Raw genomic sequence first — 140,170 nt, 5'->3', positions numbered from 1 at the left:
AGCATTCATCACAGGACATAATACTCATTCAGATGTGAAAATAGTGCACGGTACTGCACTGCACAGAAAAAAGCACAGTCCTTATAAAATGAGTAACATTTAAATGTCAAAACAAATTCAATAAAAATGGAGTGTTGAAGTGCTTTATTTACAAAAATGGATTAAAATGGGAGTTAAAGTACTCCCCAAATCTGTTCAGAGCAGCAGCAGAGACTTGGCTGGTCCACCTGCTTTCGTAGAATTCTATTTTCAAAGTACATATCTCACCTCACCCTGATACCATAGTACTGTGGCAGACACTACATCTTTGTTGAAAGAATGTTCCGGTTCTGCACAATCTATATGCACTAGAGTGTGAAAGAATGTGTTATACTTTCACTTTCAAGTATGAGAATGACGTTGCACAACTGGGTCATACTAGTTCATTCACACAGTACTGTGGAAGGTCACCTTCACCTAAGGTTTATTGTAAACCTGCTGTACGTGTTGTTTGACTGAAGCTTAAGGAGAGTCTGTCATTTTAACATGTCTCCTGCACAGGGAATTTTTTAATATTTAACACTGTGATATCTTTCAGCTTGTACTGTGTTTTGTTGACTACACTGGCAGGCTTGAAAGAAAGGTAATATTGTGTAATTAAACACCTTTAAAATCAGTGAAGCACTTGCCTAAAAGTAAAGCCAGAGAGACAGTTATATTGTTGTGTTATTGGTTTAGTGCTTTTTTTTTTTTTTTTTTTTTAAGTCCATGAAAATGGTAACCATGTATTGGCCGATGCATCGCGTGAAGTGTAGTACATAAAGAGATAACCAGTGTTTTGTTGGCTTAAAAGCAAACAGTTACAAACAGACACAGCTGAACAAAAACATTCTTTTTTTCCCCTTCATCATCACGGTGCTCTCCTTTCAGCTGAAGTGACATCAGGCTGTGTAGATGGCAACTATAAATAATTTAACAACAAACGCTCTCTAAAAATGGGAATGGTTGCCAAATGGAAGGCATTACCTGCAGAGTCACTAGTGGTGGGTCCAAAAGCAGTGCTGACTTTGGCCGGGGAGGGAGATGGACCTCTGTTGAAACAGGCCTTTGTAGGGATGTCATAAGGTATGTTTGGGGGCATTAAGCAATTTAACACAATGCCTATCAGAAGCAGTGGTGACTTGTCTAGATGAACAGAAAGTACATAGAGTGTCTGCCACCACAACTGAAGCAAGTTAACTTATTGTAGCCTGCAAGTATGTTTTTACAGAGAAACCTACCTCATGATGTGGCAAGTGCTTCCTAGTGTATTCATTTCAGACAGAACCAGTGCTGTTAGCCTGGCAAGGAAGTCTATTATGTACCTGAGACAAAAGAGAAACCTTTTTGTCTCTGTTGTAACATGCAATGTCTACTTTGTGTTTAAAAAGAACAATGCTTGATCTGTTACGAGTGTGGCTCTCGTTAATACGTTCCCTTTCAGTTTAATCTGCATTTAATCTGAGTTTAATCTGCGTTTAATCTGAGTTTGACCAGAAGTGATGATTTGTTGAGCCGAGTCCCCCTTTGCTTTTGCACAACATGTCATAAATGTGGGGTCTAGTTTACCAGTTGAGGGCACTGCCATCATTTTGGGAAATGATTTACCTAGTGGTAAGTTGCTTGCAAAGCCCCATGTAATACAAGTTTCTTTACCTGTCAAAAAATCTGATCTGTTGGTTTAGAGGTAGGGGAGGATAATGACCCATCAAAAAAGTTAGTCGTCTAGCACAACTTGACCCAAGGTAGGGGTAAAATGAGCCTGGGGACGGGGTGAATTGAGTCCTCTAGGGGTAAGTAGTGATACTCTTCAATACTGATATAAAAATGACCCAAAATCAAGCAATTTTGAGAAAATTTTTGAACTTTATCAATTCCATCAATTTAACAGAAGCAAAAACTGATACTTTTAATGTTTGTGTCCTGTTGTTCAACATGTTACCCAGACATTTTCAGTAAAAATTAAACTGTGCTCTTTGTGTCTTAACTACAGAAAGAATGTGTGTTTAAATGTGCATTTGTGTACATGTACAGTATGTTTGTGTGTGGCTTAAATGTATCATTAGTCAAGAATTAGATATTTATTATATCAAACATTGTAGCAGTGATAAAACATTAACATGAACTTGTAACAGTGACACACACAGAAAGAGTGTGTGTGTGTGTTTGTGTGGGTATATATATGCATGTAAATGAATGAATGAGTGAATACATGTCACTCCTAACTTTGACCTGTAAATTGAAGCCCTCACACGACAGAACAAACCAGTTCTCAACACAACAACAGCCTTAGTACACGGTTATGGCACATGTTTAAGAATTCATTGTTTTAGTGTGTGGGTGGGTGAGTGCATGTGTGTGTACGTGTGTGTTTGTGCAATGACGATGACTGATCACTTTCACTGTGGCTCAGCACGGCACCTCTGTGCCATACTCCTCGTTCCACTTTTCTTGTCCATGTTGTAGATCATATGTGGAGGGAATTTGTGTCTGATATAAATCATAAAACACATTCAGATGAACATTCCTTCATAAAATGACTGATTCAGAGTTGAACTCAGACATAGTTAGCTTATCTGAATCATACCACTCCATCACTGATGCCTGATCGTTGATGAATTCTCCAACATTCTGTCTGTTGAAGGCAGTTGCCAATCACGTAGCCTCTGCGATTCAGCATGATAGATGTTGGTGCTTCCTGAAGAGCTCAAAGCAGTCGTGACCTAGGTGAAAACCCATTAAAGTAATAATTTTCTTTTTGAAAGACAAATAACCAAAGAAAAAAAAGAAAGAAAAAAAAGAAAGAAAAAGAACTAACCTGCCCTCTTTTGCTCGGTCCAGTTTTCAGGAATGGAAATGTCATTCTTGCTTTGCTAACTCAAATGCAAGTTCTCTGCGTTTTAAAGGGAGTTAGTCCCTGAAACTGGTCTGCAAGTTTCTTGATGTGGCTGGCAAGTTCAAACTTTGTGTTATCATTAAAAATCTGGTGAGCTTTTGCAAGTTTACCGTAAGCTGTTCTGGGAACTTCTTCTTGCTGACCTTGCTGACCTTGCTGACACTTGCCTTGCTGCTCTCTTTAGATCATCCAAGGAAGCTGAGCCTCTGTTTGTCTTTCTTTTGCACTGCGTTGCCATCTTGATCTGTGCATATGTAGCCTATTTAAATTTGGGGAGGGGGGTGGGGTGGGGTTGGGGGTAAACTGAAGCATTGCCTCAACGTGCCCCAACATCACTGGCACATTCTACCCCACAACCTCCATTTTGACAAAACCGTTTCATACAGTGGCTCCACAGTTATGCTAAATTTATGACCTTGTTTTGTAGCTTACACAGACTTCAGTTAACAAGTAATAATAATGTCCAAAACGTATCTATTATAATTAAGATGCAAGACTGATAACTTTAGTAACATGATGAATTCACTTGGCATGACAAAAATATATGCATTTTTTTTTTTTGCTCTGGTTTGCTTACCACTCTCTCCATGTGCTTGAGTCCAAGATGGATTGAGTAATGTGAACTACACCTCCTTAATTTGTGGTCACATGATTACTTTTCTTTAAGGTTACCTAGATACAGGAACTGGCTCATTTCACGTACTGGCTCGACCTACCCCCGTTCTCCCCTACTCTGATGTTTTACCAGCTAGTGTAAGAACTCGAGCCACGTCTAAAATGCTTGCTGAGAACAAATCTTATGTTGAGAGTTGAGGATTTTTCTGAATTTGATTTATTTCAGATCCTGAATTTCCTCTCACTTGTTAAAAGTGAGTAGGCATTGCGAGGGTCACCTAAGGTTGAAAATCCAGCTGCTGATAATGCAGTGGTTTAGGTGATATTGGAGAGGTGCTGGTAGTTACAGTAGAAACACTACTGGTTACAATTTCAGGGCACCAGTCCTGACAGCCAACTTAATTAGATGTTTACTGATGATGTAAACGTACACCAATTTGTACCTCTGATATGACACAAAGGTTACAGTATCACACAGACAAAAATTTAAATGAATTTAGTGGTATATTAATAAGCGGCGATAAAAGAATAGAACAGAGTGCCTTCAGCCTAAATAGAGCTGTGTAAAAACAATACAAGAAGAGGGCAGGTTAGCTTACTGTCTGGCCTATGGCTTTGAACTTCTCAGGTTAGGAGCAGGTACCTGCCTCCAACCCTTGAATCAAGATGTTGGAGGTTGATCAGATGCATCAAATTTTTGGAACCCGAGTGTCCCGAGGGCTATCATTAAACTAAATCTGCGCACTAAACTCAGTTAAATGAGAGTAAATAAATGGTTGCGGCAACTCAGCAACTTATTTCAAATTGTATGTATGTATGTACTGAAATTCACTGTCCAGTATACAACACAATGTTTGATACAGTATTACTGATACATTATTTCAGCACTTTGAACAGAATGAAGAGTTGACCCTCTGTTACTGTTTGTGCTCTCTGGATTTCATTCATTCTCAGTGTTGCCAGGACAGGCACAAACCACAGCAGGGCAGGAACATAATTTTATGCCTATCTACATTTACTTGTTTACAGCTCCAGAGCACTGGTTCAGTGTTTCGTCAGTTGTTATAAGACGGTACATTAACTCATTGAGCTATGATCAAAGGGGATTCCTTTTTCTTGTCCCTTAAAGATGGTCGGTTCCATCTTTGCCTTGTGCCAACACGTGAAGACTCGGTTAAGCGTAGGGGCTGGTCCTTTGTTCATTAATAAGTTGTCGGGCAATTACTATCCTCTCTTATGTTTTTTTTTTTAAATTTCATGAATTATCTCTTAAGCTGTTTTCACAAATGAGCTATGTCCGTAGAATCAGATTCGGAATTTGTCCGAAGTTGCCCTCTCACACATGTAGCATACAACAGGAGACTATCCGTATCAGACGCGTTCTCAACTACTGGAAATACTCCGTTTGGTTTAGGCAAGGGGTGGGTAGGGCGTGCAGGAGGCAGAACAAGATGCATAAAGTACACTGCGGAAATCGCAGTGTTTTGTTTGCAGCACATCGAAGTTAGCGGACGAGGCGACCGACTTTTGTCTGAAGATTTCGGCATCGGCCCTTACTGACAAAAGTTCCCGAATCTCGTTGTCTCTCCACTTAGACATTTTCGCCGGCGTCTTCATGTAAAAGACCCTTCTTCTTCACCCTCGGATGTTTGTATTCTTTCGGTTTAATAAAGTATTTCGTTTGTATTCTTTCGGTTTAATAAAGTATTTCGTATTCGTATTCTTATATCGGGAGGGAGTATCATGCAAAAGAGCCTGCGGCTCAGATGCCATTCGTACCTAAGTGTCCTGCCCAGGTTTGTGCTGTGGATTCTGCAATTGAGAGTAATCTGGTGGAATCTAATGTCACAGAAGCACTTGCATAACTTGCATAGCTCTGCATAACCTGGAAAATTCTTGCGGCCTTGCTGACTGAAAGAATAAAAGAAATTTCGGCTTTCATTATGCCTGATGCACTGTGAAAACTTTCAGTCATGGTTTTTTTCAGCATGAGAAATGCACATTCCGCCCGTTAACCAACAGTGCATTGTTCACTTTCTAATTAGATAAATTTCTAATGGCTACTGTCATATATTCTGGTAAGGTTGTGCTGTCACAGCCAAAGAGAAAGAGTTTTGTTATTTTTCCTTCCACTACGGAGGACCTGAGACAGTTCAGTGGGACAGCTGGACACTACAGAGCTTTAGTAATGATGATGCAGTGGCACCCCTAACTGATCTGCTAAGTGTAAAGGTTCCGTGTTTGGTCATGTGACTGTCAACGAACTTTTATATGAGCCCAGGCACTGTTTCCTCGTACTCCTTCATTAGCAACCCCTGATTTCTTCATTTAGATGCATTCAAGTTGGCTGCTGATGCCAGTCATACGGGGACTGTAGCTGTTTTAATACAAACTGATCAACATGGTGTAGAACTCCTAGTATGTTTCTTTTCCAAAAAAAAAAAAAAATCAACAAACACTGGAGAAACTAATCAGTTAGCGAGAAAGAAGCCCTTGCTTTTATTTTAACACTTAAGCACTTTGAAGATTACCTTAGGGGTGTCTCCTCTGGTTGCTGTCCACACTGATCATAATTCCATAGTATTCCTGCAAAAGACCTGTCATTCAAACCGGCACTTACTTGCAAGCGTTCCTCTCGGGAGGTCCAACAGTTGGTACTGGCTGTTGCACTCTCACAGGTGTGAAGCTCTGATGTCTACTGATACTGATTGTTTGGAACCGCTTGATGTCATCTGAGCCTGAGGCTTGTGGATTTAACTCAAGCTTGACTTGCCTGCCTTTGCATTGACGTCAGGGTGTTTCTTCTTTGGTGCCCTCCTGTAAATTCCTTAGGTAAGTGATGAAACCTCAAATTTATCTGATGGTTCCACCATCTCATGGTATGCTCCTGATAAAAGCTGAACTTGACTTGTTGGACTGACTTATTGCTGCTGAAGCCCCTTTATATATTACAGTTTGTTTGCATGAAAGGTTTTGTCTTTTTATCCTTTGATTTCTTGCAGGATAATTTACAAAAACAAAACAACATAAAAACATTTGGAAAAACATCCCCAACTGAAGGGGATAAAAAAATAAATAAAGAGCTTTTTAGTTACCTCTCTTTGCCCATGGGCTTCTACACCCAAGACACCTCCTTAGAAAATCAGATTTTACCCACTGTCAAAATAATTTAGATTGGAGAGCATAGAAGAAAAATGTTATTTAAGCAGCTTATCGATCTATTGTCTGATATTTGATTGTTTAATTTGAATGTGTGCTGCTCCCAGGTTCATTGCATTCATCACAATTTCAAACTCTGACAGACACAGTGGTTGTACCTGAAAGACCCAGTGTGAAACAGCACATTACACGGCTGGAGATTGTTTTGAATGAACTCTATTGTCAGGACCCTGTTGTTTGACAAACCATTTTCCAGGCAGTAACTTGGACACTCACAGTTGATTATGTACTTTCAGTTGTTGCCAACAATGTGCTTTGTACCTCAATGTCTTTCACTTCATCAGTGAAAACAAATATTTCAGACAAGGCCAGCTAAGAGGTGCAAAGCGAGTTAAGATAACACATGAAATATTTGTCGGTGATTAAAGAATGAGGTGGAAATGCTGACTGAATGCTGTCCTGTGAGGAAAGGTATATCCTCTGGTCTGACAACCTTATTGTGTCTCTGGTGACTGCAAAACATGTTCCGGTATCTAACTTAAAGCAGTTTGCTCAGTATTGCGAAAACCTGAATGAAAACTATTCCTCAGAAGCAGATTTGGAACTTTGGCAATTGGTGGCACACTTTTATGAGTAAAAAAACAACACCAACACCACCACCACCAACAACAACAACGACAACAAAAACTTTGGAACATTCAAGCAAAGGAAGCATCAGCCCTCATGTGAAGTCCTCATCATATTACAATCATGTTTATTCATTTAGCTGATACTTCTATACAAATTGATGTACAAATTGAGACAATATACAACCCCAAGCATGTAGTTGTTGGCTGTGGTATAAGTGCCATGGCTAAGTTCAATAACTGATGAGATACAAATCCTTCAACAGTTGAAGGAGGAAAGAGTGAATTACACAAACAGTAAGAAACAGACCCAATAAACAGGGGGCCATACATTTAACCATTTCAGAAACATACAGTGAAAGTGATCATTTTAAAAAATATTTACTTTGTTAAATACCAAAAGTGGCAAAAGTGGCAGCCATTTACACAGTTCTCCTCCAGGTCTCTTGTATATGTTCTGAATGCTGGACTTTTCCAAACAGTTGGTTACACTGTCTGACTTGTAAAAGTAACGCTACAGTATGGGTGATGAAAATGCTCTGCATTCCCCTTTTAAAATGATAAAAGCTGGTTTAGAAAGAGAGCAATCATGACAAACCAGAGACTGAGAGACAGGGACACGGCTGGTCCCACTCCGGCCACTACAGAGAGACGCAGCACAACATAGTTGGAGTCTGATCCACCGGCAGCTGCAGCCTCAATGGTCAGTGTGACGTCGGTGCCAGAGGGAGTTTCAAAAGGAGCGGTGATGGATAATGCACCGCTTGCGCTGACCCCGTTGTCAATGAGCAATGAGCTGGGGAAAGCCATATTGAACAAACGATCATTCCTGACTGTGATGTTGAAGCTGCCTGAAAATTTGCTGGTTCCAACTCCGAAGTTCAGGCTTAAAGTCCCTCCAGGTGCCCATATTCCACTTGCCACAGCCTGGAAACATTCAGAGAGAAAAAAAGAGAACAGTGTTGTGTCAATAAAGTGGAATTTGGGGGGGGGGGGTGTCATCAGTCATACCTTGAAACTCTGGGGAAATGCTGAGCATTCAAATCATTGATACTAACATTAAGCACTCTCTTTTTCTTCTCTCAAATGGAAACAATGCCCTTAATTAGGACTGTAGGGGTATAAACGAGCTTACAGTCCCTCTCTCAATGCAGTCCATACTGATGTGATCTTTGAAACTATCACTGAAAATTCAGGATGGGACACCAGTTTGTCACATGGTCTGTGCACTCACCGAGACTGACACGCCGGAAGTTCTGAGTTGGGTGGAAGAGTATCTCTGGAAGCCAGTTTGTGAGGATCGAGTGGAGCTATTCTGGCCTGACACACGAATACCAAAAGAGCCACGTGGTACAGTGCTAAAGGTCGCCAGGTATTGTCCATTGCCCTGATCTACCAGACTTCCGTTAACGGTTTCTGTGCCCATCGTCTCAATAGCAGCTACCTCTGTCAGCTTCAAAGAGTCATCTCCAGTTACTGACAGCAGCAATGTTACATTCCCACCTATGAGTAAAGGGATGGAAAATGACATTCATTAAAGCATCTGTGACTGGAGGGTGAGAGAGACTAAGTAACATTTTAAGAAATGATCACTCAAAAGAATCACTCTTTTGATGGATAAATGCTGTCTTACTGTTTTGGGGCCTGCTGTCTAACACTGTGTATCCTGGAACCGGGTCCTGGACAACCTCCACAACGTCAAAAAGGAAGTTTGTCACGCTCTGTCCTGGGAGCAAATGATAAACAAGAGTTCATACACTGACAATAAGCACACAACAATAAGTAAAAACAATGATAAAATCATTCATCCCTTTTAAAAATATAGTTTGTGCTATAGTTTTTATAGTTATAGTTTTTTTTACTGGTAAAAAACAAATTGTATATTTATATTTCTTTTACCAGTGACTTTCACCGTGAATGGCTGAGTGGAATTAACACTGATTTGCCACAGTCCTGTTCCATTCTGGCTGTATGGTCTTATTGTAAGGAAATTCCCTGCAGTCTGAATCATTCCCAAAGTTCCATTTGACTCAGTACTAGACTGGGACATTCCTGTAGGGGTTAGATGATAAAGTTCAACCTCGTCATTTAAGATTCATCAGAATATGTGGACCCAAGACTTTCAGCACATTCAGCATATCTACCTGAAGGGCTTGTAATAGTGAAATTTGTTGAAAAGCCAGTGATGTAGATAGTCAGATTTGTAACAGAAGAGTCTACGAGGAAGGAGAAATCTTCCGCAGTTGATTGGTTCCGCACTGCCAAAAACAGCGTGACCTGGTACCACAAAGAATATTTATTCTAATAATTACATCTGTCACAAATAGATTTCTCAGACAACACACATTCTCACATTATTTACCTCCCTACTATAACTAGTTTTGCAATATATTCAATGCTATTTCTGCTAAATCTCGAAAGAGTTTAACATAATTATGATTTTGCCTTCAGTTCCTAAAACTATGCGTCATTTGCTTTTTTGGTTACAATTAAGAAATGTGTGCTTCAAACAGTTTCACTCCAACCCTCAGCAATAGGGATATTAGGAATATTTTCAAGCAGCAAACTATCGTATTTTAAATGGATTTATTTCATGCTGTTTTGGTACTGAAGTACATCCTCTTTTGGCCTGTATCCTTCTCCTCAGCAACAAAGAAATGAATAATAAGGTTGCTTCTTGAAATCCTTTCCAGTGCATAATGTTTAGTAAAACCATACTCATGTACTGAGGGGCCAAAAAGAACCTGTTTGAAAAATGAATGACAAAAGTCTGAACGACTGAGATCCTCCCTCTCCATGGTCACATGACATTACCAGTGCTGCGCTGGAGGAGTCCTCAATGATGCTGGTGGCCTGAGGCAGCATACCACTGGAAACCTCAATGGCCTGCCCGCCTGAAGCTTCAGCTAGCTCCTGATAAATCTGATTCGATGGGTTGGACACACGGCTTTGTGCGGAGAGAACGTTGGTTAGCAGAAAATTCACCTGCATGATGATGAGATAAAATATAGCAGATGAATGTATCGTTGTATCACAGAGCATCATTGTTGTGGGCAGAAAAAATCCTCTAGCATCGTGTTCGTACCGCTGTTGTTATGAAAATTCCAATTCTCAGTGAGAAGAGATGTTTTATAAATATCCAGGCAGTAAATTAGGAAGCAGATTGATTTGGTTAAGATATGGTTTAAAGTTTTTGTGGACTGAACATGGAGTTTAATCTGTCTTAACACTATGATAAATGTAAAGATTCTATTACACTTCGAGAATGTTGTCGTGGATTGTTGTAAACATGAAGCACATGCAACGTCTCTTCAATTCATCTGATTACTGAAGTAGTAATACAAATTCTTTGTTATGCTCTGATAGACTGTGTCGTTGTCAGGGTTGGGTCAGATTACTTTGAAATGTACTCAGTTACTGAATACAAAGTACACGGCAACTTTTGTAATTATTAACGTAATTCATTGGATCACAAAAAATGTAATCTATCCTGAATCCTTTTGGATTACTTTTGGATCACTTCAAAATCAAACATTGAAAATACTGCACCTTATACTAAAAATTGGACTCAGCCACAAAAACTTTGAGTTCCACAAATATTCTTTTTTTTTTTTCTCTTTCTACATCTCAAAACATTTTTCAATGCAAATAAAGCGCATTTTGCATATTCAGCATTTACAGTTGGTCAAATCAGATTACCCTTACAAAAACAGTACTGGCACAAACTACAGGTGTACTGTATGTATTCTACAACATGTGGGATGCTCTTTCTTTCGTGTAAGTTTTTTGCTGCTGCTCTTTCTTAATCAAAGGCCGCATGGAAGACTTTGCTCTTATACTGCAAGAGGAGCACTTACTCATAACGTTCTGAGTGTTTCTTCACATTTGAAATTGAGATCTTTGTGGATGACAGCAACTTTATTTGTGGCTTGCACAAATTGCCAGGAATGGAAGGCTGTTGTTGAGGGAATGTTGCTTGAACCTTCCATTTGGACTTAACACCGTTCTTTTGTCCCCCCGCCACAAAGTGGAGCACTTGTCTGAGAAACCCCCATGACAATGTAACTATAATCTAATTGCACATCTTTTTCCAAATGTAATATGGGCTGATTATATTGACTTTTTTCTTTTTTTTGTAACCTGATCACGTAATCCTCATATCCTCATTACATGTAATCTGTTACTACCCAACCCTGATGGTTGTATTTGAGAGACTCCATTGGAGATAGAGCACATAACATGCACATAACATGGGCACATAACATGACTCGAGATGATTTCAAATCAACTATTTGTCAAGACCCTGTTGTGAGACAAACCATGGTTCAGGCAGATACTTGGGTACTCACCGTTGATTTTGTGCTTTCAATTAGTGCCAACACTGTGTTTTTCAGCTCAACATCCTCTGGTTCAGCATCAGTGAAAACAAACATCTCAGATTTGGGTGGGGATCTTGTCAGTGCCAGCTGAAAGGTTCAAAGAGAGTAAAGATAAAAGATTAAATATTTGTTGATGTTAGAAGAATCAAAACTAAATGCAGAATTGGAAAGTTCTACTTTGAGGAAGGGCATCCTCACTGGTTAAACATATTAGTGTCTCTGAATAATCATACACTTAATTGTGTAGCAGTAAAAGAATTATACCCAAAGACCCGACAGGCATTTCTTTGCAGTAGCTGTTGCTTCTCCGACAGCAGAAATCGCATTTAGCAGTCTTTTGAATTCTTCAGCATCTGTGGTCTTTGTCAGTGGCCCAAAGTCTGAGATAGCAAGTAAAAGATAAACGAAGCATTTCAGAACAATGGTTCATGAATCTTTAGGTCAGCCGTGCTTGTTTGTTTGCTTTAGCATAAGGTTCCAGAGAACTTTCTAGAAGATTTTAACAAGAAGAGTGCCCTTGAGAATTAAAAACAACAACAAAAAAAAGTTTGTCTCTGCCCAGGACTGACTTCTCTAATTTATGAATCATTGGGTTTTCTTTACTTCATTTTAATTATTTACTTGAACTGCCTTTAGAGAAATGAAACCTATGATTTTTAATCACACAGACATGTCTCACCAAGGTCATTAAATGTAACCAGGATGTATTCAGAGGGTTCATCGGCGGTGCCTTTCTTGCCGTCAATGATCAACGAGATGACGCGTTTCACCTCTGCAATATTATCGGCCATACTCCTGGAGATGTCAATCACAACACTCAGGACGTTAAACGTCTGAGAGATACCCATCAATCTGAGATGGAGAAAAGGAAAAAAAAAGCCTTTTATAAATAAAGATTTATTTATAGCCAAAGATTCCTTTCTTTCTTTCACTTCCACTTTTTTGTGACGGACTGCACCCTCCACTCTTGTTTACTACCTCAGGAAGTCGTCGTTCCCGGCTGAGGCCCATACGTCTTCTAAGAGTTCTTTGGTGGCCTCAATGGCCATGTTTGCAGCCTGGAAGTGCAGGTGGCCATGTTCAGAGTCAACACCGTCTTTATTGATACCTCCCTTGGGCTCCTGAAAACTGGTAAGATCTATAAGCCCTCCATGGCTACACTTTCCTGCATTCATCAAGATAAAAGAAGCAACATGGTAAAGCCTGGGGTTCTCACAAGAGTTCAAGAACCAGTAATGAGGCCTTTGTATAGTTGTTATATGACTGATATGAACAGTATCAGAGGAATATCATAAAAAGACATTTTATATCAAAAAAAAAAAAGAAAAGAAAAGAAAAGAAAAGAAAGTGAAAACTTATGGAAAACTCATTACCGACCATTATGACTAGCCATGCCATATTTTATTTTTAGCTGCATAATATTCATATTGTTTTTAAAGGAAGACATTTACCTGTTATTACACAGATTTGTTTCTATCCTTGCCTGACTCTAATATAAGGATTCACAAGACAACTGCATACCAGGAGGTTTAAAAAGACCACTGGAGCTGGTGTATCCTGAGGTCAGCTTCCTCTCAGTGATGATACTTTCCAGGATATTTCCTGTACAGTTATCATCAACACAGCTCCTACATGTTGGGGTACCCTTGTCTGGGGGAGAAATTATGGATTACTATGTTTTCATATGCAAACACATAAATACACACACACACGCACACACACACACACTGCTGTGTGTCATACCTGCAATATTCTCAATTGGTAGGTCTGGTTTGATGAGGTTCGTGTATGGAGACTGGTATCCCAGCTCTATCCAGTTACTGTGACTGTAGAAGTCCTGTGAAGATATTGTGCTGTGATGTTAGTTACTAAAAGGCTAAAAGAATCTGAACTATAACATACAAACATAAGAATGATTTTTGTTAATAAGTGTTCATTATTCATCAGTCTTGACACCCAAGCCCAAAATACTACTCTGGTCCTCAGAGGTCTCTAAATGAAATTAAGATTTAGCAGAACCTTTTCTTCAGTGCTTTTATTTTTTAAAATGCATTTATTTATTTGTATGTTCAGTTTCACCTGTAAAGTATGCATCGCCTCTCCTAGTCTTTCTCTTGCCGTTTGAAAATTCTGCAGCTTGATATTAGCTTTGACAGCATCCACTGCGCTCGTAATGACATCACGTCCCCGCAAAAAACTTTCACTGTCGAAGTGGTATTCTTCTTCGCCAAAGCGTTTTATGTCCACATATATGTTCCTGGCGCTGATAATACCAGTGCTCAATAAAAAAGTTCCAGCTGATAATGGAGATGAGCAAGCTACTGCTAGCGATATAGCGTTCAGTGGATTTGGCTGTAAAAAACAAACAAAACAAAACAGTTCACTCTCTTGATCCGTGAACACCTATATGGAGCATATATTCATTACTTTGTGTACGACAGTAAAACTGGTGCGAGCCTGTCCAATGTAGAAAACGTTATTAGAAAACATCTGTACAAAACAGATGAATTAGCCCAAGTACTGAAGTTAATTTTTTTTTTTTCCGAAAGTAGAAGGTCGATCTTGGCTCAACAAGAGGTGACCTCGCTTGTTCATTTACCACTTCATTTTCAAGAATAGTCTAAATCTTTGAAACAAACAAACAAACAAAATAATAATAATCGTATCATCATGTTTGTACTCCAAAATGAGGATGAGTCAATGCGAGTTGTTTGCGCATGCACAGATATTGGCGGTCTGCCAACCTACCTCCACGAAGTTTTGTCCTTGCTGTTCAGCACGTGCCTTACACACTTTCGCAGTCGTTTGTAGAATAGCTGACGATGTGATTTCTATATGCGAAATCGAACTGCGAGAGACGATCTTGAAAGCCACAGCTCCAGGTTGAACAAGGAGAAGGACAGCAGCGATAATGACTGGATTTGCAATCATCGTGTCCTAGAGAATAGGAAGAAATATTGAGAAACTATTTTTTTCTGTTAACATTTTCTTTCCCTTTCCTCCAAAATGAATAATCAGATGGTGTACACACACACACACACACACACACACACGCACACACACACACATTGTGTGTGTGTGTACACCACCTAATCATTCATGTACATACACACACATACATGCACACACACATATATGTGTGTGTGTTACAGTGTAACTTCTCACTGCTCAGCTCAGTTCATTGGAATAAAACGTAATGAATGTCTCAGTGTTTAACTCCGACCACGACTGACTGTTGCTGTACTAGCTTTTATAAGCAATTTCTCTAATTAGTACTACCTTGATTTCTTTTTAATTGACCAATGTAAAGCTAGAATACTTTGTCATAGTTATTTTGACTAAACACACTTAGCTTATCCATGCAATTACGCTTTACATAGACTTGTACATGGTTACATACATGTGTGTTTACTATCATAGTTCCATAGTATTTTATATCAGTATTGAAGTCCACCCTCCTGCTGGGGTGGACTAAAACCATTAAAACCATTAAAACCATTATTCTGTGCCCATTCCCAGGTGGAATTGGGTTTGTTATAATTAATTAGAGAGCCAGTTAATATCTATAGAGTTGTCAGCATTGTGAGAGGTCCTACCTTGTTTAAATGTTCAGTGAGGTATTCTGTCTTGAGCTTCAAGAACTTAAGCCATTCACTGGTCTTGTTTATCCTGCTTATATAGGAAGGGGAACAACCCCCATCTCCTGTATGGTTCATAAAAACCATGCACATGACTGGTTTGGCAGGTTAACATATCGTATGAGCACTGGAGTCGGTGGTTGTACAAATCGACACATCGGCAGCCATTACTGAACTTGCCCTTTCAGTGTCGACACATTCCACAGCCTTATTTCACAATGAAGTGATGCTGAAAACCCCCCTTTTTTTCTTTGAAGACAACACTGTGAATCACATAAGTTATTTTTTCCCAAAAATGACAGAAATATTTACGTGGCAAACTCACTCTTTTTTTTTGTTTGTTTAAACCTGTGCTTATGTTAAGGTTCTATTTAAAAGCATTAGCTATAAAACATGTTCAGAGCTTTTGCGTTTGTTCACAATTATGTTATATTTTACATAGTTTCAATGAATGTACCAGCCATTAATGTTGTATTGGCTGCAGTAGCTGAGGCCTTCTGGTCGTATCCTAAGACTGGGAAAATTCAGTACTATATGGGTGTTACTAGCACGTGGCCACAATGCTTACCAGATGCAATGAGGATGCACAGCAAAAACCTTTGAGTTTACGTATGGCCAGCCATTACATAATACTGGACATGCTTGTGACAAAATGCAGTTGACTAGTTCTTTTAAGAATGGATCAAAAAGGAACGTTTTGCATAGCAAGAAATGTGAACTTGATATTCTTGCATAACAAGAATGAGAAGAAAGAGTTTCTAGACAGATTTGTCAAAGTCAAAGGCAGTTTGTTGCTATAACAACCAAAGATTCTTTGTAATTGGCAATGGTGACCTCATGACACACATAACACATAAACAACAGTAACATTAATGTAACAATGCATACATAACAATGCAATACATTGTGTAATCTTTAATTCATCACTCCTAGTATCGACAAATCAAACATTTCTTTGTTACTTTCTTTCACTTTCCTTCAAAATGAATGTGAAAGGAAATAATAAAGAAATTAGGTAAACTAATGTTTGTCACATGGTCTGTACCTGTCACAAAGTCACCAGAAAACTGGACGCAAGTGCAGAGTTTGAGTTTTAATAAGAAACAGGCGAATACAAACTGGCACACAATCAGGCAGATCTCCCAAATCAGAGCAGAAAATAAACAGAAAAGCAAAACGGCAAACTGAAACTGGAATATAAATCAGGACAAAGACTCAAAGTCAAACTTGGAAATAGACTATGAACAAACTTGGCAGACAAGGAGCGCTCGGAAAACACACAGTAAACTGTGGACTTCGCGGCGAGATTGGGATTTATAAAGAGAGGGGAATGAGGGAAAACAAAGCGAACACAGGTGTGGAGAATGATGAATGGACAGGCCGATGATTAGTAAACCGGCGACGCCGATTGCAGAATGGCTGGAGTCGGTGCCGGAGGACATGAAGTCATTACAGTTCCCTAAAATGTTAGAGGTTCTCAGTTGTGTAGGGAAGCCTCTAATGGAAAGGCAGCTCATGGAAAAATCCAGAGTCAGGGAGAAGGAGAGGAGGGGAGTGTGCTGATACAGTGCTGGGTCAAGATCTCTGCCCAGCTCCCCAGACTCTACTGAGCTCACCCAGGAGACCAGAAGAGGGAGAGAGTGCAGAGGTGTCCTCCCAGTTCCCCAGCCTGACGCCGAGTTGTCACTGGAAGTGACCTCCGCCACACACTGGCGATCCTCCTCCAGAGAGGTGTTACAGTTGTACCTTGGTTTGAAAAGTAAAATGTCCCTTCAAAGGCTGAAATGGTTACCTAGCACATGTTGTCTTTCCATTCTGTGAAACTGAGTAGACTTGACACAGATTTGCCAAATTCCTGTTTCATTCTGGCTGTTTGGTTTCACTTTATGCACTTGTACGGCTTACCACAGTCTGAATCTCCAGCAAAGTTCACCCTGCCTCAGTGCTAGATTGCAACACTTCTGTGATGGACAGATGAGCAAGTTTCACTTTCAATGTGAGTGTAATAAATACGTGGGCAGGTCTCGCTTGACATGTGTTCAATGGAAAACAAATTACAGGTTGGCTCAAATACAACTATCTCTCCATGCAAAAATGATGTGACTAATTTTTTGGGGGTTTCTTTTTTTTTTTTTTGGTGATGTAGCAGTAAGCAGTGATTCTATGGGTGTTTCTATAATTAGCATATTTAGCGTATCTACCAGAAGAGCATCTAATAGTGAAAGCTGGCAAACTGTCTCTGAGAGTAATAGTCTAAGATATATTTACGAGGTAGATTGTCAGATTGCAGCATACAGGACTAAGATGATGGAGAAATTACCCTTGATGTTTTCAGCACAGCGAAAAGCATTGTAACCTGGTACCACAAAGGAAAAATTATATCAACGATTAGTCTTGATATACGTACTTTCATACACATAGTTTTAATTTTCCTCCTTAATGAAAACTGTAATCAATTGAGTAAATACACACTTTTCAGTACTATTTCTCCAAAAGCCCAAAAGCATTTGAAGTGATCATTTACTAGACAATGACTTTCAAGAACCCAGAACAGGTTGGATACAATAAGGCAATGTGTGGTACAAATTGTTTCACTTCACTCCTCAGCGATAAGCATCTATTGTTTGGTGGCAAATGATAATTTTTGTGTCTAAACAGATTTATTCGACACTCAGTTGGTGTAAAAGTACTTCTTCTATTTTGACCATACATCTTGTTTCTCCCCAGTGTGTGCTTCCTTAAATCCTTTTCAGTGTATAACTTCATATAAAACTATATCTATAAACTGAAAGGGGCCTGTTTGAGGGATGACTGATAAAACTAAACAACTGAGATCCTCCCTAAGTGAAGATATGTCATGTGTAATTGCCAGTGCTGACCATGATGCGTCCTCAATGATGCTGGTGGCCTGAGACTTCTATTGTTGGTAACCTCAGTGGGATGTCCTTGTCTATTACCTCAGGAGGTCATTGTCGCCAGCTGAGGTCCTTATATCTTTTAACAGTTCACTGGTGGCGGATATGGGCGGATATGGCCGCATTTGCAGCCTGCAGGTGTAAACTCTCATATTCAGAGCCAAAACCATCTTTGTTGATCCCTCCAGTGAGCTCAATTCTGCTCGGAAGATCTGCTACCCCTCCATGACTACACTCTCCTGTGGTCATTGAGATAAATCAGTCAACATGGTAAACTGTTCTGGGTTTCGTGCGAGAGTGAAATGTGAAAAATGAAATATAATAGAATTTTATCAAATAAAATAGAACACAATTCAAGACTTTAGCTGTGAGGGAGCTGACCTTGTTACAAGTACTGTGGCTAAGTTCAGTGATTACCAAGGTACGTACCAGAAAAGTTGAAGGATGTAAAATAGTATACTACAGCCAAAGACAGGTAGAAACAATGACAGTAATTAAGGGGCTTCAAAAATGCAAGAGAAGAAGGTGACGCCCAGTGTAGTGCATGAAAACAGTGCTAATGGGTAGGATGCAGTGCTAACAACACATTTATCAGATATAATTGAATCCTTGTGTTTTCATTCTTTTTAGAACAATTCCCAGTGAGAAACCCTGAGATGCTTTATGAATACTCACTCAGTAGGTTAGGGAGCAGAGTGACGCATTCAGATTGTGGTGTCAACAATGTCTGGCTGGAATATGCAGTTGAACCTGTCATATGTTTCAAAACTATTGAGGGGGACAAGTTAATGTGCCAATCTAGTTCACTCACAGTTCTGAGAAAAGTACTGTCATTCTTGGAAATGTATGGATGGATGGGTTTTCATTATTTAACTCATGTAATAGATCTGGGGTGTATCTGAGTTTAAAATGATATTTCAAACTCTATGTTATCCTCTAATCGAATGGGCGGTTGATTTTGAGAGACAGTATGTGAAACAGAGAGCGCTTAGCATGGCTGGAAGTCATTCTGAACGAACCCTTAGGCAGGACCATGTTGTTTGACAAATCATGTTTCAGGTAGTTTCTTGGATACTTGTGGTTTCCAACATTGTGGTTTTCACCTCAACATCTTTCGCTTCTTCACCGGATAAAACAATCATTTCAGATCTGGGTGGTGCTCCTGTCAGTTTTAGGTGAGAGGTGCAAAGAACGCAAAGATAAGAGATCAGATAGTTGTTGGCGTGACAACAATCGAAAATAAAAGCTGAATCTATGCATTTTGCTATAAGCAAGTGCGTCCTCTCTGGTTTGACAACATTTTTGCGTCTCTAAAAAGATTTACTATCAAAAGTGTATTATACCTGAGGATCCAACAGGGACCCCAGCATTATCTATTCCTCCTCCAGCGGAGGAATCATATTTATTAGTGTTTTAAACTCTGTAGTATCTGCAGTCTTTGTGCCTCAAAGTCTAACAGAGTGACCATGAGATAAGCAAGGCGTTTCAGAACAATTGTAACGAATCACCAACGGGCAGGGCGCAAGTGCAGAGTAGCAGATTTATTAACAAACTTAGAGGGCGACAAACACAAGAAAGTAGCAAACAAGCAAGGTACTGAAATAAGCAAAGGAATAATCGAACTAGGTGAAGCAAACTGTCAGAACAGGTACGTAAGTAAACACATGCGCAAGTGTAGACTTCGGGATGTTCTATGAAAACTGAGGGGTTTAAGTAAGGGCTAGTGACTGCGTGCATGAAAGTGAAGACAGGTGCAGGTGATGAGTGAATAGACCGGTGATTAGAAAACCGGCGACGCTGAAGGGTGAATGGCTTAAGTCGGCGGGGGAGGATTTGAGCTCGTTACAACAATGTGTTGTGGATCTTTAGATGCGCCTTATTTGTCTGTTGTTACATATTATATGTCTCAGTCTCATTGAATGGGACAAGGATGAAGTCAGGGGGTTCATCAGCAATGCTTTTCTTGCTGTCAATCATGAATGAGGTGATACGTTTCACTTCTGCAATGTCATCTGCCACACCCTCAGAGGTATCAATCACAGTTCACAGGATGTTTAGAGCTGAAACCATCTTTATTGTTGCGTCCAATGGGCTCAGTTATTCCATGACTTCACTGTTGTGAAGTTATCAAGATAAATGGTTTCTTGTAAGAGATATGCAGGCTTTTACCAAATTCAAATTCAGTTTAGGTCTGGCTACCTCAGCTGGCAGAGCATATGGCTCTTAATTTCAGGTTTCAGGTGGATTTGAGACCCATGTTGGGTGTCACCTTGAGATCTTCGGTTTGTATTCTGCCTGTCCTGGAAGCAGCTTTGGACAGAAGTGTCTGCTAAATGAATAGATGTAATGCAATGTACAATTCATGGCCGTGAAATTCACATTATGGACTGTGAAATGAGTCTCTTCCTATGTAACTGACTGTTTGCCGTGAAATTCAGAATTTTGGTATGGTATGCCTTAATTGAAGTATGTATGTAAGTAATATTGTGCTGACATTATTTGATGTTTTGGATGCACAAAGTGTTTACCTGTCAATCAATGACTGAGTAAAAGAGTACCTGAAGTGGTCGTAATGGTCACTTTTCTAGCTGTAGCAAAGGGGCCTTGTTTGAGTTAGAATGTTATCAGTTAGTTTGAATACATTGAGACATTAAAGATAGAAGAATTTAGTTTGGATAAAATAGTTTACTTGCTGGGTTTGGAAAAATGATCTTGTCCACATTGGAATGTTTCATTTGATCGCACTCAGTGAGCAAGGAGTCAGTGTCACTTGGATGGTGAAACTCAAGACATGTTTTTTAATCACAGAGGCAGACTATAAAGCCAAGCACCATTGCGGTATGCTCCATGCTTACAGCCAGCCACTGGAAAACATAGTTTCTATATTATTTCATAAATAATTCTGTCAAGACTCTCAGTGCCGTTTATTCATTGCAGCAAAATATGGAAGAAAGTGTACCTGACAAACAGTACCATAAACAGGGTAGCAGCTTATAATGACTGTAACTGAAAGAGAAATTTTGTTCATGGGTACATCCATAGTATTTTATTGTCAGCTTAATAAAGCTGGATAAATAAACCTGTCACCATTAGTTATACCTGAAACTAGGCTATTTTGCCTGGAGATGAACCTTTTTGGAACTTTTATCTTTTGTATAGCTGGTTGATATTTCAACTTTCACTCTTCAGCGAAGCTCATCATATTTGTCAATAATGGGTATAAAAGTTAAAAAAAAAAAGTGTAATGAAAATGTCAAGCATACAAACAAACAAACTGTAACAGATGTTGAAACACCTAGGGAATTAATCATCGTTGAGTGGTTCGAAAAACTGTTTCCCTGAAGCAGAGGTGACCTATCTGAATGAACAGAGGGTATTTCATGTGTCTGCAGCTATTGTTTAAGCAAATTAATTGATCTTAACTGACAAGTTTGTTATTATGGAGAGACGCTCCTTATGTTGTGACAAGAGCTATAAAGAATAGCTTCATAGGTTACCCATTTCAGACAGAACCAGTGCTGCTAGCTCAACCAGGATGTTTAGTACGTATGAACCTAAGACAAAAGAGAAACCTGTCTGTCTCTATTGTTGGAAGGTGGGATATGTCACGTCTGATTGCCGTGCGCTTACAAAGGAAAAATACTAGATCTGTCAAGCCCGGAGCTCTGCTTCATACTTTCTCTTTCACTTTGTCTGCACGATCTGACTTTTTCAAATCTTTTCTTATACCTTCCTTTTCTTACAAGCATTCACCTTGGGGTCCCAGCATATGAAGCAATGCAGTGATGTACTGGCTGAAGAACTCTCTCAGCTGCCAAGCTCTGCTGACTACTGATATTGCCTTCTTCGAGCTGCCTTATGTCCCCTGGCCCTGGGCCTTGAGGATTTAACCCAACCTGCTCTTGGCTTCTTTAACATTGACTTAAGGCTCTTTCTTCTTTGGAGCCTTCCCCTAAATTCCTTTAGGAGGACCACAGATAAGTAATAAAATAACATATATCAGATAGCTCCGGTACCTCACGACATCCTTCTGGTTCAAAAGTTGAGCTTTTGCCTGTTCGAGGCGGACCTCTTGCTGCCAAGGCCCTGAGTGCTCCATTCTGCTTGTGCCTTTTTGACTCCCTACTGAAAAAGGAGCTGTGTCATTATGAGTTTGCACCTAGGGGCTTGCAGTGTGGGTACAGGCTAGAGTCTTGATTATTTATTTATGTTTTATACGCACTGCCAGGACTTGGTCGTTCAGTATATTCATATTAGGTTGATGGGGGTATGTAGTCTACTGAGAACAATTTCATACACTACACTTAACACCTAAACACCTGATTCCAAAAGGCAACAGGCCAAACAAATCATTGTTATTGTTGGTATAGTTATTGTTATTACAGTCACATGTGAAAGAAAAAAAAAACAGATAGAATATTTATGTCACTTTACGTGACAGATTTTCTCTTCTTAAGCTCTTTTTAACAACATTATAGTTTACTACAAAAAATATCTTTAGGACCCAGCAGGCTCATTTTGAAAGAGCCTTTATATTACCTTATCTTACAAATGTGTTTTAACCCTCAAATGACCTCAGAACAGTGAGGAAATCAGAGGTGAGCCACTCCCAGAATAAATTAGTTTGAAAGGCCTGAAACATGTTACTTGAGGAGTTTAGTTTGTTTAGTGTTTATATATGGTACTGCTTGGTTCATCATGTGTAGGCTACAGTGCTGACAATATTCTTTGCCAGACAGGTGCCATTCACCAGGCTCATACTTACTGTCTAGGCTGTCAGTTTAATTCAACAGCCACCCGTTGACTTGGACTGAATTTTGTCACAATGTTTTGGTAGTCCCCTCCCTCCAAGCTCCTACCTTAATAGATTTCTGGATGTGCCCCAGTTCATGAATTGGGATTGGATGAATGAGCTAACAATTGTCAGTATCATTTATCTCCACCTCGACTTTGTTCCTTTCATTTGAAGGGTTGTGAAGAAGTTAGAGTGAAGTGGATGCCTAGCTCAACATGATAAGCTGAGATTCACATTAGTCATATTCACGTGCTCACAACTAGTGCTGATGTGTGGTTGTGACCCAGTCACATTCCTTGTGGTTGCTGAGGATATACACGTGAGATCCAAGAATTGTATTTATGGGTTAATGTGCCAAACAGCTTTGGCTTTTTGCCCTTGCACTCAGTCACAAAAAAAAGAAAGAAAGAAAGAAAGAAAGAAAGAAAGAAAGAAAGAAAGAAAGAAAGAAAGACAAAGAAAAAGGAGAAATATCAAAACAGAATGCAAATGTGCAAAAATAATGAAATCACCAGTACATTACAGTCAGTAAGATGGTGTTCTTCTTTTTCTCACATTATTTTTTTTTTAAGTTTAGGGGCGTGCCTTATCAGTAGACAAGCACTTACACTGTGGTCAATGATGACTCAAAAGACAGAACTTTTTTTCATGGATAAATGCTATTTTGCTCCTTTGGGGCCTCATGGCTAACACTATATCTCCTGAGTGAGGCGCCTGATTAGGTGGAAAACCTCCACTACGCCAAAAGAGAAGTCAGTCACACTCTGTCCTCTGAAGAAATAATAAGGGTTCAGTAAGCATAAATCAATAAGTAAAATAGATGATAAAATCTATCTTTTTTTTTTGGTGGAAAAAAAGTCACACATTTGTATTTGTTTTACCAGTGACTTTTGGTTGAGAAGACTTGATTTGCTACAGTGCTGTTTTCATTCCGGTTGCTTAATCTCCTTGTTTGGAAATTCCTCACCTTCTGAGTCATCCCCAGAGTTTCTCTTACCTCATTCCTACTCAAGGTCACCCCTACGTGGATAAGATGGTAAAGTTTCATATTGTCACTTACAATTCATCAGAATAAATCAGCCAAAAATCTTAGATGATATTAATTTAAAACAAACTTCAAGTTTTCTCAAAGGCAAGTATCCCTGCAGGTATGTATTTTGTGAGCAATTATTTTATTGTTACTTGGCGACATACAATGATCCTTGGGGTGTGTTTGCATAACTCAAATACTCAGCATATCTACTTGAAAAGCTTGTGATAGTGAAAGCTGGCGAAATGCCTATGATGTAGATAGATTTGTAGCTGATGAGTCTACAAGGATGAAGAGGTTTTCTGCCTTTGGTGGTCTCCGTACAGTCATAAGAATAGGTAAAAGGGTAAAAAACAGGGTAGAAAGGAGACTCAGCTATTTTAACCCCAGAACTGGTTCCTTATGGTGCAAGTCAGGTGACGATGACACTTGTGATATGGGGGTACAAATGTGGACTGACTTTGGGATGTTTGAGCTGAGAACTGAGCACAGTCAGAGTCTGGTGCTGGTCAAGTTCTACATCAAACAAAAACTATTGTGCCAATTCTTTATTGTTAGTGAAGTAAGGCCAACTGGACTGTAATCATATAAATATTTAAGTTTAGCTTTCCTAAGAACAGGTACTGAAGATGCTGACTTAAAACAGGCTGTAACCTTTGACTGTTGAAGTAATTTAGTGAAAACATTAGTTATAATGGGAATTAACAGGCCTGTACCTACTGGTCCGCTGTTTCCATGGAATTCTGTTCACATAACATATGTCTAACCTCATGTTTACCTGCTATAAATGGAGGGTAAATGTGCACGTGTAATGGATTGATGAGAGATAAGGAAACTACATTATCTTTGATCAAGAATTCTGCCTTCTGTAGTTACCACTCTCATTTGTATCCTGTAGCCAGGACGCACCTTGCCAAGAGCGACTTGGTTAAGATCTCCTAGGATAAGGACAGCGAAGGAGTGATGGGCAGACATGTTCAATATCGGTAATTAAATTAGTGAGATGTTAAGACGATGTAGAAGCCTGGGCTTGTTGGGGAATGTATCCTCCTATTGTTAAACCTCATGTTATCTCTCAAAGTGGGCAGAATGGCCTTCATCTTCTGTACAAGGTCTGAAGCTGTGGGGAACAGGACCGTTATACCTGCCAATTGTCAGGGCATCAGTGATTACTGACGCTGAACCAGATACCCCAACTCTATTGTTTCCTTAACTGTATTGCATGGTCTGCTCAATACAAGGAGAGATCCAGCTGTACCCTGCTCAATCAGGAATACTGTCTTGCTGGATTATTTCAGTGATACGCTACTGAAGAGAGTAATCCCCAAAGTTGCGTTGCAACTGAACAAGCAGTGATAGTTCATCCTGCTCGTTTGACAGCGATTTTACATGGCAGAGAACAGCGCTGGGTAGGTGGGGCTAGAATATTGCCTTCCATAGTCACGCCACAATGCCAGCCCTCTCAACCTCTCTATGCTGCTAGCACAAGTGTCTCTCCTGAGATCTTATCAAGGAGCTCCAAAACAAACTCCTTTGAAGACAGTAGTTGATTCCGGTTTCGTATTCGCAAATGCATTGTTCTGATATCTGAACAATTCCAATCTGTCATACTTCACTCAGCATAGAGAGTGGTCCGCACACAACTACATCAAAACCAAACAAGACGAGACAGAGGAACACCCTGTCGCCAAAGCATAGTGACATTGTCTACAAACCTATTGAGAGAACATTCTCACTCAAACAAAATATAGATGCACTAGACTGTAAAAGCATGTGTTGAACTTTCAGATTAAGTGATGGATTGGTTTTACAAAACTGAGTCACGCAAGTTCACTTATACAGTGTCGTGGAACAACACTCAAATAAATCTGTAAAAATACAGGCAGCTTTTAATAATTAGTATTGACAGAAAAAAATTGTGAACATTCAATAACTTAAAATGTATTGATGGGTAATGCCACAATCTTTTTTTCCCAATCAGTTTCATGTGGTGAACAAAATATGGCTGACATTAAATATACCTGAGGTAAGGTTATCTGTGGAAGAGGGTGCTTAAGTTGTCTGTGTAGAGTTCGGTTTTAACCCACAAGACTGTTTCAATGGAGTAACCTCCCATGTCATACCTATTCTTTTTTCCTCATCAGAATGGTGCTCTCCTTTCAAATGGTCTTATCTCACACACATACACGCACACACACACACACAAATTAAATGACATCAAACTGTGCAGTGCTGTGCAGTAACTAAGAATAATTTAATAACAACAACAACGACTCACTAAAAGTGACAAGTGGAATGCATTTCCTGCAATGTCACCAGTAGGATCAAGCAACAGTATTGAAGTCAAGCAGCTGTGTATCTCTTTAAGGATGAGGAAGATGGGGCTCAAAAAAAAAGAAAAAGAAAAAAAGGCCAAATTGCAGAGGACAGTGCAGTTGACAGTGATGTTACCCATTCTTTACATATACCAACAGAAGCTTAAGAAAAGCAGGCAAACCCCAGGACTGAATAAGTGAACTAAACCAAGGAAAAGAAGAAAGTGATTAAATGATGAAAACCTAACTCAAAATGGCCACCAGAGGGGGGAATGAGAACCTGGAATCTCACAGCCTGCACAACATGAGTTTAATCAGAACACAGACATTGGTCTTTTAAAGGATTTGTTTTGTATGGATTAGTGTCAGTTAATTTTGACTGTCAGGATTCTTTGTGACAAAGGAGCAGCTCGGGCCTTTTTATTTTTTATTGTTTCCCCTTTTTTGGAAGAAACCTGCACTAGGGCTAATGTGCTTATGCAGGGTGTCAAAATAGATCTGATTCATGTCCCTTTACACACAGTTCAGTTTCAGTGAGTCAGACCCCCATCATATTGGTGAACATCTTCTTTTAATCTGACCCATTTGACTCTAGTTGCCCCCTCTGCCATAAATCAACAGTATCCCAGTCTGGTCATAATGTACAGTATAAACGGTTACCTCTTGTATGATGTGGAAGATGAGACTTGATCTCCCTTTAGTGTTTTTTTCTTTTTGCTTGATGTGGGGATAAGAGGGGGTCTGACTCATTGAAACTGAAACTGAAACTGAGGAGTCATCCACATCATCGTGGGTTTCAGCAATGAAATATCGCAATGAAGTTTCTCAGTATGAATACTTATTTTACACTTATTCTTGCACTATAAGTAATGTATTCAGACATTATATTGGGAGGCTATATGTGGTCTGTTTTCGTGCTTACTGTGTATCAGTAAGTTAAGATTGAGACCTGTTAGTCTGTTATTAAGGATATACCAAGAATAAAGGGCTTATTCGTCAATGATAAGAAATTGATGAATATGTCCCTAATAAATGATTAATGATACTTAACACTTAACTTATTTGACACTAATACAGGCATTTATTAGTCATGTGTTAAGGGTTAACATGTGAACCTTAAAATAAAGTGTTACCCAAAATTTTTTTCTTTCTTTCTTGATTTTTATTTGTATGAAGAATATTGTTACTCTAAAATATGTAATTACGTTGTCAGTGTATTATGCTCTCTCCAGAGGCCTCGAAAGCTGAAAATTTAAATACTGACTTCAATACTAAAATTCAGTGTGTCAATGTTTATAGTACTTCTACTGTGAACAGGACCACTCAGTCACAAAAGTCTTACACTAAAGATTAAACATAAGAAACAATCCCACTCTCAACATATTTTGAATTTTACAATTATAAAGGGTTATAATTTATCATAGTTGAGGGTACATGATTCAAAATACAATTGTTTTATAGGCAGAATTTTTCTTTTGTAATTTCATTTATTCATTTTTTTTTTCAAATGTTCATAGGTTTTGGCAGGACACATGTCTGTCCCCTGAAAGAGATGATATTGTAACGTAAATTGTATTCTGTAAAGAAAAAGACACGAAAAGTACAAGAAAAAATTATGCAAACTGATTGGCTTGACTGAATCCAAAAATTACCACTAATTTTTCCCTTAGGCCAGTAAATTATGAATGAGTTTTAATCAATTTCATAGAGGGATTAAATAATGCAATCAACATTCCTGAGATATATGTGAAAACAGATCTAATAATGTCTATAAAAAGTATCATGAACAGAATATAGTGTACACTGCTCAGCCAAAGTAGTGCAAAAAAATTTAGTTACACTACACCTTGAAACAACGCTAAATAATAAATACCAAGACGTGAATATCAATTACTTAAAGTTATTCCCACTTTTGTTATTTCACATTTAATTGAATAAATAATAGAGAGAAACAAGAAAAGATTGTGTTTTGCATAACTCTGTATAGGCTGCTCCCTTTCTTTAGAGATGTATGATTTGTTTGAGCACCATAGTGAACCAGAAGCTCAGAGAAAAGGACAAAGAATGTCCTCTGTTTGAGGTAGTTGCCATGGTAGTAGACTGCACAGTTGTAATTTTCTGGGTGGTAGGTTTTGTAGTAGTGCTCTGGGTAAGCATTGTGGTAGTGCTTTGGGTAGGTTTTATGGTAGTGCTCTGGGCAAGCATTATGGTAATGTTTTGGGTAGGCATTGTGGTAATGTTTTGGGTAGGCACTGTGGTAATGTTTTGGGTAGGCATCGTGGTAATGTTTTGGGTAGGCATCGTGGTAATGTTTTGGGTAGGCATCGTGGTAATGTTTTGGGTAGGCATCGTGGTAATGTTTTGGGTAGGCATTGTGGTAATGTTTTGGGTAGGCATTGTGGTAATGCTTTGGGTAGGCATTGTGGTAATGTTTTGGGTAGGCATTGTGGTAATGTTTTGGGTAGGCATTGTGGTAATGTTTTGGGTAGGCATTGTGGTAATGCTTTGGGTAGGCATTGTGGCATTGCTTGCCAGAGGAGATGGAGTGCTAGTACTTGGTGGTACAGTTGCTCTGATGAATCTGAAGCAGGTGCCAGCATTGCCCACCTCATCCGCAGCGACCAGTTCAAAATCCTCTGAACAGCATGAGGCAACGTATGATGCAAGGGTCACGTTAATGTCTCCATCAGCCACAATGGTCGTGGTCAGATTTCCATTGCCTTGCCAGACTGTTAAACTCTGGATGCCTGTTCCATTTCCATCTGTTAGGTTTGACAGGCTGCAGTTGCTGGAGCAGTTAGCATTTATGCTCACAATCTCACACACAGGGGGTGTGATATCTGTCACCTAAAGGGATTATAATGTAAAAATATATTTAGAAAAACTGACATTGCATGAGATCTAGATTCAAATTTAACTCAATCTGAAACATATCTCAAACCACAACTATAGTCTTTTTCTAGTTATACTGGTAAACCGTTTTTTGAAAGAACCTTAGAAGTCTTGCCTTAGAGGTCTAATCTGAATGAAAAAAATGGTAGTTCCACAGAATGGGGTTTAGAATTAAGTTACCTTAGCTACGAGAGAAAGGTGTAACATAGCGAAGTTTGAGTCGGAGGCTCCAGGAGTGTCGACCTCAATAGTCAGTGTGACATCAGTACCAGAGGGAGTGTCTGAAGGAGCAGTGAGGGTTACTGTACCACTGGCGCTGCCCGCACTGTCAAGGGTCAGTGACTCAGGGAGATGGGTTAAAAACTCATGGTCATCCCAAGCACGGACTGTCAAGTTACCTCCAGAGTCACCGGTGGACACAGTGAAGCCCACACTCAGATTTGTTCCAGGCTCCCATGTGCCATCCACCTGAGTCTAGTTGTAAAAGGAGATGAAACTTATATGAGAAGTTCTGTCAATCATTGCTTCTTTGCCATTTCTACTTTTGGACCTCCAACATGCCTCTCCTTCCATCAAAAAATAAATAAGTTTTCAATATCTGTTCTTAAGTAACGAACTAGCTCTTTTATTTCTTTCTACATTGAAGAGGAAATAAATTACTGTTTACACTGGTGATCCCTTCTCTCTCTATGTTTTTGTAGACCTGTCTACTTTCTACTTTATTAAAATGTACTTATCAGATGTCAGTTCTCTACTGATTCTATCATAAAGCATGATCATATAACATAACAAAGTGCACTCATCTGTGGAAAAGTGACTGGCTTTCTTTAAGAAAATTTATGCACATCCTGAAAGAGCAACTCTTAGTCATTGTTTGTTTGGTGGAATGAACGTACATAAATGTTTAGCAAACAGCCTGTGGACTAACCGTAATGGAGATGTTAGAAGGACTAAGCTGGGTGGAAGATTGTCTTTGGAAGATGTTGGGTGTTGATCTGGACAAAGTGCTCTCTCCTCTCACACGAACAACAAACTTCTCAGCTGGAACCAAGGTCACTGTTACAAGATAGTCCCCACCTCCCACATCTTGCAAGGTGCCATTAACAACCCCAGAACCTGAGGCCTCAACCAGGGCCACCTCTGTCAGCTTCACAGACTCTCCCCCAGTCACTGTCACCAGCAGAGTAGTATTTCCATCTGTGTTTTGAGTACGAGGAAAAAAAAAAGTGATTAGACCAGAACTGTGATTAGACCAGAACAGAACAAAGATCCATAAGGCTTTCCCCCCCAGTCATTGTGACCTTATGGCTGGTTTGCATCCATAAATCTGACCTACTCCGATCACATCGCGGCAGTCACTCGATCCTGCAGATTCTCCCTATACAACATCAGGAGAATCCGCCCATTCCTAACACAACAGGCGACCCAGCTCCTGGTCCAAGCGCTTGTCATCTCCCGCCTGGACTACTGCAACGTGCTACTGGCTGGCTTGCCAGCCTGTGCCATCAGGCCACTCCAGCTCGTGCAGAACGCCGCTGCACGCCTGGTATTCAACTTCCCTAAACACTCTCATGTCACTCCACTGCTTACTGCACTCCACTGGCTTCCGGTAGCAGCCCGCATCCAGTTCAAGACACTGGTGCTGGCCTACCAGGCCACTAGAGGCTCTGCCCCATCATACCTTCAGGCTCTTATAACTCCATACACCCCAACTAGGACCCTCCGCTCTATGACGTCTGGACAACTGGCGGTCCCCTCACTTCGGGAACCCGGCAGCCGCTCCTCCTGACCACGCCTCTTCTCCGCCATTACCCGAGGTGGTGGAATGACCTCCCCCATGCAGTCAAGACTGCGGAATCTCTTACCATCTTCCGCAGGAAACTGAAAACCCACCTCTTTAGAACCCACCTGTCCCCCAATGCCTAACCTCCCTTTCCTAAAAAAAAAATAAAAAATAAAAAATAAACCTTTGTCTTGTATCTGCGTTTGTCAAAGTATTCCAGGGGCGCAATACGAAGGGGCAATTTTACGCTCGGTCTTATTGTGATCTCTGCTCACAAGGTATTAGAAATCTGACTCTGACTGATGCACTGATTGTAAGTCGCTTTGGTAAAAAGCGTCTGCCAAATAACAAAATTGTAAATTGTAAATAAATCAATTTATGAGCAGTAATCTTAAGACCAGATAATAGAAAAGGACTTGGACAAATCAGAAAACTGAATAACTTGTTTGGCTTTCCATCCAAAACCTAATCCAATTCTAACTGATAAATGTATATTTCTATGAAAATCATTATTTAGATAATTCTCAGTGTGAACACTTTTACTCACCTGCTTTAGGCCGACTGTCCAAAACTGCATACGCTGGGGCAGGTTCTTGTATAATCTCCACAAAGTTAAACAGAAAATCAATCACACTCTGACCTGGAACAAAACAGGAGACAAATACATAATCAAAGACAATCATTTTTGTGAAATCAAAATCTCCATTTATTCCAGTGATCATGTGCTTGACACAGATATTGTCTATTGTATTGAAGTTAAGAAAATTAATTCTACAAGGTGTGCTTTTCTGACATATCAGGATTCAAAAGTGTATTACCATGTAAATGTATAGCAGTGTAAACATAACAACAGGATTTGTAGGTCTATTCATATACCTGTGACTTTGATGGTGTAGGGCTGTGCTGAGTTAATGCTGATTTGCCAAATCCCTGTTTGATTCTGGCTGTTCAGTTGCACTCGATAGAAATTCCCCACTGTCTGAATGTCTCCCAAAGCTCCATCTGACTCTGTTTCATTCTGGGATATTCCTGTAAATTGATATGATAGTTAACCTTTAAAGAAGATTTAACCTCTCTTAAGAAATACATAAATGGTTAGAGGTACAATCTTTAATATTAGAGGCATCAAGAAAACCTGGCATGATCACCTGAAGGGCTTGTGATGGTGAAAGATGGGGAATTGCCTGTAATATAGACAGTAAGGTTTTTCACAGATGCGTCCACTAGGACAGAGAAGTTCTCTGCCTTTGGTGGATTCCTGACAGCCTGGAGAAGAGTTACCTGAAACAGCAATGGACTGTGAAGTGATAATAATAATAATAATAATAATAATAATAATAATAATAATAATAATAATAACAACAACAACAACAACAACAACAACAACAACAACAATAATAATAATAATAATAATAATAATACAAGTTTATTTAGGGCCCAATATCACATTTTTTTAAAGTTTCAAAGGATTTACTTGCCCACTACAAAGTTATATCAAAATTATAGTATCCATAAGTTAGAGAAAATAGATAAGTGTTTTGTTTAGTTTTAAAGGCATGAAGAGCATTTACCACCCTAATTTCTGTAGGTAGACTATTCCAGAAGGAAGGAGGGCAGTAGGAAAAGGCTCTGTAGCCAGTGGACTTCTTTTTAACTCTTGGAACGACTTATAGTCCAGAATTTTGACAGTGCGATAAGTGTTATTGGCTGTAATTAAGTCGGATAGGTAGGCCAGTGCAAGCTCATGTAGAATTTTATGAATTTATGCATGAGTCCGGAGCCAACGAACGGAAGCCAGGACAGGTGTACTGTGGTCAAACATCCTTGTACTGGTCAGGATTCATGCAGCAGCATTCTGGACCAGCTGAAGACTTTGTATTTCCAAAATTTTCAAATATAGAAATATACAATTGCTACAGCTACATCCAAGACTTCATTCTTGTAATGAGTACAAGAATGTCATACTTGAGAACTGGCAGGCATATTGCTATCACAAATGAATACAATCCATCCAACTGGTGGTATATGACTTCTTAAGACAGTGGAGGATAACAGCATGGTCAAAACTCAGTGATCATGAGGTCTTTACCAGTGCTGAACTGGAGGTATCCACAACGATGCTGGTGGCTTGAGGAAGCGTTGCCTTGGTAACCTCGATCGCCTGCCCACCTGAGGCCTCAGACAAGCCTTGATACAGCTGATTCAAGGGGTTGCTGAGACGAGTGGTGAACCGTTGGCTTTGGTCTTGTTCTCCATCACTGCTCCGCCGTCGACGAGAGGAGGAGGGCTTAGTTAGCAAGAAGTTGACCTACAGAAGAAGGGGACAAAAAAGACAAAACTGTTCAACAGCCCAAATTTAGTTACTTTGGAGATACAGAATTCTTTACAATTTCCATAGCTATATTTAAGACAGTTGTACACATATCTTAAATAATAGCATTGTAGAAGATAATCTGCAAGTACTCACTCTTGACTTAGTGCTCTCAATCAGTGCCAGAACAGTGCTTTTCAGGTCTCTGTCTTTTGCACTGGCATCAGTGAAAACAAAAATCTCAGATTCAGGGGGTGCACCGGCGAGTGCCAGCTGGTTGATAAAAGGACATTGGAAAATGAAATATTTGCATTGTCACGACTCATTGAACTCTAATGCGAGGCACTTGCGCTTCTTTGAATGTATCAGCTGTATAGAAGGCCTATCAGTGTCACTCAGGCTCTCCCTGGCTAATTTGTCTACCTGTCTTTCTCTTGTTCTTCATTCTAAGAGAAAATCTTTTACCTGTTTTCTAATTTTAATTATTAGATAAATAATATGTCGCTTAGAAACGTTTTGAGAGCATGTCTAAGAGTCAAGCTTCACCTCATGAGTAGTTTATATAAAAAGATGAAGCTGATTAAATGTTGGATGTATCCCAGAGCATTAATGTTCTTAAAATAACAATAAGAAACAAGCTCATAATCTTTTTTTCCCTTAATTTTCTCCGCCTTTGATTTATCCATTTCTTCTGTTAACATCATGCAGCCATATGATTTCAAAACCAGGTTAAGCTAAAAAACACTGGATGGTCCATAAAGCCATTTTGATTACAGATGTACTAAGAACATTTTATAATTTCCTTCAACGAATGATGACCTTTGAAAATGAACTGATCAAATATAGTCAAATTTGAGGTAAGACTCAAAAATCAATGCTGAATGCTATTCATGTATAACGTTTAGTATTAGTTGGCTATGGATAGATTAAAGGTTTGGATTATTTGAGTTCCTTTTTATAACTTTACACAGTGTGCATGAGTAAAAGTGGTGCAAAAGTCAGTTCAAAAAGTCTAAGAATTGAAAATTTCTCTCACATTTTTCATGTGAACCTCCTGTATATGCATTCTGCCTGTATTTTGAATCAAAGCATTTAGAAGTCACTCATCCTACCCGAAGTCCTGAGAGACACATGTCTGGTTCATCTCCACCTCCAAATACAGAAAGAGCATTGATTTGTGCTTTAAACTCATCGGGATCAGTTGTCCTTGTCAGTGGCCCAAAACCTGGATTAGTGACCAATCAGTGACACATTTTACTTAATTTTGCACATTTTCAAAGCGATTGCAAGCAAGAAACGTAATTGATGTTGTGCTCTATGACTTTATGGCCAAGACTTTCCGCTGAAAAAACAGTTCATTATTGGTTAGATGTCTTACTTGGGTCATTAAATGGAACAAAGATGTAGGCAGATGGCTCATCAGTGGTGCCTCTTTTGCTGTCAATTATGAATGAAGTGACGCGTTTCACCTCATCAATGTCATCGCCCATGCTGCCCGTGGTGTCAATGACAAAACAGAGAACGGAGGGGGACTGAGTTATCCCCATAAATCTAAGAGAGAGAGTGAACAAATCAGTCAGCCAATAACTGAATCAATCAGTCAATGAATCCACCAATCAACCAGCCAATCAACAAACCAATCAATCAATGAATCAATCCATCAATCAATCAGTCAATCCACCAATCAGTCAATCATTCATTCATTCAATCAATCAATCAATCAATCAATAAATCAATCAGTCAATCAATCGGTTTCTATACTGTGCAAATCTGATGTATTCATCCAATGTGGTAGTGGTTCGCTTTCAGAGTATGAGTGGGCGCAATGTTGATAGCTTCATACAAAGTCATTCAAGATCAAAAGTGACACAACTTCCACCAAAATACCTGAGGAATTCTGAGTCCCCGACTGCCCCTCTGATGTCCTCCAGCAGCTCTGCAGTGGCAGCAGTGGCCACGTCAGCGGCTTGTAGATGCAGCTTCCCATGGTCAGAGTCAAATGTGTCCTTGTTTATGCCCCCAGTGGGCTCAGTTCTGCTTGTTCTGTCATAGAATCCTCCATGACTGCACTTTCCTACAATCATCATTCAAATTTAGTCAGCAAGCTGAAATACACTTTGAAATCTGCTTTTGATGTGCTTTCTGTTTTTGCAATGGCCAATGTAAAACCAGGACAATATCTAATGATGATCAGTTCTATGGAACTGAAATGTACTTTCCTAAACTTCATTATGTGAATGCATTTGGATTTTTTTAAAGCCCGTGAGAAGCAGATAGGAGTGGTACCGTTTGGCTTTTTAGAACTGAAATGTGAAGAGTTGGACACTTCAAAATATCCAGAGGTCAGTTTCTTCTCCCAGATAATGCTTTCCAGGATGTTCTCATCACAGTTGCTTCCATTGCAGCTCCTGCATGTTGGGGTGTTCCTATCTAGACAAAAAACAGCAACAACCATAGTCACATATAGACTATATAGTCCTAAAATGCAGCAATTAAAAAATATATTTGTATTGTGAATAGTAAAGGCCCAAAGTTCCTTATTAAGAGCTGTTGGTGTGTTGGAACTGTTTGCTTTTAATTCATGTTTTAGATTGCGCGTGCACACACACACACACACACACTCACACACACACACACACGCATGAACATACATAATGCTTTGTAGTACCTGCTATGTTGTCCATAGTGAGGTTTGGTCTGATAAGGTTGGAGTACGGGAACTTATTGCCTAGTTCTATCCAGTTACTGTGACTGTAGAAATCCTGTTAAATAATTGTAGAATAGTATTAATTACTCCAGGCTTTAAATTAAGGAATTATTCATACAGAACATGACAAATGAATTTATTACAGAATTAATCTACAATCATGGACAGTAAGTCACCTGTAAAGTGTGCAAAATTTCACCCAGCTTGTCTCTTGCCGACTCATAATTCTTTAGCCGGAGGTTTGCCTTGATGGTGGCCACGCCCCTTGTGATGAGGTCCCTCCCTTTCAAAAAAGTTTCGCTATCAAAGTGGTACTCCTCATCAGAAATGTGCCTGTAATCAACCAATGCATTTGAATCCTTGATTTTGCTGACGACCATCTGGAAACTTTTTCTCAATTCAGAAACTGAGCAAGCTTCTGTCACTGAGTCAACAGTCAGAGGAAAAGGCTGTCAAAAATAAATGCATAAAAATCACCCTCATATTTAGATAAATACACATAATCTCAAAGAATTATGGACAAAAAAATCACAAAAGCATTGTTTAAACCACTTCCCCATACAGTGGAAGTCAATGTAACAGCTTACTAACACAGTACACACAACAGACAACATTTGAAAAATATTTAAAACACATAGTACTTTGTGCTCTTACTGTTCTATTAGTTTTATAAAATTGGTAAGCTCTGTGAATGTTTCTCACCATCACAAAATCTCTTCCTGCACGTCGAGCCTGCTCTTGGCAGACCTCAGCTGTTTTTTGTAAAATCGCATTTGTTGTAATGTCTTGGTGTTTCTGAGAGGAGGTGAAGAGCACATTGAAGGCAAAAGTAACCCTCACTGTAGAGAAGAGCAGGATAAAGAAGATGACAGCAGCTGTTGTTTGACACGACATCATCCTGAAGAGTCTGTGAAGTTTAAAATGAGCAAATAACTTATTGTAACCTAACCTATTTTGATCTGTTGATAATGTACCTAATGGTCTTCATACCTCGAATAAGTGGTCTGAAAATTTTCAAGGTCCTGTGGATGACTCAAAGATACAAGCCTTAATTGTCCATATCTCTCCTGTTGATTTTGAAACTAAAGCACCTCTCTACTCATCACTTGTATCTCTGGGGTGTGGCCATTGGAGTTTACAGTAAATTACTATCACATTGTTTCAAAAATAAATAGGAATTGTTCATATACATGCAGTTGCGGTTTTTTATGTGGCAAATATTACTTTTAGCACCATAACCATATCACTTTGTAACCACAATTCCGAACACAGGGCTCAAAAAGCATCATACACATACTATTTTTATATTGACATTTATTTATTAAGCATATTTTTTTTTTTTTGAAAGTGACTTCCAAGACAGACAGAATACAAAACAAACATGTAAAAAACTGACATTGTAAAAAATACTGTTAAACATTAGTATGTGCACAATACTGTAGGTTGCAAATTATTTAACTCCTATATACAAATCACATTCACCTGGAACACTGAAACGTTTTCTTGCAGTGATGTGATATAATTTTGGAATTTGGGAATTGCCGTGAGCTCAAACATGTGAGCTCAAGTTCTGTGGCAGATGCATAGAGTTTGTGTACTCAGCTGACCAAAGACACAACAGTATCCTGTGACACCATCAAAAGTGAAACTGTCAGATATGTTTGAAGTAAAAACAAGTCAAAGTAATGTACTGATGCTGGGGTGCTTTTTTTCCATCATGCATTTTTTTTCAGCAGTTCTAATTTCATATTCATTTATTCAGTGACTTCTGTGCTGAAACATTTTGCTTACCTGCTTGATGTGGTTTCTCAGTTGTACTGTCCAGAGAGACATGACAAGATGACAAGAAATGTGTAACGATATCATGTTTTAGAAGGTCATATCCCATTGAAAATTTCCTCATAACAATTTTATAATTACTGCAGTAAGCATGTCCTGTTACCCAGTTTGAAACAATGAGCACGTTTCTTGATGTTTCACTTCTACAGGTGAATAACTCAAATGTATTAACTGTATTGCTGATTAGCTTCTGATTGAGTGTGTCTGTATCATCAGTAATGTGATGAGTTTACATAATTATTATTATTATTAACAGATATAGCAACTGGATGTTGTATGCAATGATGTGCATGAATGTGGTAGGCCATTGGCTTTGAGACGTGCTTGTTTTCCATACCACTTGCATATGAATCCCTTCCCATGTCTGAAAAGACCCCTAATATTTCTCTGGAAACTGCTATTGGTTGTGCGTGCTGAAGTGCATGCGAGGGTTTTTCCTAAAATCTCTTTCACACCAGGTACCTTTCACCCACACCAAATTGGATCAATGTTAATCAAATTCTTATTTCGCACTGCAAGTTACTACAATGTACTTCAGCAGCATCCTGGTGAACTTGGGATATTTATTTTTAAATTTTCTTTGCTTTTTTTTTTTTTTTTTTGGATTGGATTTTCCCACCTTGTACGAGTGACAGTTAAGCAGATTTTCAGCAAGAGACAGACTTCAAATGCAACTGTGAGGCCATGGATCATATGATCGAAACAACCACCATATTTGTAAAAACAAAGCTAAGCACAATAGCATGGTTCATGCCAAGGTCTTCAGTATTGGCTTTGAACGGCAGACGACAGCTGCTGACAGCTATTTGATTGAAGTCATGAAAACATAGTAAAAGAAATAACTGAGTTTGAAAGATGTCATCTGTTCTCTAACAAAAAGGACTCGTTATAATAGATCTGTTCACATGACATCCTAATATTTAAGATGAGATTATAGAAACAGATGTTTTTTTGCAACACTACAACTTCTAAAATCAATCCATAGTACTGGTGTTAACTCTGGTTAAATACATTTTGTCTGAGAAATGAATATCATATACTGCGGAGGTATACTGCACGGTTTTAACGAGCAGTTGCTTTGGACAGTGTTGTAGAGAAAGGGTCCTTGCTCAGCTAGGAAGAACTGACAATATCTCTGAAGTGCAATGGAAAGTCAAGGAATGAGTTTTCCCTCGTAAGTTTTTTCATTAAATGACATGTTTTTCAGAGCACAATGTCCATGGCCCATTTTCGTGTGTCATGGTATGACACTGATTACACTAAAATTCAAATTTATTTATTTATTTATTTAATGAAATGCATAAATATTGTACATAAACTTTTGGCCATGACTGTGTGCAATGCAATTTTATGATTTTCAGGTCTTGTACTTGAAGATTTTCTTTTCTTCATTCTGTACTCAAATGTCAACCACCCACATACAGTGGAAGACGGGCTATATGTGCAATGTGGTGTGTGGGCCGTGCTGTTTGTCTTTTCCACAATTCTATCAATAACTGTGTTTTTGGATTCGTGTTTAGTGTGGGGCAGAAACACGTTTTGTGACATCCTGACACTCAAGGGATGTGCTTTCTTCCCCTGTCACATTTCTGATTGAGTGGCAGACCTGACGGCCTTAATAACAGATAGCAAGCATTCTGTCTGGAATAACTAAATAGCACGTTGAATACAGTAGCAAGAAGCTTCAAAACATTCAAATATGTATTTTCAGTAACAGGTGTTAGTCAAGTTACTTCAATATGACAATATACTTCAATATATCAGTGACCTCTGCGTTGAAACATTTTGCTTTCCTGCTTGATGTGGTTTCTTAGTTATACTGTCCAGAGAAACATGACAAGATTTGTTCATGCTGTCATTAAAATTTCAATTAAAATATATTCTAATTGTAAGAGTCAACTGGCACTAATCTCTTCAATTTACCTCACTTCACTTCACTTCACTTCACTTGAATTCAAATTCTCTCCAAGTAAACCTTTACTACATGTCTGGAGGAAATGTATAAAGATATCATGTTTTAGAAGGTCATGTCCCACTGAAATTTCCTAATAACAGTTTTATAATTGCTGCAGTAACTATGTCCTGTTAACCAGTTTGAAACAATGAACATGTTTCTCAATGTCTCACTTCTACAGGTGAATAAATCAAATGTTTTAATTGTATTGCTGATTAGCTTCTGATTGAGTGTGTGATTAGTAATATATGAGTTTCCAGAATCACGTGTTTTTGTTAAACACTTCCGTCATTTGTGTATTACATTTAACCTGTTATGATTATCTTGTAATACATGAGTTTTAAAATGCTTGTTTGAAGTTTGATCATCATTAACTGATATAGCGACTGGATATTGTACGTAATGATTTGCAAACAGTTAACATTTATGGTGGGCCATTAGCTTTGATGCTTGTTTTCCATATGGATCACTTCTCACCTCTAAAAAGCCTCCTAATTATTCTCTGGAACTGGCTTTTGGGTGTTTGTCCTGTCGTCTCATGGTTGTCCAGGGTCTTTCCTAGAATCTCTTTAACACCACATGCCTCTCAACCACTTCACATTGCTGCAATGTTAATCAAATGCTTATTTCGTAGTGACTTCATTGTGCTTCAGCGGCATCCAGGTTAACTTACAGATTTTCAGTAGAAGGAGACAGACTTCAAATGCATCTGTATGATTATGGATCATATGATCAAAACAACCACAATATTTGCAAAAATAAAGCTAAGCACAGCAATATGGTTCAAACCAAGGTCTTCAGTATTGCTTATGGACGGCACATGAAACTAATAATATCTCTGAAGTGCATTGGAAGGTCAAGGGATGAGTTTTCCCTTGTAAGTCTTTTCTTAAATGACATATTTTTCAGAGCACAATGTTCATGGCCCATTTTTTTTATCTCTTATGACACTAATTACACTACAGTTCAAATGTTTATTTATTTATTTATTTTTATGTCATTAATGCATTAAAGGCATTGTCGCCAACAGCGGCAGCAGCATTGACCCAACTGCATGAGACATATCACTGTGTGACCAAAAAAATAAAGTTGAAATACAAGACACATGTTATTGTACATACACTTTTAGCCAAGACTGTGTGCGATTCAACTATAGGATTACCAGGTTTTGTACTTGAAGTTTTCTCCCCCCTAGATTTCTGTGCTTAAATGTCAACCACCCACATTCAGCAGACAACAGCCTATGCGTGCAACGTGGTATGTGGGCAGTGCTGTTTGTCTTTTCCACATTACTATCAAAAAATGTGCTTTTGGATTTGTGTTTAGTCTAGGTTTGCATTCTAACTAGTATGGGGGCACAGTTTGAGTAGCTTCAAGGACATCACTTCTCCGTTACCTTCTCTGTCTATATGATAGAGTGTATAGCAACTGTTGTGACCGTTAGCATTCGGGAATTTCTTTTTTGTTTGTTCTTTTCAGTCCATCTTGTTGCATGGGTTGCTTATTGTGATTTTCCAGTTGTTCATTAATTTCACTTGATTTATTGAAATTTAAAAAGTTTATTTCTCTCTCTCAGACACTTTATCTATTCATATATTTATTGCAAACAATATGAGTCACAAAATCTACTGCAGTCTTTGTTTTGACTGGCAGCAATTAAGAGGAAAAACAGTCAACAAATTCATCTCAGAGGGAAGTAACTGTGTTTATTTGAGACAAGCATTCATAAGTCTTTGATCAAGTTTTCCTTTTACAAAAACCAGTGTTCCAAAACTTTAGACTTCACACCCAAATCAGTTTGCAGGGAAGGTCTGGTCATCTGGAGATTCTGGTGAATTACAATAACTTAACAATATTAAGGCCTATTTGGTTTTGATTTTTTTTAAATAGTAAAATGGGTCCAAATAAAGATGTAAAATGCATCCTTATAAATAAAGAAAACCAGTAAAACTCCTTGACATGAAATACTGTGAAATCCAGACCCCTTCTTGTTTTGTTATGTTTTGGCTAAGACATTACCTGCTTTCCTATTCAAGAACTCTTATGTAAATAAAAACAACTGAAATAAAAGTCGATACACTTTCAGTTTCACAAGCAGGTTTCACGAGCCTGACCCGAACCCGACAGGCAGACCTGAACCCGACAGAGTTGAAGCACTGAGTCTGTGTTACCCTGTCACAAAATTGTTACTATGGTTGCAGTTTGTCTGTTTACCCTGATCACAGACGTTTGGGCACCTTGAAAATGACCGTTAAAAGTTATTGTTTTATTTTAGGCTGCATCTAGATTGTTTTAACACACACACACACACACACACACACACACACATTACATAATGTCATCAGCAGTTCTTCATACACTACAGCAGGCTACGGTTGCACTCCTGCGTTGAACACTAATAACACCCATGGTTAGGCAGATAAATCTAAAGGTATCTAAATCTGCTAACCATAAATCATAAGCTAAAAATAGTAACTTAGCCAAATGACATCTACCACGGACAAGACATCGACAAAAGTATTTTACCATATAGCTAACATGCAGTCTGTCAGCGTTAGACATACCATTAAAACCCAGCACTGCAAATACAAATTAAGTCTTACCTTGACGATGGTCAAGTCTTCATCTTCATGAACTCTTGAATTCAGCTGTAACCATTGTTAAAAGAAACTATTTACATAATCTAACCATGGTGGTTTATTTGGAGTTGTCGTGGAGGAAGAGGATAGCATCCACTGTGGTTGGCTTCAGCGCTGTCCTCCTCTGGTTGATGGTTCTTCCAGCAATGTTAAAGTTCTACCCACTGCTGCTGCTGGCTGGAATTGCCAAAATGTCCTCAGAAAGTACACCTTAGTGTTCTTGCCACCAGCCCTAAAGATTCATGTCGTTGTGCATGAGGTGATTCTGTGTTGAATACAGTTCTACTTCATCAATGATATTAGCCACACATAGATTTTCTCAGTCTTCGAAGTCCACTGCAACTTTCTTGGGTGCTGGTCCATCGAGTGTTGACGTGGCTCAACTGTCTCTGAACCTCCTGGTGTAGCTTGTCTCTCTCAGAACTGGTTAACATTCTGAACTAGCTGTATTTTGGCCAAAGGAAAGTAATGATTTTGTGTTGGTCCTTTATGTGAACCTTTTGTGTGATCCAGTCCAGTCCAGATGCCTCTCATGGATGGTTGCCATTGTCGTTGTTCTGCTACAGTGGTGCTTCAGCCGCTCGAACCGGAGGAACACTAGTTTGGTGTTGTGTACTGGTCTCCTTCAAGTTCATGCTGGGCCTCACAGAATGGTGGCAGGAACTCAACAAGAGGGTCAAGTAAATCTAGGGATGTGCCATCGATCCGCCAACTTTCTCCACGGCCTTCAAGATTTTCACGCAGTTCTTGGTACACTAAATGGACAGAGTTTTAAATGAGATAGACAGTGCTAAATCTTGTGTCCCTCATTTGCATCGCTGATTTCGACAACAAAGCTGCCAAGCCCATCTTCTTTACGTGCCTCGCCAATGCTTTGGCAGCTCGCAAAGTGTCTGCAACCTTTGGGGCTTCTTGATTGAGATCGAGGGCATGGCACAGCACAGTGTTGTAGAGATGATCCTGGCAGTCGAGTTGTCTGTATGGTCTGAGGGAAGCCATTATGTTTGATCCCTGGTCTGTCATCCACACCACTTTATTGAGCACACTAATGTCTAGCCCGTATTCTGTTATTAGCAGTCTGTTATTAATTATTTCTCTCCTGATATTCTTGCCTGTTTAAGAGATTTACTGTGGAAACACTGCTGTTGTCAACACTTTGCTGATCAGTTTGACCATGTCACAAAATGGCAAGTGATTGTCATGTAACTTAATTTGTGATAATCCTCTATCCAGATGTTAGTGGTCATTCCAGTTGTATTCACTTCACTAAAAATGTCATTTAGCTACTCAGTCAACTGCTTGGCTGTCTCTGTGGCTAGCTCGTGGCACCATCTAGATATGGATGTGGGGTCAGGCGGTATGTCCTTTGCTGAAACAGGTCCATATGCAGCACCGATATTAATAAGCTCTTGAGCTAACTTGATGAAACCCTCTCCTACAATGGAACGAAACAGTCATATCTTTGCAACAGTATGCAGCGCATTTCTCTGTGATCTTTACTTCGGCCTGCTGTGTAATTTTCTTTGAGGGGGTGGTTGCGAAGCTAGTAATAGTAGTCTGCAGTAGCCCTAAACTGCCTGCAGCCTACATCGTGTACCATCTGTCCACGTCACTGCAAGGCAGAATTCCCAGTCCTCTAGCTGTCATATCTAATCAGAACCCCACATGTTTTACATTTTACATAACCAACTGCTTCGTTATTATCTGCTTTGACAACTAAATTGCAATGCCTCCATACCGTCGATTTCCCTGCATGGTTTTCGGTAGTTTTGAACTTCCCTGACGACAAACTTTGTTTGACGTCCTCCATCTTTAGCCTATGAATATTTACTGCCTGAAATATACTGTGTGTTGCGTAGTGCACAACACAGTAGGTCCATCATTTTTATTAATTTTTACACTATGTTCTCACTAAAAAGAACTTTAAGCAGCATGTCAACAAGACTAGCCCATCCTAATTAGTAGTGCAAAAGTCAAATGCTCGCTGCCTAGCTATTGTTCAGGTGACGTGACCGAACCCGACCCAAACTCGAACATGATTTCTAAATTTTTGTCCGAACCCAGCCCAACCCATCGGGTCCTGATGGATCCCATCGGGCTTTGGTCGGGTATCCACACCATGGTCCTCACACACCTCTATGGTAGCAGCTGTTGCAACACCTGCTGCCTGTCAGTGTGAGAAACCATGTCTGAAGCCAAACTCTTCCTTGTTAACGGTTCAGTGGGGTACGCACGGCTCGCTCTATCAAAAGCCCCACTATTGCACCTTCCTAAAGGTTAAAGAGAAACTCTATCTTATATTTCAACATCATCGTATGCTGGCATATTAAAATATAGATGCCATACAGTTGGGCTGATGATTTAGGTCAGCACCTGACCTGGGTCAGTGAGTACATGAAGTATTTAGACGTTAAGCCCTGTGACAGTTCTCTTCTGTGATCCATATTCCCGGATCCTCATGGTAGACATCCAATCTCCTAGGGTGATTGTGAAGGCAAACTTAAAGCAAACAAAATTTAACCTAAAGTGAGAATAAAGTTTCAGGACTCTGTGTCTGCCACATCATTGTGACGAGCAGCCTATATGGCTTGAGGAGCCTGTCAATCCCTCCTATCTGAGAAAGACAAGAAGATATGAGCTAATGCCCCTTCCTTTACTGATAGGACCCTTTCACTGGCAGTCCATCTCTCCCCTTATCAAAACAATACTTAAAATTCTTATTTGAACCCAGGGCATTACTGTGAACTGCAGTTCATTTCATTCACCTCACAAAGTCCTTTCTTTTACCACATCAATTTACAATTTACAATTTAGTTATTTGGCAGACGCTTTTTTCCAAAGCGACTTACAATTGGTGCATCAGTCGGATTTCTAATACCTTCAACAGAGATCATAATAAGACTGAGCGTCAAATTGCCCTTTCGCATTGCGCCCCTGGGATACTTTTACAAACAGAAATACAAGACAAAGGTAAATTTCTTTTTTTTTTTTTTTCTCTAGGGAAGGGAGGTTAGGCATTGGGGGAAGGGAGGTTAGGCATTGGGGGACAGGTGTGTTCTAAAGAGGTGGGTTTTCAGTTTCCTGCGGAAGATGGTAAGAGACTCCGCAGTCTTGACTGCATGGGGGAGGTCGTTCCACCACCTCGGGGCAATGGCAGAGAAGAGGCGTGGTCGGGAGGAGCGGCTGCCGGGTTCCCGGAGTGAGGGGACCGTCAGTTGTCCGGAGGACGTGGAGCGGAGGGTCCTAGTTGGGGTGTAAGGCGTTATAAGAGACTGAAGGTATGATGGGGCAGAGCCTCTTGTGGCCTGGTAGGCCAGCACCAGTGTCTTGAACTGGATGCGGGCTGCTACCGGAAGCCAGTGGAGTGCAGTAAGCAGCGGAGTGACATGAGAGTGCTTAGGGAGGTTGAATACTAGGCGTGCAGCGGCGTTCTGCACGAGCTGGAGCGGCCTGATGGCGCAGGCCGGCAAGCCAGCCAGTAGATCGTTGCAGTAGTCCAGGCGGGAGATGACAAGCGCTTGGACTAGGAGCTGGGTTGCCTGTTGTGTTAGGAAAGGGCGGATTCTCCTGATGTTGTATAGGGCGAATCTGCAGGATCGTGTGACTGCTGCGATGTGCCCGGAGTATGTCAGCTGGTTGTCGAGGGTGACGCCAAGGTTTTTGGCTGCTGAGGTGGGAAACACCGCAGATCCCTCGATGGTGATTGTATTGTCGATCGCTGGGGAGTTCTTAGCAGGAAAAAACAGGAGCTCTGTTTTCTCCGGGTTAAGTTTGAGATGGTTAGCAGACATCCAGGAGGCAATGTCAGCTAGGCAGGCTGCGATGCGAGGTTGAACCTGGGAGTCAGAGGGGGGGAAGGAGAAGAACAGCTGTGTGTCATCAGCGTAGCAGTGGTAAGAGAGGCCATGGGTGGAGATAACCTGGCCAAGTGATCTGAAGGTGGAAAATTAAAAACAGAGACCCTTCTTGTTTTTAGGACGTAGTCAAGCTGAAATATCCAGTTGTCAGCTTCTTCTGAGTGATGATATTGTCCATGATGTTGTTTTCACAGTCATCTCCAATGCAACTCTTGCATGTTGCTATTCTTATCTAGGAAAAAGGGAAGAGTACCATCTGAAAAACGTCTGTGCGAAAGCATCTTTGTGGGCAAGCAGAACATATGTCTTTTTATTTTCATTTTGACAGAAAAAATGAGTGAGAGTCAAATGTATGCTAGCAGAGTTCAAGGTAAAAAAAAAGGCTTGTCTGGCTTGAATTTCTACCATTGGGCAACATGCGTATGGTTGCATTATTAACAGTGTAAACAGTATCTGTCTTTCTCTCACACACAAACACACATACCATCAGTTTTGAACTTCAGTTTATTTCATTTTTCCTCTACAAGCAGAGATCTGTAAAACCACTGCCTCTAAAATTGTTTTTACTAACTTTGTTAGTTGTTGTGCATCAGCTCAAATTATGGACCAGGAGAGAAACTCATAAAATATACACAAACCCAGCACAGATAGCATGGCATGAAAAACATTGTAAACCCAATTATTAGATTTTTTTGGATTTACTGCATACAGATGTTTACCCCAAACATACAGATATATATATGGTTTGATTAACACTCTAGAAGAAATTTCATCCTGGAAATCCACATCTTCAGTAATTTCAACGGAGGGCAAAATACACAAAATTCAGATGAAATGAATGTTGAACCACAATGCCAAGCTAAGAGTATGCCTGAATGTTGTTTGTTTATTTAGTTTGTATAGTTTTGTGATGACAGTGTATTACAACATCAATTTACATGGAGCCTAATATTTCATTAATATTCCAGCTGGAATGAAAAAGCCTAGTGTAAACACCTTGATCGGAATGAAATACCGCATTCGGATTTAAAGGTGGTGTAGATTTCTGATTACCCGTTTGATAGGAAAATATTAGCCATATAGACGCTCAATCGGATCGTCTTCTGCACTTGGAACTTCCTTCGCACGTTCATTACGCGAAGTAATGGCGTATTGACGTTTTACTATGTATGAATTTAAATTACATGGCAGACAGTGTGAGAAATTTAACATGCTTGTCTTAAACATTCTCTAAGAATTAAGATTAATCTAGACGGGCGCAAATCCCGCAACAACGAGCAGTGTAAGCAAGCTTTGAAGAATATTCCATGCAGATATGATGTAATTATTATTAAAATTATAATTAAAGTTACAGATGTCTTAGGTGCTGATCAAATCGCTGACCTGAAGTAAAGCTATCGTTTCCCCTGGCTCTACTTGAATGTGAGCGTTCTTTTGACCACGCTAACATTATTAATTTCTATGTATGACAGGCTTAGAGATTTTTATACAGACTTCGACTGCATTGTACAGGTTGGCGCAAGGTAATTTCTTCGCATTTGCAATGAATTGTGTACTTGTAACATGTACATGCGCACAAACTATCCGGTCGCTTTCATGTGAACAGTACATTCGGAATCATCAGATGGAATAATTTCACCCCGAATGATAAAAACCCGGAATGTGTGCATGTAATCGTAGCTACTGTGAACTCACCTAAGTTCAAGCTTTGAATTGTGAACCCAGGTGAGTTCACACTGTCGTACAGGTGGGTAGAGTTCTATACCGGCACTGTAGTATTAGGGAAGTAGTGTACAGTAGTAGGGAAGAGTCCCCAGAGAGTTCACTATCAAGCTTTCACTTTCAAGCTTTAATTATTTAAGCAAATGTAAGGTGTAGTTGAATGCTTTTTGTAACTGGATGGGTTTTGGGTTTTTGTGGTCGTTCCATGTATTTTGTTGCATTTCTGATTCATTTCTAGCAAATCTATCTTGGTCGTTTATATCAGTCAGATAACTTCACTGCTGCTCTTGGCACCATAACTGCATAATTTGCCAATACATTTCAGTAGAAATAATAGCATAGTAATATAAAGCATTCACAACTAAATTATCAACCTTTTTGATGAAAAATAATAGGATGTATAAAACAGCCACAACTCTTCACAATTCATGCACAAAATTCATTCAGTTTTCTCAAATATATACTAATGTGCTGAGCTTATTTATGCAGACCTAGTCTTTTAATACATCGTAGGCTTCTGTAGTCTGGTGATTGTCATATGCGCCTCACATGCGAAAGGTCCCCGGTTTGAAACCGGATAGAAATGTACACACCCTTTTTAGAAAAGCGAGGAGTGTGTCAACCGTGTTCACCCAGTTTTACCGCTCATTTGATGATCGTCGGTTTTATCTGACACCCAGATGCTCCTGAAGCAACACTGTCCTCTTGTGGTGCCACCAGTTCATGGTTTGATGTTAGGCTGAGAATTACTATCGCTTAAATTGGAAAACCATTAGCAAACCTTCGCTATGTGGAGCACTGGCCATGAGATATGCAAATGTGAGTACCGGCATGTTTCTGTAGTGTAGTGGTTATCACGTTCGCCTCACACGCGAAAGGTCCCCGGTTCGAAACCGGGCAGAAACATGGCTTTTGTGATATCCTCACATTCAAGGCATGTGGTTTCCTCCCTTGTCACATTTATCATTAATAGCTCTTTTCCACTAGGACGGTGCTGGTGCCAGTGCTGGTGCCGGTGCCGGTGCCTTTTGAGAACCGGCCCGCGTTTCCACAGGTTTGGGAACCGAACGCTACATAGCGAAAGTTTGGGTAATTTCTGGGGGGAAAAAAATAATGTCGGACAGAACGCATCTGCTTGCTTTTTATAAATTTACTTTTACGCTAGGCTTCCACACAGCGAAACACCTCACGAATTTTGCCCTATAACTTTTCACTCTGGGGGCAAAATTCATGAAAATAGTAAGTCTGTCACCTAGCTCAAAAGTTAAAACGAGTGTTTAAATGAAGGTCTGCAGTGGTTTGCACCAGCCAGAGCCAAGAGGGAGAGAGTGTCTTTTTCTACCACTCTGGGTCCGACTACGTTCATGTAACATGTAAACAACGGCCCATGTTGATGTAGACACAAATTGTTGTTCATACATCTTTTAATCATAAGTATATTTTCATGCTACAAATATCCTTTAGCCTACCGCTACTTGGTCAGACATTTTTTATTACGTCACGTACGAAACACATCAAATGCTGAACTGATTGGTTCTCGTGTGGTTTTTATTTGCATAGCCTCTGACGTCAGCGGTTCCAACTCTTGGGACCAGCAATTCTGTGGTGCCGTGCCGGTGCTAGCTTTTCGGCTCCAGCACCAGTATTTTGTCAGTGGAAAAGCGCGGCCCTGGTGCTCGATTAGGCATCGGCACCGGCATCGCGGCAGTGGACCAAAATTGAGAAGTGCCGGTTAAACTGCTGCTCAGGCTTGCAGACAAGAGGAAGCTGGCATGAAAAAAGACTTTCTCCTTCAAGCCAGATTTGAACCAGTGACCTAAGGATCTTTATACTTATGTCTACAGTCCTCCAGTCTACCAACTAAGCTATCGAAAGGCAGGAACAAAATGAAAATTCTTGGTCCTATAGCAGTGCACATGGACATCACATCCAGGAGGAAAGACCCACTTAAGTACAAGATGAGATTCCCAAAGCATTTCATTCCTGCTTTTAGTGTGGAGTAAAATTCACTCTTAGGAGTGTTTATCAGTGTAGATTAGGATATTTAAAAAGGTTGTCTGCATTGACATTTTGGCATCGAATCAGGAATCGACATATGATGGTGATTTTTTTGAACATGATAAAACTACAGATCTACACCCTCACAGTAATGCTGCTTTCTGGCAGATTAAAAAAAAAAGAACACAGTCCAAGCATGTAGCTGGTAACACCAGATGTTAAATGTACGAGATTAAATGTCCATCAATCTGAGACAGAAATAGAAAGAAAGAAAGGAGGGAAGGAGGGGAGAAAGGAAGGAGAGAAGACAGAAACAAAAAACAAACAAAGACATGGCAAAAGTGAACAACGAAATTCCAAACCCCACCCTGTCCGTATAATGTACATTTCCTCTGCTTGTACTTCTCTGTCACACACTCAGACGTCCTTGTCTATTACCTCAGGAAGTCATTGTCGCTGGCTGAGGCCCATATGTCTTCTAACAGTTAATGTGGTGGTTAATATGTCCACGTTTGTAACCTGAAGTTGCATACCTTCAGAGGGCTCAGTTCTGGTCGTAAGATCTGCTGCCCTTCCATAACTACACTTTTCTGCAGTCATCAAGATAAATGAATTAAGGAGCTTCTGGTTGGACTTCAGCTTAGATGGCTGCTTATCCTTGAACTTGCAAAATCACTTTCTGCTTTTTATTTTAAAACTGAGCCAACAGTACTTTTGTGACAGCGCTATTCATTCACAATCATAATGGAGTCGGCAGAGAAGAGAACAGAAGAGGTTATGTGCCCTCTTACTCCTCCACAATCTAAATCTGCATAGAAGAAAGCCAAGAAGCAGTTATTCGATTAACACTCTGGGCTAACTTCCAGGGCAGAGGCAAGCGGACCCCCTGCAATACAGGACGATATGTACTCTTTTGTAAAGTAGAGATGGAAGTCTTCACAATGAACGACTCATTCACATCACTGCACAAACGCACTGACTTAATTCAAGCTGCTCAGTGAGAGGACTTGAGCTGTAACAATTACCAGTGTTGCTGTACAATTAATTGTCTCAGAAATAATTGCAGTTAACAATATAATTGTCTCTTTTGGTCAAACTGAAAAATATTTATTTATTTATTATTTTTCAAGCAAATTAAAGTTTTGAATGAATCCCAGAATACATCTTATGGTTATTTCACTGTTATGTGAACCAGATAATGTAATGACACAAGTACATAGCCTATGAAATAAACCACGCCTTACTTCTCCCCTATAGAATCCAAAATGATCCCAAAAAGGTTAAGTCGTGATATGCTGTGAAACAAACTCCATCTTGTGTTATGCATTCTGCCCCTCTCTCTACCAAATGTAGGCTACTATCCGTTTGCCGAATCAGGCATTGAACCGATGCTGTAGCAGTAGCTGACAGCAGGCTGACAGTCTGATCCTCCCCAAGTGACTGATCGTCCAATTGTAATTTGGCTGAATTCAGTTTGGCTTGCAGACTCCCACATTTTGACAAGACTAACAGGACAGTGTAAAGTGATGTCTTTTACCACCACTAAATGAAACTTAAGTGAATTACTGGCATGTGTAGGAACTTAATTACTGAACTGAATTCCTGAGGTGTGTAGATACAAATCAGTAAGGTTTTTCTTATCAGCAGTGCAAGACATCCACCAGTAGGTGGCATGAGAGTATTTATTTATTTTTTTTTCAGTCTGTCATTCTCATGACTTAATTGCTTTGAAATGCTGTTTGCTGAAGATCCCAAAATCTCTTGCCTTTGAAAGCAGATCTATATAATATAATTGTGATATAAAGCAAAATTTCTTTCTTTCTTTCTTTCTTTCTTTCTTTCTTTCTTTCTTTCTTTCTCTCTTTCTTTCTTTCTTTCTTTCTTTCTTTCTTTCTTTCTTTCTTTTTTTTTCTTCAGGGAAATATACTTCACACTCAGACCTAAATAAAAACAAAACCATGAAGATAAATATTCCGACAAAATGCAACATCTGTTGAATAAATTAAACATTTTATAAATACAGAACAATGCAGGCAAATAAAAAAGGCAGTTAGACACAAAATAGGTTTACAATATACTGTGCAAGTTTACTAGTGTACTGTATACTGTTTATAGATATACCAGTTTACAATATACTGGCTAAGTTTCAAGTTTCAAGTTTAAGTTTATTTAAAGCCCAATATCACTGTTTTCAGTCTCAAAGAGCTTTACATGCCCACAGAATTACAACAACTAGAGCAGGGTGGTACCCCCTGACTTGATCCTCATAGCGGGCAAGAAAAAACTCCTCAAAAAACCCAGATGCTAGGGAAAAATAGGAGAAATCTTGAGAAGGACCACAGAAAGAGGAGACCCCTTCTAGGCCAGCCAGGTGTGCAAAAGGTGCCAGCCCAGAGGGCAAATTACAAACAACACAGCGATAATGAAAATGAAAACACAACTAGTAGACAGTATAAAGAATGACAAGACAGCATGGGGCTCAGTTGGGGTGGATGACACAGCCACAGCAGCGCAGGAAGCCACGAAGCCGCAGCAGCCATCAGGATGACGATGAAGAGAGAGATGACAGGGAGGGAGGGAGTGGGGAAGGAGGGGGGGGGGCACACCCAAGAAGAAAGTAGCCACATTCAAACCAGACACTCATGCTCGAACAGATGAGCCACAGCCATACAGGAGATGAGAGAGGGAAGGAGAGCATTATTGGAGCCAGTCCTGTCCTGTAGCCAGTCAAATAATGTGGAGCACTGTGCTTTTTAAAGAATACTTCCAGGCGTTGGGTATATAAAAACACAAGGCAGGCTCTTTATTGCTTTTGCCTTAATTGCGATATGGACAAGTGAAAAGCTGAAACTAACCTGAATCATGGATGATCAACATGTAGTTCTTTATGTACAGCATTCTCCATGTACAACCATGAATATGTTTTATTGTGGTTGTACATAGAGAATGGAAAGACAAATAAAACGAAACCTCTTAGACACAACAAGGATCTACAGGATCTGTAGCTACAATGATCAGTGTGACATCAGTGCCAGAGGGAGTGTCTGAAGGACCAGTAAGGGTTGATGTACTACTGGCACAGCCCCCCATTACCAGTGACCAATGAGCTAGAAAAAGTCATATTGTACAAATGATATTCCTGACTGTGATATGGGAGCTGCTTCCTGGTTGGCGTGTTTAAACCATGAAGGGCAGGCTGAAGGACATTCCAGTTCTGCATATTTCATTTGCAACAGCTTGGAAACATTCATAGGAGAAGAAAAATATCAGAAGTGATCAGTCGTGTTTGGTAACTCCAGGGAAATGCTGTGCATTCAAACCATTGTTACTAACATAAAGAACTCTAAAGTGGGTTCTTCTCCCTTTTTTCTATCAAATGTGAAATATTCAAAATAAACAATGAATATGGAATATATGTGTTTGAATAAGCTTACAGTTTCTCTATTTATGGCAATCCATGCTCATGCAGACTTTGTACATATCAGTGAAAATTTGAGATGGGACACAGTGAACTACTGTATATGATATATAATCTTTAATTCACCACTCTTAAATGGATTTAAGGTAGACTAATGTTTGTCACATGATTTTTGTACTACCAGTGACAGACAGAGGAGTATCTCCAGATGTTGGTTTGGGAGGATTGGATGAAGTTGATCTTGCCTGTCATGGGGAAAACAAAAGAGCAATGAGGGAAAGTGCTTAAAGTAATGGTTTCTGTACCCAAAGCCTTAAAGGCAGTTACCTCTCTCAGGTTCATAGAGTTGCCTCCTGTTACTGACAACACCATAATAAATGTATTTTGTAAATTTATATTGTTCATAAATTTGTCTTGTTTACACGGCTTAGTTTTTAGCTGTATAGTCTTAATCATACTCAAAGTTTTATTTGCCTCTGTACTAGACTAGGACACTCCTTTAATGGTTAATTACCAAAGTTTCATATTGTCATATACAATTTTCAAAATATGTGGACCTAAATGTTACAGGACATTTGTTCGATTATAAACAAATTTTGAGCTGGCCCAAATGGAAGAATCTCTGTTCAAGTTATTCCCTTTTGATTTTACCACAATGGCCCTGAGCATTGGTTTGTGTAATTCACATTGTCAGCAAACATTTTTTTAACCGTTTGGGATAGTGAAAGTTGGCAAAGTGCTTATTAACTAGATAGTCACGTTCGTTACAGAGTTATGAGAGTGGAGAAATTTTTCATTGTTCGGGTGACGTCTGTCATCTTTACACATAATAGATAATAATTAGATCAGGATAATTAGGTTTCACACTCTGTTGGTGCCAAAGTATGTTCTCTATCATGGCTGAACATGCATAATCTCCTCAGTGACAAAGAAAACAATAATTGGTTTGCCTCTGGAAATAATTTGAAGTGTTTCCTATGAAACTATATCCATTTACTGAATTCAGCTTGTTTAAGAGATGAATGACTGAACACCAAACTGAGACCCTCAGTGGAACCGCAGTCACATGTCATTAGCAGTACTGAGCTGCTGGTGTCCTCAGTGATGCTGGTGGCCTGAGATAGAGTATCCTTGGTAACCTCAATGGCCTGAAGCTTCAACAGGGTTCTGCTAAAACTGGTTCAGCGGTTACACGGCAGGAATGTGGAGTTGAGGCTGTCTCTCAACACCACTGACGTAAAAACAGTTTAATCAGCACAACTCAGTTTCATTTCTGAAACAAAACTATTTTCACGGTTGGCTTCTGATGAAAACAGAGGGAGGGAGTGACACCCTGCACGTTACACATCCACGAGTCTTAGTTATTCCACCATTTTTTCTACTGTTATGTTCCTCTCCTACCCCTCTGTTAGCTTCACAGAGTTGCCCCTATTACTGAATAAACCATAATAAATGTATATTGTTTATTGTTAACACTGAGAAATTTTGTGCTGTATGGTTGTACAGAGCTGATTGTTCCTTTTTCATTCTGATCGCTGGGTCTCACTGCATGGAAGTTCCCCACAGTCTGAATCGTACTCAAAGTTTTATTTGCCTCCGTACCAGACTAGTAAACTTTTTTTTTTCTTTTCTTAATCTCATTTGAATTATTCTTAAACTATTTTTAAAACCCATTTTTAATCGCTGTTAGATGTCTCACCAGGTTATTTGAATTGGAGCAGGATGTTGTCAAAGTGTTCATCAGCAGTGCCCCTCATGCTGTCAGTTATAAATGAGATTATATCTTTTCTGATATTTTTCGGCTTTCACTCATCAGACATAACATGTATAAAAATGTGAGAAATATTTTATAAAGTGCCAAATGAATAAATGAATGAATGACTGCATGAATGAATGAATGTATAAATGAATGGAAAACAGGTTTTTTGCTCTAGTTAAATGTGTGACACACAACCAAGATACAACAATATAAAATGTGTGAGTCTCCTGTCTGTTTGTGTCTGGGTAAAGGACTAATTTTGGTTGTTGTTGCAAGTGAAATCTTGTGATACTTAAAAAGGGAAACCAGAACAATTTACGGGGAAATGTCATGACTAACATCTGTTATCCTCAATCAAAAACTATCATCATTAAGAATGAATGAGCTGGAGAAAGCAAAAAAAAAATATATATCCATGATTAACTCATGTATATAAATATTTCAAAATCTACCATATGTCATTAAATCTCGAATTATGTCTTTGTGCACTTTAAAATTGATGTTATTTTTATGAGGAATATTGTTATTCTTAAATATGTAATTATGTTGTCAGTGTATTCTGCTTTCTTGAAAGCTAAAAATTCATATAATGACTTTGGAAATTCAATGTGTCAATGTTTACGGTACATCTGCTGTGAACAGGACCACTCAGTCACAAAAAGTATCTTATACGACAGATTAAACATAAGAGAAAATCCCATTCACAACATATTTTGCATTTTACAATTATAAAGACTTTTAATTTACCCTAGTTGATAGTACATGATTGAAAATACAATTGTTTCAAAGGCAATATTTTTCTTGCTATAGTTTCATTTGTTCCTTTTTTCATATGTTCATAGGTTTTGGCAACACACATCTGTCCCCTGATGGAGACTATAGTTAAATTTTTACTGGTGCTTTCCATGATTCTGAAACTAAAGCGTAAAATAACACACCACTGTAAATTACATTCTGCAAAGAAAAAGACAAGAAAAATAAAAGAAACAGTTATGCAATCCAACAGGTTTGAATGAATTCAGTAATTACCACTAGGCCAATAAATCATAAATGAGTTATTTATTTTAAATCAGTTTTATAGGAGGTTTAAATAATGCAATCAACACTTCTGGAAAATATGTGAAAATTGATGTAATATTGTCAATAAATAATGTGTCATGAACAGAAAGTAGTGTTCACTGCTCAGCAAACTTATACAAGGTAATTTAATAAACTACACCTTGAAGCAGTGCTAAACAATAAATACCAAGATGTGAATATTGACTACTTCACGTTATTCCTTCTTTTGTTAATTCATACTTAAATGAGTAAATAATAGAGAGAAACAAGAAAAGATTGTGCTTTGGAGAACTTGTTCCCTTTCTTTAGAGATGTATGATTTGTTTGAGAAGGAGCACCATACTGAACAAAAAGCTCAGAGAAAAGCACATAGAATGTCCTCTGTTTGAGGTAGTTGCCATGGTAGTAGACTGTGCAGTCGTAATGTTCTGGGTGGTAGGCATTGTGGCATTGGTTGTCAGTGGAGATGGAGCGCTGGTACTTGGTGCTACAGTTGCACTGATGGACCTGAAACAGGTGCCAACATTGCCCACCTCATCCACAGCGACCAGTTCAAAATCCTCTGAACAGCATGAGGCAACATATGATGCAAGGGTCACATTAATGCCTCCATCAGCCACAATGGTCGTGGTCAGATTTCCGTTGCCTTGCCGGACCGTCAAACTCTGGATGCCTGTTCCGTTTCCATCCGTTAGGTTGGCAGAAAGCCCCCATGTTGACAGGCTGCAGTTGCTGGAGCAGTTAGCATTTACGCTCACAATCTCACACACAGGGGGTGTGATATCTGTTACCTAAAGGGATCATAATGTAAAAATATATTTAGAAAAACTGACATTACGTGAGATCTAGATTCAAATTCAACTCAATTTGAAACATGTCTTAAACCACAACTGTAGTCTTTCTCTAGTGATACTGGAACACAGTTTTTTACAGGCCTGTAGAAGTCTTGCCTTAGAAATTTTACATTACTTTAACAACAGAAAAATGGTAGTTGCACAGAATGGGGTTTAGAATTAAGTTACCCTAGCAACAACAGAAAGGCGTAACACAGCGAAGTTTGAGTCGGAGGCTCCAGGAGTGTCGACCTCAATGGTCAGTGTGACATCAGTGCCAGAGGGAGTGTCTGAAGGAGCAGTGAGGGTTACTGTACCACTGGCACTGCCCGCACTGTCAAGGGTCAGTGACTCAGGGAGAGTGGTGACAAACTCACGGTCGTTCCTTGCACGGATTATCAAGTTACCTCCAGAGTCACCGGTGGACACAGTGAAGCCCACACTCAGATTTGTGCCAGGCTCCCATGTGCCATTCACCTGAGTCTAGTTGTAAAAAGAGACAAAGCCTGTATGAGAAGTTCTGTCAGTCATATGGAGTATGTAATTGGATCAATAATTAATAGAATAGTGACCAAAAACCTTGGAGGTTAACCATCCAGTAACTATGTTTATTGCTTTGCCATTGCTACTTTTGGGACCTCCAATATGCCTTTTTTTCCGTAACGGAATAAATACGTTTTCAATATTTGTTCATGAGTAACATGAACTAGCTCTTTTATTTCTTTCTACAGTGAAGAGGAACTAAATTACTGTTTACACTGAGGATCCCTTCTCTCTCTATGTTTTTGTAGACCTGTCTACTTTCTACTTTATTAGCATGTACTTATCAGATGTCAGTCCTCTACTGATTCGAACATAAAATGTGATCATATAACACAAATCAACAAAATACACTCATCTGTAGAAAAGTGATTGGCTCTCTTTGTGAAGATTTATGCAAATCCTGAAAGAACAACTCTTAGTCATTGTGTGTTTGGTGGTATGAATGTACATAAATGTTTTGCAAACACCATGCGGACTAACCGTAATGGAGATGTTAGAAGCACTAAGTTGGGTTGCAGATTGTCTTTGGAAGATGTTGGGTGTTGACCTGGACAAGGTGCTCTCTCCTCTCACACGAACAACAAACTTATCAGCTGGAACCTTGGTCACTGTTACAAGATAGTCCCCACTTCCCACATCTTGCAAGGTGCCAACAACCCCAGAACCTGAGGCCTCAACCAGGGCCACCTCCGTCACCTTCACAGACTCTCCCCCAGTCACTGTCACCAGCAGGGTAGCATTTCCATCTGTGTTTTGAGTACCAAAAAAAAAAAAGTGAGTAGACCAGAACTGTGATTAGACCAGAACAGAACAAAGATCCATTAAGCTTTCACCCCAGTCATTGTGACCTTAGGGTTGTATCCATAAATCAATATGACACCAGTAATCTAAAGACCAGATAATAGCAACAGTGGTTGGACAAATCAAAAAAACTGAATAACTTGTTTGGCTTTCCAACAATAACCTGTAATTCTAATTGATAAATGTATATTTCTATGATTAATCATTATTTTTACAATTCTCCATGTGAACACTTTTACTTACCTGCTTTAGGCCGGCCGTCCAAAACTGCATATGCTGGGGAAGGTTCTTGTATAATCTCCACAAAGTTAAACAGAAAGTCAATCACACTCTGACCTGGAACAAAACACGAGACAAATATATAATCAAAGACAAACCATTCTGTGAAATCAAAATCTCCATTTATTCCAGTGATCATGTGCTTGAAGCAGATCTTGAGTCAGTCAAGAAAATTAATTCTACAAGGTGTGCTTCTCTGACATATTAGGATTCAAAGGTGTATCACCGTGTATACATACACCAGGGTAAATATATCATCATGATTTGTAGGTCTATTTATATACCTGTGACTTTAATAGTGTAGGGCTGTGCTGAGTCAATGCTGATTTGCCAAAGCCCTGTTTGATTCTGGCTGTTCAGTTGCACTCGATAGAAATTCCCCACTGTCTGTATCTCCCCCAAAGCTCCATTTGACTCTGTATCATTCTGGGATATTCCTGTAAATTGATATGATAGTTAACCTTTAAAGAAGATGAAACCTTTTTTAAGAAATACATAAATGATTAGAGGCACTCTTTTTCATGTTAGAGGCATCAAGAAAACCTGGCATGATCACCTGAGGGGCTTGTGATGGTGAAAGATGGGGAATTGCCTGTAATATAGACAGTAAGGTTTTTCACAGATGTGTCCACTAGGACAGAGAAGTTCTCCGCCTTTGCTGGATTCCTGACAGCCTGGAGAAGAGTTACCTGAAAAAGCAATGGACTGTGAACTAGTAATGGTTACAAGAATGTTGTACTTGGAAATTTGCAGGCATATTGCTATCACAAATGAATACAATCCATTCCATTGATGTTATATAAGTTCTTAAAACAGTGGAGGATGACAGCATGGTCACAACTCAGTGATCATGAGGTCATTACCAGTGCTGAACTGGAGGTATCCACAATGATGCTGGTGGCTTGAGGCAGCGTTGCCTTGGTAACCTCGATCGCCTGCCCACCTGAGGCCTCAGACAAGTCTTGATACAGCTGATTCAAGGGGTTGCTGAGACGGGTTGTAAACCGTTGGCTTTGGTCTTGTTCTCCATCGCTGCTCCGCCGTCGACGAGAGAACAATGCATTAGTTAGGAAGAAGTTGACCTACACAAGAAGAGGACAAAAAAGACAAAAATGTTCAGCAGCTCAGATGTAGATTCCTTGGAGCTTTAGAATTCTTTACAACTGTCTTAGCTAAATTCAAGACAGTTGTACACATATTTTAGATAGTAGCATTGTAGAAGATAATCTGTAAGTACTCACTCTTGACTTAGTGCTCTCAATCAGTGCCAGAACAGTGCTTCTCAATTCTCTGTCTTTTGCACTGGCATCAGTGAAAACAAATATCTCAGATTCAGGGGGTGCACCTGTGAGTGCCAGCTGGTTGATAAAATGACATTGGAAAATGAAATATTTGCATTGTCACATGATTCATTAAACTTGAATGTGTGGTACCTGGGTTTCTTTGAATGTAACAGCTGTATAAAGGGTATCACTCTCCCTGGCTAATTTGTCTACCTGTCTTTTTCTTGTTCTTCATTCTAAGAAGAAATCTTTTACCTGTTTTCTAATTCTAATTTCTAGACAAATGCTCTCTCTTAGACCCCGATGCATTAATGTTCTTAAAACAACAAAAAGATAAAAACAAGCTCATAATCTTTTTTTTTTCTTTTTTTCTTAATTTTCTCCGCCTTTGACCTGTCTACTTCCTCAATAAACATCGTCCAGCCATATGATTTCAAAAACAGGATAAGCTTAAAAACACTGGATGCTACATGAAGCCATTTTGATTAGAGATCTATTAAGAACATTTTATAATTTCCTTCAACGTATGATGACCTTTGAAGCATAAACTGATCAAATATAGATAATTTGAGGTAAGACTCAAAAATCAATACTGAATGCTATTCATGTATGTAACATTTAGTGTCAGTTGGCTCTGGACAGATTAAAGGTTTGGATTGTTCGCATTTCTTTTTTGAACTTTACAGTGTGCATGAGCAAAAGTGGTGCAAAAGTCAATTCAAAAAGTCTAAGAATAGGACATGTCTTTCATGTTTTTCATGTGAACCTACTGTATATACATTCCACCTGTATTTTGAGTCAAAACATTTATAAGTCGCTTATCCATACCCGAAGTCCTGAGAGACACATTTCTGGTTCATCTCCACCTCCAGATACAGAAAGAGCATTGATTTGTGCTTTAAACGCATCAGGATCAGTTGTCCTCGTCAGTGGCCCAAAACCTGGATTAGTGATCAATCAGTAACAAATTTTTCAAAACGTTTGCAGATGAAAGACATAACTGATAATGCACTCCATGACTTTTTGACCAAGACCCTGAAAGACCAGTTCATTATAGGTTAGATGTCTTACTTGGGTCATTAAATGGAACAAAGATGTAGGCAGATGGCTCATCAGTGGTGCCTCTTTTGCTGTCAATTATGAATGAGGTGACACGTTTCACCTCATCAATATCATTGCCCATGCTGCCTGTGGTGTCAATGACGAAACAGAGAACAGAGGAGGACTGAGTTATCCCCATAAATCTAAGAGAAAGAGAGTGAACAAATCAGTCAGCCAATCACTGTATCAATCAGTCAGTGAATGAATGAATGAATCCACCAATCAACCAGCTAAGCAACTAATCAATCAATCAATCAGTCAATCAATCAATCAATCAATCAATCAATCAATCAATCAATCAATCATTCACACTATCAATCTGACTTTGTTGTCAATCAGTTTGCACACTATATAAATCTGATGTATATATTGCAAATAGTGGTTAGCTTTCAGAGATTGTGTGGACACAATGTCGATAGTTTCATACAAAGTCATTCGAGATCAATAGTGTCACAACCTCCACCAAAATACCTTAGGAATTCAGAGTCCCCGACTGCCCCTCTGATGTCCTCCAGCAGTTCTGCAGTGGCAGCAGTGGCCACGTCAGCAGCTTGTAGATGCAGCTTCCCATGGTCAGAGTCAAACGTGTCCTTATTTATGCCCCCAGTGGGCTCAGTTTCACTTGTTTTGTCATAGAATCCTCCATGGCTGCACTTTCCTACAATCATCATTCAAATTTAGTCAGCAAACTGAAATACACTTTGAAATCTGCTTTTGATAATAAAAAAAACAAAAAACAGCAACAACAACAACAAAAAAAACAACGTCACTTAGGAGGTTTGTTTGAACCTCAGATATAGTGTTTGGCTTTAAAAGGGCATCTTAAAATATTATCCCTTTGAACCTTTTGTTCTGGCATAAAGTTTAACTTGACACTGAATGTATTGGTATTTGTCTGTATATTTCTGTTACTGTAATGGCCATTGTAAAACTAAGACAAATATTTAATGATAATCAAATTCAATAGTATTGTTATAAGTTTTCCTTAACTTCATTATGTAAATGCATTTGCATCTTTACAAATCCCATGAGAAGCAGATAAGAGTGGTACCATTTGGCTTTTTAGAACTGAACACTTCAAAATATCCAGAGGTCAGCTTTCTTCTCCCTGATAATGCTGTCCAGGATGTTGTTATCACAGTTGCCTCCACTGCAGCTCCTGCATGTTGGGGTGTTCCTATCTAAATAAAAAACAGCAACAACAATATTCAAGTAGTTGTATCATTATCATATATATACAGACTATATAGTCTTCATAGGCAGCAGTTTAAAAAAAAATATGTATATCATGATTTGTAAAAAGCCCATACCACTTTGTCTCACAAACTACCTTTCCTAGTGCTCTTCATTAAAGTATGTTTTTCAAACAGTTCTTTTTTAAGAGCTGTTGGTATGTTTGAGCTGTTTGCCTTGAGGATACATACTTATGAGAAGAATATGAACTTATGAGAATGAATATGAGCTCAATGTTGGCCTAAACTCAGGTATAAACATACCAGTCCCAATTTGCTTCTTTAATCTCTTTAAAATTTGCCCTCATAGGATGCAAAGACTATCACATCTACACACACTGTTGCACAGACACAGACAGACAGACAGACAGACAGACAGACAGACAGACACACATACACACACAGTGTTTTGAATAGTACCTGCGATGTTGTCCATAGGGAGGTCTAGTCTGATAAGGTTGGAGTACGGGAACTTATTGCCTAGTTCTATCCAGTTACTGTGACTGTAGAAATCCTGTTAAATAATTGGTCAGTAGTATTAATTACTCCAGGCTTTAATTTAAGGTATCATTCATACAAAACATGACAAATGAATTAATTATAGAATTTGTCTACAATCACTGGAAAGTAGTTAACCTGTAAAGTGTGCAAAATTTCACCCAGCTTGTCTCTTGCTGACTCATAATTCTTTCGCCGTAGGTTTGCCTTGATGGTGGCCACGCCCCTTGTGATGAGGTCCCTCCCTTTCAAAAACGTCTCGCTATCAAAATGGTACTCCTCATCAAAAACATGCCAGAAATCAACCCAGGCATTTGAATTCTTGATACTTTTGAGAACTGCCTGGAAACTTTTCTTCGATTCAGAAGCTGAGCAAGCTTCTGGCACTGAGTCAACAGTCAGAGGAAAAGGCTGTCAAAAATAAATACATAAAAATTCACCCTCATATTTAGATAAATACACATAATCTCAAAGAATTATGGGCTAAACCTCAAAAAAGCCATGTTGAAACCACTTCCCCATACAGTGGAAGTCAAACGAACAGCTTACTAATACAGTACACACAGAGGTGGACAAAGTACACTACCCCATTACTTGAATTAAAGTATAGATACTCCTGGTCAAAAATTACTCTATTACAAGTGAATGTTGTTCAGTTAATTTTTTACTTGACTTAAAGTACTGGAATACTTGATTTTAAAAATACTTATTCAAAAGTACATTTTCTTTTTAATGTCAACACATTGTTATACTGTTGCCACAATGCATTTACAGAACCTAATGACTCTGAAAGAACCTACTGAATGCACTGACTTTCTCGTAGAACCTGTGGAATAAAAAGCTTGTGGAATATGCTACGAAGCCTGTAGAAACACAGTTGAATTGAATGCTTCTTCTATAAAAGACAGTGTATAGCTTCAGTTAAATAGGCCCTAGGTTAACTCAGATTGGCCTTAAAAGGATAAACATGTCATAATGTTGTAGGCTCAGTTAATTTTGCTTCTACTACATAGCATTGTCTGAAATGTGAAACAGCTGGATGACCCTCGTCACCTCTTGATCCATTCATTGACATCAAAGCTTCAAAGTAATGAGTAACGAGAACCTTAATAGAAATGTAGTGGAGTGAAAAGTACAATATGTGAATCTCTGCTGTAGTGGGGTAAAAGTTGTAAGTTTCCAAAAAACATAACACTTAAGTAAAGTACAGATACTTGAAAAATCTACTTAAGTACAGTACTCAAGTAAATGTAATTTGTTACCGTCCACCCCTGAGTACACACAACAATCCTGAATTGAAATATATTTAAAAAAAAAAACATAGTACTTTTGTGCTCTTTCTTCTCTGTGAGTTTTACAAAATGTGTAAGCTCTATAAATGTTTCTCACCATCACAAAATCTCTTCCTGCAAGACGAGCCTGCTCCTTGCAGACCTCAGCTGTTTTTTGTAAAATTGCATTTGTTGTAATGTCTTGGTGTTTCTGAGAGGAGGTGAAGAGCACTTTGAAAGCCAAAGTTCCCCTCAAATTGAAGAAGAGAAGGACATAGAAAAGGAGACCTGCAGTGATGATCTGACTTGAAATCATCCTGAAAGTCTCTATGATGTTAAAAAAAAAAAAAGATACTGAAAAAACTAACGGAAAAAAAAAGAAAAAAGTAAAATCAGACAACAACAAAACTATGTACTCACAAAATTTGTAATGTATTGAGTGCCTGTCATGTACGATGACTAATTTATTGTCCTGTCGATGGTAAGATACAAGACATAACCAATCCTTTGTGTCCTGCTTTTGTCATAACTAGTGCAACCCTTATATATGACACTCTTACCCCTAAGGTGTGACTGTTGTGGTTTACCGTAAATGATTATCATTCAGGAAGATAACCTGCAAGTCTGGTGTCATACGTTGCCTACATTACAACATTTAACAGAATCATTTCTACTGGGCAGCATTCTTTAGATACTTGCAGAAGCAACACCCTTATAAACAATCAAGTCATAACAGGTCAAAACATCATAAGATTAGCTAATCATGAGCAAAAAGCCATGTTAAGAATTCATACGGGTTGGCATCGAAACAAACACCACAGTGATCAAGTATATCAAGTCAGAAGTAGGATGACAACAACGTTCAAAATGAATCAGCATTTAGCAAAATACAAACTCACTAACAGGCACAATATGTCAGTTAAATGCACTTACAGAAGCATTTGATAAGGCAACAGATTTTTTTGTAATGATGTGCAAGCCATTTTTACATATTTTTACAAGGCACTGGCTAACTTTTTTTCAAGAGTACTGCCTTTCTCTCCAAATTGTTTAATAACTAGGACAATAACTGGATATTAAATAATGATAATAATTTAAGAATAAAAAAACAAGTGACTGTGTTTATCTTGACAACAGCTGTCATGTAATAAAGCTTTTATGTATCCTACCTTTCTTAAAAAAAACCAAAAAAAAAACCCAAAACTGAATAGCTTCCAAACTTAAAATTCATGCTGCTTGGTGCATTTAACATGTATTTTCAGTATCCTTGGATTCACCACCTCAAACATGTTCAAAATAATTATCACTTTCTTTAATGCACTGGACATTATAGGGTTTTGTGATATAGTCTCAGAGAAACAAAAGAGTATAATTCTTTAATGTTGTCTCAAATCAAAGTCTATCAGTTTCAGGTGATACTCAGATTTAATCACTTTCTGAGATACCCTGAATTACATTTAACTACTGACCCTGAAAATTCAAAGTGAATACATTTAAACAGTGATCAGGAGCACAAAAATCAAATCAAGTAAAATCAAATGAAAACATTCAACATCTTATGAATCTGTTATTATATCTTTACTCTCTACTCTCTAGTGGTTGTGGAAAGATTGTCATGCTGTTAGTGACTGATCTTGTGGACAGAATTATGGATGTAATTTTACAGAGTATGTTTTATATGTAGGTATTTTATCTGGCCTAAATCCTTATTCCTTATTCCTTATTCCTTTTGGAATTGAATAGCTACACAGTATCAATTAATTTTTATCACTTGATTAGACACATAGCTGTCAGAGGCAAATGGGGCAATATCAGAGTAATCAGTATTAAATAATTAGAAATAAAATCGGACCAAAGAGTTCCACTGAGCACCACAAACATGAATTCGATCCACAAATGCATGCCATGACTTGTGTGTCAATAAACATCTACAATTGATAAGCAAGATTTGCAAACTTGCAGCAGATTTTATTAAATAAATATTATACACAGTGCAGCTCTTGTCTTGCCCAAGTAAAAACATGACCTTTTCTGAGTTAAAGGCCAATATTCATTGCACAGTAGGTAGACTTTAACCATCAAAGATTCAGAGAGTCTAATTAACTCCAGATAACAGGTAGCAGGTTGGGAGTATATTAGTGGGAGGATGTTCAGCACAGTTCACCTAAATTGTGTGTTTGTTTAACAGGGCAGAGATGAGGAAGGGTAAACAGTGTAAATTACCACCGTACCACCATAGCACCTTCAATGTTTTATGATTATATGAAAAGGAAAGAAAAGTGTACATTTGTCATATTTTGAGGAATCTCCTACCCGACAGATAGATTGAAATATTAGACTGCACAGAGACATACAGTGATTCTCTTTAGAAATGTATGATTTGTTTGAGAAAGAGCTCTACGCTGAACCAGAGACACAGAGAAAGGAGTGCAGGATGTCCCCCAGTGGAAGCAGTGGCAGTGCTGGTTGGCTTTGTTGTGGTGATGCTGTGGGGAGATGGAGCACTGGTACTTGGTGAAACAGTGGCTCTGATGGATCTAAAGCATGTGCCAACATTGCCCACCTCATCCACGGCGACGAGTTCGACATCCTCCGAACAGCAAGATGCGACATATGATGCAAGCATCACCATCACACCTCCTTCAATGACACTGGTGGTAGTGAGGATTCCAGTGCCTTGTTGGACCATTAAGCTCTGGATTCCTGTTCCGTTTCCATCTGTCAGGTTGGCAGAAAGCTCCCATGTTGACAGTCTGCAATCACCAGAGCAGTCAGCATTTACGTTCACAATCTCACACACTGGGGGTGTGACATCTGTTACCTAAAAGGGGTAGAAAAACAACAACAACAAAAAGATATTTATACATTGTAATGTAAAAAGAAGTTCAGAAAATTAAATTATTTTCTTGAGTTCTGGTGAGACTCAGATTCAAATTCAGCTCGAAACATGTCTCAAACCACTACTCTTGTCCGTTTCTAATGCTGCTAGTATTCTGGATTTTTTTTTTTTGCAGCTACCCCTTTAGTCTTCTCTGTTTGGTAATGTTAAGCACTGTCCTGATCAGCTCATATGTCATTTTTTCAAATGTACTTCAGTGATGGCATGACAAAAATAAGACTGGTAAATTAACTGGGCATTGATATTGCAACTTTAGCTACTGAATTATTCATGCTGGCAAATCATTAGCACTCATGGCTTTGCAGTTCACCGTGGTCAGATAATCTGTGAAGGCAATAGTACAACAGCTACATGGCATATGAATCCTCAGATCTCAATATTACATATTTTATTCACTATTTTTGGCCTCACATCACTTTTAACAAATTGTAGAGAATGGGGATGAGAATTAAGTTACCCTAGCCACAACAGAAAGGCGTAGCACGGCAAAGTTTGAGTCAGAGGCCCCAGGAGCGTCGACCTCAATGGTCAGTGTGACATCAGTGCCAGAGGGAGTGTCTGAAGGAGCAGTGAGGGTGACTGTGCCATTGGCGCTGCCCGCACTGTCAAGGGTCAGTGACTCAGGGAGAGTGATAGCGAACCCTCTGTCGTTCCTAGCACGAATTGTCAATGTGTCTCCTGAGCCACTGGTGGACACAGTGAAGCCCACACTCAGAGCTGTCCCAGGCTCCCATGTGCCATTCACCTGGGTCTAGTTGTAAAAAAGAGACGAAACCTGTATGAGAAGTTCTATCAATCATATGGAGTATGTAATTGTATGAGTAATAAGAAGAAGAGTTATCTAAGCTACCAGATGCTAGCTAGTCTGTGACTATTTATCTTGCTTTACCATTGCTACTTTTATGACTTCACTGATGCCCCTTTTTGCCAATGACTGAGTTTTCAATATTTGTTGTTAAGCAACTCAGACAGGCATTTTCACTTAGATCTCCACAGGAGTAGAATCTAATTTTCATTGAAGATCCTGTCTTTCTCAGTGTCTTCACATATATTTGAACTTGTCTGCTTTGATAACATGTACCTATCAAAAGTTAGTCCTCTCTTGAATCTGTCATATAACATCATTATATAACAGAAGTCACCAAAACATCTTGATATGTGAATAAACAGGTGCCTTTCCTAATGAAGCTTTATGCACCATCTTTAGCACTAGCTGGCAGCTAGGATTTTGGCAACATGAGCACAAATAAATGGCTTGCTAGCACTTTGTGGACTCACAGTGATGGAGACATTAGAAGCTCTGAATTGGGTTGTGGATTGTCTTTGGAAGTTGTTGAGTGTGGACCCGGAAATGGCGCTCTCTCCTCTCACACGAACAAAAAACTTTTCAGTTGGAACTGTGGTCACTGTCACAAGATAGTCCCCACTTCCCAAATCTTCCAAGGTGCCATTAACAACCCCAGAACCTGATGCCTCAACCAGTGCCACCTCTGTCACATTCACAGAGTCTCCCCCAGTCACTGTCACTAGTAGTGTAGCATTACCACCTGTAACAGGAAAACATCAATGAGAAGGCCAGAGGTCAGACCAATCAAAGCACTGTGTATTGACGAACCTACCTATTAAAAAACCTTCAGTTGTAATGAATTGTTATATGTACAGTATGTACACTCTCAGGGTGAATTGCTTTACTTACTTGCATGAGGCTGACTGTCCAAAACTTCATATGCTGCGTGACTTCCCTCGCTAATCTTTACAAAGTTAAACAGAAAGTCAATTGCACTTTGACCTGGAAAGAAAACAGAAAATGGATACATAATCAAAGACAAACATGTCCACATGGTATGGTTATTTCAGGATTCATGGGTGTACTGCCATGCAGATGATTTCTGGATATATTCATTTTACCTATGACTTTAATGGTGTAGGGTTGTGCTGAGTTGACGCTGATTTGCCAAAGCCCCGTTTGGTTGTGGTTACTCAGTCTCACTGTATAGAAATTCCCCACTCTCTGAATCTCCCCCAAGGTCCCATTTGATTCTGTATTACTCTGGGATTCTCCTGCAGAGTAAAGTTTAGGGTTTATGAAACTTTCCTTGAAAAACACAGCAATGGTTAGAAGCACTGTCTTTCATATTAGAGTCATCAATAGTTCAAGGCATGATCACCTGAGGGGCTTGTGACAAGGAAAGATGGAGAGTTGCCTGTAATATAGATGGTAAGGTTTTTCACAGATGAGTCCACTAGGACAAAGAAGTTCTCTGCTTTTCCTGGGTTCCTGACAGCCTGGAGAAGAGTTACCTAAGCAAATGGTTGACTTGTGGTTAAAAAAGACTTTATTTGAGGTATGTTAACTTAGGAAAGCTAATTTGGTGACAGATTGAATCAGGGTAAACACGTTGTAAACCCAACACAGAGAAATGACACTGATCTCGATAGCTTACAGAATTAGTCCCTTCGGAGTTCAAAGATTTTACCCTCACTCCCTCTGAATGTATTGGATCCTATAGTCAAGTTTTCATAACCATTGCCATTTTAATCCTTTAAATTTGCATTGCCTATCATGGATCTTGAGAGTGTTGTGGAGTTCACTTCCTGACATGTTTTCCTCTCTTCCTGAGCCCAAAAATGATTCAGTAATGGCTGCCTTTAAATGAACTTTGAGGTAGACTGTTGTAAAGCTTTCAGCGGATGTAATGCACAGATATTCAAGGGCATCCATCAAGTCTTATGTCGCCTGAAGTTTTCTACAAGGGTTAAATGCAGACATTTCCTCACTTCATTCTCCTTTTTTGCTAACCAACTAGCTGTGCTATCTATAGTTCTTTGATAAAAAAACACCTGCTGGCTTCCATCATGTTGTGATAATGAAAAAGCTTTAAGTAATACGACAAGTAATGTGCCATCTTTACTCATCCATCAAATTTCACATTCACATTTTCACATTCAAATTTCATTTTTTCAGTAATTTTTCATAATCTGATCATTTATAATAGTCGTTCATTTTTGATGATTACTGACGGTTGCTGATTTTAGTGGATAACAAGCATAGCGATTACACTTTGATGATGAGGTTATTACCAGTTCAGAGCTGGATGCATCCACAATGATGCTGGTGGCTTTTGGTAGCATATATTTGGCAACCCTGATAGTTTGCCCACCTGAGGCCTCTGACAAGTCTCGATAAAGCTGGTCGAATGGGCTGTCCAGACGAGTGGTGAAGCCCCGGCTTTGCTGTTGGTCTCCACTAGTGCTCCGTCGCCGGCGAGCAAAAGTTGTCACCAGAAAGTTTACCTACGGTGAGAGGAAAAAAAAAGGAAGATCTATCTGACTCTAACTGTAGTTTCTTGATGAATTGCAGATATGCAGCTTAAACTTCATGGTTTTCTTCTCTGTTATAGCACTACTTTGCAATTTTTTATGTTGGAATTTTAACTTTACTTGAATTGGTTCACTTGAATTGTTATTGGCAAATGTAAGGTGAACTGCCCAAACTAATGATCATGTCTGACCTGCTTTACATACATTTCAGATTGCAGCATTGTAAAAGAAGGGCTAAGCAAATACTCACCTTTGACTGTGTGGTCTTGATCAATGCCTCAGTTGTGCTTTTCAGTTCTATGTCTTTTGCACCAGCATCAGTGAAAACGAAAATCTCAGATTCTGGAGGTGCACCTGTGAGGGCCAGCTGGGTGACAAAAGGATGTTAGAGGATGAGGTTTTTTGCAAAGTGAATGAGTCTTGAATTTTAGGCATGTGTTTATCTCCCCTATCGAGTACACACATTTGACAGTCTGGGTTTACAGTCCTAATTAACGAGCCAATCTGTCAATGCTGCTTTAGCTCTCCCTGACAGTCTGGCTGCCTGTATTATTTTTATCCCTTTTTCCTTAAAAAGAATATGTGTCATTCTGAATTCCTTGGTACTCAGGGGTGATTCACTGTTTTCTGTTTAACAGCCCGTAGATCCAGATGTCCTACTTTGATCTTTGTGTTAGTGTCTAATTATGAGACTCATTTTGGTTTTAGTTAAAGACTAAGTTAATTAAAGCATGTGTAAATAGATAGATCACAGATGTATTCATTTGTATGCATTTTCTTTGGATTTCCACAACGACATTGTTCAATGAAGAAAATCAAAAACAGAACAAAACAAAATGAAACAAAGCAAAACAACAAAGTCATACATTTAGAATTTTCATAGTTTTTAACCCATCTACTCCTTTTATCAACACCATCTAGAAATAAGACTGCAAAACTTTTTTTTCTTTCCTCAGTTGAATCATCACACTAAATTGCTCCCTATTCCTCGGGATTAAACTGTACAACAATTGCACTCATTCATTTGTTAACATCCATGTCTAACAAATCGTACATGTATCTTTGCTATCAGCATTTTACAAGTCTTTTATTGTACCTGAAGTCCCGAGAGACACATTTCTGGTAAATCTCCACCTCCAGTTGCAGAAAGACCATTGACCTGTACTTTAAACTCATCAGGGTTGCTTGTTCTCATCAGTGGCCCAAAACCTGAATTAATGAGTCGTGATTAATCAGTAATTCTCTTTCATTCTTGTGAACATTCCAGAAAAAGCTTATGTAAATAAGACATTACTGATTAACATTACTGATAATGCAATTCTATAATGCTTTGACCAGGGTTTTCGCTTAAATTTGTGTAAACCGTACATTATTAACATTAAAAGATGCATAATGTTCATGGAAAAAAAAGACCAGTTCATTGTTAGATGTCTTACTTGGGTCATTAAATGGAACAAGGATGTAGGCAGATGGCTCATCAGTGGTGCCTCTTTTGCTGTCAATTATGAATGAAGTGACACGTTTCACCTCATCAATGTCATCGCCCATGCTGCCCGTGGTGTCAATGACGAAACAGAGAACGGAAGAAGACTGATTTATCCCCATAAATCTAAGAGAAAGAGAGATGAAGAAACACAGAGATCCAATCGATCAATCAATCAATCATTAGAATAAACAGAGTTATTCAAGAGCAATGGCTCAATGTTCTCCTCAAATACCTTAGGAAGTCAGTGTCCCCTGCTGCTCTCCTGATGTCTTCCAACAGTTCTCTAGTGGCAGTAATGGCCATGTCTGCAGCCTGTGGGTGCAGCCTCCCATGGCTGGATCCATTTGTGTCCTTGTTTATCCCTCCAGAAGGTGGTATTAAGGTTGATACGTCTCCAAAGTCTCCATGGCTGCATTTTCCTGCCCTCATCATTGAAAATCAGTCAGTGTTCTAACACATTTTGAGGACTTTTCATGATAAAAAAGTGCAGTCAGTCACATGGACTTCCTGTTTGTTTTCCATACTCCCAAAACATGGTCTCGTACCGTGTGTGTTTTTGTTCTTTTTACTGTAAGTTTCTTTCTTTCTTTCTTTCTTTCTTTCTTTCTTTCTTTCTTTCTTTCTTTCTTTTCAATTTCCAGATATGGAAATATGGAATTAAAAGTCTACAGATACAAAGTGACAGATTTGCAGATTTGGTTCATGTTAAGAGGCAGTGTTTTACATATTCTCTGGTTATGTTCAGTTGCAGGTGCTTTTTAAATTAGTACAACAGTACAGTAAATTAGTACACTCCTTGCAGAAAATGTATTGAAATATTAATAAATATTCTAATTAATTTAAAAGCTGTTGTGGTCAGATTCACTGTCCCCCTCCATTTTTCTTATCAGTCCCACTGAGGTGTTGATAACGGTCAGATGCATGAAACAGTAAATTCCCATATTGGCCAGTCAAGCAACATAGTGAGAATGGGAGAAATCAGTCAATCATATAACAAGTCTATCTCTCTCTCTCTCTCTCTCTCTCTCTCTCTCTCTCTCTCTCTCTCTCTCTCTCTCTCTCTTTCTCTCTCTCTCTGTCTCTCTCTCTCTCTCTCTGTCTGTCTCATTCTCTGTCTGACTGTATATCTGTCACACTAATTGGTTTTTCATTTGTTCATTCATTCTCTCTCTTGATCAGTTGCTCACCTTGACCTTGAATGTATCTGCACTGTTCTGAATAATGCTCAGCAAGACACCAAGACCATTTTCCAATAACCACTCATAGTATGGCACCAAAATTGAGTTTACTGAACTTAATTAATTACTGGAATATGATCAGTTTGTCTATGAACATTTTTGAAGCCTCTGAGATTTAGAGGAGCAGTACCTTGTGGCTTGGAGAGAGTGAAGAAATATCCAGAGGTCAGCTTCTTCTCTCTGATAATGCTTTCCAAGATGTTGTTATCACAGTTGCTCCCATTGCAGCTTGTGCATGTTGAAGTTTTGCTGTCTGGCCAAAAAAACAAAACAAAACAAAACAAAAAAACACTGAGTTAGCGCTGTGCATATGTGTCTGTAAGAGCTGTAAAGTATGTTTGTACTGTCTTAAAGTGAAATAATATTAATTTATTGTTGGTGTTGACTAGGGTGAAAAAAACCCAAAATGCTAGTCTTACTGGAATATCTGCTTATACCGTTTATGCTTAATATGGGTCTGATTACACAAAACATTCCCCACAGCATATAAACAAGCATTCACATGGATGTGCACACACACACACACACACAGAAAAACACACATACGCAGTGTGTTTTGTGTTGTACCTGCAATGTTTTCAATTTTGTGGTATGGTCTGATGAGATCTGTGTATGGCAATAGGTTCCCCAGTTCTATCCAGTTACTGTGGCTGTAGAAGTCCTATGAAATTATTGTAAAACAAAGTACAATCCTACAGGAGGTTTAAATTCAGGAAATACTTACAAAGAACTCAGCAATGGTACTGATCAGGACACATCAAATCTCAAGGTGTGCATTTACCTGTAGTGTGTGTAGAATTTCACCCAGTTTCCGTCTCGCCGCCTCAAGCCTCATTTGACGAATGTTGGCCTTGACGATTTCAAGACCTTTTCTGATAAGCCCTTGCCCCTCTAAAAACATCTCATTGTCAAAGTGATATTCAGCACTGAGCACTTTCCAGAGATCCACCCGGGCATTTGAATCCTTGATTTCGTTGATGGCCCTCTGGAAACCTTTCTTTGATTTGGAGGCGAAGCAAGCTTCTGCCAGTGAATCAACTGTCAGAGAATCAGGCTAACAAAAAAAAAAAAAAAAAAACATACAAAAAAAACCCAAATAAAAAAATGTACCTTTTTATTCAAAACAATATGCACTTTCTCTCACAAACACGGACCAAAAAATATATTTTGAAGGCTACCTTTCAACCACTAGTCTATTCGGTGACAACCAGTGAAGAGATAGAACATATAAGCAAGGTGGTATTCATCAGAATAAAATATTATCACCACCTTTGCGGAATTATTAAATGTGTAAGGTCTATGGTTATTTAAAGAAAAAAGAAAAAAAGAATCACACAATATTTCTACATCTCACCTTAGTAAAGTCTTTTCCTGTGCGTTGAGCCTGCTCCATGCAGACTTCAGCTGTTTTCTGTAAAATCGCATTTGTTGTGATCTGTTGGTGTTTCTGAGAGGAGGTGAAGAGCACTTTGAAGGTAAAAGTGACCCTCAGTGTGCAGAAGAGTAGGATAAAGAAGAGGACAGCAGCTGTGCTTTGACACGACATCATCCTGAAGACTCCGGGAAGTTTAAAATGGGCAAATAACTTATTATAACCTAACCTGTTTTGATCTGTTGATAATGTACCTAATGATCATCATACCTCGATCAAGTGGCCTGAACATTTTTAAGGTCCTGTGGATGACAAGCCTTACTGCCCATATCTCTACTGTTGATTTTGAAACTAAAGCACCTCTCTAGTCAGCACTTTTATCTCTGGGGAGTGGCCATTGGAGTTTACAGTAAATTACTATCCTCTTGTTTCAAAAATAGATAGGAATTGCTCATATATATATGCAGCTGCAGTTTTTTTTTTTTAAGTGGCAAACATAATTTTTTTAGCACCGTAACACTTTGTAACCATTGTTTCTAAACACTGGGCTCAGAAATCATCATCCACAAACTATATTCAAATTTATATTTGCTTATTTAGCAGATACTTTTATCCAAAGTGACTTCCGAGACAGGCAGAATACAAACCAAGGACGTAAAAAACCTATACTGTAAAACATACTGTAAAATAATAGTATTTGCACAATAGGTTGTGAATTATTCAACTTGTGAATTATATACAGAGCACATTCATCTGGAACACTGAAAAGTTTTTTTTGCGGTGATGTGATATGATTTTGGAATTTGGGATTTGCAGTGAGCTCAAACCTTTGGTAAAAGTTCTGCGGCAGAAACAGAGTTTTTCTGCTCAGCTGACCAAAGACACAACAGTATCCCATGATGCAATAAAACCTGCTTGACTACTCTTGTGTATGCTTTCCTCTGAATGTTTATTTTCTGGAATCCGTGATCTGGCTCTCCCCGGGCATAAGTGAAAAGTGTAAGTGAAACTGTCACATATGTTTGCAGTAAAAACAATTCACAGTAATGTAACAATGCAAGGGAGCTTTTTTTCCCCCCGTAATGCTGTTTTTGTTTTGGTGTTTCTATTTTTATATTCAGTGACTTCTTTGTTGAAACATTTCACTTACCTGTTTGCTGTGGTTTCTCAGTTATACGTTCCAGAGAAACCTGAGATATGTTCATGCTGTTATTAAGGTATCGTTAAAGTACATTCTAACTGTACAAAATTACCTATAAAATTATTTTTCTTATTTCATCTGTTAAGTGCCGCTACTCCAATTGCTCTCCTTCCCTCCCTCATCTCCTGCATGGCTGTGGCTCATCTGTTTGAGCATGAATGTCTGGTTTGAATGTGGCTACTTTCTCTTAGGTGTCCCCCCAGCCCCCCCCCCCCCCCCCCCCCCCCACCCTCCATGCCATCCCTCTTCACCGTCATCCCGATGGCTGCTGCGGCTTCGTGTCCTCCTGTGCTGCTACAGCTGTGCCGTCCACCCCAACTGAGCCCCATGCTGTCTTGTCATTCCTCATACTACCTACTAGTTGTGTTCTCATTTATTATCACTCTGTTGTTTTGTAAATTGCCCTCTGGGCTGGCGCCTACTGCACGCCTGGCTGGCCTAGAAGGGGTCTCCTCTCCTTGTGGTCCTTCTCAAGATTTCTCCTATTTTTCCCTAACGTCTGGGTTTTCTGAGGAGTTTTTTCTTGCCCGCTATGAGGATCAAGTCAGGGGGTGCCACCCTGCTCTGTTTTGTTGTAATCCTGTGGGCATGTAAAGCCCTTTGAGACTGTAAACAGTGATATTGGGCTCTAAATAAACTTAAACTTGAAACTTGAACTTGAAACTGTTAGGGTCCACTGCCACTAATCCCTTCAATTTACTTCACTTCACTTGAATTCACATTCTCTCCAAGTAAATCTTTGCAAAGCTTATATGGGAGCCTTTGATGAACTTACATGTCCACAGGAAATATGTAAAAATATACATGTGCCAACATTCAGGGCTCAAATTACGGGTGGGGGGGGGGGGTCTGACCCCCCTAATTAAGATTTGAACCCCCCCAAAAGAGGTAAAAACAACAGTTCGGGGTGTCGAAGCATTTCTATATCCTTTGCTAAATAGCTCTGCAGAAAAAGTTGCCCCTCTCGATTGTCATTGTTTAATTCGTACTCTGCCAGCATTTAACATGGTAGGCCATTACCTTTGAGATATGCTTGTTTTCCATGTTACTTGCATATGAATTACTTCTCACCTCTAAAAAGCCTCCTAATTATTCTCTGGAACTGGCTTTTGGGTGTGTGTCCTGTCGTCTCATGGTTGTCCAGGGTCTTTCCTAAAATCTCTTCAACACCACATGCCTCTCAACCACTTCACATTGTTGCAATGTTAATCAAATACTTATTTAGTAGTGACTTCATTGTGCTTCAGCAGCATCCAGGTGAACTTGCAGATTTTCAGTAGAAGGAGACAGACTTCAAATGCATCTGTGTAATTATGGATCATATGATCAAAACAACCATGATATTTGTAAAAGCAAAGCTAAGCACAATAACATATGGTTCGAACCTGGTCCTCAATATTGACCATGGATGGCACACGGAACTGATAGAATCTCTAAAGGGAATTGGAAGATCAAAAGATGAGTTTTCCCTTGTAAGTCTTCTCTTAAATGACATGTTTTTCAGAGCACAATGTTCATGGCCCTTTTTTGTGTCTCATGGGATAACATTAATTACACTAACATTCAGTTTTTAAAAGTTATTTTATGTCATTAATACACTAAAAGCATTCTTACCAACAGCGGCAGCGGGTGTGGTACAAGACTGCTACATGATTTCACTTAGGCTATACAGATTGACCTAACTGCATGAAATATAACACTGTGTCAGCAAAAAATAAGGTTGAAATACAAAGCAGATATTATCGCACATACACTCTAGCCAAGCCTGTGTGTGATACAGCGATAGGATTTTCAGGTTTTTGAAGATTCTTTTCCGCCTAGATTACTGTGCTTAAATGTCAACCACCTACATACAGCAGAAAACAGGTTATGTGTGCAACATGATGTGCTGACACTGCTATTTTTGTTTTCCACATTACTATCAAAAAAATGTTTTTGGATTTGTGTTTAGTCTAGGTTTGCATTCTAACTTGTGCGGGGGCACAGTTTTTGTAATTTAAAGGACATCACTGCTCAGTGACCTTCTCTGTCACTGAGAGTGTTTAGCATCTCTTGTGAGCGTTAGCATTCGGGAGTTTCTTTTTTGTTTGTTATTTTCAGTCCATCTTGTTGCATGGGTTGCTTATTGTGATTTTTTTTGCTGTGCCTTAATTTCTTTCGATTTATTGAAAGTTTACCCCCCCCCCCCTCTCTCTTTCCATCTCTCTCACTCTCTTTATTTATTAATATATTTATTTCAAACAATATGAGTTGGAAAATCTAATGTAGAATCTTAATTCTGCCTGGCAACAATTAAGATGAAAAAAAAAATCAACAAATTTATCTCAGACGGAAGTAGCTGTGTTTATTCTTAGACAAGCATGCATAATGCTTTGATCAAGATTTCCTTTTACAAAAACCAAAATGCTCCCAAACTTTAGATTTCACACCCAAATCAGTTTCCAGGGAAGGACCGGAATTTTGATTCTCTTGAGCATATTAAGGGCCAGTATCAGCCTAATTGCTTGTAAAACTGAAAGTATATCAGCTTTTATTTCAGTTCTTTTTATTTACATGAGAGTTCTTGAATAGGAAAGCAGGTAATGTCTCAGCCAAACCATAACAAAACAAGGAAGGGTCTGTATTTCACAGTATTTCACGTCAAAGGAGCTTTACTGTTTTTTTATTTATAAGAATGCATTTTGCATCTTTATTTGGACCCATTTTACAATTTAAGAAGTTGGTACTTGGCTTCTTCAGTTACTCCCCTGATGTCCTCACATAGCTCTGTGGTAGCAGCTTTTGCTGCTGTTGGCTGTCTGATGCCAAAACTTTCCTTGTTAACATTGCAGTGGGCTCCGCGGGGCTTGTTCTATCAAAAGCTCCTCCATAACTGCACTTTCCTATGGGTCAGAGAGAAACTCTGTCTTTATGTTTCAATATCATCATACACTGGGATGTTAAAATATAGATGCCATACAGTTGGGCTGATGAGTTAAATCATCACCTGACCTGGGTCAATGAGCACATGAAGTATTTCGACCTTAAGCCCTTCTACAGTTCTCTCCTGTGATCTCTGCATCCTCATGGTAGACATCCAGTCTTCTAGGGCCGTTGTAAAGGCAAACTTAAATAAAGAAAAACCAAAACGAGATTAAAGTTTCAGGACTCTGTGTCTGCCACATCATTGTGACGAGCAGCCTATATACCTTGAGGAACCAGTAAATCCCTCCTGAGATCTTATCTCAAAAAGGCGAGAAGAGATGAGCTAATGCCCATCCCTTTACTGACAGAGCCCTTTCACAGTCTGTCCATGTCTCTTCTTATCAAAACAATATTTAAGTCCATAACACAGTCATTCAAATGCTTTAAATTCTTATCTGATTCCAGAGTGTTATGTGCGTCACCATAAACTGCAGTTCATTTCATTCATTGCACAGCGTTTTCTCAGCCATTACAAACTGCTTGAGAACAAAAATAGAGGCCCTTCTCGTATGGAGGAAGTAGTCAAGCTGAAGTATCGTGTTTTCAGTTTCATCTGAGTGATGAAATTGTCCATGATGTTGTTTTCAAAGTCCCCAATGCAACTTTTGCATGCTGCAATTCTTATCAAGGAAGAAGTGTAAAATGCGAAAAAATTTTTGCACGAAAACATCTTTGTAGGCAAGCAGGACACATCTCCTTTTTATTGTCCACTGAAAGACAAAAAAGTGAGAAAATGACTAAGAGTCAAATGTACGCTTGCAGAGTTCAAGGTCAAAAAAGGCTTGTCTGACTTTAAATTCTACCATTGTGCAAGATGCACATAGTTGCATTATAAAGAGTGTAAATTGTAGCCATCTTTCTCTCACACACAAACACACATACCATCAGTTTTGAACATCAATTCATTGCATTTTTGCTCTACAAGCAGAGATTTTTAAAACCACCACCTCTAAAATGATTTTTTTCTATTTTTGTTAGTTGTTGTGCATCAGCTCAAATTATGGACTGGGAGGGAAACTGAAAAACATTGTAAACCCAATTATTCGACTTTTTTGGATTTACCGGGTGCAGATGTTTGCCCTAAATATACAGAGATATATGCGATTTGATTAACACTCTTGAAGAAATTTCATCCTGGAAATCCACATCTTCGGTAATTTCAACAGAGAGCAAAATACACAAAATTCTGATGAAATGAATGTTGAACCACAATGCCAAGCTAAGAGTACGCCTGTGTCCGAAAAATATGTTATTCCTTTGTATGAAATATGCTCATTAAAATGCTTATCTGGTTGGAACAAGAAGTTCAGTCAAGGGCGTCATAATCAAGAACAGGATGTTCCACAGCTCAGCAGAAAAACATGTTTTATCTCTTATATTTGTGTGGTGTGCAAAAGAATTGGTATGGTTCTTCTTAACAGATAAATACCGCATGACCACAAAGGGAATTTACACTACTCACAACTGTGATGCTGGACTGTGATACTTTGTGACTGGTCTCCTCGCTGCGAGAATAAACAAACTTGCTTTGACTTCGGAAGATCTGAGTGTCTTTTATAAAATTGCTTTAACAGCCTGAATGTTGTTTGTTTATTTAGTTTGAATAGTTTTGTGATGACGTTATACTACAACAGTGCGAACTCACCTAAGTTCAAGCTTTGATTTGTGAACCCAGGTGAGTTCACAGTGTTGTACAGGTGGGTAGAGTTCTATACTGGCACTGTAGTATGAGGCATGAGTTCTCCGAGAGTTCACTGTCAAGCTCTCCCTTTCAAGCTTTAATTGTTCAAACAAATCACCTTATACCACTACAGCTAATCACTAATGGGTTTCGCAGAAAACAAAACAAACTCCATTCTTTTCAGCATATTTTTTAAGCCAGTCAAATCTGCCACAAGCACTACAAATACCTTAATGATTAAATAATTAATTAATTCTTAGAGGAATGTAATTTGTAAGGTGTAGTTGAATGCCTTCTGTAACTAGATGGGCTCTGGACTTTTTTGTTAGTTGCATGTATTTGGTTGTATTTCTGATTCATTTCTATCAAATCTGTCTTGGTCGTTTATATCAGTCAGATAACTTCACTGCTGCTCTTGGCACCATAACTGCATAATTTGCCAATACATTTCAATAAAAATAATAGCACAGTAATATAAATCATTCACGCCTAAATTATCAACCTTTTTGATGAAAAATAATATGATGTATAAAACAACCACAACGCTTCACAAAATGCACATTCGGTTTTCTCAAATATATACTAATGTGCTGAGCTATAGTCTTTTTACATCGCAGGCTTCTGTAGTCTGGTGATTGTGCCCCAGGTCCCCGGTTTGAAACCGGATAGAAATGTTGACACCCTGTACAACCGTGTTCACCCAGTTTTACCGCTCATTTGATGATTGTCGGTTTTATCTTACACCCAAATCCTCCTGAAGCAACACTGTCCTCTTGTGGTGCCACTAGTTACCCTCGCTTAAATTGCAAAACCATTAACAAGCCTTCGCGATGTGGAGCACTGGGCATGAGAGATTAGATGTGAGTACGGTGTCATTGATACGTTTCTGTAGTGTAGTAGTTATCACGTTCGCCTCACACGCGAAAGGTCCCCGGTTCGAAACCGGGCAGAAACATGGTTTTTGTGATATCCTCACATTCAAGACATGTGCTTTCTTCCCTTCTCACATTTATCATTAAGTGACAAACCTGACAACCATAATAACAGATAGCAGCATTCTGCCTGAAATAACTAAGTATCACTTCAATACACTTGCAAGTGGCTTCCCAATATCTGAAAGTGTGTTTTCGGTGATAGGAGCCCAGTAGAGCCCAATATCACTATTTACCGTCTCAAAGGGCTTTACATGCCCACAGGTTTACAACAAACAAAACAGGACAGGACAGCACCCCCTGACTTGATCTTCATAGCGGGCAAGAAAAAACTCCCCCAAAACAGAGGTGTAAAAAGGAAAGAGAAGAACCACAGAGAGAGGAGACCTCTTCACGGCCAGACAGTTGTGCAATATGTGTTAACCCAGAGGACAATTACAAGTAATATAGTCATAGTGCAAAAGAAAACACACTAACAGACAAAATAAAGACAACAAATGCAGGACGGGTAGGATGGCAATGATGTTGAGGCTGAATGGGAGGGATGAGGAGGATGGAAGGGGCGGGGCACACCTGGGAAGAAGGAAGAAGACAGCTACACTCACGCAAGGCATTCATACTTAAGCATAGGACACACACACACACAGAAGATGGGGGGGGGGGGGGCATTAGTGGGGTCTCAGGACTTAATAAAGCAAATAAAGAATGTAGCGCATACTGTAGATGCATTAACGCAGCAAAGCTAATGCCTGTGGAAGGTGCAGAAGGAGCAGGGCCATGCAGGGCCAAGCAGGGCCAGGGACCACAGGGCATGGGAGCAAAGTCAAGCCGCCGACCTAAAGATGAGAACCGCATCTATGCAGTGAGACACAGACAATAACACTTACACAGACAGTGGAGAATGGGTTAGTTAGAGAGAACAACACAGTTGATTTAATCCCATCACACTATTTTAAAGTAACAACAGTACACTTAAGTGTCGCTAGAAGTATATAAGCATTACTAGAAAGATACTTGGAAGAGGGGGATGGTTTTCTTGTTGTCTCTGCCTGGCCAGTACTTCAGCTCTTTTGCTCCGCTTCCTTCTCCGGTCCTGTTTACCAGGTGTAGCAGGTAGGCTAAACAATTTACATCTAAACAAATGGTAGTTCAAGATGGTCGCCAAGTCTACTGAATTATGCTTGGCTGTAAAATGCACATCCATTGCAGTTCTGATGTTGATCAAATTCTGTATGTTGTAGGTGATCATGGTGGTTGAAAATGTAGTGTTTATGGTTAAAAACAGTGCGAATAAATTAACAGAAAATTCAAGCTTAGGAAGAGCCCAGAGAAAGACAGCCATCTTGATGGCGTGTTACAATCAACTCTGCTCTTATGTCCATAACTTCAAATTTAAGAGGAAACTACAACATGTAGGCATAAATAGAAGTACTCTTTATATCTTTGGTCCAAAATCGTGACCGTCATTTGAAGTCATGCTATTTTGATCCTGAGGTCTGGGCATGTTGCCAGTTCCTGTTCTGCAATCGTTTTTGCCAAACGGGAAGTCATATTTCAGTGATGGTTTAATGTATCAAAAGGGTCATAATTCAGTGACGGTTTAATGTATTAAAACCAGGCTTGGTACATGGACTTTGGACCCCATTCTGAGGAGGCACAAAGACATCTGCATCATTTGACCTCTGGGGGGGTGCTGCAACAAGCAAAAATGTCTTTTAGGTAATTACTGTTGTGTTTACCTTAAATAACTGATTCACAGTGAAGTTGCCAAAACAGAATTGAGGTCATGTTTCAGCAATGCTTTGATGTATTGACGCCAAATTTGCAAGGGAGCCCAGAAAAATCGCTCCACTTTAATTCTCAGGGGCGCTATAATAAGAGATAACATGTTTTTGCTCATTACTCTTCATTTCTTTGGACTAAAATCATGATTGTCATTTGAAGTCACGTCTTTTTTGATCCTGAGGTCTGAACATGTTGCCATTTCCTGTTCTGCCATCGTATTCGACAATGAAGTCACCAAACAGGAAGGCGATTTCCAAGAACTGTATGGTAAAAAGTTGTGATATTTGGCACATTTATTGGGGTTCCTACCTGATTCTATCCAGGAAGTTTCATATCTGCCCATCAAGCACTCTATCGCCATCAGCGGGTCAAATTTGGAGGTACATTCACACGTGACTCTTTTGAACCAAATGGGGGAAATTAAAAATTGCTGGATTCTTTGGGTCAGGCATGGTTCATCACACTCAATGAAGTCAATTTCCACCTTATTGGATTTACGGCCGTTTTCGATTTTATATATATATATATATAAAAAAAAAGTTTTTTGGCTACTCCAAGGACAATCTTTGACCAATCTTCACCAAATTTGTAAAAGATGATCTTTGGACTAAGCCTCACAAAAGTTATCACATGGATTTTTGATTTTCCGAAGCCTTCGACAAAGACAACCAATCAAAATCAGCAGTGAAGCTGCTAAACAGGAATTGAGCCCAAATCTAAGCAACGCTGTGATGTATCTAGACCAAACTTGGTGGACTGACTGAATACTGCACCTAAAGGGAGTCCAGAAGAAACTGCCCAATTTTACCACTTGGAGAGCTATGATAGGGAAAAACATGTTTTTGCTCATTACTTGTCATATATGTGGTCTAAAAGCATGACTGTTATTTGAATTCATGACTTTTGCTGATCCTGAGGTCTGGACAACAATTCAACAATTACTTCAGCATGCTTGGACCACTCATTGCATCTTGCAGCTATATTTCAAAGTACAACTGTTTTATAGGCAATATTTTTCTTGTAATCTCATTTACACATTTATTTTATATGTTCATAGGTTTTGGCAGCACACATGTCTGTCCCCTGATGGAGACAATAGGTAAATTGTTACTGGTGCTGTCCACAATTTTGAAACCTAAGAATAAAATATCACGCCACAGTAAATTGCATTCTGTACAGAAAAGACAAGAACATACAAGAAAAAGCAATGCAAACTGATTGGCTTGACTGAATCCAATAACTACCACTAATGCCTCTCCCCCCCGGCCAATAAATCATAAATGAATTATTTATTTTAATACATTTTTTGTAGAGGAATTAAATAATGCAATGAACATAGCTGAAAACATATGTGAAAACAGATTTAATAATGTCAAAAAATAATTTATCATGAACAGAACATAGTATGTACTGCTTAGCCAAACTAGTACAAAGTAATTTAGCTAAACTACACCTTGAAGCAGTGCTAAATAATAAATCCCAAGAAGTGAATATTGATTATTTCAAGTTATTCTCATTTTTGTTATTTCATGCTTAATTTAATAAATAATACAGTAAATAATAGAGAGAAACAAGAAAAGATTGTGCTTTGGAGAACTCTGTGTAGGCTGCTCCCTTTCTTTAGAGATGTATGATTTGTTTGAGAAAGAGCACCATACTGAACCAGAAGCTCAGAGAAAAGGACATAGAATGTCCTCTGTTTGAGGTAGTTGCCATGGTAGTTGGCTGTGCAGTTGTAATGTTCTGGGTGGTATGTATTGTTGTAATGTTCTGGGTAAGCATTGTGGTACTGTTTTGGGTAGGCATTGTGGTAATGTTTTGGGTAGGCATTGTGGTAATGTTTTGGGTAGGCACTGTGGTAATGTTTTGGGTAGGCATTGTGGTAATATTTTGGGTAGACACTGTGGTAATGTTTTGGGTCGCCATTGTGACATTGTTTGCTAGGGGGGATGGAGTGCTGGTACTTGGTGCTATAGTTGTTCTGATGGATCTGAAACAGGTGCCAACATTGTCCACCTCATCCACAGCGACCAGTTCAAAATCCTCCGAGCAGCATGAGGCAACATATGACGCAAGGGTCACATTAATGCCTCCATCAGCCACAATGGTCGTGGTCAGATTTCCGTTGCCTTGCCGGACTGTCAAACTCTGGATGCCTGTTCCGTTTCCATCCGTTAGGTTGGCAGAAAGCTCCCATGTTGACAGGCTGCAGTTGCTGGAGCAGTTAGCATTTACGCTCACAATCTCACACACAGGGGGTGTGATATCTGTTACCTAAAGGGATCATAATGTAAAAATATATTTAGAAAAACTGACATTACGTGAGATCTAGATTCAAATTCAACTCAATTTGAAACATGTCTTAAACCACAACTGTAGTCTTTCTCTAGTGATACTGGAACACAGTTTTTTACAGGCCTGTAGAAGTCTTGCCTTAGAAATTTTACATTACTTTAACAACAGAAAAATGGTAGTTGCACAGAATGGGGTTTAGAATTAAGTTACCGTAGCAACAACAGAAAGGCGTAACACAGCGAAGTTTGAGTCGGAGGCTCCAGGAGTGTCGACCTCAATGGTCAGTGTGACATCAGTGCCAGAGGGAGTGTCTGAAGGAGCAGTGAGGGTGACTGTGCTATTGGCGCTGCCCGCACTGTCAAGGGTCAGTGACTCAGGGAGAGTGGTGACAAACTCACGGTCGTTCCTAGCACGGATTATCAAGTTACCTCCTGAGCCACTGGTGGACACAGTGAAGCCCACACTCAGAGTTGTTCCAGGTTCCCATGTGTCACTCACCTGAGTCTAGTTGTAAAAAGAGACAAAACCTGTATGAGAAGTTCTATCAATAATATGGAGTATGTAATTGCATCAATAATTAATAGAATAGTTACCTAAAATCTTTGATTATCCAGAAACTATGTTTCTTGCTTTGCCATTGCTACTTTTGGGACCTCCAATATGCCTCTTTTTCCGTCAAGGAATAAATGAGTTTTCATTTCCTGTCTACTTTCTGCTTTATTACTGATTCTGATTCGATCATAAAATGTGATCATATAACACAAATCAACAAAATACACTCATCTGTGGAAAAGTGATTGGCTTTCTTTGTGAAGATTTATGCACATACTCAAGGAACGATGCTTAGCTATCGTGTGTTTGCTGGTTTGAATATACAGAAATGTTTCGCAAACAGCCTGTGGACTGACCGTAATGGAGATGTTAGAAGCACTAAGCTGGGTGGAAGATTGTCTTTGGAAGATGTTGGGTGTTGATCTGGACAAAGTGCTCTCTCCTCTCACACGAACAACAAACTTCTCAGCTGGAACCGAGGTCACCGTTACAAGATAGTCCCCACCTCCCACATCTTGCAAGGTGCCATTAACAACCCCAGAACCTGATGCCTCAACCAGGGCCACCTCTGTCAGCTTCACAGACTCTCCCCCAGTCACTGTCACCAGCAGGGTAGCATTTCCATCTGTGTTTGGCATACGAGGAAAAAAAAAGTGACGAATATGACAGCAGTATTCTAAAGACAATAGAGACAGATAATAGAAACAGTGGTTGGACTAATCAGAAAATGGAATAATTTGTTTGGCTTTCACTTTTACTTACCTGCTTTAGGCCGACTGTCCAAAACTGCATATGCTGGGGCAGGTTCTTCAATAATCTCCACAAAGTTAAACTGAACATCAATCACACTCTGACCTGGAACAAAACACGAGACAAATATGTAATCAAGGACAAACCATTCTGTGAAACAAAATCTCCATTTATTCCAGTGATCATGTTCTTGACACATATATTGTCTCAGTGCAGAAGTCAAGAAAATGAATTCTACAAGGTGTGCTTTTCTGACATATCAGGATTCAAAGGTGTATTACCAAAGTAAATTTACAGCAGTGTAAACATATCAACATGATATCTTTTTATATACCTGTGACTTTAATGGTGAAGGGCTGTGCTGAGTCAATACTGATTTGCCAAAGCCCTGTTTGATTCTGGCTGTTCAGTTGCACTCGATAGAAATTCCCCACTGTCTGTATCTCCCCCAAACCTCCATTTGACTCTGTATCATCCTGGGATATTCCTGTAAATTGATATGATAGTTAACCTTTAAAGACGATGAAACCTTTCTTAATAAATACATAAATGATTAGAGGCACTGTTTTTCATATTAGAGGCATCAAGAAAACCTGGTATGATCACCTGAGGGGCTTATGATGGTGAAAGATGGGGAATTGCCTGTAATATAGACAGTAAGGTTTTTCACAGATGTGTCCACTAGGACAGAGAAGTTCTCCGCCTTTGCTGGATTCCTGACAGCCTGGAGAAGAGTTACCTGAAAAAACAATGGACTGTGAACTAGTAATGATTACAACAATGTTGTACTTGGAAATTTGCAGGCATATTGCTATCACAAATGAATTCAATCCATTCCATTGATGTTTTATAAGTTCTTAAAACAGTGGAGGATGACAGCATGGTCAAAACTCAGTGATCATGAGGTCATTACCAGTGCTGAACTGGAGGTATCCACAATGATGCTGGTGGCTTGAGGCAGTGTTGCCTTGGTAACCTCGATCGCCTGCCCACCTGAGGCCTCAGACAAGTCTTGATACAGCTGATTCAAAGAGTTAGAGAGACGAGAGGTGAATCGTTGGCTTTGGTGTTGTTCTCCATCGCTGCTCCGCCGTCGACGAGAGAACAATGCATTAGTTAGGAAGAAGTTGACCTACACAAGAAGAGGATGAAAAAGACAAAAATGTTCATCAACTCAGATGTAGATTCCTTAGAGCTTTAGAATTCTTTACAAATTCCATAGCTAAATTCGAGACAGTTGTACACATATCTTAAATAGTAGCATTGTAGAAGATAATCTGCAAGTACTCACTCTTGACTTGGTGCTCTCAATCAGTGCCAGAACAGTGCTTCTCAGTTCTGTGTCTTTTGCACTGGCATCAGTGAAAACAAAAATCTCAGATTCAAGGGGTGCACCTGTGAGTGCCAGCTGGTTGATAAAATGACATTGGAAAATGAAATATTTGCATTGTCACGATTCATCAAACTCTAATTTAAGGCAGCTGGGTTTCTTTGAATGACAGCTGTATAGAGGGCCTATCAGTGTCACTCAGGTTCTCCCTGGCTTGTCTACCTGTCTTTTTCTTGTTCTTTATTCTAAGAAGAAATCTTTTACCTGTTTTCTAATTCCAATTCTTAGATAAATGCTATCTCGCTTAGAAACTTTTTGCGAGAATGTCTAAGAATCAAGCTTCACTTCATAATTAGTTTAAATAAAAAGATGAAGATGAATAAATGTTGGATGTATCCCAGTGCATTCATGTTCTTAAGATAACAATAAGAAACAAGCTCATAATCAGTTTTTCTTTTAATTTTCTTGTATTAACATCGTCCAGCCATGTGATTTCAAGAACAGGATAAGCTTTAAGAATATTGGATGCTAGATAAGGTCATTTTGATCATGGATCTCTCAGTAATATATTATTATTTCCTCAAATGTATGACCTTTGAAACATAGACTGATCAAATGTAGATAAACTTGAGGTAAGACTCAAAAATCAATACTGAGTGATATTTGGGTATATAACATTTAGTATTATTTGGCTATGGATAGATTAAAAGTTTCGATTGTTGTCTTTTCCTTTTTGAGCTTTACACAGTGTGCATGAATAAAAGTCAGTACAAAAAGTCTAAGAATTGGGAAAGTCTAAGAATTGAAAATTTCTTTCATGTTTTTCATGTGAGCATACTGTATATGCATTCCACCTGTATTTTGAGTTAAAACATTTAGAAGACACTCATCCTACCTGAAGTCCTGAGAGACACATTTCTGGTTCATCTCCACCTCCAAATACAGAAAGAGCATTGATTTGTGCTTTAAACTCATCCGGATCAGTTGTCTTCATCAGTGGCCCAAAACCTGCATTAGTGACCAATTAGTAAAACACTTTATTTATTTTATTCTTTTGCACATTTTCAAAACTTTTGTAAACAAGAGGCATAACTGATAATGCGCTCCATGACTTTTTGACCAAGACTTTTCCCTGAAAGACCAGTTCATTATAGGTTAGATGTCTTACTTGGGTCATTAAATGGAACAAAGATGTAGGCAGATGGCTCATCAGTAGTGCCTCTTTTGCTGTCAATTATGAATGAAGTGACACGTTTCACCTCATCAATATCATTGCCCATGCTGCCTGTGGTGTCAATGACGAAACAGAGAACAGAGGAGGACTGAGTTATCCCCATAAATCTAAGAGAGAGAGTGAACGAACCAATCATTGAATCAATCAGCCAAGCATTGAATGAATGAATCCACCAGTCAAGCAAGCAAGCAACCAATCAATCAACCAACCACCCAACCAACCAATAAATCAATCAGTCAGTCAGTCAGTCGGTTTGCATAGTGTGTAAATCCAATGTACATATCCAATGTGGTAGTGGTTAGCTCTCAGAGTATGAGTAAACACAGTGTTGACAGGTTCAAACAAAAGTCATTCGAGATCAATAGTGTCACAACCTCCACCAAAATACCTGAGGAATTCAGAGTCCCCGACTGCCCCTCTGATGTCCTCCAGCAGCTCTGCAGTGGCAGCAGTGGCCACGTCAGCAGCTTGTAGGTGCAGTTTCCCATGGTCAGAGTCAAACGTGTCCTTATTTATGCCCCCAGTGGGCTCAGTTTCGCTTGTTTTGTCATAGAATCCTCCATGACTGCACTTTCCTACAATCATCATTCAAATCTAGTCAGCAAACTAAAATACACTTTGAAGTCTTCCTTTTGTTTAAAAAAAAGAAAAAGTCAGTCAGGTTTGTTTTAACCTTAGAAATAGTGTTTTGATGGCTTTAAAAAAGACATCTTAAAATATTATCCCTTTGAACCTTTTTTTCTGGCACAAAGTTTAACTTGACACTGAATGTACTGGTATTGTCTGTGTGTTTCTGCTACTGTAATGGCCATTGTACAACCAAGACAAATATTTAATGATAATGGAATTCAATAGAATTGTTATTAGTTTTCCTAAACTTTACTATGTAAATGCATTTGCATCATTTCAAGGCCCATGAGAAGCAGATAAGAGTGGTACCGTTTGGCTTTTCAGGGCTGGACACTTCAAAATATCCAGAGGTCAGTTTCTTCTCCCTGATGATGCTTTCCAGGATGTTGTTATCACAGTTGCCTCCACTGCAGCTCCTGCATGTTGGGGTGTTCCTATCTAAACAAAAAACAGCAACAACAATATTCAAATAGTTGTATCATTATCATGTTTATAGACTACACATTCCTTATATGCAGCAGTTTATAACACAATATTTATGCCAGGAGTTGTAAAGGCCCATACCATTTTTTAACAAACTAATTTCGCTAGCACTCCTCATATAAGTATGTTTTTCGATCGGTTCTTTTTTAAGAGCTGTTGGTGTGTTTGAACTGTTTGCATTTAATACATGTTTTAGGTCCATGTAAAAACAAGGCACATGATGAGAATGAAAATGAAATAATATGAACTCAGTGTTGCCATAAACTAGGGTGTAAAAATACCAGTTCTACTGGAAAATGTACCTTTTTCATTTTTTATAACGGTGCTGGGAAGCATTTGAGTTGGGGGTGCTGAAGGTCAGAGGCATACATACAGTGTACAGTACAATATCATATAATATGCTGTACTTGTACCCTATTGAACTAAACAGACAGGATAATTTATATCTAATGATTTTAGCCAAAGAACCTCATACAAGACAGAAATCCAAAATGATTGTATAATTGTACAATGCACAACAAAAGTACTTACTGCTGCTGAATTAATAGGCAATGGTAAACAGATATAGAAAAACAGCCAACTTAAACCACTTGGTGAACATTGTAAACATCAGAGCAACAACAGAAATTATGCACAGGAGAGGAGTGAGGTAAGGAGAGAGAAGGAGAGAGCAGATGGAGTGCCAGACGACAACAGCCTGGTTCGACGCAAATGACAGATAACAGCAACATCACTGAGTGAATCATGAGTTGTCGCTGAAAGTATCACTTTAGGGTTTTTAAAAATCAAAATTTCTCTTTTGTGACATTTTGAACAATGCTACATGTGTGCGGTGAGTGTAACGTGTCTGATTACACATGCCATTCTTCGTAGGATGCAAAGACTATCACATACACACACACACACACACACACACACACACACACACACAGAGTAGTACCTGCGATGTTGTCCATAGGGAGGTCTGGTCTGATAAGGTTGGAGTACGGGAACTTATTGCCTAGTTCTATCCAGTTACTGTGACTGTAGAAATCCTGTTAAATAATTGGTATATGGTATTAATTACTCTAGGCTTTAAATTAAAGTATCATTCATACAAAACATGACAAATGAATTTATTATAGAATTTGATTACAATCATGGAAAGTAGTTAACCTGTAAAGTGTGCAAAATTTCACCCAGCTTGTCTCTTGCTGGCTCATAATTCTTTCGCCGTAGGTTTGCCTTGATGGTGGCCACGCCCCTTGTGATGAGGTCCCTCCCTTTCAAAAACGCCTCGCTATCAAAATGGTACTCCTCATCAAAAACATGCCAGAAATCAACCAAGGCATTTGAATCCTTGATATTTTTGACAACTGTCCGGAAACTTTTCTTCGATTCAGAAGCTGCGCAAGCTTCTGGCACTGAGTCAACAGTCAGAGGAAAAGGCTGTCAAAAATAAATACATAAAAATTCACCCTCATATTTAGATAAATACACATAATCTCAAAGAATTATGGACAAAAATAATCACAAAAGCCATGTTGAAACCACTTCCCCATACAGTGGAAGTCAAAGTAACATGTAACCCAGAGTAGTTTATGTGCACTATCGCTTTAAGAATCAGAAATAATAATGAGCAACAAATATTCATAAGAACTCCTTAAAAGCTTTCAGTCTGTGTGCTCCTGCAAGGGGGAGCATAACTAAGGGAAATGCATTAATGAATTGTTGGGTGATCACGTGATGCAGCCAACTCTAATCATTAGCCACCTAATGGAATATTAACTATAAAACATATTACCATCTAAACATAGCATACTGAACTACAACCCCTGATTATGAAATAGTATATACCCTTAATACTTAAAATTAGATTATAGAGCAAAAAGGATATCATTAAGAAAGTTACAAAGAGTACAAAGGGTGAGATTACCAAGAGTGCTGCTATGCCTGAATTTAAATATATTTAAAAAAAAACAACAAAAAAACCCCCATAGTACTTTGTGCTCTTACTTCTCTGTCAGTTTTATAAAATTTGCAAGCTCTGTGAATGTTTCTCACCATCACAAAATCTCTTCCTGCACGTCGACCCTGCTCCTTGCACACCTCAGCTGTTTTTTGTAAAATTGCAATTGTTGTAATGTCTTGGTGTTTCTGTGAGGAGGTGAAGAGCACACTGAAGGCCAAAGTGCCCCTCAAAGTGAAGAAGAGAAGGACATAGAATAGAAGACCTGCAGTGATGATTTGTCTTGAAATCATCCTAAAAGTCTCTGTGATGTTAACAAAGATATGGAAAAAACTAACTGAAAAAAAGAAAAAGAAAAAAAAAGTCAAACAAAAACCAATCTTTGTACTAACAAAATTGGTGATGTACTTAGTGCCTGTCATGTACAATGACCAAATGTATTGTCCTGTTGATGGCAATATATATATAGTCTTAACTGACCTTGTGTCTCCTGCTGTTGTCATAACCAACGCAGCTCTTTTACATGACACTTTTACCCCCAGGGCGTGGCTGTTGTGATTTACCGTAAATGATTATCATTCATGTGGAAAAATGATCTGTGTTGATCACTAGGGTGACAAAAACATAATGCAAGTCTTACTGGAATACCTGCCTCTACCTTTTATGTTGTATATAGATCTGATTACACAAAACATTCCCCATACCATATAAAGCCGTATACACATGCACGCACGTGCAAACACACACACATACACATACACATACACACACACACACACACACACACAATTTGTCTTGTGCCTGTAATGTCTTTAGTTTTGTGGTATGGTCTGATGAGATCTGTGTATGGAGACGTGTTCCCCAGTTCTATCCAGTTACTGTGGCTGTAGAAGTCCTATGAAATTATTGTAAAACAAAGTACAATCCTACAGTAGACTTAACTTCAGGAAATACTTACATAGAAGTCAGCAATGGTATTGATCAGGACACATCAAATCTCAAGGTGTGTGTTTACCTGTGGTGTGTGCAGAATTTCACCCAGTTTCTGTCTCGCTGTCTTAAGCCTCATTTGACGAATATTAGCCTTGATGATTTCAAGACCTTTTTTGATAAAAAAAAAAAAAAAAAACCCTGAACATTCATATGTGTTATGACCCTGAGTCATAAATGTGTATTATTTTGTGTGCTGTTATTTTTCTCCCCCTGCCTGTGTGTGGTGCTGTTTCCTCCCCTGCCTGTCTGTGTTTTCCCCGTATGTCTCTTTAATGTGTTGCTTTGCAGGTGGCGATCGAGGATTGGCCCACAGTCGACGGCGCCGGTTTTAAAAAGACGCGCCATCCAGATGCCGGTTGCCTCTCGTTTTTTCCTGGCCACTTTGTCCGTGTCCGTTCGTTGTGATTTGATTCAGAAAGATTCGTTGTATGTGTTTTCGAGCAAGATTTGTTGTATGTGTTTTCGAGCAAAATTCGTTGTATCGTTTGTAAAACTTTATATGTGTGTATGTGATTTTCGTTGTTGTAAAATAGTTGTAAATATTTTTCGTGTTAACTGTTTGGGTAGTGGTAGGGGGTGTGAAGCCATTTTGTTCGCTCTCCTTTTCTCCTGTTTTTTCATTAGGGAGTTAGGGAAGAGTTCTGTATTTTCTTTTCTTTTCTTTTTGGAAAGTAGGTTATTCAGTTTGTAAAATATAGATTGTTTTGTTTGTTGTTTTGGCCGCGCTCACCCCCGAAGCTTTTTACTACCACTTCTGTAAATAAATCACTTTTTGGATTGTAATTCGTGGGCACGGGTCATCACTGGGTACAGGAAAAGGGGGGGGGGGGGTCACTTTTGTTATGCTCGGTACCCCTAGGCTGGGCATAACAATATGCACTTAATATTTTATTGCAGATATTACGCAATTTGCAAGAAACCACATGCGCATAAAGCAGCAAAACTAAAAAGGAAAAAAAAAAAAAAAAATTGCACTCGAGTAAAATTGCAAGACAGCTTTGTGGGCATGTATCTCATTTCTTGTTGTTGTGATTTATGCCTCTTATTTTTGAAGTCATTGCTCCTCTTCGTTTTTTTTGTTTGTTTTATTGTTTGTTTGTTGTTTGCTTGTTTGTTTTTTTTGTTTTTGTTCTTTTGTTCTGTGCCTGGTGATTTGGAAATAACGTTATGTATATATTTCTATATATTTTTTTATATAAAGTTCTCGTATTTTACCCCCCCCCCCCCCCCTTTTATTTATGTTTATATTGTACTATATTATACATATGTAGTCTCGAGTACAAACTCTTGCATGTTCTTTAATGTGTGTTCAAAAAAGAAAAAAAAAAACAGTGTGCATGACTAATAGCTTTAACTAAAACAATATGGCTATTTAATTTAGTCTAACTTCAGCAATGATGCACTAGTGTTGCTAATGGCTAATCCCAGCTATCAAAATCCTTCAGAGGGGCAATTTGGCCAAAATAGGGCAAATGGGCTGTTGCCCAGGCAACAATAGCACGAAGGTGTACACACTCCCTGCACAATGGTATCCCATAATACCATAAAACCGGCTTGACTACTCTTGTGTACGCTTTCCTCTGCATGTTTATCTGCAATCTGTAATCTGGCTCTCACCCAGCTTTAAAGCGAAAGTGAAACTGTCACATATGTTTGAAGTAAAGACAATTCACAGTAATGTAACAATACTGGGGATCTTTTTCCCATGGTGCTTTTTTTTTTCTTTTATTTCTTTTTTTGTGTTACTTCTGATTTAAATGAGTCAAAATTCAAAATAAAGATGTAAAATGCATACTTTCAGCTCGAAAAGAGGTGTCGCAGTGGTTAGCTTTGTTGCCTAACAGCAGGAAGGTCCTGAGTTTGATTCCTGGCTAGACGGCCAAGGTCCTTTTTGTGTGGAGTTTATATGTTCTCCCAGGGCCCTGTGTCTGCATGGGTTTCCTCAGGGAGCTCCAGTGTCCTCCTACAGTCCATAAATATGGAGGTCAGGTGAACTGGAGATACTAAATTGCTCCTAAGTGTGAATGTGTGTGTGTCTGCCCAGCAATAAACAGGCCATATGGCTGGAGTAACCAGTCAATCCCACCTGAGATCTCAAAAAGGCGAGAAGAGATGAGTTAATGCCCCTCCCCTGACTGACAGAACCCTTTCACAGTCTGTCCATGTCACCTCTAATTAAAACAATATTTAAGTCCATAACACACAGTCATTTAAATACTTTAAATTCTTTAATACTTTAAATCTGATCCCAGGGTATTGCCATAAACTGCAGTTCATTTCATTCACCTCATAGAGTCTTCTCTTTTACCACATCACATTTCTAGCCATTACAAACTGCTTGGGGACAAAAATAGAGGCCCTTCTTGTGTGGAGGACGTGGTCAAGCTGAAATATCCAGTTGTCAGCTTCTTCTGAGTGATGGTATTGTCCATGATGTTGTTTTCAAAGTCCTCAATGCAACTCTTGCGTGCTGCTATTCTTATCTAGGAAGAAGTGTAAAATGTGAAAAAAAAAAAAAAGGTTTTGTATGAAAACCTCTTTGTGGGCAAGGAGGACATGTCTCTTTCTTTTATCTTTTGAAAGACAAAACAAAAAAAAGTGAGAAAATGAGTGAGAGTCAAATGTATGCTTGCAGAGTTTAAGGTCAAAAAAAGGTTTGTCTGACTTGAATTTCTACCATTGTGCAACATGTACATGGTTGCATTATTAACAGTGTAAATAGTAGCTGTTTTTCTCACACACGCAAACACACATACCATCAGTTCTGAACTCATTTTATTGAATTAATTCTTTAATCATTTAAGAATGAATTAATACTTAAAGGAATGCAATTTTGAAAGGTGTAACTGAATGCTTTCTGTAACTAGACGGTTTTTTTTTTTTTTTTTTTTTTTATGGTGCTTGCATGTATTTTGTTGTATTTCTCATTCATTTCTATCAAATATATCTTGGTCGTTTATATCGGTCAGATAACTTCACTCCTGTTCTTGTCACCATAACTGCATAATTTTCCATTAAATTTCAATAGAAATAATCGCAAAATAATATAAAGCATTCACGCCTAAATTATCAACCTTTTTGATGACGTCCTCTAGGAAAAACAGCCACAACTCTTCACAATTCATGCAGAAAATTCATTCTGTCTTTTCAAATATATACTGGTGTGCTGAGCTTAATTACGTAGACCTAGTCTTTTAAGTGCCAAACTAATTTTGTTTCTTAACCTCTTACCTAATAACAAAGAATGGTCAAGGGCAAAGACCTAATCAAAACATTATTTTCCTGAACGTGTAGAAGAGGTCAAAGAGGATGCGCTTCATCCCCTTTGTGTTTGTCCTAATGCAGTTGATGTCTGACCGTGCCTGTTTTTAAGGAGCCTTGGACAGCCATTGTCATCACGTATCGTGTTGCATGGCTCTGTAGTGTAGTGGCTTTTACGTTCGCCTCACACGTAAAAGGTCCCTTGTTTGAAACCGGGTGGAATCATACTTACCCATAGTTACTTTGGAAAAGTTTTATCGGTTTTATCTCATAGCCAAATCCTCCTGAAGCAACACTGTCCTCTTGTGGTGCCACCGGTTCATGGATTGATGTTAGGTTGAGAGTTACCCTCGCTTAAATTAAAAACTATGACTATGTGAGTACCTTCCTCAGGGGCATGTTTCTGTAGTGTAGTGGTTATCACGTTCGCCTCACACGCGAAAGGTCCCCGGTTCGAAACCGGGCAGAAACATGGATTTTGTGACAACCTTACATTCAAGGCATGTGCTTTCTTCCCTTCTCACATTTGTCGTTAAGTGACAGACCTGACAACCATAATAACAGATAGCAAGCACTCTGTCTGGAATAACTAAATATCACATCAATACACTAGCAAGTGGCTCCCAAATATCTGAAAGTGTGTTTTCGGTGATAGGAGTTGGTCAAGTTATTTCAATACAACAAATTTGACATATCATTTTCATTTTCAGTAGTGGAACAGTTTTACAATTAACATGGCCACATTGACAGTTATCAAACTCTAGGCATGAACACTGCAAAACTAGGTCAGCATTTGGAGCTAAACCAAATGTGGCTTGAATCGTTCCTCCAGCCCTTTGCACCAGCAAAAAAGAGTCCAGCACTAGACCAATACTCTTCCTTAAGTCAAAACCTGGACCAAAACTGAGAAGTTCCATTTAAGCTCCTGCACAGGTATGACAAGAGGAAGCTGGCACGATAACATTTTTATCCTTCAAGTCAGATTTGAACCAGCAACCTCACTCACTCACTCATTATCTAAGCCGCTTATCCTGATTAGGGTCACGGGGGGTGCTGGAGCCTATCCCAGCGCTCATAGGGAGAAAGGCAGGGAAACACTTAGCAACCTAAGTCCCTTTATATTTCCATCCACAGTCCTCCGCTCTACCAACTGCTGCATTCGGGTGAAACCAGAGTGGACGTGCTGGGTAGTGTAGCAGTGCACATGGACATCACATCCAGGAGGACACACCCACTTAAATAAACCAACCAGTGGTTTATGTGTCATGACAATGAGTGAATTTCACCAAAGCAACTTTGAGCCAGTCACATCTGGACGGAGAGGGGTGAATTCATTTACCCGAGGCTAGTTCGTTTTTATGCATCTGAAATGTAATGCTTAGCACAGGATAAGTCACAAGAAAAGACCCAATCAAAAACTTAATAAAATATAAAGTTTCATATGTATTTTTTTTTTATTAAAGCCATCATGTCAACTGATCACATATATTCAGTTGTTTATTCTTCCACCTAGACTTGCAAGTCTGTCGGGATATTCTTTGTCCAGCAATTGTCCAGAGCTTTATTTATAAATAAAAACGGACATACAAATAACTCATGAACCCATTTAATAAAATAATTTTCAGAAATGGGATCAACAGTTTAAGAAATAACTTTTTATTTGAAATAATTACAAATTTGGGGTATTAAATGGTGTCCAAATTTAAGATATATGTATGAATTTGTGTATGTGCCACGCGATTATCTTTGCGGGGTTAGATGTTGTATAATTAATGCTTTCAGAAACATTTTACTGTGTCAAATTCCAGTTGCTGCATGTGCAACAAGGTATTTTTTTGAAACTGACGATGCTAAGGAGATTCTCCAGAGAGAGATTCCTGAATCTAAACGTTTACGTCCTTCCACTTTTATTCCAGCAGAGGTCACTGTTGGTTTACTCAAGCCTTAGTTCTGGTTATGTTAATATATAAAAGAAGAGAATTAAAAAGGATGAAAGGGTTTGGAGGCACTGTTAAGGGCAATGCTGCTGTCAGTGCGTCCGTCAAAATGCTGGATAAAGGAGGAAAGACATTTTTAATGCGCACTCAAAAGAAAGATAAAAGAGACAAACAAATGTGTGTGCATGGGTGTGTGTGTGTGTGTGTGTGTGTGTGTGTGTGTATGTGTGCGTGTGTGTGTGTGTTTGCCTGTGTATGCGTGTGTGTGTGTGTGTTTGACTGCTGACTTAATGACATGCCGGTCTCTCACAGACCCAATGATTGGCTGTATGACATCTCTCATCATTCCAGGAGTTGAGCATTTCAGAGTCAGGTTTACTCTCAGCACAGTCCTCCCCTCTGCGGTACTCATTCGGCTCCCCTGTCCTCCAATATCTAAACACAGAACAGCGTGATTGATTGATTGATCGATTGATTGATTGATTGATTGATCGATTGATTGATCAATCGATCAATCTATGGACCGACTGATCGGCCGCCCAACCGATTGATTGATTGATTGATCAAACAGTGTCATCAAAAGCATAAGCTGATACAGTTGCTGTTATCTAGACCCTTTGTCCTTTTCAGTGCAGGTTGTGTCTCGCCATTGCTCTGCCAGCACAAACTAATGGGAGTCATTAGGTGTCGAAACAGGCTTCTACCAGGAATGCACTCTGAGTAGACGTAGTTAAGGGAAGCAGCAAACATTCATGAGGGAAGTCTTTACTGCTGTTTCATTGGGCGAATCTTTGACGGCATCTACACTTGTGCAACACTAGGATATGTGTGGCCGAGGGTGACACGTGTTCTTGCTCTTCTCTCTAACAGCAAGTTTAAAAAAAAAATCAACTCCGTCATGCATGTCATTTTAAATGCAGAACTTGCTGAGTTAACTGTGACCCCCTTAAAATAAACTCTCCCTGAAAAAAGAAAGAAAGAAAAAAAGAAAGAAAAACACAAAGAGGAACTAATTCTTAACCACGCCTGTTCCAAATGGTCTTTTTTTTTTCTAAGAAGCTGAACTTCCTTGTATTCTAGGTACTTCTTGAATGTGGTGACCACTTACCTTTCATTCAGAGGAGTTCCATCTACCCAGGTCCAGATGCCCTGAGAAACCTCTGCCAAACCAATCCAGAGCTGCATGTTTAGCCCTCTGATAAATACCTAAGGAGCCAGAGAGAGAGAGAGAGAGAGAGAGAGAGAGAGAGAGAGAGAGAGAGAGAGAGAGAGAGAGAGAGAGAGACAGAGAGAGAGAGAAAGAGAGAGAACACAGCGAAACATAGGCTGAATTTGCACTGTGATTGCTATGGACAGAAAAAAAAAGAAAAAAAAAGAAAAAAAAAACTCCAGAAATTTGTCTTTGAGGAAGATACTCCTTCTCTCACTTCTTCATGTTTAGTTCCTCTTACGAGTTTCTTCTTGAGTTTTGTGAAGAGTGCTTTGGAAACATGAGAATGCCAACCCATTCACCCAACCCCCCCCCCCCCCCATCTCTCTCTCTCTCTCTCTCTCTATCTCTCTCTCTCTCTCTCTCTCTCTCACCTGTTCTTCTTTGCTGTTTATGATCACCAGTTCTGCTCCTCTCTCTCTGCAGTCCCTCTTGCTCTCACTCCAGCTCTTCTTCTGAGTCGAGATAAAATAAATACTGCTGCCCAAACTCTGCCATCCTTCTGGGCAGCTTTTATCTGTAGCACAAGCTCACTGTGAATAACACTGTAAATTGCAAGGCAATTATATATTTCTTGTTACTTCAATCATATCAAACATGGTAACTCACTGATTATTCCGCTAAGCACTTCAGTTCTTGCCTGCAGGTCCCCTAACTCTCTCTCTAGGAGGGCCCTCTGCTCAGGGCAATCGCCATACTGGTTCTCCAACTCCTGTGCTTGGGTGGTGAGATTCAGGAGATTGTTTCTCATTTGATTTATAGAGTCATTCACAGATATATCTAAAGAGGGATTAAATTAAAACAGATGAGAAAGAAAGAAAGAAAGAAAGAAGGAAAGAAAGAAAGAAAGAAAGAAAGAAAGAAAGAAAGAAAGAAAGAAAGAAGGAAAGAAAGAAAGGTGCTTCTGGTCACTATTTGTCTATGTACAATAACATCAACAGAACAAAAGGAAAATTAAGTACAATTATAAAGTTGTTTCCTTTTTCATCGTTTTATCCGTATTGTCTAACCATTGCATTAACTATCTAGAGGTTGTGACTTACTTTTGACAGCCAGTACTATAATGGCAACTAGCTGTAGAACACAGAGTAATCCCAGAAAGCACACAGCCAATTTGTTGCATCTTCCGTGAATACTTGGATTCCTCTGGGGGGTGCCGAAATGATCTGTGCAGCTCATTGGTTGTGCCTTGATTTGTCCTTCCATTCCTGAGACAAACCCAGATATTCAAACAAAGAAACAAAACAAAACAGATAATTAAAAATTATAATAACACAAAAGAAATACAGCACATTTACTCATCTGAATGCAGATGTGCAGTTATGCCCAATGAATTCACATAACTTCAAAGTTTTACATACATGTTCAAAATGCTGTGTATGGACATTTTATGGAAGTTTATGTTTGAATGAACACTGTTTTTTTTTTGTCTGTCAGACCCTGTCAGAAGGTACTTTAGGACATTTTAAGAACTGGAAGAAATACCATATAGATACTTAAAAGAGGAAGAGGATTCACTCAAGAAGGTCTGACCACAGAGATATAACAGTGACCTCATTACAACAGCTGTTCATCACTACAATGCTGTTCACATAATCAGTCTTTAGTTTATTACTAAAAAAAAAAAAAAAAATTACCAACCAGCACCCATAAATATTATTTTCACGATTAAACAATGTCATGAAGTTTTGACACTGATGCTTGCGATGTTATAAAAGTAAAAGTGATTAATGAGGTCATGGTTAAAATGGGAAAGATTATGCAACAACATGTTTGGCTGAAGGTTAGAGCTACATTTTTTTTTGAGAGCATTAAACATGGTCATTATTGCAGCTATAGTGTCCATACACTGTTTAATCTCCAAACTGTTCTTGAGTTAATGGAATAAAATAAGTAAACTATACGCTTACCTATATACAACGATTTTGTAAAATAATTTTCTACTGCTTAAGATGACTATTTAGACAATGTAGGACAAGACACGAGTTAACAATTACACTGAAGATGAAGCCGCATATTATATGAGTTTAATCATTAAGTTTTTCTGATGAAGTGCAGTACGAACAGCCACTGTTTTCAACACCACATTAAATAAATGTTCTTTTGGGGTTTTTTTTTGCCAGAGTTTGTATATTGGTGAGTGGTCATACCGGAATACCCTTGAATAGTCGCCATTGTTTGATAGTCCTGGTCCAACGTTGTGGACTTTTCCTCAATGTTAGCGTAGACTTGTTCCTCCATACTCTTCAGTCGTTCCCAGTGATGTTGATTCCTGCGACTCAAGCCTTCAATGCAGTTCCTTATTTTAATGCTCCGTGTGTTTATCTTGTTATGATTGCGACTCTGTTCTCATGACCATAACTTCAACATATGGGCATAAATAGAAGCACGTTTCACTTCTCTATTCGGACTGTGGATGATAAATACGTTCAGGAATTGGTGTGAATGAGGCTGAGGGTGAGTGTGTGCATGCATGGGAATGTGCGTGACTGTGTGTGTAGGTGTTTGCGTGCGTTGCGCAATGCTAATCTGAGGGTCTTCTTCTGAACAAATTTACTGAGATGTGTCTTCGCTCTCTGCAATGGACTGGCGACCTGACCAGGGTTTTTCCCACGCCTTTCGCCCCATGAGTGCCGGGATAGGCTCCAGCAACCCCCCTCCCCTTCGACCCTAATTAGAATAGGCGGCTTAGAAAATGCGTGAATGAATGAATGTCTTAGACTTAGACTTAGACTGCTTTTATTGTCATTTCCACATATGCATGAGTCATACATACAGGGGAACGAGATTGCGTTACACAAGGACCACAGTGCCACATAAAACAATATAACAAATAAATACCACATATGTCCTCACACTATCTGATGATCAAAAAACAGCATGCCCCTTACAAATTCAGACAAGCCGGTGATGAATATATAACACATCTACTGAGCCAAAAAAACCCCAAAACAAACAAAAAAAACCCCATCAGTATAGTCTTTAAAAAAAAAAACATCCTTACTAAATACACATCAAAACTGCTGTGCAAAAAAACTCAAAGTGACATTAACAGCTGTTGTTAAATGTATGCGGAAACCTTACTACAGTTCTGCCTGGAGCATTTTGTGCATGGCTACCACTGTCAGCCATATTGGATTAAGGGTGTCAGCAATCAAATAATTCTTGGAATACTAGATAGTAACTGCTGTTACAATATTGTGGACCTACTGATACTGCCCCCTAGTGGTTTGGAGAACTCCATCACGATAAACTAACCCATAACAGAGTTCAATTAACTGTCCACAAATGTGGACATCATGCATGAAAAGGTTAAACTATAAATGTGGATAATCCAGTAACTCACCCTTTTAACTTTCAGTACTCTGGGAGAATAAGTAGCACAAAACTGTTGCCTGTTGTGAAGGCATTGCAGAAAACATGAAATTTGAAAATTCTCAAGCAGTGCATAGATAAGGAAATATGTTGATAAGAAAACCAGTAGCTCTTTTGACACAGAACCGTGAGTGGGTTGAAAAAGTGGGACTAATTTGAGCCTGGCCCATTCTTAAAATGTGCCAGAAGTCCTTGACAACTGGTTTCATAAATTGTTTAAGTGACTAATGGCACTCATAACATCGATTCAAAGGCAGTCCTTCCCTTTTTGTCTTATTTGCGTGTTGTTTAACTAATTTTAACAGATTCTTGCATTCTTTTGACTCTGTTAAATGTTTGGACACCTTATATTGTCAATATTTACTCGCATCTGATAGATTTTTCAAATGCAGAAATATTTGCGACGATAACCGTAGTTCTCTTAATGCCTTAATCATTTTTTTTAGATTTACTATCTGTTACAAGGTAATACATATGTTACAAGTACATTGTTAGCATGTAATACAGGTGGTCTGGGAGGGATGTTAAACATGCATGAGCATATATGTCCACAAGAGGGTGCACTGGAGCCTAACTTGTCGGCAGTATACTAGTTTCTTGTCCTGCTGAAAAGAAAATACAAACGGAAGCCACTAGAGTGCATAGAAGGTCCACAGAAGAAAAAATAAAACCACAAATCATGTTTCAGGTGAAATATCAGAGTATGACTACAGTTACTAGAATGACTAAAAAAAAAAAAATAAAAATTATTGATTACACTGAATAAAATGACTAACTTAATTTCTGAGGTACGTGTGGATGGTTTATTTATTGAATGCTTTTCACTATCATCGTGATATATCGACTTACACAAAACAGTCATTTTCTGCGATCGACCCACCTGCATTACTGTTGGTCTTTCCAACTTTTCCTGACCAGCTACTCGACTCTCTATTAGTACTTCCATTGGCTGAAAAGATTGTGTTGTGAAATGTTGGATGTTTGTGCAGGGACTGTATACATTTAGATAACCTTTATTATTCATTATTGTAATAATAAAAGTACATTCATCCTATCATTGCTATAGGATCCTAATACTGTAAAAGTTATGAAGGAAAAAAAAATAATTGCATTAATAAAATTTTCTCACGTGGAGAAAGCAATAAATAAACACTTGCACTGACAATGAGGCTAAATATTGTTAGAGTAAAACAGTCCAACCGGAAATACCATGCAAGCAGAAAATGTTCAACACCATGTTAAAACAAAAGTGTCCTATTTCTGGGGTTCATAAAAATGAGCACTCAGTGTCCTTAATTAAGGAGTTAAAATCTTGAGCACCCTCGTCTGTTAAATCTCTCCCAGGGTCTCGTAGATGACTTCTGGCGACTGGCGACCACACCTGGGGCTTTTGGGCTGGGGCTGGGGAGACTTTGGTCGTTTGTTGACTTTGCTGTAGATTGGAAATAGTTCATCTCTCTTTTGATCTTGTTGTTGAACTTCATCTGGTCTGGAATTTGTGACTACTTCTGGCTCACTGTATATCGGCTCCTCAGTGATATGATTGGGCCTTGGTGATTTCTGTCCCACATGTGGTGAGACAAGTCTGTTAACCTTAGAGTACACTGGTTCGGACTGGTTGCCATGGTGAGATGTTGCTGAGGACGCTGGCTGATTGAGTGCATCTGCAGGATTGGCATATATGTGCTGGTTTGCATTAGAGGCAGAGTGGACGAGGTCAACAGGATTGGAATAGATAGGTTCTGTTGGGTTGCATTGTTGGTGTTTGACAGGGGTGGAGTTCTGGTCCCTCCTCAGTATCACTTGTGAATTAACTGCATCTGCTGGCTGCGAGTATATTGGCTCATCTAAGCCAACCTCATTGGTCAGTTTTATATTTACTGTCTGGGCGGAGCCGGTGGCTTTAGACCTTTCTGAATACACCGATTTAGAAAAGCCAACGGCATCGATGGGAGTCGAATAGATTGGTTCGGCCGGGGAAACGGCGTCTGAGCTCAGACACTCGGTCGAGTCTGTGCCACTGGCCGACTCGCAGTGTACACACTCGCTTGATTCGCCCGAATCTGAACTCACGCTGCTGAAAGTATCAAGCGAGATGGCACTGTCAGGTCTCCTGGGCAAAGGAGAGTTAGGTTCACGGTGACCCTTGGGGACGGAGAGGGACTTCTGCTCGCGGATCGCAGACTCAATAAGGTTCAGGATCTCATCGCCTTGCCTCGTCTCAAAGTTGAACGTTCCAGGCCCTGATTCACAACGCCGCCCTGCCTCAATGGAAAACATCAGCTGGAGAGGAAGATGAAAAGGGGAAGCAGAAAAATGGTCTCAGACACACAGCTGATTAAATAACATGGAACCATGACATTTTTCCCTTTTGCGAGACAGTTTTACCGTCTGTTGTTAATTCTGACCCAACCTAAAAACATAATCTGTAAAACATCAGTTTTTATACACATAACACGACCAAAGTTTTACTAACAAGCATGTCCCCATCACTGCCCTGGGCCAAACTTAAAAAAAAAAAAAAAAAAAAAAAAAAAAAAAAAAAGCTTTTCATCCATTGCTCCACCGGGTAAATAGGGGTTTACAGTGTGAGACCCCGCGGTGTGACTTACCTTGTCCCGTCCGTAACGCCGTAGAAGTCTGTAAGGCCATTCCATCAGCGTCTTTCTGGTCTCCAACTCCTTGAGCACCAGTGACTCCGTGCCAGCCTCCAACCAGTATGTCCCCTGAAGCTTGCAGTGATCTGCAGCCTCGGACTGTTGGACAGTCACCTTGAACTCACGCACTGAGAGGGATACAGACGAGATGACATGAAAAACCCAGTGCTGACGAAAGACTGATGGGTATTTCGTGTGAAACGGGTGACGTTGCCGCGTTACTGGTTTTCTCCTGCTTTTGACTCACCATCCTCTCTGGACACGTAGATCTGATTTTCTTCCATGGGAGGACCCTGACTCTGAGCACCGCCTCCACTACCACCGCCCTGAGATAAAGAAATAAAAAAAAAAAAAAGAAAGACAGACAGGATGTTCAAAACTGACTTGTCCTTACGAGAGCTGACACGACATGGGTGGAGCACGAACCCCACCTGAAAGGCGATCTCGCAGATCTTCTCCACCCAGTCTTCGCAGCTCTCCCTCTCGGCCGCTAACACCATGCGCTTGGTCTCCGTCTCCACGCAGAAGGCAGTCATGTTGTCTCTCGGGCAAGCCTCGGCATGGGGGGGGAGGCGCACCACGCTGACGCAGTCGGCCAGGCGGATCACCCTGCGGTCGGGCTGCCGTCTGACCACCGTCGGCTTATCGCTCCCTGTCTCGGTCATCTCCAGACGGGCCACCCCCCTCCGGCTTGAGGGATACAGAATCATCCAGTACCTCTTCCATTTCTGGTGAAAGGAGAGAATGAGGGGATGGGGAAGACATGGTCGAATGGAGAAAAAAAAATGAAGGGTGAGCTGACGAGATTAGTTGAAAGTGAACTTCACATCGATAATAGATTTGTTTTTGAGCTTATAAGTGAACACATTGACACTTATCAACACACCTATTCTGACGTCAGCTGAACAATAACCATAACTTTTTACAACAGGAATATACAACTCAGGCTCTTGAGTCCATAAATACTGTTGGTTCTTGTCTCTACAAAGCGCTACATACCTCTGATTGGCTGAGGAATGTAAACACCAATTTCACAGACATAAACCAGCCTCGAATTTTCTGGCAAAGTCAGAAAACTCAGTGACTCTAGCCCTTGAGAACTGGACTGTAAAAACTTTGGTGCACAACAGTCTCACGGCAAAGCAGAGGGCAGGGTAAGGCAAACTTCCTCTCTCCAAACTAACAGCCATATCTAGCACTAGGAGACTGATAAGCGGAACGTGTGATATCACACTAGGCGCTTGGAAAGAGGGGCGGAACAAACATTACTCACCTCCCTCCTCCCTCCTCAAGGAGTCTACGGGCCCTAACAACGGGTTGGAGGGTGTGCAAACAACAGAGGGTTGCATGTGCGTGAGTGGGTGTGTCACTGGAATTTGGCATATCGTGAAAAATGAGGAAGCGTTTCAGTCCTTGTCCTAACATGCAAGGCTGAAAGAAAAAGAAAAAAGAAAAAAGAAAAATCGCTTTCCTCGTCCTAATTATCTCATTCCTTCGCTGGAGTGCTACTGCAATGAAGGCTTGTTGTGGCAAGGACCTGACCAAGTTCAACATCCAAAAGGGAACTCATTCACGAGCAATCATATCCCAAACAGTCAGACCTGAATCCTTCTTACACACTTCAAAGAAACAACTATTGAAATTAAAAGTCACCTGAACGTGAGAATTACTTTATTATTCGTATGAATGAGTATGTGAATGAAGGCAAGATTTTTCGGGTATATGCCCACGAGCGAAACAAACTTCAACGAACTCGTGATTTGTCCTGTATTATTTTGACATTAGAGCAGACGTTGTTCCCAACATCATATGTTTGAATAAGATCTTACAGCAACGGAAAACCGAGCTATTTTTCTCCATTAGAAAAGCACAACCTCTTGCAAAAGACAAAACAGAGTTTTGGATATCAGAATCAAATATGTGTCTTACCTCGACATATTTGTGGTGTTGTAAGTGCACCTCTCCTTGTTTCACATGGGCATCCATAATGCACTATCTAGTTTACACTGCCACACTAATTACTCTGAAATCTCTCAACACCCCGCTGCGTAGTTTATTATATCCTGAATGATCCTGTAAATGCACACACGGTAATCTAGCCACATCGCTCCGCCCACAAATTCACGACACGCGCTTGCTTCATATACATTTACAAAACCCTTGTTTGAGCCTTAACTAGGCGGTGTGCTGTGTTCGTGACACAAAAAGTGAGCAATGCAGCGAAACAGCTTATTGTACGCTTTTTTCACATTTGTTTATTACAACAAAGACAAACCAGTGCAGACGTGACCAACTTCGAAGAACGGTCATATTCATTAACTGACGCAGAGTATAAAGGGTATTGAAGACGGAGAAGTGCCCATGGAAACTAACTAAATAAAATAAAGGCAAATTTGGAACGACCAGTTGTTCATCGTAAAGAAACAGTCTACCGCTGAATAATTTAGACATTTTTTCTAAATCTGACTGATAAATGTAATCTTGGCATACATTCAAAATTATTCTTTAAATTAAATTGAATTACGTGACGTTCAGTCATTACTAGTAAATAACATAGAGATTTAATCAACCAGCATTTGAAATCTTACATAGTTAGCTCACAGAAACTTTACAGGAAGCTGCTAATGTAACATTAAGCAGCAAAAGCTAATTTAGACTAAGAGGCATTAATAAAACTTTATTATTCTCGTTAATAGCCAAATGCCCCCATCAAAGATAAAAATGAGCTGCGAACAGTTAAGGCTTCTGCTCGAACAAGTAGATGATACGATTATGACGCTGTAGTACCCTGTAGAATCACCACAGAGATAGAGTAATCGAACCATTTTCAGAATGTTCTCTAGGATTAAAATAACTCAGACACAAAAGCACTTTGTGTTACTCTAAATATTTCATTATCGCACGGCGTGATTTCCATATTAACGTTTTGTGTGCTTCGGAAGGATTATTAAGAAGTTTAATGCATCCTAAAAGACAGTGCTGGGTAAGCAATATAATGCTAAATATATATGTATTCAACCAAATGTGGTCCACCACAATTAGTCTATCGAGATAATTTAGACGGTAATTTAAACGTGTCTGTGGTGTGCCTTGAAAAATTAACTGTCCAGGCGGAGACTCCCCCGGGAGGAGGGATGCTGAGCACTTACAAAGCTGACTACAAACATCCGTACGACCGCCGCCTGCCGCTGTTTGACCTCCATCCGAGACCCTCGGTCCCCACACACCAGAGAGTACTGCACATGAATAGACTACATACATACAAAAAACCAAAAACAGAAAAGAAACCCAGTAAAACACACATACACAAATTCATGGCTACACCAGCTTTATTATTATTATTATTATTATTATTATTATTATTATTATTGTTGTTGTTATACATTTTATTTTGTTTGTTCATTTTAGATTACTGATCTGAGGGCACAGTACCAGAGACATTTGAACAAAATCACTCACAATGTCAACACTGCTAAGTACTCCTTTGCACAGGTGAGAGTAACAGACTCACGCCAACTACCTCCCTTAACACACACACACACACACACACACACAGTTTTAATCCTGTACTTTCCTCACATTTAGCGACTGGAACAAACTCACTTTGCTTTCTCCAATTCGTTTCCAGAAGGAGAAGTTCATAACAGCGTCTGTGCCTAAACAAGAGAAGGAAATCTGTGAGGGGTCTCCCTTGAGCCCGACGGTTGAAATCTCTACCGAGGAGCTAAAAACCCAGCCAGAAGCCCCAGCGCTCAGCTCAGCCTCTGGGGGGGACAAGTCGACCGGTACCCCTCCGGTCCTGAAAGCTAAAGGGCAGCTTACCCGATCTCTCTCCTGGTCTCCACTGCAGACTGCAGCTCCTGTTCATCACATTCCTGTGTGCAGGGAGGTCTGGACACAGAACACCGGAGATTTGCCACAAGACGTTTCAAGGAAAGAAAAACCTGTCAGCAGGCTTCCTAATATTGGCAACGGAGAAGGTAAGAAAAGAACAGCATCTCTTGCAGGACAATGTGTTTTTTTAACATTTATTTTGACATAATTAAAACGAATCAATGTTGTAGAGTATAGAACGGAGCAGTTATAGTATTGTCAATCTCTTTTTTTTTTTTTTTTTTTTATGTATTAACACCAAATTAGTCATGATTGCCACATCTGAGAAATCATTTTGGCATGGCTATTTCAGTTGTATTCAAACAAACAGTCATGACTGACTTCAGGCCTAAGTAAATATGACCTACCAAGGCATGGTCAACCTAAATGGATTGTGACCGACTTTTTTTCTATTGCAGTACAATTAAGGTTGTCATTGTGATAAAAAAACTGTTAACACCCCTCTCTGAGGAATGAGACTTCCATGGCAACTGCATTTTTTTTTGTTCAGTAAATACAGCTCCGAAAATCACTTTTTTTCTCCCACTATTTTTGATTCATGTTTACATTTGGATTTATATGATATAAGATTCGGTTTTGTTTTTAAAGGTTTATAGCTTTCCGATTGGTTTGTTTTGTTTTGTTTTGTTTCACTAGCACAATACGAAAACACAGCCGGTGTCTGTATGAGATTAATTAAATGACTACCTGCCGATACAAATGTACATATATGGTAACAGGAAATGAGGCAGAGGTACAGACATTGCGGGAGAGGCAGTGGGCGGAGAAATTTCGCCGTGACATGTGTTACTCAGCCAGACTGGAATGTAAAATCAATCAGCGCATTGCTTCTCAGTCCTCACTGCTGCACCACGGTAACTAGGCGACCACTCAAGATGCACCTAACACTGGAAACTGTTCTCCCCACACCTATTTTGTATTGGGTCACAGTTGCATAATAGCATGTTTCCTGGTAATTCATTTTCTTTTAAAGAGTAAAAATTCTACATGTGTAGGTTTGCCATTCGATGGCGTAACAACCTACAGTCAGAGCTACAGACACTGGGACTATCCACCAACGCCACGTGGTACCCATCGCATAGTATCTGAGGCTACACAGAACTGGTAAACAAACAAACAAACAAACAAATATAATTGATGGCCAACAGAATGATCCCATACAATTAGTGATCTAATAGATGTCATCAGAGCAAAGGGATTAATGGCCAATCTTTTAGATCTCTAAGGCAGAAATAATCGATGTCAAATCTTCCACCAAGCAGATGTTTCCCTCAGATCCATCTTCTCTGTCTCTTTTTCCTCAGGTATCCCTGGGTGTCTGAGTATTCAGACCGTTACAGGGGTTTGGGTCGCTGTGTTCCCGAGGAGAGAAGGCCCCCTTGTGGCCCCGTGAAGGTACCCCTGGTTTCGTCGGTCTCTCAGCCCAACCTCCGCACTTCAAACCAAGCCCAAAAGCACCCCCACTCTGAATACGAGCATCACTATACCCAAAAGGTGAGAGGGGATAGTAAGGAAAATAGTTCAGTCAAAAAGGGCAAGGCATTTTTACCAGCATAATTAAGTCCTGACAGATTCATCAGGCCCTAAGTGTGATGAGAGGGGTTTCCTAAGTTATTGTTCTGCTACTAGGCTTATTAATTGGCTTACTTGTTTGATGTGGGTTAGCGCAAGGTTATAAGGCCATAGTCATTTGTGCTTAATTGGTTATTGAGGGTGATTAACAATGTGACCTTTAAGAGTTTCTGTATTGAGCCAAGCAAATACAGATGGAAATTTCAACCCCAGTCATTTAAACCCTCTCTCCTTCTCTCAGGGATATCCTAGACTCTCCAGGCCCAAGACCAGGTCAGTGTGAATATCATTACTGGACAAATACCATGGCTGAGAGTTCTCCCGCTCAGCGACTGGAAGTTATTTTGAGAGAGAGAGAGAGAGAGCGCAAGTGAGAAACAGAGAAAATTCTACGTATTAAATATGCATGTCAAGTCTAAGTATTTGGTGAGCATCCGTATTTTCTGTAGCTGCTCCCTTACACCACACAAGATATAAGGTAAAAGTTAAAACACGTATCATGAAGAAAAAACACTGCACGATGTCTAAATTTACATACCTTTATCATGGGATCAGAGCATAGATATAAAAAGACCAAAGTTGATTCAAAGTTGCTCTTTTGAAAGATAAATCAGATAAGCTAATTAGAAGATCATCCCATTGAATATACAATCACAAAAGCTAGGTATTTCTCAAGGAGAAATAAATGCAAGCTTTTGCCATATAAATCAGATTTTTTTTTTTGGCGTGTAAAAATCTTTGGTTGAACAAAAGCAGTTAAAAAAAAACCCAAACAAACAAACAAACAAAACACAAGGCAATAATATCCAAGAGGGAACCCGCTCTTTTATTTATTTTATCTTACATTTTTCCCCTAATTTTCATAAATGCAACTCTGACTGGACTTGAAAAAAGAAATGAAAAAAAAAACAAAAAAAACAAAAAAACAAAAAACCAGTTTCCATGGAAATCCAGGAAATCGCAAGTTGACAGCTGCCAACTGCTCTGTCCACATGACCTGGTCCATTTACCAATGGCCCCCCGTCGTTCTGATCGTCCTTTGCCCCCCCCCTTTCCCTTGCCCAAATATGACACGCGCCTCCCTGTTCAGTCCCCTCAAATTGGAAAAAAAAAAAAAAAAAAAATCAACGAAACAACCGAAAAAACCAAAACACGGCGGCAAATGACCAGGGATAAGTTGCTAGTCACTATAACAATACTGGAAACCACATAATTGCATCGCTGAGATCAAAGGAACACTGAGAATTTCCAGGACAGCTAGTTCACAATCTGTAACAGTCCAGCAGGAACATTACACGTGTCTCCCCAGCCCACCCAGATCCAGCCCATATTACACATGGAGACAGAAGAAAATGAAAAAAAAAAAAAGAAAAAAAAGAAAAGAAAAGAAAAAAAAAAAACAAAAAAAAAAAGCTTGCAGAAGAAGAGCATCCGACACCCAAACCCAAAAGCCCACCCCGTCGACCCCACCCACACCCATAAAGGTTGAGGTGCTTGTGGGGGCGACCGCTGAGACACAGCGGTCGCATAGAGTCTCTATAGGGGTACCCTTAACAGCAGGGCCCCTAATATTTCACTCCTGGTACGAACTCCTTTGCTTCGGGGTTCAAGCTGCTTTTGCGCTATGTGCGTGAGAGAGAGAGAGAGAGAGAGAGAGAGAGAGAGAGAAAGAGAGAGTGAGACAAGTTAGAGGGAGAGAAAATGTATAGTTACTTATATTTACAACAAGACATAAAGTTTGCAGTTACCTAATAAAAGAGAGTTCTGTGTAAGAAATTCAACAACGTTTGCTCAGATACTACACACTGATGTGTGAACACCGTCCTTGAAAAGCAAGACATATCTGTATCGACAGACTTACCACGATGTCCTCGGCATTGCTGTCATTGACTGACAGCCCATTGAGTTGCTGCTGAATCTGTCCCACGCCTGCAGGCAGATCCCTGGCAGGGATGAACCAATCCTGATCCTCCTCCTCCAGCATCTCCTGAAAACAGCGCTCCAGGAATTCCTGCTCCAAAAGCTCTTCCTCCACCTGTAGAGTGGAGACAGACTTAGGGGTCAGGGTTCAAAAAACAAGTATTCGAGTAAAGTTGAAAACATTTTTTAGGGAGCATTTACGATTGCGAGTGCAGACGTTGATGATCTGTTTGGCCTGATTATTTGGATCCATGGGATTTACTGCATATTCCTTAAAGCTAAAAAAAAACCCAACTTGTCTTAGAAATCAACTAAGAATCGCCGGTCTGATGCAGTTTGTCCAATCAGCACCTGATTGGCCTGTGAAGGCGCCAGTCACAGAAGCTTTCACATGAGTGCCTAAATCCTGAGACAACAATGAATGGAAAGGGCTGACTGAGTGTGTGATAAGTTATTTCGCTGCAGTAACACAGTACTAAACCAGCTTTTGACAAATACTGGCCAAGTAGTATGAATTTCCTGACAGATTTTACATTCCAGGATGGTGGTTTCCAATTTGATTTGTAGTAGCAGATGAAAAGAGAAACTCCCCGTGATTTAAACAAAAAGATCTTTTCTTGATCACAACATGCATTGTCACTGCGTCATTGGCGCATCCGTGCATGGGACCATTCAGATTAGATCAGAGAGGTTAAGTGCAAGTGACAGGACACATGTAAACTAGACAATTAAAACAAAGATTAGTGAATTAATCTTAAGTACAATAATTACAATTCAGTGTGTGTGTTGGAGCGGGTTAGGGGGGCAACTAACCTGTCGGTTATACTCTTCCTCGTTCTCCATCCACATGTATTCTGCAAAAGGGTTGGGCTCTACCTCCTTATGCCCGTTCACACCATTCTCCTCTTTCGCTGGGCCACTGCTTCCACCTGGTGTCTTAGCCACCTCAGGACTGTTTATGTCTGCAGGCTCTGTGTGTGCGGTAATAAAAATTCATTAAATCCTGGTAGTCACAAACAAATCCTTAACTATGGAAGTCTTGATGTGCCGGGCTACATTATATCAGTGCAGCATTTTTTGAACATTATTTATTTGAGTGTTCCATGGCAAATTACAACAGGATGCTTCCACACAGGCAATACAGTATTATACGAAGACATCGGTGGTATTTTGTCGTTAAATTAAAGGACTACATAATACTTCTTTGTACTGTTAAATTATTGTATTAGGTATATAATCTGTAATACACATGTGCACAATTAACTTTAATGAGGTTATGCCCAGCCTCCAAACCCGATGTTGATAAACAATCTCGGCGTGTTTCTGCTAAGCGGCTATGGAACAATACCACGCGAAAACTTCGCGAAAACTAGGGCTCTTAAGAATTTAACACCTTGCCTACGACAGATTATTACAAAACGATTGTTAACTTTTAAAATATGTTTTAGGGGGCTCCGAGGAGTCTCCGACGCTCGCGACTACTGACCCATTACTTTACACAGCGTGCTGAGAAGTGATAGCTTGGTGCACACGTTAGCCACAGCTAAGCTAATAGCATATTTAACGTCTAGATATAACATCTCTCACACATTATGGGGCCTAGTAATCACCGTTACACTGTGTTAATAATGTCATGGTATGCTCGCTTGAGGGTCAGCAATATTACATCACTGATATTTATCAATTTAATTTTATATGGATAAACTACGTAATCTTACTCTGGGAAGATGGGCAATAATAAACGTGTCGCCAGGAATCGCTAAAACTAGCTAGCTGCTAACAAGCTAATTTGCAGTCTGTGCTGCAACATCATCATTTGTAATCAACTTCACGTATGTTAGTCACAATGCTGATTATAGACAACACGCCATGGGTCGTAGTGTCAGTGTTTGCTACTTATTCGAAGGCAAATGCAAAGTTCGCCTGACATCCCTTGTTTGTCCTTGCTAGCTGACCACCTTGAAAAGGTAGGATAGCTTCGCTATCAGCTAGTTAGCTTTAGCTAACGGATTTAGGCTGGTCAACCACAGAAAGTGAAACGTGAAGTATCCAATGATTTTCTTTTTCAAAAATGGCTTCACTATAGGGAGAACGATTAACAGGTTTCATTCTTTCTAAGACACCTAAGGCCAATTTTTCAAACATCACTCCACTAGCTTTAGCCAAGCAAACCACTCACACACGATAACAGTTACTTCTCAAGACAATGGGCCCGTATCTACAGCTGGCCATGTTGCGCTGGAACTTAGGACAAGCTAGCTAGCGGATTGAATGGCAGTTTCAAAACATCTCATAGGCAGTTATATACGTGTCATAATATCATACAGTGCTCTCGCTAATACAGTATGGACCGGTTCTTCGTGTAAGAGAACTTACCTGGCATTGTAAAGGTGGTCTTCCTTCAGATTTGGCCAAAATACCTCCTTGAAATGAAGTAATATGAATATTTGCAGCAACCCTGTTACCTGGCAAGCTCTCAATCTTAGCATACATTGAATCGATTACACGGGCTTCCGTTCAAAGAAATACTCCGTCGCCCTCTACAGTTCATCCCAGTATGGCTTGGAGGCACTGAAAACAGTTACTGTCTATGTCATCACACGGCGTGTATTTCAGCTCAAACCTCATAAAACTATCGCTCCCTTGGAGCACACACGAAGACTCGGTATACATGGAGATAGTCTTTTATTGACATTTGTCCAAGTTTTGCAATTACTACAGGATTATTAGGTGGATAACACTGAGCCTGAAGTGGAGACTCCTTCGAAGAAAAAGTGTTGTGAACATTTCTATTTTCGCTGAAATACTGCTGTACGAGAAATATTGCTTTGTAGTACAGCCCTCTTATTAACCTACTAACTTGTTTGATTTTCACAAAATCAAAACACAACTGTCAAGTTAAAGATAACTTGTGAGTCTACATTAGATTCCGATGGCCAGGAATAATTGACCAGAGTGTGAGCAAATCTTCAATACCGATCACTGAATAATTATTTAGTCTTGACAATACTTGATAGTACCACACGAGTTCGTTGTTGTGCGTCACCTGTTTTTGGGTGATTCTTCAACTATGATAAAGTTTCAAGTTTATTTATTTTAATTTTTGTGTCCCTGGAAGGAAAAAAATCTACATTTTTATTTTTGTCACACTTCACACCAAGAGGAACATATATATATATATATATAGCTCAATCATTAATTTTACCACAATAAGAGGCCTTTTGTGTATGGTTTTTACAATATTGCCTTTATCGCTAAGCTGGACATTGTACCTTCAACCCTGCTTTACTTTAAAATTAATATTGAAATAATGTTGATTTCAAATACAAATTAGACATTAATGTATATTTTAATGAAATATATTATGTAATATTTCTTCACATTTTCTTGTATTTTTCATAACAAGAACCTCTGTCCCTTGGGATCTGTGTCATTTCCACCACACTGTACAAAACAGAATTCTGGGATCATGTTTTAGGGTTTGGATACTTGGTAACCAAAGCAACAGCCACTGCACAGGGGGACACATGTGCTCGGTTCGAATGTAGTGCACTAGGCCTATATAGTGTGTCGGCCATTTTGTAGTGCTTTTCGAAATCTCAAGTGAAATTTTACGACTCTGTTTAGTGCGCTACAGAATTGTCCCGAGGCACGGCCAAATGTCGTGTACCTACATCGATCGACTCAGACCATACATTGCGGCCGGTCTCGTGAAAGCAGAGAGTCTTTACAGACCAATCAGGTGCAGATATTCTGGCGTTTGTAGCAAACACTACTATCCTCATGTTCGAAACACTCACTAGGGGATAACGGCTGACTGCTGTTGATATTTCGGACACTATTTGGACGTTACGCTGCAACATAATTATGCGCCGGATATTCGTAATTATTATTTCTGTCGCATAAACAAACGCCAGAATATCTGCACCTGAGTAGTGTCGTAAAATTTCAGTTGAGATTTCGCACACCACTACAAAATGGCCGACACACTATTTAGTGTACTATACAGTGAGTGCGTGTACATTTCGAACAGAGCATGTGTTGATTGGATGGCATTTCCAAACAGCAAATATCTCATATGAATGTAAAAACAACTGGATCGATTTAATTTAATATTGTGTATTTTGTGTTTTAATGCTAACTCTAAAAACTGACATTAGCAGACTAACATATCATGAGCTTTCAAAAGAAATATGACAAATGGCATTTCCACAACAATCATTTCCACAGTGGGAAATGATGATTTCCCCTTAATATTAGAGTGAAATATCTATTATTTAACAAAATAATCACAGCCACTAGCAGGATGTTTTTCTATAGAATGGAGAAATATACCATAGCAATGCATTTCTTTATGAAAAAAAAAAGTTAGATGCTAAATGCTAAAAATTTACCTGACAAAATGGACCATGGTTGAAGAATTACCCATTTACGATTTTCCTGACATGACATGAACGCACCAAAATGACTGAATGGTGACAAGACGGAACTACTAGTACTATTTGTAATGGGAGCAACTTAAAGTTGTAACAAGAAAATATTTTGCAAATAAAATCAAACATTTAAATGTCAGATTTTTACGACAGCCGGATAAGGCATATTTTGGATTTTGCACTCACTTGAAAAGTGAGCCTTTTTTTATTTTTTAAAACTATACTTTCACTGGTTAGTGTCCTGTATTATCACAGCCAATGCCAGGTGAAGGATGCCGGTAATCTTTTTTTCCCCTTCAACAGGTCCAAGTTTTGTTCCTTCATTTGCAAGGAGCAATGTGTGAATTTTACCTTATATTTTAATGCATGAAAGAACAAGCAAATCAGTGCCACCCATGAATCTGTTGTCTGCACAGTGGGTGGTCTACAGAGAGTCAAGGACCCTTCTTTATCTCTTGCATGTAAATTCATTTATCTGCAACTTGGTTGGTGCAAAAGGTACACTGCTCCAATGAAATTAGGTCTGCAAACTAAGATGGGTGAAAAAAAAAATGCTCTTGTTGGAAAGCAAATCAGTGACATTGATTTGACCAGCTTGCTAATTCCTCCAGAGATTCCTCCAAAGATGTGCTTATCTGGGTGGGGCTCAGCCAGCATAAGTAGCCCTCTTGTCGGCTGTGCCTTCTGACTGCACCTTTCCGTCCCAAATGGTTTAGAGAAGTGGCAGTGAAAGGAACATACCCAAATGGTAGCATACAAGCATGGTATGCGACAGGTAGCATCATCAATGCCCACATTCTCCACAAGTCCTCTCTTTTCTAGTTTAAATTTGGCTGAGTGTAAATGGAGCCCCACAAACAGCTAGAGGGCAGTGGTGCAATAACTTAACTTTGCAGATTGTGGTTAAAATACAGAGAGCACACTGGAGTGTGTTGGTAAATTTTTCTGTTACAATCATATGACTGGGGCTGCTATGATGGGATGTGGAAAACCAGTAGGACAGACTGACAAGTTTTCCCAATACAATCACCCCATAACCCTCAAATCATTCTAAATTGAGCCAGAGAAGAAATGTATGTACACATTGCAGTGCTGCTTTCCTCATGCACATTCAGTGAACTTGAATCACTCTGTCAGCTTCTTAACTTGAACAAAAAGTTATATGTAATCATTTAGTACCACTTTAAATGAATTAACAAATGAACTCTTAATGTTAGTATAAAATCACTGATGTTTGCCACCATACATAAGTGTTAGTAAATGATAGCTTATATACATTAGACATTAAACATTATGTGTTTGTCTTCCTTTACAAATGATACCAAGATTGATTTCCCTTTAGACTTCAGTGTGTCTGTTGGACAATGGAAACATGCTAGAAAAAAAGAATGTGTTAACAATGACAAAATCAGTAGAAGATGACAATATAAAAATGTTTTGTAAATCATATATTTATTCTTATATAAACTGTATTTTATACACAAACCATACACTATTATAGCATTATTAATATGATGAACTGTATGTAAACTGTATGTGTAACTGTAACTGTAACTGTATACGTGAAACACAGACTTGGGTTTTTTATTGATTTTTTTTATTTTTATTGATTGATTGGAGATTGCAGGGCCTTAAAGGTCAACAAATAGACAAAGATGGATAGATGGATAGACAAAATAGAACTACACCCCTGACTTCAAATGAAAAAAAAAAAAAAAAAACATGACCCACCACAAATTGCTCTGTTACCACGTTATTAGACATGCACAGATGTAATACGCAATCCTGTCATTTCTGGTCAAATGCCTGGACAGGAAAGACAAAATGACAGCTATTTTAGATAAGTCTTTGATTGTGTTGGCAGAGCATTAGCAGTATGGCATGCTCAAAGAAAATTTTCAAACACTTTCACTATTGATACTACAGCTTTACATTTTAAACATGCATGAAGCCCAAGCTGAATGTAACACAAACCAGGATCAGAGCATGAATTTATTAATGTAAGAAAATGGCTCTATGGGCTTTGATAGAGTGACCCGCGCATTACTCACATGTAACTACAAGATTATTTTCACAATGTGTTTAACTGGTCTCAAGAACATTTCGTTAACTATTTATGGTCTTTCAGGAAACGCAAACAAGACCAGCAGCCCTTGATGTGTGGCAGTTTCGCCATCCTATAGAGATAGAGGAGGGGCTGAACAAAGCCAGTCATCACCATCACGGACAGAGACAGGGTGCAACTGAACAAGAACTCTTCAAAACTTAAAAAACCGAAAAGGGATAGTGACACCACCATAGGGATATAATTAACAATAGAACACAGAAGAACGATCAGAATCACTCTGAAGGCCTTAACTTTTGCTTTGTTCATCTCTGTTCTGTCTCCTTCTCTCGGCCCAGGCTGCTTCAGTGCCCTCATGGTTTCGAGACAGCAAAAACATTTCACGAAGAAGAAGGCCAGGCTTTGTCCAAGAATGACGTAAAGCAACGGCACGCTGTTCAGATTGAAAAACGTGACAAATGAATCGCCGAGGATGGTCAACCAGGTCACGGCCGAACAGAGAACCCTGTACCTCAGCGGTTTGAACCTCAGGAACGTAACGGGATGGACCACGGCCAGGTAACGCTCCACGCAGATACAGGCCAAAAAGATCGGGCGAGCAGTGCAAAATATCCCCAAAAAAGCCACCACAGGACCAGTAGAACAACTCCAAAAACTCTTCATGTAAATCGAACACAGTACCACTCCCAGGCAACACAGGACCTCACACAGTGACTGGTTGAGAACAAATATGTCAGAGACGGCACCCCTTCGTGCTTCTGTTATGCTGAGCCATAAGGCGTAGGCGTTGGTTGGCAGACCAAGTATGAAATTGATGCCCATAGCAGTATTAAATACAAACAATGATATACCATAGAGAGCCTCATTGGAAAAGATACAAGTGATGTTCTCACTGGAAATGTTCATTTCCCCATACAGTCAGTGGCTCTTGCAGTTGTGCTGTAATGCGCCTTTCACTGTGAACACAAAAAGATGAGCTTTTAGGGTCAAATGTAGCTGCCCCAAATACAGCTGCTCAGTCTTAAGGAGAGATTTGCCATGTTGTTACGCCGTCATGTCATTACTCTACAAGGACTTTGTATTTTGGGACTGTCTTACTGTTATTGTTGAGTTTGTGAATTTCAACAATGAATAGCCATGGTTTGGTTCAAATCTTAGTCTCAATTCAGCGTTTGTCCCCAGGTGACAGCATGCTAGTGTGAAAGCCACCAGAATCCCTTTGCTACTCACTGACAAAGTTGTTTTAGTGTGAGATCCTGTTCGGGCAGTAGAAAAGGACACTGCAGTGGCCAATTCATGAAGCTTCACTTGACTGCTATCATTCCCCTCTATCAAAAATGATGCTTTTTATCAATATTCTTTTGTACAGTCACAGGATTTGAGCACTGTAAGAGTCATATATATGGTTCAAACAACTCAGAAGACTTTGTGAATCACACTCTTTGGACCCTTACCTCACACAATTGGCCACTTTAAGGAAAACTAGCTTTTTACACCATTAAAATTGTGTACCACCAGTCACTTTAACTTGTATCAATATTTCACTGCATTGTGGTGATCTACGACTATTTAAGATACCACCATCTAAGTTGACTACCACTTTTATTACTCTTGTTATTATACTGTATTTTTCTTTATGAAAATACTTTTATACTATTTACATTACACCGCTTCCTTGCACCTCAAACTTTTATAATTACTATTCAAATACTATTTTATTTTAACCACAAACTTCGCCCTTCTTTTGCTTATTGCCCTTGAATTATTTTTTCTTATATTTCTGTCTTACTTATTTTATGTATTATGTAAAGTTGAGTTGGCTCTAAGGCTAAGAATTTCATCACTGATCATGATGTTTGCGTTGTTATCAAGTTTATGACAATAAACTTTGAAACTTGAAAGAAATGACTTGGTTTTTGTGGCCCTTAAATGTATGTAGTACATATGTAACAATGTCATAAATATAATTAGTGTCTTAGTGAACTTACCCAAATCCCTGCTTGTACATGGTTTTTTTTTTTTTTGGTTCCACTAATCATTTTATTATCGTTTCTGATGGGGCAATAATTGGAGTTGCACGCCTCCAGACTTTCCCATGCTTTGGAAGTCTGAAAAGGGGTAAGCTGGGTTTATGAATCTCACATGAATGAAATTCATTTATACACTTTATTTTTCATTGTTTTCCTTGACATATGTGTAGTTCTTGACATAAGAATGTTCCCTATCACTTCTGCTATTTGTACCAGTTTACATATGCAATTTAGCGCCATAAAATACGTGTGCATTGCTGAATGTTTATCTAGCCGTTTAGTAGGTGCTAACAGGCTCATTATATTGTCGTAGGGATGCCAGCATTCATTTCCCCTGCCCGCGTGTGCGTCTGCCCTATCATTCATGTGTTTCAGGTGTGGTTGCCTGAGTGATCTGAGATCTGTCAAGTACATTATTCATCACTCTATGCTTTTATTTTTCATTCGTTTCATTGTCCTTTGCAAACGACGCTATACGATCTAAGGTGCATTGCTACTATTATTGTAAGCTTGTTTATTCCACACAGTAAGCTACAATATACTGAACAGTGTGTGTAGCCTAGTATGTACAATTTATTATTTTTCTCACGCTTTGGAAGTCTGAAAAGGGGGGTGCCAGCATTCTTTTCCCCTGCCCACGTCTGTGATTGCCCTTGCCAGTCCTGTGTTTCAGTCTGGAAAAGGAATGAACTGCTGACAGATCAAATCCACACCTCCTCTGTGTCATCATCTCCTAGCCATATAAAGACTTTTTAGTTAATATTATTGTAACTGACTGGTTACCGCCCGTTACACATACATACGTAAGAAGAAAATGGAAAGACTTAAGTTCAAGTGTTACACGAGTGTTACGTGTAGGAGAACGTATGTGTGTTACAGCAGCTGCCTCATTGTGTTATCAGCTTCGCAGATTCATTAAGACTCATGCAAAACGTGTTTCCATTTGTGGAGGATCAGTCATTATTCACTCACTGTGCAAATAGTATTGGGTATTACAAATGCAAATCTTTTGGCCTCTGTTTATTTTTTGCTGTCATGTTGTGTGTTTGGTTTTTTCAAATAGGTATCTACGGAACACGTACGTAAGTACTCACAGACCACACGTTTGCTTAGCTGTTCTGGCGGAAGAGAATGTGGTGAAGGGTGTAGAAAATGTGTTCCGTGATGATAACGAATCCGTCTTTTAAAAACTGCGCTAAGAATTAGAATAAGAGGAACATATGAAAAGCCTGACAGAAAATGCCAGGACGGGACCATAGCCTCCAGCTACAGGTGCAACTCTTATTATGTCATCACAAGAGAGTTATGTAACCTCAAGATCATGCACTCTACTGTTTCTTTCATTAGTTTAGCAAGAATAATGACTATTTCAAGGACACACCGCCTTTGCCATGTTTTTGTTGTTGTTGTTGTTGTTGTTGTTTTAATTTTCTTTATTTTATTTTTTTTTGTGTGTGTGTGTGTGTGATTACACTCATTTTACAATGATAGGTACTGTACTAAGATTTTGTCATCAAAGGATATGATTGGACAAGTCATGTGGTAATTTTAAATCAAACACTTCTGTCAGTTTTTTCTTTTTCTTACAATAGCATAAAAAATGGACAACAGTGATTTGCACCAAAGTGTCTCACTCAGTTATGAGAAGTGCAACACAATTTAGAGCAATAATAACGTCAAATTCCAACTTGCCATTTTCGTATCCATATGAACTTATCATACCAGTTTATGTGTATCTGTATATCATGTCATGTATGTTACATGTTTAGAATTTCAGATAAATCTAATCCGGTAAATAACATTTAATTCACTATATGTGAAAAAAAAAAAAAATCCAGAATCTATAAAGGCATATAGGTAAATCAAATGGATCACATAAATACAGAAATGGTCCTTAACATGAAGATTAAGATAATCATGTGTGAGAGTCTGTAATACAGTAATCCCAAATCCCTCCTTTTACAGAAACAAGGTATTTCTCTATCTCTCTCTCTCTCTCTCTCGCTCTCTGAGTTTAGACAGTTATATATGACTTGGGGAATTAGTCTTGCTAAGGTCTGAAGTAGTGGCTGTTATCTTCATATACCTTCAGTATGGGACAAGTCACTTTTGGGTTTGGATTATAAAAAAAAAGCGACTCAGTAACATCTAACTGCTTTTAGAACCTTGAAATACACTGATGGAGAATGTAGAGAAATCAGTCTGTTTCACTGTATGCAATAAAGATCTTGAATACAACATTTTTTTTTAAACATTAAGAATAATAAAGAAATCATGCTGACCTGTATGTTCTGGTTGAATTCTCTGTTGCTTGGTCAGGTGTTTACTTCCCAGTGAAAGGAAATGCCTCAGATTACATATTTGTGTTAGAGTGTGTGTGTGTGTGTGTGTGTGTGAGAAAGGGAGAGAGAGAGAGGGAGAGAGAGAGGATGAGAGAGTGAGTGAAAGTGTAGCACACAATATTACAATGTGATAATTACAGTACAATGCTACAGACACTACAATGGTCACTTGTAGTTCAGCAGTACCTGGTTCAGTAGTTCAGTTTAGGTTTTGGATCGTGGTTCATTTTTTTGGTACACATGATAAATAACCATTGACAATGATTATGCTGATTATGTCAGTTTGGCACATGGTGGTCCATATTACTATACTCTGTGTTAAATGATGCATCATTGGAACGTCAATATTAATTAATTATGAATGAGACATTCCTGTTTTGCCCTTCCATGCAGCACTCTAGTTACCTCCACCAAGGACAGGTTGAGAACAAAGAACTCTGCGGTGACTTCTTTACAGATCAGCCACATTGTGTAGGGGTATGTTGTCAGTCTCAGTCACAAGTGCGCGTGGCACTGAAGATGTAAAATAAGTTGAGTACCCCTGTGGTATGCTGAGAGAGTGGGAAAAAGAAACGGTAAAGTTGCTCACAGAAGAGTTCATGACTTTTGCAGTAAGAAAAAAAATGCCTGGTGTTTTGATGCATGAAGATTAGAAAATTAATTTCTCTTGGATGGAGCTGCTGTTCATCAGATGACCTCTTGTTCACAATTGTCCCTGGTTTGACTCTGGGTTGATAAATTAAAACTGACCAAGATGCATTTAGCACTTTCATAGTCAATGTGATTGGTATATCACTGATACATCATTCATTCAAAACTTACACTAGCTCAGTGGATTACATCAAAAGGTTTTCATGAAATAGTTGTTCTGTATGTTTTATCCAATGCACTTCCATATCAATCAATATGACAGAAGTGATATACATATATATATATAGAACAACTATTTCATAAATATATATATATATATATATGTTATATATATATATGTGTGTGTGTGTGTGTGTGTGTGTGTGACACTACCTATGTCATGTCCATCTTTACCTATGCTTGCACTTTCCCCTTTTTTCAATCAAACCTGGATCAGACTTGTTTAATGCCCGTTCTTCTCACTGACGCCGTGCTTTGCACAACTTCTCTCTTTAACTGTGTCCCATGCGTTTGGTGTGGGTATCTGTCTGCACTTATAGAAGTGAGTTTTCCTTGACATCCATCATTCTGGACAACTACTACACCTCATATGCAAATATGAAAAGTTGCAAATAGTTCACTATGCAGCTGATGATGACATTTCAGCAAAGTTAAAAAAATAAAAAGAACAAAAAAGAATATACATATTGTCATGGGCAAATGGAAGGGGCACTTTATTTCACATGTTGTTCAAGAGTAAATATATAGGAAAGGTGCTGGTGGAACAGTGGTCAGTGGGCTTCAGTGTGGTGCTAGGACCTTTGGAGAGGTCATAAGCTGCGAACAACAGTACTCATGCTGATTGGCCAGATGAGGTCTTGAGCCAGGGGCTCCAAGGTGGCAGGTCAGGGCTTTTCCCTGGGCTACTTGGCAGGTGGCCCTCCATACGGGAGGCAGCTTAGCCTGTGGAATCGGAAAGACACAGCAACTTCCTCTGTCGTCTTTCCTGACCTTTTCCCAGACTCGTTCTTTCAGTCATGACTTGATGGGCCTCCTGATGAGCCACCAGCCGTGCCTCTTCAAGATTTCCCGCCAAAACGTTAGCTGCGCCTTTATTGATGTTGTCAAAGGACATGTGCTTCTGTTGTTGTTGTGCCTTTGGCTGAGTGGTTGCTGTTCATAGGTGTCATGCTGAAGTTGCACCACTTGACCAGGGTTCGGCATGGTATGGCACTGATCTCCTGAAATGCACCCGTCTCAATGTATATGCAGTAGTCTATGCATATACACGTCTACGGAAATTTTACGCTTCTGAGCAAAACAAAACATGGTCTTTCTAATATTGTGAACTGCTTAGTTTAACAGTCAGCTTGAGAAATGGCGACTGTTTAAAGAGCCAGTGGTTATTTTTAAGTCCTGCAGTGCGTTTTTAGCTATGTGATCAATCACAGCTTAAAATGTGAAATTACTCGGTTATGTTGTATTTAATATATGTTTGTAAATGAGACAAGGAACATGAACTGAACTGGAGGACTCATAGTGTCATCATAGTGTCATAGTCCAGTTCACCACAAGGTGCTACCCTCTGAGATGATCTTTGTGGTAATTTACTCTTATCAGCCTGTGGTTAAACACTGTGGATGGTGTTCTAGTCACTTGTCCAGTGCGGTCTTTGTTGTACATGAGCATTTTTGGCTGTTTTGGCTGTTATGAAACAGTTACCTGAGTCTGGAGTATGAAAAAATGAAACATTTAACGGCCCATGTATTGCAAAGTAAAAGGCCTGTCCTCTTCCGATTGTAACGGTATAATTGTCCAGTCAAGGCATTCATTCAGTATTGTAATATGTCTTGCAACCTAAGTCATCAATACAAAGTTATGTACAACACAGACTCAGGTTGAAAGTTCCTGTACCTGGAGCACTTGGTCTTTAATATTAGTACATGCTAAATAATGCTAAATGACTGAGATATATTTGATATAGTTACTTATGGTGGCTACATTTTAGTCATGGATAATAACATTTCGGCTTTATGCAATCCTCACGCAAAATCAAGGTTATATATAATGATAAAGTCATTATGAATGTGAGAGGACTTCTGAACAGAAAGATTTAGAAAGACAGAAAGATCTAGATTTTTCTCACTGGTTTATTTTGATAGATAATATATACAGAGGAGACACAGTAAATACATATGGACTCATACAGACATGCTACAATATGCAGACAGAAACAAAATATTGATAAAATGCATAATTATAACCAATTAGCTTGTAACCTTATATGTTATAAGTAAATTTACATCCAACATTCAACAAGAAATAACTGTAACAGTAATCATGTAAATATGTTTTTGTGTCTAGCTGGCATTAAACAATTATAGCTGTTTGTAGTTTGAGAGGTTCTATATAAATAATGATACGCATTACATAATTTCTAATTGGAGTCAATACAATGACAAAACTCAGAGGAATTTTATAAAGGGCAATTTTCCTGCCCGGTGAAGGTAAAGAAGAGGCTGGACAAAACCTGTGAGCACATAAAGAGCAAAACAGAGGCTCCACAGCAGATAGAAGTTCTCTGGTGTCAAAGATTTCTGTACAGCCATTACCACCAATGAAGGCACATAGCAGATCACCACAGAAATCAGGATGATTAGAACAACATAAAAGGCTTTTTTCTTTGATTGGTTGGTCCCCTCTTTGTGCCGGCCCCCTTCCCCTGGCTGTGGCTGCTTCAATACCCTCAGAATAGCAAGGCAGCAGAATGACTTAATCGAAAAGAAAATCAGTAACTCTATTGCATATACTTGAGAGTAAAGGCTCGTTAAATGAATACAAAGCATTGAGTATATGCCAAAACCCAGCACTATCAACCAGGCTAGAGCAGAGGAGGCCACCTTGTACCTCAGTGGCTTGTACTTCAGGAAAGTAACAGGATGGACCACAGCCAAGTAACGCTCCACACAGATGATGCTCTGGAACAGAGGGCGGCCAGTAGAACCCAGCCCCGTGAAAAACCCCATGATAGTAAAAGAATTTGGAAAGAAGAGCATGACTAACCACACCACAGAACTGAAACAGAATATCATGTCCACCACAGATATGTTGAGAGTGAAGATTTCGGCGGTTACTCCATTACTATCCTTGCAGATCAGCCAGATGATGTAGGAGTGCATTGGAAGACTCAGAAAAAAATTTATGATATACGAGGCCGTGATTACATAAAAAAAAGTTAAATCCCCTGTGTTATTGTTCAAAGGGTGAGGAAAAGTGACACTCAAGTTGCTCACAGAGGAATTCATTCTTCAAAGCCTCAGTACCTAGAGTTGGAAATTTTATGGATAAAGATCAAAAAACTTATGTCCGTAGGTAGGTGACTTCTTCAAAAATATCTCCGGTTTGACACTGTGTTGATATGGAACTAAGACTGAAAAGAAATATTTAACGTAGTATCCTTAATATAATTATAAATCTGAATATAATCGTAAATTGATAAAGGTATAGGTCATTAAAAATTTGTATTAGCTCAGTAGAGTTTATCTACATTTTATGACTGAATATCTGCTGTGCAAATTTGATCAAAAAGCTCTTCAGTGTAAAACATATCAACGTGACATCCCAACCATTTTGTTCCCTTTATTTAAGGAATCACAGTGAGACAAACCTGGATTAGCCTTGTATAATGCCCCTTCTTCTCACTGACACTGCTTTGCACCACTTCTCTCTTCAAATATGCCCTGGTCTACAGTATCTGTGTCTCCTTATAAGAGAGAGTTACCACATAATATACATCATTCTGGACAACCACCGCACCTGATATGCAAATACGAAGAGTTGCAAATATTACATTATGTGGCTGATGGGGACATTATGTCAACAATGAAGAATGTGGAAAAATAAATAAATAAATACACTGAAATTACACACAGCATCATTACTCATAAGCTTAATGAGGAAGTGAGAGAGGACGTACAGACCCGTTTGCTACCAAAATACTGTTGTTCCTCACAGTGGAAATCAGGACCAAATAAGAACAAAATCTCAGTTGGTTGGTCACCTGAGGGCCTCCAGGCAGCAGAATGATTCAATCAAAATCAGGTAAATGCAAATTTAAAGCTTGAAGACAGGTAAATTACCAACCTACCAGTAAGTTCTCTTACAGTCAAGTGACATGGTGCCTGAACAGTCACGCAAAGTCTACATACCTAAAGTAGCATGTCATACAGATGATACAGATACAATGAGCCACAAAACACAAGAGCTGACAATCAGATCCAAATTGAAGAGAGCTATGATGGCAGACTTTGGAAGTTCTGTCTATTGCCTGCAACAATGCACGTTTTAGTGTGCATGAATTTAACATTTTTTGAGTCTAAATTGTGTGTGTTTTTTTCCCCAATGAATTCTCAAGGATACACAGTGTATTCAAGTATGATTTAGAACAGGGCTTCCCAATAAAGGTTCCCATAAAATAAATAGATTGTGGGAATGTTAATTGTTTTAAGAGGATGGATACAGAATTTTCACAGTTTATTAGGTTCACTCAAAGAAATATGACGAGGCCAAGTTCCATGAGAGGTGCATGTTTGCAGCTACTAACAACGGCTAGAAATAGATAGTTAGAGAAATGAGGCAGTTTTTCAGAATGTGTTGTAAATGACCAAAAAACACAAATCATCGGCACATCGATCTTACAGACCAGTATTTTAAGGTATATGTTACTGAGGGAATAGTCATTCACAGTACTTCCATAGATGTGAATCAACCTCACATAATGATATTATTCACAGGGATATCCTTGTCAGATGGATCTGCCCATTTTAAGACAGGATTTTGACAAATCAGAGATCTGTACTGTTTCATTAACACAAGTGTCTTATTTTATTGGCTCTGAATAGTCTGTGAGGAGAAAATTTAATGGGGACAAATCACCATAAGTGAAGTGAAATGTGGAACTGAGAAAATCTGATGATTGGTAGATAAAGTTTGACTTCACCCCCTGCTTAAAGGGCTGATCACTTGCCAATTGCCAGTTGCTCTGTTTAGAATAAACAGCAAAGCTTATTGTAAATGATTTTGATTGAACCTACCACTTCTGATAGCATGTAAATTCTGCAAATATACAAAGGTAAATTACTGTGGATCATTGTTTATCAAGTTAAAATGGGGTGTCTTCAATGGCCAAAACTGTCAGGGTAATAACATTGCATACCTTCAATGTATCATGGCAAGGACAAACGTCCACATTCCATCGCCTCTCCACAGTGGTGCCCCAAGGCTTGGTGCTAGGAGCCCTTCTATTTGTAATATACACCACCTCCCTGGGTCCTGTTATACACTTGTATGGCTTCTCATATCACTGCTACGCAGGTGATGCCCAACTATACCTGTCATTCCCATCAGATGACCCAACGGTCTTGGTGCGGATCTCGGCTTGTCTCTCAGACACATCCACATGGATGAAGAAACGCCGCCTTCAACTAAACCTCTCTAAGACTGACTTCTTGGTCATCCCAGCCAATCAATCTATCCACCACAATATCAACATAAAAATTGCCTCTTCATCCCTAATCCCAACCAAGATAGCGAGAAATCTGAGTGTAATGATTGATGACCAGCTATCCCTCTCCGACCACGATGCATTGGTCTCCCGGTCGTGCCGCTTCGTCCTTTACAACATAAGGAAAATCAGGCCTTACCTGACTCAGTATGCCACCCAACTCTTGGCACAGGCCGTGGTTCTCGGCTCGGCTACTTTAATTCCCTTCTAATGGGTCACCCAGCATGTACAGTGAAACCCCTGCAGATGACCCAGAACGTGGCAGCGCATTTGGTTTTCAATCAGCCTAAAAGGGCACATGTCACACTGCTACTCATTGACCACCACTGGCTACCTATGGTCGCCCAAATCAAATTCAAGTCACTAATGCTCGCTTACAGAGTGACTTCTGTGTCTGCACCCATCTACCTAAGCTCACTAATACAGGCTTATGCTCCTTGCCCACTGTGTTTCACCCATGAACAACAACTAGATTTGCCATCCCTACACACTAGAGGTGTACGGAGACGTCATTATCTGTCTCTGTACCTGTATTGGGATAGTAGACTGGAAGTGGGCCTGGTTTATCCCGGACGTCATGTAAATCTGGCAAATGTTGTATTTTCTAACTATTCATTGGCAATGCAATTTTTGTGCCTTAAAAGAGTCAAATTGATTTAATATTGGCATATGATTAATTATGAAATATTTGACCATATCTTCATACTGTACTTTTCATCTTTCTTAGTCTCTTTTTATGTATTTTTATTTTTAACTAAAGTGAATTTTAATGAACTATCTTTTTGTTTTGTTTTTTGTTTTTTTTTAATGGAGAAAATTAACACATACCGCTAAAAGCTACAGAAATGAACACATACAGCTCTAAGCTTCATTTTGATGTATAAGTTGTAATGCTTGTATCGCTAGCTCCCACACCTGACAGGACCACAGAATAGCGATCAATTTTCAACAATGTGTAGGCTTAGTAAATTAAACAACTAATTAGTGAAATCAAAGTCCTATGTTGCAAACAAAATGGGCATTTTTATCTTGTGGCCATCCACAATGATATGAATCGATTTGAAGAAACATAATTGCTGATACCCAGCCATGATTTTTTCCCAAATAATCATGAACAACTTCGGGTAGAAGAAACATCTGTTTCCATCGCATTATTCGTGCTTTCCTGAATAACATATTGGGATACGGGGTACATGCCTACTACACACACAGCAATCTCACTCCAGACTACCAGCCTAAGCCTTTATGGGGCCCTAAGCAGAATTTGATTTGGGGGTCCCCCATCCCCTTGGCGTCACCAATACTACTGTCAATGCTTGGTCACTCGTACACCTACTGTAAATCTAACTCACCCATTATCAACTTTACTGGTCGAAGCTGTGTTGCTTACATCGTACCAGTGTCAGGCTGGCATGTTTTTACCCTTCTGTGGGTTTAATCTTAAAATGTAGCAAAGTCACAGCAATAGTCTGGTGTTAATTTGCACTTTAATATTCAGAGTGACACAACACTAAGTGGCATACTGAACATAGTGTACTGAAAAGAAACAAAATAAACCCAAAGACAATACATTTACTAATACATTTACTGTAAACAAGTTAACCACTTAAATTGTTTTTGGGTTAAAAAATTTGCAACGTGCAAAAATGCAGAACATATGGCGGAGTATTAAGATTAAGAATAAATCTCAAGAATAAGGTCATAAAATTGCGGGAATAAAGTTGTAACTGAGAAAAAGGTCATAATATTATGAGTCATAGTTTGATGAGAATAAAGTAATAATATTCCAAGGACAAAAGTTGTAATATTATGAGATTAACATAATAGTGTGTTTTTGTATGATCACCATTTATCACAAAAACAAACAAACAAGCAAACAGAAAGTTGAAGCTCTCTTGTGAGACATTTCTAGCACTCTTGGGGGCCCTTTGGTGGCCACAGGGGCCCTTAGCAGCAGCTTAGTTCGCTTATTGGGCTGGCCCTGCCCAACACCTAACGCCTTAAACACCCTAACATGCCTTACTTGCATCTACTGTGTTATTCTCTACCTACTCTCTTGCCTCTGTCTTGAAAGAAAACTCACACTTATTGCTTGCCCTTTTAAACAGATGTAATACTTAACGCTTTCTCATAGGTCTGTCTCTGTACTGGAGCTCGAATTGTTTCCCTACTTGTATTTCACTTTGGATAAAAACGTCAGCTAAATAGATGTAATGTAATGATGACAACTGGTCCTTAGCCATTGAATCACTTCTGCAGATTTATCATCTGTAGGTTTGTAGTAAAATGAACAGTGTGAACAAATGAACAAATAAACTGTCTGTAACATAGAAGTTGTTAATGTAAGACAAGACAAGTCCCATGATACCTTTCATGAATTTTACTTTTGAATCAAGAAAGCTGTGTTGCACGATGGCTTGTTTCAAGGTACATTGTACTTTGTTGTCAAGGTACTGAAGTGCCTGCTGTAATGGTTGGGTCCTTGGGGTGCCAGAACTGGGCAACGCATTCCACCATCGAGGAACCATACATGTGAAGAGTCCATTTTGTGACTTTGTACTGTGAGACTGTGGAATCTTCAAGTCACGCTCCCTTGCAGACCATAGCAGAAGAACGTAGGTCCTAATGAGTGACCCAGTGTATGGAGGCGTAGTTCCACTGGTTGATCTGGAACCCAACATCAGGGACTTAAACTGAATGCCGGCAGATCCAGGGAGCCAGTGGAGGGTGACAAGATGAAAAGGGGTGTGATTGCTAAAGCTAATTGAAGACCACACATACTTGACATGATTCATCTGCATGGGTTAGTAGCACATATACCTTCCGTCCATTCTGGGGTTTTTGTGGAGGAATTTTTTCTTGCCTATGAGGATCAAGTCAGGGGGTGCCACCCCTGCTCTGGTTGTTGTAATCCTGTGGGCATGTAAAGCCCTTTGAGGCTGTAAACAGTGCTTTAAATAAACTTATACTTGAAACTTGAACTTGATATACCATTCCCTTATGCCATTCCCACACGTTATTCTCTTACATAGTCACTTTTCTTCATTTCCCCTCCTTGTTCACAAATTTAGCTGAAATCAACAGCATAAACATCTTCAGAGTACAGCAACAATAAAGTGTAAAATACCAATGGATATTAAAATAAACAAAAAGATCAGGGTGGGGCTGTTTTCAGAGAGATTGGGGCAGTGCCCTAACGGGAAAGATACATGAGACAGGGACATCACCACACTCTCCTCTACCTGGAAAAAGTTGGCCAAAGGGGTAAGACACTTTAATTGTTCAGTCGTTACACATCACCATGTGGCGTTTTCTACTTCAACATCAGAAAATCAGAGTAAATTGCCCTCTTCACGTTCTTCTGCAAATACATCCATTGATTTCTGTCTGATGGAAGTCTCATCAGCTTCTTCGTTTTACATCATTGTCACTAAATCCAGGGAAATCTTCATCATCACTTTCCTTTACAAATATATCTAACATGCTCAATTCTCTCCATTTTCTTGTTTTATATAGACATTAATGAATCCTGTAAAATCTTCATTACTCTTTTCCTTAAACATGTCTGACACTTTTGTAATTCCTTCTTCTCTTTTTTAAGGTGGGTTCCGTGCTTGGTAATTTCCTGAGTCTGTATCCAGAACGTCACCAGCAAGAAATGGTCACCAGCACAGGAAGAAATCACAGTCTTTAGAATATGATTTTTCTTTCCTGACAAATTTGTCTGTGGATGGTATGCAGTAGTCCTCTTCTGCTACATTCTACTGTTTACTCATCTCAAACACAGCAGAGATAAACTGAGTGCTTTGGTCAGAAAGGATAAAATCTGGCACACTGCCCCAGGTAAGGACTTCCTTTGTTAGAATTCTGATGACTGATTCAGCTGTGACTTGTCAAAGAGCAAAGAGCTTCACCCAGCAAGAATAGTACCCCACAACAGGAATAGGAATCCACAAACACTGAAAGATAAACATTTGTATTGGAGCTGTGAGGAAAAGGACCTGTAATATCTGCTCCCAACATCTGCAGAAGATGGTATGTAGACTTGATACAAGGGTTTTTGGACCAGTCTTTAGACTGTATCTTAACCAAAAGAATATTTTGCGCAATCTTGCTGATCCCATTTTCATTTGGTTTTCAGGGAATGTGAGAGAAAGAGTTGATGTTTACTTTTCGTCTTTAAAGAGACTAAGTCAACCCACTGAAGTTGTGCCTTCATTTACATATTGCATTTAAAAATGTAAATCATTAAGAGCACTGATGATTTTCTTCAAAACACAGAAAGAAATCCTGATGGTGAAATCATTCAGTTGCTGTCTGAATGGTGACATGAACCACATATTATCGGGATGGCCCAGCTGCACAGTGGAGACTGGCAACTTCAAATTATTTCACAATGATTTTTTGGGCTTGTGAAACATTGCAAGCAAGCTAGCGTTCAGTCAGTTGCTTAGCTGCAATAGGAACTAACAACCAGTTGTTTGCTTTATAGTAAGAGAAAGTGAAATTAACCAGGATGTCGAAAGCTTCTGTAACTGGAGCACCAGATCTTTAACATCAGTATATGTAAATTCTATTTAAGGGTCTTATTTATTTATTTATTTATTCATTATCTTTGAAAGCTGTGAGAAGAAAAGTATTACTTAAATAATGTTGGACTGTAAACCAAAACCATTTTTCCTTATTATTTTTAGGGAGCTTTATACATAAAACATATATTGAATTCCTTCATATTGTGGTTCTATTCCAATTAAGTGCATCAACATTTCAACTCTATACAGCTTGCACACAAAGTTATAGCACCTGCAAGTATTAAATTATCAGAAATTCACTCTGAAAATGACAGCAGTTCTGAAAGTGAGCAATGGATATGCAAATGTAAGACGCTTACATTTTTCTGAAAGGTTTATTTGAGTAAAAAAGCATACATTGTGGTGATACATTAATTACATACTGAGTCATATTGCTGTTAGGGTACAATATGCAGGAAAAAAACTCTAAAAACAAAAAACTTACATCTATAAATGTATATTTTTACATTTTTGATAACAGATTGATTTAAATCCACCACTAACTATAAAATAAACCCAATAATTCAGAAGAAGTAACTGTAGTATCAGTGATGTGAATGTGTTCAATATGTGCAATTTGTATTAAGCAATTGTAGTTGTATTAATTTCCGAAAGGTGTTACATAAATAAGTATGATTATAACTTAATTTGTAATTTGAGTAAATACAATGGCATACCTCAGAGGAATTTTATAAAGGGCAATTTTCCTGATCGATGAAGGTAGAGCAGAGGCTGCACGAACCCTGTGAGCATGTAAAAAACAAAACAGACGCCCCAGATCACAAAGAACTGCTCTTCAGTCATGAATTGCTGTGTAGACAACACCACCAGAAAAGGCACATAGCAGATCAGCATAGAAATCAGGTTGATCAGGACAACAGAAAAGGCTTTTTTCTTTAATTGGTTGGTCTCCTCCTTGTGCCGGTCCCATTCACCTGGCTGAGGCTGCTTCAATGCCCTCAGAATAGCCAGGCAGCAAAATGATTTGATCAAGAAGAAGATCAGTAACTGTATCATGTACACTCGAAAGCAAAGGTTTGTGAACTGGAAAAAAAACATTGAGTATATACTAAAACCAAGCACTGTCATCCAGGCAAGAACAGAGGGAGCCACTTTGTACCTCAGTGGCTTGTACTTCAGAAAAGTAAGAGGATGGACCACAGCCAAGTAACGCTCCACACAGATGATACTCTGGAACAGAGGGCGGCCAGTACCGCTGAGTCCTGAGAGAAAGCCCATAAGATATAAAAATTTTTCTGAGATCTGAGAAAGTCCCAAAACCACAGCATTAAAACTAAATATTATCTCCACCAAAGACACGTTGAGAGTGAAGAACTCTGTGACAACTCCAGTTTTTTCCTTACAGATCAGCCAAATGATGTAGGAGTATGTTGGCAGGCTCACTAGTGAGTTCAGGATGTATGGGATCAAGAAGATAGATACAAAACGGTTATCGCTTCTTGTGTTGTTCAAAGAGCTAGAAAATGCAACACTTGAGTTACTCACAGAAGAATTCATTCTTCAAGCCTAAGAAAAAAGTACCCGGTATTACAAATTTTGCAAATAAAGATTTAAAAATGTATTTCTCTTGGCTGGAGCTGTTTATCAGATTATTTCTTGATCAAAATGTCTCTAGTTTGACACTGTGCTTATAATGGGCTGAAATTGAGCATGGACTATTCAAAACATGTATTAACCTTTTATCAAATACATTTAAGTATCAAATGTACTCCAGTGTAAAGGATATCAATGTGACAACAGCAATGTTTTTCAGAAACTATGTCACCACCGAAAATCTGTGGATTTTAATCTACGTTCCCCAAACATTTTTTAGAAGAAATCAAAGACTGACAAACCTGGATCAGATAAAATACCTCTTCTTCTCACTAGTCTCTTTGTTTTGCACCGCACCTAAGATGTATCCTGGTCTGCTATGAGTGTCTAATGTGTGCTTGTGTAAGTGAGTTTTACTTGACATCCATCATTCTGGATAACCACTGCACCTGTCATGTAAATCTGAAGGGTTGCAAATACTTCAGTATGTGGCTGTTCATAACTCTCCAACAATGGCTGGCAGCTACAGGCAAAGTTACCAAAAACACTGCATCTCAATCTCATCTCACAACTCATTCTTATAGTGCATATAGCAATGAAAACAAATTAAAATGTTAAAAGCATTGTTTTGAAATCTATATTATATGTTTCTCTCTCTCTCTCTCTCTCTCTATGTATATATATATATATATATATATACACACACACACACACACACATATATATATATATATATATATGTGTGTGTGTGTGTGTGTATAACACAATTATTGTTACTTGATTAAAAAACTGTGATGAGCTGTGCTGACATAAAACAGCACAACCTCCATGGTGCGCTGGGCAGTGCAACCTCCATGGCGCCTTCAGAGCCACTGTCGGAAGAGGGTGCTACTTGGGAATTTAGGGAGCCAGAGACAGGACCCGCAGACCCAGGAGCGGACACAGCCCCAGAGATGGTTGGACCCAGCACCACAGTTCCTGTGGTGCCAGGATCTAGGGCTGGAAGCCCCCCCAAACGCCCCCCCCCCCCCCCCCCCAGTTAGGGGCTGGAGAACCTGCCGAGAGAGGGAGCTTCGCCGCACCCAGGTCAGGAGCTGGAGTTGTCTCTGGCCTGGAGACAGAAGTGTCTGCTGGGTCCTTGTTTGGTCTATCGTTCTGTCATGCTGGTGGTGTGGTGCAGGACCCATGCGCAAGACACGAAGGTTGTGGTGACAAAAGGAGGACTTTACTAAGAAACTGAAGATCAAAATACACGTGCAAACTGGAACAAAACCGATAACAAAAAGGTGCAGCCTAACAGTGAGCAAACTAACACAAACAATGATAGACAAAGGACAAGTGAAACACAAGGGCTTAAATACAGGAGGAAGAACTAAACAGGGCAAAACATGATTGTTACAAATTAACGAGGTTAACAAGGAGACAAACAGGTACAGGTGAGGGGTGGAGACAAACACAGAACAGGAGCACAAAGACATAACAAACTAAAGGCTGTGACATTAACAAGGAGGCTGAAAGCGCCCGCAACTGGACCTTGTGATCTTCATCATCAGTACATGCAAATTACATCGAAGAGCTTGAAAAAATACCACTTCTTATCTTTGAAAGCTCTCGGGAGTTACTTGGTATTTTCAGTAACTCACAATCCACAATAATAGAGTTTTTCCTCATTTTTAGGGGGTTATATGAGTAACATTTGTAGTAGCTGCACATTGTGGCTCGATTCTAGTTAAGTGCGATGACTTGAGGGAGATTCTGGACATATGTGCAGATCAGCTCAGAATGTATTAGAATGAAACAAGTGGAGACTTGAGATCTCTGGAACTTATAGCTTCAAGATTCAGACTTCAGGTATACACAATACATTTATAATGCGATACATTGATAATAGAAACAAGGGAAATGTGGGAGCATTTATACCGAACAGAACAGGACTGGATAAACCAAACAAGTTGCAACTAATGATATAATTACCAAGGTTAACCTGGGGATCAGAAAGTATATTTTCAAAGCTAACATAAAATGACCAGTAAAGAGGCAAAGAATTAAGCAGGGATTAACGTTAGGAGTGACAACATTTCAGCTTTAGACAGCCTGCACACAAAATGTAAGTTTTTATAGCACCTGCATTTATTACATTATCAGAAAAGCATTCTGAAAATGAAAGCAGTTGTGAAAGGCAGCACTATATATGTAAATGTAGGACAATTACATTTTTTTATGGACAGATTTATTTGACCAAAAACATTGTGGTGATACGTTAAATACATGCTGAGTCATGTACATTGCGGATATGGTACAATATGCAGAAAAAAACAAAAAACAAAACTTTACATCTACAAACTTGTATATTTACATTTTTGATAACAGATTGATTTAAATCCACCACTAACTATAAAATAAACCCCATAATTCAGAAGAAGTAACTGTAGCATCAATGATGTGAATGTGTTCAATATGTGCAATTTGTATTAAGCAATTGTAGTTGTATTAATTTCCGAAAGGTGTTACATAAATAAGTATGATTATAACTTAATTTGTAATTTGAGTAAATACAATGGCATACCTCAGAGGAATTTTATAAAGGGCAATTTTCCTGATCGATGAAGGTAGAGCAGAGGCTGCACGAACCCTGTGAGCACGTAAAAAGCAAAACAGACGCCCCAAGTTACAAGGAACTGCTCTTCAGTCATGAATTGTTGTGTAGATATCACCACCAGAGAAGGTACATAGTAGATCAACATAGAAATCAGGTTGATCAGGACAACAGAAAAGGCTTTTTTCTTTAATTGGTTGGTCTCCGCCTTGTGCCGGTCCCCTTCACCTGGCTGAGGCTGCTTCAATGCCCTCAGAATAGCCAGGCAGCAAAATGACTTGATCAAGAAGAAGATCAGTAACTCTATCATGTACACTCGAAAGCCAAGGTTTGTGAACTGGAAAAAAAGCACTGAGTATATACTAAAACCAAGCACTGTCATCCAGGCAAGAACAGAGGGAGCCACTTTGTACCTCAGTGGCTTGTACTTCAGAAAAGTAAGAGGATGGACCACAGCCAAGTAACGCTCCACACAGATGATACTCTGGAACAGAGGGCGGCCAGTACCGCTGAGTCCTGAGAGAAAGCCCATAAGATATAAAAATTTTTCTGAGATCTGAGAAAGTCCCAAAACCACAGCATTAAAACTAAATATTATCTCCACCAAAGACACGTTGAGAGTGAAGAACTCTGTGACAACTCCAGTTTTTTCCTTACAGATCAGCCAAATGATGTAGGAGTATGTTGGCAGGCTCACTAGTGAGTTCAGGATGTATGGGATCAAGAAGATAGATACAAAACGGTTATCGCTTCTTGTGTTGTTCAAAGAGCTAGAAAATGCAACACTTGAGTTACTCACAGAAGAATTCATTCTTCAAGCCTAAGAAAAAAGTACCTGGTATTACAAATTTTGCAAATAAAGATTTAAAAATGTATTTCTCTTGGCTGGAGCTGTTTATCAGATTATTTCTTGATCAAAAATGTCTCTAGTTTGACACTGTGCTTATAATGGGCTGAAATTGAGCATGGACTATTCAAAACATGTATTAACCTTTTAGCAAATACATTTAAGTATCAAATGTACTCCAGTGTAAAGGATATCAATGTGACAACAGCAATGTTTTTCAGAAACTATGTCACCACCGAAAATCTGTGGATTTTAATCTATGTTCCCTAAACATTTTTTAGAAGAAATCAAAGACTGACAAACCTGGATCAGATAAAATACCTCTTCTTCTCACTAGTCTCTTTGTTTTGCACCACACCTAAGATGTGTCCTGGGCTTCTGTGAGTGTCTAATGTGTGCTTGTGTAAGTGAGTTTTACTTGACATCCATCATTCTGGATAACCACTGCACCTGT

The 140,170-nt window shown here is 39.2% G+C and overlaps 7 protein-coding genes, 3 non-coding genes and 1 pseudogene across 10 annotated transcripts; 3 read left to right on the top strand and 8 right to left on the bottom strand.

Moving 5' to 3' along the window:
- Window positions 1–7,866: 7,866 nt before the first annotated feature.
- LOC115823764 (von Willebrand factor A domain-containing protein 7-like) lies at window positions 7,867–14,624 on the bottom strand. Its single transcript, XM_030787791.1, has 14 exons — window positions 14,442–14,624; window positions 13,773–14,045; window positions 13,437–13,530; window positions 13,215–13,343; window positions 12,672–12,858; window positions 12,373–12,545; window positions 11,958–12,073; window positions 11,664–11,780; window positions 10,129–10,299; window positions 9,459–9,591; window positions 9,214–9,366; window positions 8,948–9,040; window positions 8,549–8,817; window positions 7,867–8,241 (listed from the first exon to the last, which is right to left on the bottom strand). The coding sequence occupies exons 1-14, from the start codon at window positions 14,622–14,624 to the stop codon at window positions 7,867–7,869; spliced, it is 2,466 nt and encodes an 821-aa protein (XP_030643651.1).
- Window positions 14,625–18,336: 3,712 nt separating this feature from the next.
- On the bottom strand, window positions 18,337–36,973 carry LOC115823763 (von Willebrand factor A domain-containing protein 7-like). The gene is made up of 16 exons (XM_030787790.1): window positions 36,782–36,973; window positions 36,256–36,528; window positions 36,041–36,134; window positions 35,659–35,802; window positions 35,260–35,446; window positions 34,751–34,923; window positions 34,485–34,597; window positions 33,529–33,645; window positions 33,151–33,369; window positions 32,210–32,342; window positions 31,938–32,090; window positions 31,609–31,701; window positions 30,207–30,475; window positions 29,459–29,752; window positions 28,915–29,233; window positions 18,337–18,485 (listed from the first exon to the last, which is right to left on the bottom strand). Exons 1-16 carry the CDS (start codon window positions 36,971–36,973, stop codon window positions 18,337–18,339), a joined length of 2,922 nt encoding a protein of 973 aa, XP_030643650.1.
- An 11,950-nt stretch (window positions 36,974–48,923) lies between these two features.
- trnav-cac (transfer RNA valine (anticodon CAC)) lies at window positions 48,924–48,996 on the top strand. The gene has a single exon. It is a non-coding gene; the product is annotated as a tRNA-Val (tRNA).
- Window positions 48,997–56,629: 7,633 nt separating this feature from the next.
- On the bottom strand, window positions 56,630–64,481 carry LOC115823762 (von Willebrand factor A domain-containing protein 7-like; annotated as a pseudogene).
- Window positions 64,482–66,530: 2,049 nt separating this feature from the next.
- LOC115823760 (von Willebrand factor A domain-containing protein 7-like) lies at window positions 66,531–74,655 on the bottom strand. The gene is made up of 15 exons (XM_030787789.1): window positions 74,464–74,655; window positions 73,891–74,163; window positions 73,677–73,770; window positions 73,240–73,362; window positions 72,104–72,290; window positions 71,822–71,994; window positions 71,482–71,594; window positions 70,636–70,752; window positions 70,146–70,358; window positions 69,233–69,365; window positions 68,973–69,125; window positions 68,761–68,853; window positions 68,343–68,611; window positions 67,522–67,815; window positions 66,531–66,986 (listed from the first exon to the last, which is right to left on the bottom strand). The coding sequence occupies exons 1-15, from the start codon at window positions 74,653–74,655 to the stop codon at window positions 66,531–66,533; spliced, it is 2,883 nt and encodes a 960-aa protein (XP_030643649.1).
- Window positions 74,656–78,421: 3,766 nt separating this feature from the next.
- LOC115823759 (von Willebrand factor A domain-containing protein 7-like) lies at window positions 78,422–99,642 on the bottom strand. The gene is made up of 18 exons (XM_030787788.1): window positions 99,566–99,642; window positions 92,362–92,494; window positions 91,474–91,746; window positions 91,259–91,352; window positions 90,145–90,273; window positions 89,594–89,780; window positions 89,140–89,312; window positions 88,867–88,979; window positions 87,933–88,049; window positions 87,555–87,773; window positions 87,248–87,380; window positions 86,976–87,128; window positions 86,654–86,746; window positions 86,248–86,516; window positions 85,550–85,843; window positions 84,986–85,318; window positions 78,674–78,788; window positions 78,422–78,564 (listed from the first exon to the last, which is right to left on the bottom strand). The coding sequence occupies exons 1-18, from the start codon at window positions 99,640–99,642 to the stop codon at window positions 78,422–78,424; spliced, it is 3,048 nt and encodes a 1,015-aa protein (XP_030643648.1).
- trnav-cac (transfer RNA valine (anticodon CAC)) lies at window positions 81,210–81,282 on the top strand. The gene has a single exon. It is a non-coding gene; the product is annotated as a tRNA-Val (tRNA).
- trnav-cac (transfer RNA valine (anticodon CAC)) lies at window positions 96,920–96,992 on the top strand. The gene has a single exon. It is a non-coding gene; the product is annotated as a tRNA-Val (tRNA).
- Window positions 99,643–104,371: 4,729 nt separating the features above from the next.
- On the bottom strand, window positions 104,372–107,685 carry dok1a (docking protein 1a). The gene is made up of 5 exons (XM_030787787.1): window positions 107,629–107,685; window positions 106,126–106,427; window positions 105,947–106,014; window positions 105,655–105,827; window positions 104,372–105,325 (listed from the first exon to the last, which is right to left on the bottom strand). Exons 1-5 carry the CDS (start codon window positions 107,683–107,685, stop codon window positions 104,372–104,374), a joined length of 1,554 nt encoding a protein of 517 aa, XP_030643647.1.
- Window positions 107,686–112,289: 4,604 nt separating this feature from the next.
- Window positions 112,290–115,547, bottom strand: paip2b (poly(A) binding protein interacting protein 2B). Its single transcript, XM_030788031.1, has 4 exons — window positions 115,462–115,547; window positions 113,899–114,056; window positions 113,027–113,200; window positions 112,290–112,787 (listed from the first exon to the last, which is right to left on the bottom strand). The coding sequence occupies exons 1-4, from the start codon at window positions 115,466–115,468 to the stop codon at window positions 112,731–112,733; spliced, it is 396 nt and encodes a 131-aa protein (XP_030643891.1). The 5' UTR covers window positions 115,469–115,547; the 3' UTR covers window positions 112,290–112,730.
- Window positions 115,548–119,628: 4,081 nt separating this feature from the next.
- Window positions 119,629–120,405, bottom strand: LOC115823757 (uracil nucleotide/cysteinyl leukotriene receptor-like). Its single transcript, XM_030787786.1, has one exon. It carries the CDS (start codon window positions 120,403–120,405, stop codon window positions 119,629–119,631), a length of 777 nt encoding a protein of 258 aa, XP_030643646.1.
- Between the last annotated feature and the right edge of the window lie 19,765 nt (window positions 120,406–140,170).

The sequence above is a fragment of the Chanos chanos genome, chromosome 11, assembly GCF_902362185.1.
Source record: "Chanos chanos chromosome 11, fChaCha1.1, whole genome shotgun sequence".
Taxonomy (NCBI): Eukaryota; Metazoa; Chordata; class Actinopteri; order Gonorynchiformes; family Chanidae; genus Chanos; species Chanos chanos.
The sequence above is the reverse complement of the archived record's forward strand: the minus strand, read 5'-3'. Positions and strand labels throughout refer to the sequence as shown.

Coding starts and splice junctions, on each gene's coding strand:
- LOC115823764 (XM_030787791.1), bottom strand. CDS start 14,624: ATGATTGCAAATCCAGTCATTATCGCTGCTGTCCTTCTCCTTGTTCAA. Junction 12,074..12,372: donor GGTTACATTTAATGACCTTG/GTGAGACATGTC, acceptor TTGCTATCTCAG/ACTTTGGGCCACTGACAAAG. Junction 9,367..9,458: donor CACTATTACAAGCCCTTCAG/GTAGATATGCTG, acceptor TAACCCCTACAG/GAATGTCCCAGTCTAGTACT.
- LOC115823763 (XM_030787790.1), bottom strand. CDS start 36,973: ATGTCGTGTCAAACAACAGCTGCTGTCATCTTCTTTATCCTGCTCTTC. Junction 32,343..33,150: donor ATACCTCCAGTTCAGCACTG/GTAAAGACCTCA, acceptor TTGCTGTTTCAG/GTAACTCTTCTCCAGGCTGT. Junction 30,476..31,608: donor GGACAGTCGGCCTAAAGCAG/GTGAGTAAAAGT, acceptor CTCAAAACACAG/ATGGAAATACTACTCTGCTG.
- LOC115823760 (XM_030787789.1), bottom strand. CDS start 74,655: ATGTCGTGTCAAAGCACAGCTGCTGTCCTCTTCTTTATCCTACTCTTC. Junction 72,291..73,239: donor CACTCTCTCCAAGCCACAAG/GTACTGCTCCTC, acceptor TGATGAGGGCAG/GAAAATGCAGCCATGGAGAC. Junction 69,126..69,232: donor CCTTGTCACAAGCCCCTCAG/GTGATCATGCCT, acceptor TTTACTCTGCAG/GAGAATCCCAGAGTAATACA.
- LOC115823759 (XM_030787788.1), bottom strand. CDS start 99,642: ATGCAGCTCTGGATTGGTTTGGCAGAGGTTTCTCAGGGCATCTGGACC. Junction 91,747..92,361: donor CAGGAAGAGATTTTGTGATG/GTGAGAAACATT, acceptor TATTTTTGACAG/CCTTTTCCTCTGACTGTTGA. Junction 86,517..86,653: donor GGACAGTCGGCCTAAAGCAG/GTAAGTAAAAGT, acceptor TGCCAAACACAG/ATGGAAATGCTACCCTGCTG.
- dok1a (XM_030787787.1), bottom strand. CDS start 107,685: ATGGATGCCCATGTGAAACAAGGAGAGGTGCACTTACAACACCACAAA. Junction 106,428..107,628: donor AACACCACAAATATGTCGAG/GTAAGACACATA, acceptor TCCTTTCACCAG/AAATGGAAGAGGTACTGGAT. Junction 105,326..105,654: donor GGCGTTACGGACGGGACAAG/GTAAGTCACACC, acceptor CTTCCTCTCCAG/CTGATGTTTTCCATTGAGGC.
- paip2b (XM_030788031.1), bottom strand. Junction 113,201..113,898: donor AGGAAGAGTATAACCGACAG/GTTAGTTGCCCC, acceptor TCCACTCTACAG/GTGGAGGAAGAGCTTTTGGA. Junction 112,788..113,026: donor GCAATGCCGAGGACATCGTG/GTAAGTCTGTCG, acceptor TCACGCACATAG/CGCAAAAGCAGCTTGAACCC.
- LOC115823757 (XM_030787786.1), bottom strand. CDS start 120,405: ATGGGCATCAATTTCATACTTGGTCTGCCAACCAACGCCTACGCCTTA.